The 136,793-nt window shown below is 43.4% G+C and overlaps 1 long non-coding RNA gene across 7 annotated transcripts; it reads right to left on the bottom strand.

Annotated features, from left to right (window-relative positions):
• Positions 1-38,200: 38,200 nt before the first annotated feature.
• LOC308593957 lies at positions 38,201-77,149 on the bottom strand. 7 transcript variants are annotated; one of them, XR_014011142.1, is made up of 7 exons: positions 76,921-77,149; positions 75,571-75,654; positions 75,062-75,184; positions 66,576-66,748; positions 45,644-45,769; positions 40,446-40,528; positions 38,201-39,754 (listed from the first exon to the last, which is right to left on the bottom strand). It is a non-coding gene; the product is annotated as an uncharacterized lncRNA (long non-coding RNA). The 7 variants fall into 7 exon arrangements; XR_014011141.1 differs by lacking the exon at positions 66,576-66,748 and having other exon boundaries at positions 75,062-75,225; XR_014011143.1 differs by lacking the exon at positions 66,576-66,748.
• Between the last annotated feature and the right edge of the window lie 59,644 nt (positions 77,150-136,793).

Genomic DNA, 136,793 nt, shown 5'->3' with positions numbered 1-136,793 from the left:
GGGATGTGCATGTGTTTTAAGCTGTGCATACCTGAGCTTAAAAAATAAATAAAGGGAGAATCAAGTCTAAGTTAGAACTTGCTTCAAAAGAATGGCACTTCAGCGGGCTTAGATAATAGTGTCATTCACCTAGATTTCAGGTCAACCAAATGTGTGCAGTCTGCTCATCTCTTTGAATCACATTTGATATAAGTGAGGTAAACACCATTGGCAACACAGGAAAGTAACGCTGCTAGCTCTGACTTGGTTGGATTGCAGAGCTGTAAGAGCAGGTTAAATATGTCCAAGTAGTGTGCGTGTGTGGAGGGGGAGAACGTACTTGCAATGTGAAATTACAACAAAGGGAATAATAGAGTGTGACAATGTAACAAGAACATCAATTCTCAATGGAATGGAGAAATGAATTCAATCAAAATGTCAAACAATTCGAGGGCAGCAAGCAGTCTCTCTCTGTGTGAAAAGCATCTGATGGGCCATTGTGGAACATAAATTGAATTAAATTCCATTTATTGTGTGTACATATTATTCTGCATCAGAAAAAATATTGTTATTTTTGCATCACGGAGAAGGGCACTGGGATTGAAAATGATTGGTGCAGGAGAATGTGTGCCTTATTTAGACATGAAATAATGTAAACAGACGTGCATGGTAGCAAACTGCAGAGCGTAGGGGAAACTGGCACCATTGATGTCAGTTGCAACACTTAACCAATGGGGCCTGATTGTTAATTTAACAACCTGATCCCCACTCCAAATATGATGCAGTGGTTAGATTTAATTCAGTTCAGACTGGGGAAAAATTGAATTCAACACAAATATTGCAGATGAATGGGGCTGACTGAGAATCTGGTTGCTCATTTGCTAATGTTTAAATAGGTGCCAAATTACCTAAAATACCCAACTGAGTTGTGATTGTGGTTTTGCAGATATGTATATTATGTATTAATTTATTGTTTCATTTCGTTTATAGGAAGAAAGAGAACATTTTACACACAACAAAAAGGAACCGATAAAAAGGGACACGGCAATCTTATGTAACATAAGATCCAGCAGGAGAAGACAAAACCATTGCAATATTTTTCTTGCAAATAGGCATTGCCTGGAACTAAGGAATTCACATACAGACTTGCCAAATAAAAAAGAGAGATGAAGAGTTAACAGCCTTGGTTCCCTTGCTTCCCGATCACTAGGAGTCCCTGATATATAAAGACCATATGTCTCCCTAAACATACTTTTACAAAATCCATAGGATGGAATAAACAGGAGGGACTATATGGCCATGGGCAAACTGCCATGCCAACCTGCAAAACAACAACAACAACAACAACAACCAAGCAACCGCCACCCCACCCTGGTCTCTTGTAGTATGTCCTTTAGATTCTTCCAAGTTGTAGGGAATCCTTTCTAGAACAGCAGTTTGCTAGACTTTTGAATACCAGCAATCCTTAAGTTATCTAAATCGAATGTCCTCTAGAATTTTGCCACAGTTGCACTTGCCGTCCTTGATAGGTGTGTGAAATGAGTTCTTTATTTTTTTAGATCTCAATCTATGGATGGATTAATTTTATTTATTTGAAACCATTTATATACCACCTGCCATTCAAAAGATTGGTATTAGGTAGTTCATAACCGACTCAAGTGCAAGTTCGTTTAAATTAACACACTAAAGAACTATCAATAAATACAGCAACATCTACAAGAGAGTACGATGCAGCTAGGGAGCTTTCAGTGGCTCAGGGGAACTTCATGGTCTGCAGAAGTAGAGCATGCCCAGTAGGCATAAACGTTGGCTGACTGCTTTGGGCTAGAGGGGAGATGAACGGAATATCCTGGAAAATGGCATAGCTAGAGCCCTTAATAGCAAGAACACTCCACAGCATTTTGTTGCTGATCCTCTGGTGCAATCGGTTAGTGCTCCTGGCTGTAAATCAGACAGTTAGTGGCTTTTGTTTTTTTTAAGTAATATTTATTAACGTTTCATAAACGATCAAAAGCTTCAAAGTTTAAACATAAAATACAAAAACCAAAAAAACTACAAAAATGAGAAAAAACATAACAAAAAACATAGAAGTACACAATAGAGAACAGTTAACAAAATAGAGAAAAAAGAAGAAAAAACACCAAAAAACCAAACAGAAAAAAAGATTAGTATTTTCATATCTTATACTTCATTCACTAGTTTCTTGACCTCCTCACACCTCCCTTTTTGTATTCCAGTTCAGATATTTAGTTCAGCAAATCCTTACCCTCTATCGTTTATCCTTACTCAACATCTTAACCTATAATAAATATATATTTTCCAGACAGTTAGTTGTTTAAACCTACCCAGGGATGGCTATAGGCAGGATTCCTGCACATGGGCATAGCCAGTGGGATGCAGAGGGGGCAGCTGCCCCCCTCAATCAAGTAAATAAATAAAAATGCTTCACTAACTGACTGATTGCATCACAGATAACTCGGTTCTGACACCCCCCATAATGCCTGGGCTACGCCCATGTTCCTGCATTGCAGAGGATTGGACTGTGGGTGCCTTGGGGTCCCTTCCAACTCTACATTTAGGTTATTCATTCCTATGATGCAAAGCTAAGCATCATAACAAGTTTTAAGTCCTTGCTATCTGTCATCAGAGCCCTTGACAGGATGTGGATTCAAAGAGATTGGGTTGTGTCCAACTAAGTCCCACTCTGAGTTATTTCAGTGAAATGAATGGAGCTCAGTCATATCCATTGTTTTCAATGGGTTTCCTCTGAGGGGGGGACTTACATTGGTTACCACCCTTTGGCTTTGATGCACACTAGGTTCAAATGTGACTTGGTTGTTTGGTTTGGTTTTAGCTGAGGGAAAGCAGCAGTGGGGGAGATGACAGAATATTGGAACTCTGCAAGAAACATTTGACTCCGAGTGAGTTTGCTGAACTGCGTTCCAACATTCTATGAGAAACATGCCTTCAAAGCAAACAAAGTTAACAGAAGTCACATAACTTTTCTATTTAAAAAGATATTCAGGAAATACATAAGCTAAATGTTTATTTCCTCACATTGCTTTTATGGCATTGTTTTACAACATTATAACTGCAGTTGTCAAAAATACTATGGATGCTTAATTCATTCTGATGTTCGTATTCACGGCCATACGGCTGCGTTAATGTACAGTATGTGTTTGCAGCGAATGTGTATAAATTTAAAAGGAGGCAATAATTTAGTGCCATAGGAAGTTAAGATTTTATAGAGATGATAGTTGTGCAATTTCTTTTGAAATTACATCTTTGCCTAATCGTTTATATATATATTTTTAATATATTTGCACAACATTAAGAAAGATGTGGCTGTTGGACACACGTTACGAATCTCTGAAAGATATATGCTCTCCAACTACATCCTCAATGGTATTATCATCTCACGAGGCATGGGATTCGTCTTAAGCTCTGCCTCTTTCCTTCTGCTCCCTGGAAGCTCTGTTGGTGGAGGAAACCCATGGGGAATACACAGATTACTGAAAGCTGGGTGCATGTGAACTGTCCCAGAGAAAGATGTGAACATTTTCTCGGAACAATTTACTCAATTTACTTGGAGTCACTGCAGGGAGCCAGCTGTGCTTACTTAATCTACAGGCTACCAGCCAAAGAAACATCTTGTGTCATTAAAAGCTGTACAGGAGGAGGAAATTCAGCAGGTGAAGCTTTTTCCATCACTGCATCTGCAGTGTTGAGAGCAACTATACCTGCTGTATTTCTGCTTGTCACTCAGCTCTTAACATGTTAGGGACCCTAAAAGAATTAACATGATACTAAACAGCTGACAAAATGCCATGCAATAATATGACAAGGCGTGAGCTTATAGTCATTCATACATGATGTAGTGCAGGTGGCTATGGTTTAGCCAAAACAACCTGGTGGGCCAAATGTACCCAGGGACCAGAGGTTCCCCACCACAGTTGTAAACATTCAGATCTAAAGCGAGTGGAAGCGAGTCCTGCTGAGTTAAAAAAAAGTCCCATGGCCTTAGGCTGCATCCTATCCTATCATTGGGTGCAACTTAATAAATTGTTTCCAACTTAACCTGCATAGGATTGTTCTGTAAGGCCGCAGTTATAGGCATACCTACTTTGCAGTCTCCTGCCAACCTAACAGTTCGAAAGCACATCAAAGTGCAAGTAGATAAATAGGTACCGCTCCAGCGGGAAGGTAAACGGTGTTTCCGTGCGCTACTCTGGTTCGCCAGAAGCTGCTTAGTCATGCTGACCACATGACCCGGAAGCTGTACACTGGCTCCCTCGGCCAATAAAGCGAGATGAGCACCGCAACCCCAGAGTCGGCCACGACTGGACCTGATGGTCAGGGGTCCCTTTACCTTTACTTACTTTGCAGTAGGCTCCATTAAATTCAATTGTTATTTCTGAGAGAGCTAGGATAGGCTTGGATTGCATAGCACCATATCTACAAATTTTACCATAGAGGGCAAAAGCCTTCACTGCCATCCTCCTCTCCTAGCCATGATTTCCCCCATACTTCATAATTTCCCTTCAAGATATGTCTTCTCTCTTCCCACCCTGAGTTCAGCATGAATAGCCCCACACCTTGCCCAGGGGGGTAGGTACCAACTGTGATGACTTAGGGCTCGTCTATACTGTTGCTTGTCCCATACCTAAAAAGCATGGCTCAAATGAATTTCTGTTTGCTTTGTCATTTTCCCCAGGAAAACTCACTCAAACACTGAATCTGAGCAAATATTTGTCCCGATTGATGTTTGCTCTGATTCAGTGGTAAATATCAAGTTTTCCCAGGGGAAAGCAGGACAAGTGGAAGTCTGGATGCAGTGGCGTAGCGTGGGTTGTCAGCACCCGGGGCAAGGCAAGTAATTTGCGCCCCCTAACCCGTGGATTTGCGCCCCCTAACCGTAACCCCCAGATGTTGCCCCCGGTGCGGCCGACCCCCCCTGCACCCCCCACGCTACGCCACTGGCTCCATGTGCCCTGGGGGGTCTCTTTTCTATGGTTCTATTAGGCCGCTCAGTTGAGAAGTGTAGGCCGAAGGAGCTAATCATCCTTGCAGAGTTGGAAAGGGACCACAGGGCTCATTTAGTCCAACCCCATCTTTTGCCCAACAGGGGACTCAAACCCAGGACCAAGGTTAAGAGTTGTATTCTCCAGCCTGAGCACCCCAAGGAGCAAGAGTGATGGGGCTGTAGGGAGAAGGGGCAAGTGCCCCACAGGAAGTGGCCCAGGAAACATGATAGATGGCTGGTTTGCAATCCAGGGGCAAAGCGAGGGGTGGACACTGCAGCCTCCAGACCTCTCCCCCTCCCCCCAGGAGAGGAAGGTAATGAGACCCTTTATAAAATACTTTGTTTATCCTTGACACTTTTGAAACTCCCACACACATAGAGATTATATATTATTATTATTATTATTATTATTATTATTATTATTATTATTATTATTATTATTATTATTATTATTTATTATTATTATTATTATTATTTACACCCCACCCATCTGGCAGTTTATTCAGTATGATGATGCAATGTAGGGAATAGGTTTTTTCCCTTTAAAATACGTTGTTTGTCAGTTAAAAATGATTCTTCACAAACAAACCTTTATTTTGGAAACATAACAAGAACTGACCACTCTCTTTTATACTGTCACTTTAAAAACAAACAAGCAAAAAAACCAACCCCTGTCTCTCCCTGCCTACTTTCAAATTGGCAAAACCAAAGGGGGATTATGAAAGTTGTGCTTGCAGAAAGGTTGCAACGTTTTTAGAAGGGGGAAGGGGCAGAATGGGTGGGAGGCTGGGAGCAAAAGGCCGTCCAAGCTACAGCTTTGCAGCTACAGATTGTGGTGATCCCTCGTTTTAGGCGGCTTTATAGATCCTAGAGGTGGAGAGTTGGAAGGGACCCTGAGGGTCATCTAGTCCGACCCCCTGCAATGCAGGAATCTCAGCTAAAGCATTCTTTAAAAAGGGGCTAGACATGTTGGCAGAGGACCAGAGGCAGGGGGCCTCTGGGAGACCAGTTGCTGCCCCCCGGGGGCGTGTCCCGCTTACGGCCTCAGTCGTGGGGAGCTGCTGCCTGGCAGAAGGGCGGAAGGTTTGCTTCCAAGTTGAGGCACGGAGAGCGCTCCCACCTCCGGCCTGTTCCTCCCGCGCCCGGGCGCGCGCCTCCCATGCCGCTGACCCTCCCCGCCAGCCGGGGCTTGCCACCTGCTCCCGCGGCCCTTCCCCCTTTTCAGACAGGTTTCTCGTGCCTTCCTTGTCAAAACAACCCTGCCAGGTAGGCCACCACCGCCGGCCCAGGTTGATCGTGCCAGGGCCCACAGGGCTGGGCTGGTGGGACCGAGCGGGGGCGTTGCGCAGCCCGTCTGGCTAAGCCCATGGAGATCACCTGCCTTCTCCCCTCGCCCCGCTCCCAGTTTCTGGCGCGGCGCTTCCCCTTTGCACCGGCGCTGCTGCTGAGTCACAAGGGAGCCCCAGAATAGCTCGGGCTGCGACTTGACACCCGGGCACGCAGCGCAGGGCACGGCGAGGCCCGGCGGCGCGTCGGGGTGCGGAGGCTGCCCGTGCCGGCCAGGCGTTGGTGGCGGCGTCGGCGCTGCTGCAGCGGCTGCTCCTCCTGCAAGCAGTGAGTGGAGCGCAGCCGCAGCGGCGGCAGGGCGCGCGCGCGCGCTAGGGCGCAAGGCTGGCGGTGGCTGCAGGGAGCCCGGCGGAGGAAGGAACTTGTCCCTTCCCTCTGGACTCACGCCCCCCCAGATGTTGCGCCCGGTGCGGCCGGCACCCTTGGCACCCCCCACGCTACGCCACTGTCTGGATGAGGCCTAAGTGATGCAGTGAGGACACACTGCATCAACCCCTTCAATATATTTCTCAAAGTGATAACTGTATACAAAATGTCTGCTATGTGAAATAGTTACAGACCCAGATCAGATGGATTCCAATCTCATTTCAAAATATGCAGCCCTTTACTGAAAGCATACTCTCTTTCATGGCTTTGTTGTTCTTTTGCTTAACTAATCCTGCTACCCCAAATGCCCATAAAGGAGGATAATTGGAACTGCTAATTTTGTCTTTGACGTCTCGACTATTGTTTTCCAGTTGCAAGCTTCCAACCAGACAGAGCTGAATGGCAGTGCTGATGTTATTAACAGCAGTTTGAGCTAGAGGCTACAAGCAATCTTCAGACTTTAAATGGGAATAAAGTTCCCCAAGGACAGCAATGCATTACAAGAACTTTTCCTTTGTGACTTTTAATCTCTAACAAACCCTGGTCTAGACAAGACCAGATTGAATCCCCGTATTATCACTCCAGCACGACTGCATTTGTCATCACCTTGGATGTAATACTAGCTCAAAGATTCCAGTCCTCTTGATTTCAAATAATGAATTGAGGTTGCTAAAGCTCTGCTGAGAGCTGTTTGGACTCCATTCAGTGCCTTGTCAACTTCTGGAAAAGCTTCATCTTCCCAGAGTGGGGTGGGGAGAGACACAACACGCACTATTTCCTGAGCTCTGATACATTTTGTTGGCAAATGAAAGAATGTCAGTATTTCATTTTCAATCCAGGTTTCTACATAGGAAAGTTCCATAAAGGGAGGGCTTAAATTTAAGCAACATTTTTTTTATATAGCCATGTGACTTTGACAGATCAAGTAACGGCATTTGTTTCAAAAACAGTTCTTTGGTGTCTCTTTTTAGAATCCAACACATTGTAGGGGCTTTTGAAATGACCAATCTGTTTTTTTTCCTGTTTATTGGAAGATGCTGTCTGGTAAGTTAACTATCAGCCTCTTGCACTGAAATCTAATTCAAGTTCCTGTCTAAAAACAGTGCACAGTTTATGTAATATGGGGTTAGTCTTAAGGGGATGCTTTTGCTGCAACAGGCTGCCATAAGAACATAAGAAAAGGCTGCTGGATCAGGCCAGTGGTCCAGCATCCTGTTTTCACAATGGCCAACAAGATGCCTGAGGGGAAACTGAGGCCAGGATCCAAGCAGAAGTGCAATCTCCCCTCCTGCGGTTTCCAGCAACTATTACTGCCTCCCACAGTGAAGGCTGAGCTGGATGCTCCATGAATTTGTCTAGTCCCCTTTTAAGGTCATTCAACATAGCTGCTTTTCTGGAATCAGGTCTTAAAATAAGTAAGATGGAAAAAAGAGGGAGAGAAAGAGAGAGAATTCTAAGGCCAAACAACACATTTCATGGGAGATCCTGACATTCTTATTTTGACTCCAGCTTTCACCAGACCAGCAAAACTGATGGATAAATTTAGTGCCATTTTTATAATATAAATTGCCTCCTGCAATGGAAAAAAACCACAGCAGTTTAGGTGGGAGATTGGGGAAACAGTGCTGGGAGTGATGGGTGAGGAGCAGGAGCAATTTAGATTGGGAAAATGGCTTGACCCTCCTGTTGCCCAACACTTGGATCAAAATCATGCATCCCCACCCCCCAGTTAATTTGAACTGAAAATAAAACCTTATTTCAAACCTTATTGGAAATTCAAAACCCAGCCTAACTTGCATTGCCTGTTCATATGAGTCAGAAACTGTGCCTATATTTGGGTATTTGATGTCTCTGATGGAGAAGCAAGACTTTGCCATTTGCAAGATAAATGTGTGGTCTTCCCTAACCATGTGGGTGGAACCTGCAGGCATTTACCTGGAGTAGAATGGCTCATGAATGCTGGATAGCCATTCTGAATGATGAGGCTTTCTTTCTCTCCTTCTGAATCCATTTACCTGACAGTGTTGTGAGTGAGACAATGGTGGCTGGTGTGCCTAAAAACAGGTTCCATGTTCCTTGCCCATAATAAACCAGAAAACTTGGGGCAGGGGGTGGGCAGAGAAAGGGAAGCTTTTGGTTAGTTTGTTTCAAAATTTCAATCAAAATCTAAAGCAGACTTCAAAGGGTGTTTAAAGCTGACAGTATTATTTTCTCAGCAAGGAGGAGGGAAGATGAATAAGTATCAAGGCACATCATTCTCAAAATAATTGCAGACTTGACATATCTAAATTAGTTTCGAAAAGGAAATACTGCAGCAATGGAGCTTATTAATTAGGGGGGTATGAGGACTGTAATAGTTCTAGTCCAAGACTGCCCGCAGCCGCGGCTAATAAAATAAAACTCTAGCCATCCTTCATAAACTAGAGTTCCCCAATCCATCCCAAGCATTTTTTGTGTGAATATGTGTAAAAATCTGCTCCTTTTGTTGAATATTTCATAAAGAAAACGCTGCACTGGTTCATATGGAATTATCTGGACCTCTGCAGTTATGGAAATGACAAAATAGAGGTGGTTGTGCACACATTATGGTAAGGAGTGACACTTTTTGCTAGTGAAGTCAGAGAGGCTTGTATCCCACTGCTATTTTGTATTTAAGAAAGTGTTGTATTTCCCTGTATGGTCCAGTATGTGAATAACAAGTACACACTTCTGTCTAATTCAGGTGCATTGTGTTCATGCATTGCAAATATCATTGGCCACTCTTTGCCTACAATGATTAACCATCCCATAAAGTTACAAGCAGCGTATGCTGTAAACATCCTGTGTGACTGTGACACAAAAATGGCATATATAATTGGTTGGATTTCTAATGGCTACTCAGTTTCTAATGCCTAGTCAAGTTAGCCTGACCAAATCCATCTCCTCTAGAGCCCAGTCTTAAGCCTGCTGCTAGGCAGAAGTATCCGTTGCTACAACTGACTCCTTTTTAAGCCTATCCTGAATAGCTGGTCATAAGTCCTCCCTTACATTGCCTTTTCCAAAGGTTTCTCAGAAGTTCGTTGCTCATGACACCAGGAGAGCTGGCCACACGCTTTGCCAATACTGGTTGTTTCCCTATAAAAAGATAGAATTCAAGCCTCCCAACCCATTAGGTTCTGTCTCCATCCCTAGCCATTTTCCTGCTTCTGAGGAGCTGGCAAAGCCCATGTAACAGGTGACCACTTTGAAAATGGCTGGAAACAAAGGACTTTTGGAGCCGTTTTGGGGACCTTGCCAGGCAGCGCAAGAATACTTTTACCTAAAGAGTCACATGTACTGTTACTCTGCATGCCTTAGAAATGTTTACTTCCTCATGTTGAAGTGCCATGTGAATTCTGGTTTTGGAATCTTACTTTTTGTTGCAATACTATGTATGACTAGACGTGGGGGAGAGATTTGATTCAGTTTGCTTTTAAAGGCAAACCTTACCCAATTCTCACCTTTGGAAACAATAGATGAACTGAAACACAAGGACTGATTTGATTTCTCCTCGCTCTTATCAGCAACCCAATTGGAGCCTGAGGTGCTTTAAGCTAATGTTGGATGGTGGACATCAGTAGGAGAAGACTGGGAGAGAGGAATTCTGATTTAGTGTAATAATAATAATATAAAAAACAAGCAAACTGCTGCAGTTTAATCCTCTAAATTAACTGGGTGGAGGAGGGGAGGAGCGACTGAGGAAAGAAACAAAACAAATCAAAAAGATATCCAGCATATTTTCTGCTAAGCTCCATCCTGTTAGTGTAGATGACAATCAACAGAATTTCAGTGAATATGGTGAGTGAAAAAATGGGAGTGTTAGACCCTCATGTGCCAATTGCACACACAGAAAAATCAGTTCTGAACAACCCATTTGTGAGATAATGCCCTCATCTGGACATAACTGGGGATGCAGTCCCTTTCAGAATAGATATTCAGAATAGAATTGCAATGGTTAACATTTCCTTTTAGGTTTTGTAAATTTCTAAAATATGTGTTATTCCATTTCCGTCCACACACCTTATTTTTCACATTGTTTAACACTTCCATATTGAAACTAAAAAGGGAGCAAAAGGTTATTTTCCATACAGTTGTATGGCTTGTCTGACTCAATTTTTCAGTTTCATGTGCTGTATGCTCCATGCATTCCCCTACCCAGTGCTCCCACTTCTTGTAACTTATAAGGCATTTTAAAAAAACAAAAACAAAAAACCCTGCAGGGGCTGACTCTAGTGACTGACTTTACTACACAGTTGACACCTGTAGAAGAGTATGTCTGGCAGAGTTCAAAGGACTTGCCAGTTGGAAATGACTTAAGAGAATGACCTCATGTATGAAGAGCTGATGGATGAAGCTTGTAAACAGGTCCTGGTTAACGATTTTCTTCTGGTTCTCCAGAAAGGTACAACTTTCTAGTGCCAATGAACCCCAGATATTACCGATATGACAAGCCAGCCAGCAGATGTTAGCGAGATAGCTCAGTAATTATGAATGAGATCAGGCAACAGCAGCCTAGAGCCTCTGTCTAGGTCGTGCCACTGCAGTTGGTGACGTGCGGGGAGCAGAATTATTTAACAGCATGCTGCTGCCTACCAAATAAAAAAAAAGGAATTCCAAAAAAGCTAGAACCAAATTAAATCATTTAAAATTCCACAAAGGCTAGAATTTAGTTTTCTGTGTGAAGGGCTGTATGTGTGTGCATTGAGTGTTCTTCAGCGTAACATCTTCCCCCCGACAACAGACACCTGCTGTCTAAATTGGTGCTGCCCCAGATTTACTCACTGAGGTTTAGGATGTAATAAGTACTCCAAATAGAAAAAAAGGGAGCAGAGAAGGCAGCAATGTTTCAGAACCTTTCAGGGCCAGGTCACACGTGGGTGTCCCATTTAACTAATCCCGCTATCTAGTGCGAGCTAAACAGGAAAGCCAAGCAAACACGTGTGGGTGTATTGGAGCTGCCTCTGCTCATTTATGACTTATTCCCAGACACATCTTGTTAGCTCGCAAGTGAATCAGGACCCTGTCACCCCACCTCGTATTCTGTCACAGTTGAAGTGATTGATGTTAATGCCATTCTGAAGCTATTCACATAAAAAGGTCAACAGTGAAATCAGATCAGCAGGTATTAACATATTTGTCATGTGCCTCTCATCTTCCACAATGAAGAGCCTCATACGAAAGTCTGCACTTCCTCTTCCTTCTCATGTACTGATGCTTGCTGGGTTAAATTAGATGCTTTTAAAATAAAATAAAATATAATGCTTAATAACATGCATCTGTTTTCAAAAAGACCAGCAAGCTCCTCAGGTGCCAAAGATGTCCAGTCAGGATCTCGTAAGATAACTGTCTTCCTAGCAAGGGAGACAGTCGCCATGGCAACTTCCAGGCTTCACCTATCAACAGCTTTTAGAATTTTGACAATTCCGAAAGGGACTATGAAGGAATTTCAATTAGAGCCAGCACTTATATATTTAAAAGGCAAACTTTTTGAAACAGAAAAAAATAATCTGTTAAGATAATGCTAACCAACGTCACGCCAGAAATTTTAAAAATGTGTTTAGTGATACGAGAGGCATTTTTTAAAAAAGCTGTCAAAATATTAAAAGCAAACACTCAAACTGGTAAAAAAAAGAGAAAAGAAAGCGAGAGAGAGCAGGAAACAAATAATTTATGCAAGCTTTTGCAATCACTATGTGTGGAAATCTGGCTGAGACAGATGTGCTCAAGCAAAACATGATGAACATAACACAACACCATTTTAAGAGCAACTTCTTGGATAATGGATGACTGGGGTTTTGCTCAATACCTCCCCACTTCACCACAAATGTTCTGTGAATATGTACCCCCTGCCCGTATCATACTCCTCCTCATCGCCAATGCCATTCTAGCTTGCTCTCACCACTGAAATACTCTGCACTCACTTGCAACCAATTCTATGCAAGTCTACTTCAACATATGTCCTGTTGAGTTCAGTGGGGCTTACACCCTTGTAAGTGGTGTGTGGGAACTTTTTCAGACCAAGGGCTGTGTTTCCTCATGGGCACTTTTCCAGGAGCTGCAAGCCAGAGGCTGAATCTTTCAAACCCTTGAGCAGGACTAGGGATGGTGGAGGCATCTACAAACTTGGATTCCAGAAGATCTGATCAGGGCACATCAGGGCCTGCAGCAGATCATGGAGTACAATTTAAAATATAGGGTTCTGTGGATCACTTTACCAGTCCAAGGCTTGCAGCGCTGCCTCCTTCTGCTTCTGAGCAGCTGGAAAAGTTCTGCTAAAGCTTTATAACAGTTTTTTTTTTTAAAAAAAAATAGAGACTGTCTTATAAGTGCTTTTGTTAACATTTGAATTTCTGCACTAAAATCTGCACAGAAATGCAACAGGGCGACCTTAGGCTGGGTGGGTCTGTTCATTCCTAAGTAGGACCCATAGTATGGTGAAAATAATACACATAGACAGTCCCAGATTTAGTTCTGGCATCTTCATCTGAAAGGATCTCAGGAAATAGCTTCCCTTGAGATCTTGGAGCAGCTGCCAGTGTGAGTTTATCAGAGTGGGCCTCATTGACTACAGTCTGGCTCATTATGAAGCATTCCTATTTCAAGGTAAATATTGGCAGCCTCCAATGGGATCTGGAAACCAGGAGCCTACTTGCCCTGTTGTAACATCTGGAGAAAGTGAAGAAATGAGGTTGCTATTCCCCCTCATTTTCTCCCTGTTAACCCTAAGAGTTTTCAGTCAGAGAAAAGGTAAACAAACAGGAGAGAGAAAAGAAAACTCCCAGGGTTGTTCACAACATTTTTCAGTGTCAGTAGGAATATGCAAATTTATACATTTTGGTTTATCTCAGTTTCTCATTTTTCAATTCAGTTCTACACACAGCCACACTGGTTTGCAATTTTTGTAAGCTTTCGTGAAAATTCATCAGCGTTGTATTGCAGATTTCTCCTAACATACACATGTGAGCAAAGCAATTTCCCCTATTGTAATGCACTTGGATACCTTTAAAAAAAAAAGAAAAGGTATATTTGCATTTATATGCACAATTTAAACTGGTTTGTGAATTTTTCTACATTACTTGGCTAGAGAAGTGCATTGCAAAATTCAGAGAAGTGTGAATTTTGAAGGATGGCTGTGTTTCAGTCCCCGTCTTGTTTTGGAAAATGTGAATTCAGGAAGTTCACCTGAATTGTGAGCCAGATCGAATTTCTCCCCATCCCTAAATGGCTCATACAGAAACACTTGCTTGTGTTTGCTAGCACAGCAAACCGTCACAAAACCAAAAGACTTGAATAGTTGTGATTGCTCACATCAGAATGGCCACTTTCCAGCATCTTGGGTTGGTGTTTTGAGTTGTGACAAACAGTGATTTCTCCACAGTGGGAAGATTATAACCGGATGTTTCAGTCCCTCTGAAGAAACTACATCTGGAAAAGGCCTTAAATTGCACCATTTCCTGAAACTTTGTTTCTAACAATTATGCTCTATCTTCCTCTTAATGAAAACCTGTTTTAAACTAATATAATTATTTTAAAAGAAAAGGGGGGATGTCTGTGATCAGAGGGACTTCTTAAAAAGGGAAAATATGTTTAATTATTACTTTTCATGCACAGTGCTCAAATACAAAACTGCAGTACATATTCTCTGTGGAAATGATGTACCTCACACAATATTTTGTGTCTTTTGAGCAAAGTTATACATTAACGTGTTTCTAAAATGATTTCTGAGTAATTTAAATCACAAATAAAACTGCTGGATGCCTTCAACATTTCAAACCTAATAACTTTAGTATGATACTGTAGGGTACCTTATGCTGTGGAACTAAGAACTCTTAGATTGTTCAATCTTAGCTCCTGAATTTCTCCATTTTAAGGTCACGTTGTGGTGAAAAGAGTCTTTCTTTTAATGAAATAAATATTTTCTGCTTCATATTTCAGCACTCAGTTTATCAAGTAAGCCTTAAGCTTTTTTACCAATTAATGCTACAGCCCAAATCACATAGATATGTTAGTTCCTGAGGCAGTATATTCATGCCTGTTACATTTTCCAGTCTAAATACTGACTAAGCCTAACTAGGGAATGAGATGATGGCTCCAGTCTAGGAAAAGCAGGGACTCATAAAAATGACAAATATATTATTTTTTGTTTTCTTTTTGTGTTTTTCAAGCAGCAGTTGAAGGATTCACAACTATCAGACACTGCGTACCTCCAGACTGTCACTATTTTTGGGTGGGATTCAACCTCGTATCAGCAAATTCAGGTTAAAGCCAACTGCGAGGTTTTGCACAACAAACCCACTTCTGCAAAAATTTGATTTTTTTTAATTTTTTTTATTTAGCAATAAGGAAAGAGTTTGGGGAAATGCATAAACTGTGGGGAAACACTTGCTTTGCCTGATCTGAAGGCAGCCCTGTATCAGTAAGTTTTTAATGTCTGCTGTCTCACTGTGTTTTTATATTATAGTATATTATGTATATTATTATTTAACATTGTCTAGCCTCCTTGCAAACAAATCAAGGTGCTCAATAGGTTCTCTGAAAATGCCCATTTTTTCTTTGTTCAGAGCATTATTTTACTGCCATATTTACAGCACACTTCTAAGCATATTTACTCAGTAGTAAGCCCCCATGTGTCCAGTGGGATTTGCTCCCCATTAACTGAATTCAGGGTTGTAGCTCTAGTCCCAGATAATGGGAATCCTGATGAGGCAGGAAGTGACATCACACGCAGCATGTGATGCTGCACGTCCATGTTGCAGCTGCAGGCTCCCACGATCCTTAGGGCGAGATGGGCACCCCTGGTGGTGTAAAAATAAAACAAGAGCACTTTGAAAACCCAAAGAGCTTTGTGTACATTGATAAGTAATCCTCGCAAAGTTAGCCACTGCAAAATTAGTCACTTTAGTGAGGGTGAGAGCTAATGACTTGCCTGATGCCACTCAGGGTGTCCATGCTTCATGAGGCCAGAACTTCTTAGTCAACATGCTTATAAAAAATAACCAAGTCAGAATTAACTTGAATAACTTTATGTAGTACATGTTTACCTCAACCTTCCTCCAAGGACTTCAAGGTGAAGTTGGTGGGTTCTTCCTCCTGCCACATTGTGTCCATACAGTGTGGTAGGTTAAGCCAAGAGATGGCAATGGCCTGACCAATGGCTCAATCATTGCGCGTTGTGGCCACAAAGGAATTTGAACCTAGAGCATCCCACTCCCAGTCTAATAACACTCCAACTGGCTCTCCCCTCCTATGGCCAATTCCCTATACCTTTGAAGGGTGCAACTGGCAGCTATTTTGCACAACCCATGCATGGGTACATATACCACATCTCAAAATATTTCCGACTAAAAACTTGCATTTTAATCCATTTACCAGGCGGGCGGGAAATAGCAGTAACTTGGTTGCAGCGCAGCCTTGTTTTCCGGCATCAGCTCGCCTTTCTCGGCTTGCCTGGCCTCATTGTGTATGTGTGCCTGAAGCCAATTATCCTGGTGCCAGGGGAAAGTGTGCAAAACCGTATTGGAAGCTAGTGCAGCACAAAGGGGTCCTTCATCCCATTTATGCCTCTGGATATGTGTGGGGGGGAGTGTGGGGGGGGAATAAGGAGAGAAATTGACTCATGGAGCCAGATGTAAGTGAGTAAAGGTGTTGTGGCAATGATCAGAAGAACATCTCATAATCTTTAAATGAGGTTTTGTGCAAAGCATTCCCAAGCCAACGAACTAGTCGTGTTTATTCCGATAGAGAGCTGTGAGATGTATTTCATCCATACTATGTTTTGCATTAATGTTTTTTAAAACAGAGTGCCGATGGTAAGAGGTTCTGTTTCACATGCTACAGATTCATATTACCGATTCCAAAGTCTCATTTTGTGTTGAGCCTAAAACATTGCATTGTGCAACATGCAATGTCTGGCATCCAAACACTTACAAGCCAAAGAATAATGAAAAAAAGCTCTCTGGATCCGAGCTCACAGGCTGCACCATCTGCCATAAATTTTAAGAAGTCAATTAAAAAGTTCTTTAGCCAATATCAGTAATGGGTAATGGGAGCATTTACGTGATTGCTAATGGCTGGATTTACATGATGCCTCAAAGTGTTGGTTATGAGGTTTGGCAGCAGTACAAAATTAGCCCTGTGATTATCACTACAAATTAAGTTTATGTTGATATAATTAGCAGTTGCAGGATAAAGAAATATTTATGCTGATACTAAAAAACAATAACGTCTTGATGAAAATGTACTTTCAAAAAGACTAAGCAGCCTGTGTAATCTGACTCCAGATGTTTTATTGTCTTTCTTCCTGTACATAAAACATCTCATAGCAGCCTTGGATGGACACCCTTCAATTCTTACTTTTCAGAAGTGGGGTGGTTGTTGATCCACATCCTTGCTCATGCTCATCTGTCTGATAACATCAGAATCAGGCAGTTCATATAGGAGGGTCTAAAGCATGCCATGTGATTTTCCAGAATCACATATTGCCAAAGCGGCCTGGGATGCAACAGAAGACAGATCTATCAAAGAATATTAGCCATGACACGCCAAATTGAGCATTCATGATTAGAGCATTATACCTTTCTGTGCTGGATGTTGGGGGTGAATATGTCCCGTCTCTGAGCTTTCCCCAGCATATAACTGGCCACTGCTGGAGTACTGAAATAGACTAACTCTTGATATGTTCTGGCAGGGCAATTATTATATTCCTGGCTGTGTACCTGTTCCTGGTTACTCTGGCTCCCCCCCCCCAGTGGTGTTCAACACATGACATTAGCCACAATCCATAGGTATCCTGTAGATTCTTGAGAAGAACTCTTGCTTGTTGCGCTTTCCCTCGAATCAACTTTCACCCAATTGCAAAAGAAGGCAGCGGTTAAGCTGTGGTGTGTACATTTCAGGCAGCTGTTGCACATGCTCAGAGGACAGCCTCGGTGAACTGGGAGTTCATCGCAGGGAAACAAATCAGGTAATGAGCATCAGGCGAAGATATCCCCTAGGGAAGAGATACACATATTTTGTGCATACCTTTTCAGACGATTCCTTTGCCCAGCATGACATTTCCCCATCAGATAATTCTGAAGGCATTTTGAACATAGATTTATTCGAATGCTGGGAAGTGCTTAGGAACATGCAAAAGATGGGGCATTGTTGTATCTTGCCTGCACCTGTGTTTAATTAAGTTGAGCTGAAAGTTCCTGAAACGGAATAGGTTGCTGTTCTGATTTCTGTCACCCCTAGGAATACTTTCTAGTGAACCTGAAATAGTTTCAAGAGCATCCAGGTGGAGAGCCACAACATGTCAATGATATGCAAGTTATTTGTTTTCCTTTGAGCTCCCAGAGCAGTGGTAGCATCACTTTATACAGGCTTAATTTATCTCTGCCCCACTCCTACCTCTAAGCTTGAGTAACGAATTGTGTACAAAATAAGGCTCCATATGGAGAAATTGGACAAAGAGAAGTTTTCCTCCTTCTCGCGTGACACGAGATCTCGGGGACATCCAGTGACGCAGAATGGTGGAGGATAACCAGGGCAGACAAAGGAAAATAGCTTTTCATAAGGTGCATAGTTGAATTATTGGATTTGCTGCCATGAGAGGCAGGGATGACCGCCATCTTGGGTGGCTTTAAAAGACATTTGTGGAGGACAAGGCTATCAGTGGCTACTAACCTTGATGGTTATGTTTCACTGTTGATGGCAGTATGTTTCTGAATACCATTGGTTGGGAATCAGAAATGGTGGTGAGTGCTGTTGCACCCCGGTCCTGTTTGCAGGCTTCCCAAAGGCATCTGGTTGGCTGCTGTGAGGCCTGATCCAGCAGACTCATCTTATGTCCTTATGGCTAAAATGTTTTTTCCCCGTCAAGTGTGCAACCCTTTGCTCACTTATTATTTGTTATTTATTTATAGGGCTTATTACCTACCCTTCATCATAAAGGCCCTGGGCAGATTACAACAAAACAGTGGTACAGTTGAGAATCAAATAAAACAAAGCCACAATACAACACAAAAAAATCTATTTAAAACGGAGAAGAAAGGTAGATCCTAAAATATATCTCAGCAGCTAAAAGCAAGGGAGAGGAGTAAGTAAGTCCCATGGAACGCAGTGGAATTTACTTTCAGTCAATTCGCATAGAAAAGGGCTGTTAGTGTTAATTCTCTACCCATCCAATTTCACAACTGGTTCCTATTATGTTAACAGTCTTTGCAAATCTCAGGATGGGAAGCATCAGTAGCAGGGGAACTTAAAGGACGTGTTAAATTCTGCAGGAGCCAGAAACACTGTGAATAACAGGTCATTCTCTGTGAGTTGGGCTGAAATGGAGAGGGCAAGAAATTGGGCAGCTGCACAAAGTTATCTTTCTTTCTTTCTTTCTTTCTTTCTTTCTTTCTTTCTTATTTAAAATATTCTATGCCACCTCTGAACAGACTTGATGTGGCCAGCAAATCAATAATTTAGAAAACTCAGTAAAAACAAGCAAAATCCCCCAAACTCACTGTGTGTTGGGCCCAGTCAGGAAGGGCCTCTTTTCCAAATACCTCAAAACCTGTAGCCGGCAAGATATTCAAGAGGTCCAATTCCTAGCTGGTGGGGATTCTGCATGACTCTATAACAGTATTCTGCCATTTATGCCTTAACTTTGTACTATTTTATTATCCTTGCTGAAAGCAATAAAGGCATTATCTGATTCAGACAGAAATTTCTCCACCAAACAAAGTGAAAACAAAGGAAAACGACAGCCCATTTAGCTGTTTCTGAGGTGCAAGAGCTCTAAAGGGAGCCAAGTCAGACTAGGTTGGCCATTAAAACGGTCAAACTAAACAAGCTACAATTAGAGAAACTGCTTCCAGTCAGTCTCCCTTGGATTGCCCTGGTTGTGGAGTTAAGAATCTGAAGGGCTGAGTCATCATAATTGTCTCTTGTTTAACCTGGCCAGTTATAAACATTGGGTTGTATCTCGTGCTGTGCCAACAACGTTCCACTGGAGCAACAGGGCTTCGGTTTCCTCTCCTCCCTCTACACACTCTCAAAGGGTGCTCCAGAAGATCCCCAGAGTAGTGGAACTGGCTTTGAACTGCACGCAGGGCAGCTGGAGGAGACAGGAGAGGGAGAGGAAGCTACATCGCATGTGCAGAAGTCATTTGTGGCAACAGAACTAAAGGCAGAAACAATCATATTTCTCTAAGGAAGTTGAGGGGCCAGCACTGTGAAGGCCCTGTCTTGTGTAACTCTGGTGGTGGCCCAAAGGGCCACAATAAATATGATAATGTGAACCCCTATAAATCCTTCAGTGTGCTTCTAATAGAGAAGCTATGGTAACCTGTTGCTTTATGAAACTGATGATTTTGCAAGTTGCTGCCCCCCATTGGGGCAGAAGTGCAACTAATATGTGAATCACAAAGATACAGATCATAAGCTACAACATAAATTGATACATGGTGCAAATGGCTACGCGTAACACAGGTTCCCAACATGCATACTAACACAATGTAACAGAAATTAGAAGTTTAACAGAAAGCGCTGGGAATCAGAGCTGAATCAGCAGAAATTGCTAACGCTTATTGCGCATGTGTATTAAACATGAAACGAGGCAATGATGTACGTGATTGGTGAAAATTGAAATCCTTTGTTTGAAATGTTATAAATACCACCACCCGGACCCTTGAGCGGGGTTGCAGTTTTGCGAAACAATTCAACTGTAACCTATTGCCTAGCAATAAACAACAATAGACTCCTAACTCCTCTTGTTTCTGAGTTTTATTGGCATAAACTGAGAAGATAAGTCATTTTTGCCTCACAACATAATCACCCTCCTGCAAGCCACACCTTGTAGCAGCTCCACAAATTCCGCCCCTCCCATATGCAACCAAGTTTTGAATTTTGTCTTTCTGAAGCTGAGGATTGTGGTGATATATATAAAATGTGTAATATCACCCCCCTATAGTATATGAAGCCAGAGACCATTTCCAGGTATGTGAAGAAACCACCCTAAATGCAATATGCAAGAAGCTGTGGGTTGCTGAAATCATGGGGTCCTAGCCAATGTTAATCCTACTCAGAGTAAACCCATTAAAATTAGTGGACATGACTAACTTAGGTTTATTAATTGCCATGAGTCTGTTCTAGATATCATTTAGCTGGATACAACCCACGGGCTGTTAATCCTGCTGTTAATTTGGTCCAGTTTAATTACCTGAGCAGTCTTAGTCTACTCAGATCACCTTGCATCAGGCCAGGGAGATGGAAATTGTTCATTTCCCTGGAGCAGCTATGTTTGCAAACAGTTTGTTTTCTGCGAGAGAACTTCAACATTTCATTTGTCATGCTTCCAGTAAATATGACAGAGTTGCCAGACCTGCGTATGTAAATCCTAGCAAAGCAAATTTCCAAATTGAGTGTTTTCAAAGGTGTGGGGCGGGTGAGTAGGTGGGTGGAAACAGAAAGCACTTTTTAAAAACCTTGTTAACATGGCTCTTATTTAATTCCTTTTTGCAGCAGCGTGTATCTTGTAGACATTTGTATGACAGGATGTAATTAATGTTTTGTGGAATTAAATGATCTTTTTGGGGGGTGGGGGTGGGGGGACAGGGAATAGGTTATACATAGGTTTTCAGTTAAATAACAATTAGGCCTCATTAGGAGACTTTCCACTTGCTGGTACTTGTTTTAATCTTGGTTCCAGAAGCCATCATTTGTTGTAAGATGAAAAAGCAGATCCTGTGAACATAAGTGCAAATTGGAAAAGAGGTTTGTGTGTGTGTGTGTGTGTAAAAAAAGAGGAGAGAGATAATGAGCAGTTAAATGTTCTACAGAGCCCAAGCACATTTATTCCTTGCAATTCCATATGCTCAAGCTGTTCCTATTTACCTTATTCTAGAAATATACTGTCTGGTAAGGTGGTGAGGTGCTCCTTAAAGATGTCATTAACGTGGGCACTCTGGTGCATGCAGCCCAATGTCTGAGCGGTGAGAGATTTTGGGGTTTTGGCGCTTAGCCAGGGTTTCCTTGGAATTAAGCTCACTGCAGACTGTGGTGCCTTTCGGATATATGGTTTTATACATAATTTTATTTATTTAATTTCTCTACTGCCCACCACCCGAGGATCGCAGGGCAGTTTACAATATAAAAACACAAAAATACGTAACATTATGATGAAAACAATATCCCACCCCACAGTTTAAAAGGCTGTAGATTGTTTAATTAGCCAAAAGCCAGGGGAGAAAAGGAATGTATTTGCCTACCGTAAGATCGCCGTAGAGGCGCCAACTTGCAAGGGAGACGGGGTGGGGGTGGGATTTGTACAAGCAATGCACGCTATCATACCATGATGTCAGGACATTGGGAGGAGCCAGGGGTTGAACCCTGTGGCAGCATGGCTTCAATAGTCAGTGGCTCCTCTTCCCCCTGCAACGAAAGAACCGAAAATATACTGGTATTTGCATATGAAAATTCCTGCTCCAGTGGTTCGCTGAGGAAATCATGTTGTGCATGGAGCTTGCATGCAAGCAACACTGTCTTGACACTGAAGTGAACGAGAGGCCTTTTCTTGCAAAAATGAGCTCTGTATATGCCCTGGAGCTCTTAAAGAAAGTTGTCCCAGCTGTTAGAGCATTATGAAAACAATAATCAGAGGCAATATTCCAGATTGCCGGTTTGCCTTTTCTGGTTTTGTTCTAGTACATTTATATTTCAAAGATAAACAAGGTAAAACGAGCTGCAGCTGTCTGGAGTGTGTATGTAATACCCATCCTATGGGCTTCTAGAGAACTGTACTCTTTTAAACGGGGAGGTATATTCTGGTAATCAGAGACATCTTGGTACCTTTGATATATGTTACATACAATATAGGCTCTTGGGGTGTTGTGTGAGAGGCCACTGCAAAATTCCCTGGATTTAACAAAAGCCAAAGTAAGCTCCGTGTGCAGCACAGCAGCTGGGGAAATGCCTGGATCAGTTCCCAGCACCGGGGAAGCGGTGCAAATTATGCCTTTGTGCCAGTAGCAGGATTCTCTTTACGCAGGATCCTATGAGCTGGTGTTGTTGAAAAGTAGCTCACAGGATTAAGTCTTAAGGTACAGCCACAGCTTCACTTTTCAGGGGAAAGGAACCTCTTTTCCTTTCCAAAGCACCATTCCTAACTCTGACGACTCAAGGATTAGCAGGAGAAAGAAAGCAGATTGCATAATGACATATGCTGAGTCACCAGAATGCTATTACATTTTGGAAACAGGACAGGCCAGGCCAGTTTTTAAAGTGCAAATATGCTTATTTCTCTAAACAAGAGGACCGAGCAAAACATAATATCCATGCCTTTCTTTTGTGGTATCTGTTTGTTTTGCTCTGTCCTCTTGCATATATATATTTTTTCATAACTCCAAATGTGAAGCTGAGCTTCCAGGACCACCTAACTAGAGACGGAAATATGTGCCTTAAGTGCTTTTGGCCAAGATTTCAGAAAACACTGGTAATAAATAACTTTGAGCTGGTGTAGCTAACAAATTTGCTCAGTGTCCTTGTAATTTTGTGTGTGTGTTACCTCTGGCACGGTGGTCCTGTGGTTGCATATTAGTTACAGCAATAAGCCTTCCTTTTGTTTTTCTCTCCCCATACACATTTGACCATTTCCTTTCGCAGAACAGGCCACACTCTTCAGTGTCCACAGGTGCTGTTCAGCAAACCATTACATCCTCTTTTCAATTTTGAAAAGCCAACATTTCTGGTTCAGCATACAAAATAGGCCATATTTAATTACTTTTTCAGTGTTCATACTGAGTTATATTTCAAATGTACTATGTGTATACACAAACACACACACGCGCTGCCATTTTATATTTCTCTGGAGTATTTTGTTTGCTTGAATTCAGGATTTATTTTCCCATTCTGCTTATGTAAATTGTTTGTGCATCTGTGCATTCTGAATTCATTTTATTATCATATTCGAGTCATCTTTGTTTATTTGCTTCCTGACAGGAGGAGTAAAATATTAAAGACCTATGCTGAAAACAACTGGTTTATCGTACTCCTGCACTTCTAGAGCAGATAAACCAATTATCAGAGCAGTCACATGGGGCGGTATTTTAGCTAGGCTACACGGTTGTAGGTGTCTCTCTCAGGGCCGGCTCTACCAGTAGACTACAAGGTGGCTACCTCAAATGGCAGCTTCTGATGGCACAGCCAAGAGCAGCAGCAACCTACTAACTCCCCCAGAACCCACTAAACTAGTATGCTGCCCTAAGGTGCACTGAAGGCTGATGTTGAACCCACAACACTGAGATTAGGAATCTCATGCTCTACCGACTGAGCTGTCCCTCAGAGTAAGCACCATCACCAGTTCATGACCAAGAGGGCAGTGAGTGGCTGGGCTCACAGGCTTCGTGAGTGCTAGGAGAAGACTTCAAGGGTGCCCTGGAACTCATGGTACCCCTGCTGCATATCAGTGTGTGTTGGGGGAAACAAGGGGACACTAATCTTCCACTCCTATGCCTGTCACTTGAGACAAATGTCTCATTCCACTTCATTATAGGCTCAGCCCTGCTATTCAGAAGGGAGACTGGTATTGAAGCAAAATAAAAAAATTCCTTCCAGTAGCACCTTAAAGACCAACTAAGTTAGTTCTTGGTATGAGCTTTCGTGTGCATGCACACTTCTTCAGATGAGTGTATCTGAAGAAGTGTGCATGCACACAAAAGCTCATACCAAGAACTAACTTAGTTGGTCTTTAAGGTGCTACTGGAAGGAATTTTTTTATTTTGACTATGGCAGACCAACACGGCTACCTACCTGTAACTGGTATTGAAGCAGCATTCATCGGTGACAGCCCAGGTCTTGACCATCACTGGAATGAAGAAGGTAAAAAATGTTCTTTAAAGTTGGGAAAGAGCCTGCAAACGCAAAGTTCACAAGACATTGCCAAGTGAATAACCAAAATGATTTTATTAAAAAAGTGTTTCAGTACAGCCCATTTTTGCCTTTAAAAACAAATCTTTACACTTTTGTTCAACCAACTGCTGCTACTTGTGTGTCAGGCAAGGTTCACCTTATTTGCAGACGATGTGGATGGGCTTGGCAGCAAGCCAAGACAGAAGTTGCCTCAACATTGTTATCACCATTAAAATGTCCAGAATAAAGTTCAAGTAGGTTTAGGTCGGAGGGCTGATTTCTAATAACTTTGCAACAAATCTTTTTCATCCTCTTGATTAACTGTCTGTACTCCCTACTCCTCACCCTGCAAAGCAGCCTTTTCCATTTGCCCAAAATTGTTACAGGCACCCTATGGATCTGCTCCAAATTTTGACATTTGAACCATTTCTTAAAAGTGGCTTATGGGATCATTTGAATAAGAGGAATGAAATTACAAAGGCTTAAACCCCCCCCCCCCAAAAATGGCACAGCTCTGCTGGAGTGCAGGCAGCACAAAAGGATTTCAAAGTCCCCTCTGCATTTTCTCACCTCATTTCTAATTATCTGACACTCAAACACCAGAAAATCTTCAAATAATTACAACAGGTCTACAGAAATGTAGAAGGGGGCCAGAGGAGAATGGGCCCAATCCTTTAATAGGAACCTGAATTCTTACAGTGGCTGAAAAAATGCCCTTGGGAAGGCTACAAGCAGAACCTTAGGGCAACAGTGCTTTCCCCATTGTGGCATCCCATTAACTGGTATTCAGAAGCTTTCTGTCTGTAACACTACAAGTAGAAAAATAACTAATAGCCATTGATAGCTTTATCCTCTAGGACTTTGTCTAAGCTCCTTTTATAGCCGTCAAAGCTGGTGGCCATTACTATTTGTGGTTGCGAATTCCATAGTGTAACTATGTGTTATGTGAATAAATACTTCCGTTTGTCTGTCCTGAAACTTCCAACATTCAGTATCATTGCATGGTCGCAGGTCCTAGTATTATGAGAAAGGAAGAAAAACTTCTCTCTATCCACTTTTTCCATCCATGATCCTGAACAAGAAAGACCTTAGACATACCTTTGCATCTGCAGAAATGCTCGGGATGGGGAGGGGAATAATTATCTTATAGTCCAGATCATGACCATGCCACCATCTTAGATCTGAAAGAGACTTTGATTGATCAACATGTTTTATTAACAGTGGGATATTAATTAAATCAGATTTTAACGGGCTGTTGCGGTTGTGAAAGGACATTCATTGTTCGTGATGTGACATTTGAAAACAGAAAACAAAACAAAACCCTAAGTGCATTTCTTGATTCAGAGAACAGCCCTGTTCCAGAGTTAGGTGCATGTTGCATCAGTGTAAAGAAATGGGTGCCCCACCCATATGGCTCCCTCCAGCCAAATGAGTCTCAGTATGTATAGGAGTTTTCTTCATACGATCACAACTCCAGGACATGCTATAAAGATGGATGGAAAATGTTCTCTTACTCTGTTGTACATGAATATTTCGCTTCCATTTCTGGTTGTCCTCAACACCTTGTCATTTTGCCCAAACCATCATTTCACTTAGTTTCTCACCAAGCTTTTTAATATCTTTGTTCTTTTACTTCTTCCCATATCTTGTGGGTTTGTTTGTTTTGTTTTGATTTGATTCTCAGTCTGCTGCCTTCCAGCATCCTGAAACCAATGCAGAAGCAAGACGGAGCTCTACAGCTTCTCTATATCATACGCTAAATTAAGAAAGGCCAAGACCTTCAAAAGCACATTATGCTGCTTGCATATTCTCTCTTTAAAATATATACTCTGAGAAGTTCCTAATTGCTAATTTAAACAGTAGCACTCTCTCTCCCCCCCCCCCAGTCTTTTTGCTTCTCCCACGCTCTTTAAATAATTAAATGGCTAATTCCTCTTCTCTCTATTCCCGCACAAAAGGAAAGAAACAAAGGAAACTTTTTACTATTTATGTTACAAATGTCTTTGGCTGCCAAACAGTTTGCTATTAGGAAAGCACAGAGGGTTTTGCTGATAAAAGCCAGGAATTTCACAGTTCCATCTCACACTTCAGGTTGATAATAATTGGTTTTAATTTGCACCTTTTTATTTCTGTTTGTTGGCACAGCAGTCCCAGCTAAGGTCAGGGTGTCAAGCTAACTTAAGCAATAACTGTCTCTTTGTTTTTGTGAATTCTTTCCTGGAACCACCCAAGAGTGAATGAGAATGCATGTTGCATTATCCACTGGGAAAGCTCTTCACCGTGAATGGACGCAACATTGAAAAATAAGCTGAGTGGTACTGGTATACTGCACCCATTCTGAAACTGTGTGTCATAATCCATCCTCACAAAAGCAAGTGCTTCCTAGTTTGATGAAAGAACCTACTTCAGTGGTAAACGCTTTCCTGCAGAAGATCCCAAATTCGGTCTCTGGTAATTCCAGGGATGGGGAACCTGAGGCCCTCCATGTTAAGTACAGCGATTTAATTTACTAAAACTGAGAATGCTTAAATGCATTTAAAAGGTAAAGGTAAAGGGACCCCTGACCATTAGGTCCAGTCGTGACCGACTCTGGGGTTGCAGTGCTCATCTCATTTTATTGGCCAAGGGAGCCGGCGTACAGCTTCCGGGTCATGTGGGCAGCATGACTAAGCCGCTTCTGGCGAACCACAGCAGCGCCCGGAAACGCCGTTTACCTTCCCGACAGAGCAGTACCTATTTATCTACTTGCACTTTGACATGCTTTCGAACTGCTAGGTGGGCAGGAGCAGGGACCGAGCAACGGGAGCTCACCCCGCCACAGGGATTCGAACCGCCGACCTTCTGATCAGCAAGTCCTAGGCATTACTATGTGTTTAATTCTGTATTTTTCTCCAGTAACTCTCGTGTGATTGGTTAAATTTGGTCACATGGGAGGTATCCTATTCCATTTGTTTCAAGGTTTAAGGAAGAAGCTGTAATCTTCAACTAAGAAAAAATAAGCCCATGCTTGCATAAGTATGTGAATGTAGATACTTTGCATATATTCTTCTTTAGTCATATGTTCTGCAAGGAAAGGTTTTTTGAATGTTTTAACAAGTGTTTGGGCATTGTTTTAATTTCAAGAAGAGTCAATATTGCACAGGGTGTTGGCTTCCTAGGTGCAATTTAGCTACTCTGCTAACACTTCAGAGGTTGTTGGATTACAGTTCCCATCATACCTGACTGTGGCCATGTTATCTGGGACTGATGGGAGTTGGAGTCCAACTATATCCTGAGAGCCACACATTCCCCAACCCTGAGTTAAAAGAATCAGGAAGTAGGTGATGGGGGGAAGCTGCTGGAGGTCATAATAGACAACACTGGGCTAAGTGGACAACAAATAGTCTGACCTCAAATAAGGCACCTCTCTATTTAGCACAAGGGATCCAGGGAGGTATAAATGGTTTTCTCCTCCCGCCCTGCCCTGCCCCTCATGGAAACTGTGTGAACCAGGCTGTTTCCAATCAGTCTTCAGCAGGGGATAGGATGTTCCTGTATCTGGTGTGAGGACTGGATCATTCAATTGCTTCCAGTCCAGATATACCGTATTTTTTGCTCTATAAGACGCACCAGACCACAAGACGCACCTAGTTTTTGGAGGAGGAAAACAAGAAAAAAAATAATCTGAATCCTAGAAGCTAGAACAGCAAGAGAGATCGCTGCGCAGTGAAAGCAGCAATCCCTCTTGCTGTTCTGGCTTCTGGGATAGCTGCGCAGCCTGCATTCGCTCCATAAGGCGCACACACATTTCCCCTTACTTTTTAGGAGGGAAAAGGTGAGTCTTATAGAGCAAAAAATACGGTACATCACAGTAGAGACCCACACAAAACAGATGGCTCCTCTGTCTGAGGGCAGGTAGTGCATCATTCTGCACACTCCAAGCCTTCAAATGTGCATCTCATGTTAATACAGTGGTACCTCGGGTTACATACGCTTCAGGTTACAGACGCTTCAGGTTACAGACTCCGCTAACCCAGAAATAGTACCTCGGATTAAGAACTTTGCTTCAGAATGAGAACAGAAATCATGCTCCAGTGGTGTGGCGGCAGCGGGAGGCATCATTAGCTAAAGTGGTGCTTCAGGTTAAGAACAGTTTCAGGTTAAGAACGGACCTCCGGAACGAATTAAGTACTTAACCCAAGGTACAAAGTCCAGCAACTGGAGGAACGTGTAGCTACGCTCCAAAGAATTAGAGAGCTGGAGCTCTTCTTGGAAGCAACAGAGCACACCGTCCCCACCAAGGAGGAGACAGGGGACTCCCCTGAGAAGGAGGCTAGTTCATCAACACAGGAGCCAGATATATGGAGAAACGTGACTCAAAGAAGTAGGAGGCCCAGGGTTCACTCTGATTGTTTAGAAATACACAATCGCTTTGAGGTCCTCTCCCCTAGCATGGAAGACGAAGAGCAGACTCCATTTGAGGATCTCTCCCTCATTACAGTCGATCAGGTATATGAAGACGAGCAGCAAAGTCAGTCCTCAGGGAATGTGCAGGCGACCTTGGAATGGACAGCTCACGGAAGAACCCCGACCAAACCCAAGAGGAGGCGTGTAGTGGTGATAGGGGATTCCCTACTGAGGGGAACAGAAGCAGTGATCTGTGGGCCTGACAAGATGTCTCGGGAAGTGTGCTGTCTCCCTGGGGCTAAGATCCAAGATGTAACTGAACGACTGCAAGGAATCATAAAACCCACTGACAAATACCCCTTCCTCTTGGTTCATGTGGGAACCAATGACACTGCAAGCAATAGCCTCCAGAAGATCAAAAGAGACTACGAGGCTCTCGGCAGGAAATTGAAGCAACTAAATGCACAAATTGTCATCTCGTCTGTCCTCCTAGTTGAACGACGTGGCCCAGGGAGAGAGGGGAAAATAGTGGAAGTGAACAGCTGGCTTCGCAAATGGTGTAAACAGGAACGGTTTGGATTCTTAGATCACGGACTGCAGTTTCTTGAAGATGGACTTCTGGCAAGTGATGGGCTGCACCTCACAACGGTTGGGAGGAATGTTTTTGCCAAAAATCTCAGAAACCTCATCAGGAGGGCTTTAAACTGACTAATGTGGGGGAGGGAGACAGTGCTCCTGAAGGTAGGAGTCTATCAATTAATGAAGATGATCATCCAAATGTCATAGACCAAATGGAGCAAACAGCACGCGGACCTAGTGGTGGGAGGAAAAAATCCTTAAATAAGAGACACGGGGGAATGATTAATGGACTTCAATGTCTGTACACTAATGCGCAAAGCATGGGAAATAAACAAGATGAGCTTGAGCTCTTGGTACAGCAAACTAAATATGACATAATAGGCATCACTGAAACCTGGTGGGATAAGTCCCACGATTGGAATGTAATAATGGGGGGATACAATCTATTTCAGAGAAACAGACCAGACAAGAAAGGAGGAGGAGTGGCGTTATATGTCAGGGATGTGTATACCTGTGAAGAGATCCAAGATTTAGAACCTCAAAGCCAATGTGAGAGCATTTGGGTCAAAATTAAGGGAGAGAAGAATAACAGAGACCTCATTGTGGGAGTTTACTATAGATCCCCAAGCCAAACGGAGGACATAGATGATGCCTTCCTGGAACAGATGGCCAAGCATGCAAAAGGAAGGGAGATAGTAGTAATGGGGGACTTCAATTACCCGGATATTTGTTGGACGTCAAACTCAGCCAAGAGCATAAGGTCAAACAGATTCCTCACTGGCCTTGCAGACAACTTCATTGTCCAGAAAGTGAGAGAAGCAACAAGAGGAACAGCCATTTTAGATCTGGTCCTAACCAATGTTGATGACCTGGTTAGTGGGGTAGAAGTGGAAGGATCATTAGGCGCGAGTGATCATGCTCTTCTGAAGTTTACTATACAGCGGAAAGGAGCAGCCAAGCATACTAGGACTCAATTTCTTGACTTTAAGAAAGCCGACTTCATAAAACTTAGGGAAGTGCTGGGTGAGATCCCATGGACAGCAATACTAAAAGGAAAGGGAGTTCATGATGGCTGGGAGTTTGTTAAGAGGGAGATAGTAAGAGCAATACCAATGAGACGGAAACATGGAAGGTGCCTAAAGAAGCCAGGGTGGCTATCTAAAGAACTTTTAACTGAATTAAGATTAAAAAAGGATGTGTACAAAAAATGGAAAAGGGGGGAAACCACCAAAGAGGAATTCAAACAAATAGCCAGCACGTGTAGACACAAAGTCAGAAAAGCTAAAGCTCAGAATGAACTCAGGCTTGCTAGAGAGGTTAAAAGCAACAAAAAAGGCTTTTATGGGTATGTTCGTAGCAAAAGGAAGAACAAAGAAACAGTGGGGTCACTCAGAGGAGAAGATGGTGAAATGCAAACAGGGGACACAGAAAGGGCTGAACTCCTCAATGCCTTCTTTGCCTCAGTCTTCTCCGATAAAGAAAACAATGCCCGACCTGAAGAATTTGGAGCAAATGATTCAGCAAAGGAAACACAGCCCAGAATAACTAAGGAGACTAGTTTAGATGTATTCAAGTCTCCAGGGCCAGATGAACTGCATCCAAGAGTATTAAAAGAACTGGCAGATGTGATCTCAGAACCACTGGCAGTCATCTTCGAGAAATCCTGGAGAACAGGCGAAGTCCCGGCAGACTGGAGGAGGGCAAATGTTGTCCCTATTTTCAAAAAGGGGAAAAGAGAGGACCCAAATAATTACCGCCCAATCAGTCTGACATCAATAGCAGGGAAGATTCTGGAGCAGATCATTAAGCAAACAGTCTGTGAGCACCTAGAAAGGAATGCTGTGATCACCAATAGTCAGCATGGATTTCTGAAAAATAAGTCATGTCAGACTAACCTGATCTCATTTTTTGACAGAATTACAAGCCTGGTAGATGAAGGGAACTCAGTGGATATAGCCTACCTTGATTTCAGTAAGGCATTTGACAAGGTGCCCCATGATATTCTTGTAAAGAAGCTGGTAAAATGCGGTCTTGACTCTGCTACCACTCAGTGGATTTGTAACTGGCTGACTGACCGAACCCAAAGGGTGCTCATCAATGGTTCCTCTTCATCCTGGAGAAGAGTGACTAGTGGGGTGCCACAGGGTTCTGTCTTGGGCCCGGTCTTATTTAACATCTTTATCAACGACTTGGATGATGGACTCAAGGGCATCCTGATCAAATTTGCAGATGACACCAAACTGGGAGGGGTGGCTAACACCCCAGAGGACAGGATCACACTTCAAAACGACCTTGACAGATTAGAGAACTGGGCAAAAACAAACAAAATGAATTTTAACAGGGAGAAATGTAAAGTATTGCACTTGGGCAAAAAAAATGAGAGGCACAAATACAAGATGGGTGACACCTGGCTTGAGAGCAGTACATGTGAAAAGGATCTAGGAGTCTTGGTTGACCACAAACTTGACATGAGCCAACAGTGTGACGCGGCAGCTAAAAAAGCCAATGCAATTCTGGGCTGCATCAATAGGAGTATAGCATCTAGATCAAGGGAAGTAATAGTGCCACTGTATTCTGCTCTGGTCAGACCACACCTGGAGTACTGTGTCCAGTTCTGGGCACCACAATTCAAGAAGGACACTGACAAACTGGAACGTGTCCAGAGGAGGGCAACCAAAATGGTCAAAGGCCTGGAAACGATGCCTTATGAGGAACGGCTAAGGGAGCTGGGCATGTTTAGCCTGGAGAAGAGAAGGTTAAGGGGTGATATGATAGCCATGTTCAAATATATAAAAGGATGTCACATAGAGGAGGGAGAAAGGTTGTTTTCTGCTGCTCCAGAGAAGCGGACACGGAGCAATGGATCCAAACTACAAGAAAGAAGATTCCACCTAAACATTAGGAAGAACTTCCTGACAGTAAGAGCTGTTCGACAGTGGAATTTGCTGCCAAGGAGTGTGGTGGAGTCTCCTACTTTGGAGGTCTTTAAGCAGAGGCTTGACAACCATATGTCAGGAGTGCTCTGATGGTGTTTCCTGCTTGGCAGGGGGTTGGACTCGATGGCCCTTGTGGTCTCTTCCAACTCTATGATTCTATGATTCTATGATTCTATTATTCTACCACTGCATAGGGAAAAGGGTGCATCAGAAGTCTGGGAAACACTGACATTTCATGACAAACAGTGTTTTCAGGGAATCGTATAAGAGTCTGGCAGAACTGTTAAGGCAATGTTGAGCCTGAGGGATTTTTATTTGCTCTACATAGCCATTTGCCGGATCGAGGTTCACAGTGAACCACTTTGAATGAATGCTTCATCTGCTGACGTTCCAATTCACACTGACCCACTTTTTTTATTTTCACACACACACAAACTATAGGTGTGTGTGTTAGTCCGAAGGCATGCATTCTGAAATACCTGCTGGTCATTTTTTCATTGAATCAAGACTAACCAATGTTATGTTTATTGATTGCCTTCCAGTTCCTAAGTCCTTGTACGAAGGACATTTTGCAAATGCAAATGTGATTGATGGACAGAGACATTTATATTCATGAAAGCTAAGCAGGTTAAGGTTATTGTACACTCTGATGTTGTCAATAATAATCAGGAAGAAGGAGGGATTAATCAGAAAAAGTGTAAATGAACGAAGCCCTTAATCTGATTGTCTCACTTCAGTTCCACTAAGCAGACAATAAGGAGAAAAAGTTTTGTCCACAGGCAGAAGTAATCTTCTTCTAATTGTTAATTTTACATTTCTTGCCAGAGTAACTCTGCATACAAGACAGAAACCCTTGTTTGGTCACTGATAATAGGCATCCTTTCCTCTACTCAGTTCAATTTTTATTAATTACAAAACACTATCAGGAAGAAATGAAAACAAATTGAATTTGCTTTTGTTACCTATTTATCACCCAGACGCTTTTCAGGGGACACTGTAGGTCCTCTTGGTGGCTTCATCCTGGCAACAGTCCTTTTATTTTTCCCAGGAAAGCTCACCACATGATTCAACAGCCTTCTGAAATTAGCTCAGGGAAAGTTAAAAAAAAAACACGACACCCGTGAATTAATTTTATTTATTTCATAAATTGTTTTATAAAATTTATATATGGAAACAAAACCAAATGTGGTTAATGAAATGAATGTGCTTCTAATGCCCGAGCAGTGAAACAAGCAAGGTCTCTAATAATGAAAATGAAAGTAAATGTAAAACCTCCCCCACTTCCATATCCTAATGGCGCAGAAAAGTCATAGTTAGTCAATGGTGGGGCAAGTGAATTCCACATGTAACCAGAGTAAGTCTTCTTTACTGTTGTTTCATATGTTCCAGGGCAGAGCTGGGCAACCTATGCCCTCCAGATGTTACTGACCACTGCCCATGTTGGCTAGGCATGATAGGAGTTGGAGTCCAATAACATCTGGAAACTCACAGGTTCACCATCCCTATTCTAGAGCCAGACACATCTGACAGTAAGAGCTATTCGACAGTGGAATTTGCTGCCAAGGAGTGTGGTGGAGTCTCCTTCTTTGGAGGTCTTTAAGCAGAGGCTTGACAACCATATGTCAGGAGTGCTCTGATGGTGTTTCCTGCTTGGCAGGGGGTTGGACTCGATGGCCCTTGTGGTCTCTTCCAACTCTATGATTCTATGATTCTAGATTATTTTGCCCATCTGGCCAGTAGCACCTCTATGACTGGCAAGGGCTCTCTAGAAGAGAGCAGTGGTGAATTTATTGTCCGCAGAACCCTGTGTACAACCTTTATTTTGGGGCCCTATTCATTCACCTAAATAAATGCACCTGTGTCCAAAAATATGACAGAGTGGCATACATAAGAATGGTTTAGTTAATAACATGGCTTATCTTTTTGAAACATGGCTTATATTATTATTGTTTCTGGCTGGAACCTCCCACCACTCCTCATTGTTTCAGCCTGTCCCTGTCACTATGTGGGCAAAATATTTCTTCTACGAAGGCACCCTAAATGCTCAACCTGACATCCCCGAACGACAAGGATGGCTCTGCACATCAGGTTGAGCAGCTGAGTTGCCAACTGACCAAAAAGAACCCAAACTACAGCCTGTGGATTAAGCTGTTGTTTGAAGCACCGGAGCAAGCTCCGACAAAGAATCTGGCAACCCCATTGAACAGTTACTCCACTGCAAATGGAAGTTCTTCCACAGAGAAGTGGTGGAGCATCTGAGGAGGTGCAGCAACAACCTCTGTGGCTTTGCCTGAGCTCTTCTGAAGCTGCAGTCATTCTTAACTGTTACATGCCATTTAGGCCCACGTGGATTTCCAGCCCCACTTCTGAGGAACAGTTTGCTCTAGTCTGGAAGGTGCTGCGTTAGCATTCCCAGATGCCCTGCCTCATTTCAAGAGGAGCTTGGGGGTAAAAGGGAGGAAGAAGAAAAGGCAGGAAGCTTGGGGGAAGAGAGGCTCTTGGGTTTCTTCAAAATCTGGTTCAGATCGGGTTAATTGTTTGTTAGATGAACAATGATCACCCCAACCACTTAATTCATTGTTTAAAATTTGTTAACAAAGGAAATTTAACGATATCTTAATTGGGAAGGATTTCTAATTTGCATCAAGGGCATGTTAGACAAACAAGACGCAATTCTCCCTTTTGTTTCCCAGCACTGTGGCAAGAAAGATTACATGATATGACACAACATGTTCCACATTTGCCATTTATCATTCTATAGCCTTTACACACTCGTGCTGTATAATTAGTGCCTTGGCTAATTTTACCTGTGTTGTTGTTTGCCCTGTAATTTAGAGAGAATAGGCTGTGCTGACGCTTTGTGATTTAGGCTGGGGCAATCAGCTGGCATTTTGCCACAGGCCTGCTGCTGATATCATGTGACTGTGATGAAGTACATATGCTGCAAAAACGCAGGGAGGCTTTAAGGGCCTTGATTTAGTTAATTACACTGTGCAAGTTGAGTAGCTCCCCTCAGTTTCCTCCCCCCCCCCTTTCGCTTTTCTCTTCTTTTTTTACTAATAAGTGAGAATCTAACCTTCTCAGGCTCAGGCCTATCTCAAAAGCCATTGTACGTCACTGGAATAAAACCCTCACATTATCTATTACTTAATTATTTAAAAGCATCTACTCTGTTTTCATAAATTATCTATGTGTCACAGACATTGGCATACAAGCATGTCAGGAAGGGGGAGAGAGGGGTGGCAGCAAAATGTCACCAGTCTCTCAAGGGACTCAGTGTGCGCACATGCTAGGAGACCATAATTTAAACCAAATATATATATTTTTAAAGCCATTCAGCATTGCAAAGCACAGCCCCAAGCACTGGAAGTTTTCTCCTAGACATCCCACTGACTGAGTTGATGCCAGACATGGAGCACATAGCCCAGGCACCTCATAAAACAGGACATATCGGGTAATACTGGCAAGAACAGCCTTACTGTGAAGGAACATAGAATCATAGAATTGTAAAGTTGGAAGCGACCACAAAGGTCATCTAGTCTACCTCCCGGCAATACAGGACTCGAACCTACAACCCTGAGATTAAGTCTCATGCTCTACCAACTGTGTTATCCTAGCAAACATGAAACAACAGCTTCAAGCATCAAATACTGGGGGAAAAAACTCATTAATGTGCCTTCGCTTTCTGGGTGCTTCCAGACAACCTGATTTTTAAGCATTCGTCTAGATTAGCTTTGCATAGAGGTTAGGCAGTGTTAGCTATTTAATGAGCATTTCTTTGCAGGGAAGCTAGATGACATCATGCCAAACCAAAATGCTTTCCAAAGCATTTTCCCCATCACCTTTGTTATCACAAAAAGTTCAGTCTTCTTGGTGAAGTGAGTTTGTTGCACAAACAATGAATCTCATCCAAATGTTTGTTGCACAAACAATGAATCTCATCCAAAAACAGCGACAGTCCAGAAGTACTCCCTGCCTCTCTCTAGATCCCTCTCCCAAACCCCTTTGTGCTCCGTTTCAGAGCAGTACTGTGCACTAGCGCTGCTTGTGAACCATCAGGGGAGAACATTTTGACTAAAAGGGTTGGAGGGGCACTTCCTGTAGGCAGGCAAACCCACGTATAGCAACTCAGAGCAGAAGAGAGGTCACTTTACTACAGTGAGCATACAAGCCCACCGGGTACCTGTTATCTATACTGCATGCCGATGCATTTAGTGAAGAAAAGTATACCTCTCTCCTTACCCCTTTCCCCACACATTTATCCTATATGTGGATATGGCCTAGCACGTTTTATTAAAATAAAAAACCCTGTAGTGCATTATTTTATGAAATGGAATTTTTTTGAGGCAATATCTGTCTGCACAATTTGTTCCTTTTCACAGAGACAGAGAAGATTGGTCAGTGCCCATATTGGTAAATAATAGTTAACAACAGTTCATTTTAATTGGTTAAATGCCTTCTCTTCCTTGGTCTGAGTGCAAGGGTTATAACTTCCTCCCTTTGCTCTCCTTTACAAAGCAGGTCCCAGGGCCTCTCTAGCATTTTCTACTTGTCTCCTCTAGTGTCCCTGTTCTCCTCCCTGGTGGCAGCTTTAAATCTCATGTGGGCTGTCTCAACATTTCATCCTTGGCTCTTTTACTTCTGCCTGCTCATTTGCTCACTCTAGGATACCTTTTCACTGCCTAGCCCAAGTAATGATCATGTCACTCATTTTATCTTCGTTCCCAATTCCAAATAGCATCATCAAGCATATAGGGTTCCCTGAGATACATTAGGACTGTCAAGAAGGATTCTTTGCTCTGCTTCTGATGTTACCATTTTCATTCATGGGAATGAGCCCATAAATGATTCCCATGGAGAAAAATGTAATGTTAAACAAACTCTTCCCCTCATGTCTGCTGCCAAGACAGAAAGTATGACTTTGCCTTGTGTTGCCTGTTCTTGGGACATTTACATGGACAATGTTAAGTGCCTTCTTGCATATGCCGTTTGGGTGGAAATGAGAATGTTTCTCATGCAAGATAAGTCACTCTAAATTCTATCTACTGGTTTTCCATTCAAATTGCAGGTGCAAAACTGGTATTGAGCGTTCGGTGTGAAAATTGCACAGGGCCACGGGAAGCTGCCTTATGCAGAGTCGGACCTTTGGTTCATTGAGTCCTGTATTGTTTACACCGACCAGAAACAGCTGTCTAAGATTTCAGGCACGGCTCTCCCCCATGCAAACCTGGAGATGCCAGGGATTGAACTCAGGAATTTCTGCATGCTGTAGAGGCCCGTCCTCAAATAATAAACAATAATGACCTTTTATTTATTTGGTACCATCATAGTGCACACAGCACTTTACAGAGTTTTCTTTGTAAAAGAAAAAACATAAAAACAGCAGACACGTTGCATACCTTCCAACATTTCTCCAATGAAAATAGGGATGTCTCCACCCACATCGTTCTGCCCGGACGCTGAGGTTAACAACCCAGAGATGCATTTTAAATAAAAGTACACATTCTACTCATGTAAAAACATGCTGATTCCTGGACCGTCTGCAGGCTGGATTGAGAAGGTGGTTGGGCCACATCCGGCCCCCCAGGCCTTAGGTTGCCTATTCCTGTCCTACTCCATAATAATAATAATTTTATTATTTATACCCCACCCATTTGACTGGCTTGCCCCAGCCAGTCTGGGCTGCTTCCAACATATATAAAAACATGACAAACATTAAAAATAAAAAATGACCCTAAACAGGACTGCTTTCAGATGTTTCCTAGAGGTTGTATAGTTACTTATCTCCTTGGCTTGAGGGTTGTATAACTCCATACCCTCTAACATGTCTCCAATGAAAATAGGGACGTTCTAAGGGAAAATGAGACATTCAAGGATCAAATCAGAAACCAGGACAGCTTGTGTAAATCTGGGACTGTCCCTGGAAAATAGGGATACTTGGAGGGTCTGATGTTTCTCTTCTCCCAAGCAATTATGGTGGGTTTAAATTTTAATATAGCCCTGTCCTGGCCCAGATTGGCTCATGGCTCCCAGCTGGTTTAAGATGTGGCACTTACTGGATGAGCTGGGTCACATCCAGAAGAGCAGAGTCATATGTGATAGAGCAAAGTCAAGACAGGCTATGTCAGATCACAATAGGCAAGGCATGGCACAACAGGCAGGACCAGATCACACCAGACACACCTTGGTATGTCAAGATGCTGGACAGGTGCTGGCTAGAACTCACCCAAGAGACCTGCTGTCTCAGCAGCACACTAGGCCTTATGAGGGCTAGGTGGTCTGGACCTGCAGCCTACCCTGATCTCCCTTTAAAGGCCCATTGCCCAGTTCTGCATTTGCACTTTGGACAACATAACAAGTGATTTCCACAGGATTGTTGAACAAGGGAGATGTGCTGTGTGGAGCACAGATGGTTTTTCCTGTGGTGACAGAGCATACCAACTCAGAAGGCGTTGTGAAGCAATCCTGGTGGGACAGAAAATAAACAAGATTAAGGACACAACTCTGGAGCAAAAGGGAGCCAAAGGCATGTAGAACATGTGCTGCAATCCAAAAGAGGTGCTTCTTTCCATACATCTGTTCACCAAATGACAGGAATCACTTCAATTTCTGAAATTTCAAAAATGAAAGGGCAACAGTTGAAAATAGTGCCCATTTCAAATATTTGCAGGTATTTGCTTCTGGTTGTCTCACATAGGTTTGCCATATTTCAAACCATTGCCAAAGTTGTTGAGCTTTTTTTCTTCCACCCAGACGCTGCTGCAGACTGCGGTATTCCGGATATTTCCGGGAAAATCTAGACAAACCTATCTTACAAGTGCCCTGCTCTGTTCACACCAAGTTTCCACGGTCGTTCAATGTAGTAAAAGCAAGAACAGAACAGTGTTGTGCTTCTTGAAGCTATATGTAGACATATTTTCAGGCCATTGAGCTGTAGCGCAGGTCAGGTTGACCTTCATTGCTGCAGCAACTGTGAAGACATTCCAAGACATCTAGCCATATACTTCGTTCCAATGGAAGCTGGAACTGAATGAAAGGGAGCAGCGAGTTTACTGCCAAAGGAACCAACCTTCACACTTTTATCAGCTGATGGCTGCTTCTAAATGGAAGCAAGAGGAATTTACCCTTGTAAACTCTTGAGTATCTGCTGCAAGGGAAAATATTGTCCTCTACACACATCCTCACAACTCTTGCCTTCAGAAGGGAGAAAAAAAACTGTTCCTGATGAGGCAGCAAATGTTTTCTATAGGAGAAAGAAAATTATTGGCACTGTTTTGGAGAAAAGCAAGAGTGAAGAAATGCAGAAGAAAAATTGACAGATATAGATAGATAGATAGATAGATAGATAGATAGATAGATAGATAGATAGATAGATAGATGATAGAGATGCCCCCCCTTGTGTTTTACATGCCAAAAAGGACTGACTGTAAATTGTGTTTCTGAGATTCATCCCAGAGCCACTTTAAAAGCAGCCCACAGCCTCATCAGGGAGACAGTAAACACTAAGTCATAATTACCTCATAAAAGCAGGGAGCCTGTGTTTTCTGAATACACCAAATTTGGTCTCATCTCACTGAAATAAAGTCTGTTAAATCTATTATGTGCTACCCTGGTTTGTTTAAACCCAATTAGTGCTTGTGTTAAAAAGAAATTAAGCCAAGGGTAGGAGTATCAAAGCTTCCCTTTTCTAACTTGATTGTCTTTTTAGCAGAGGTATGAAACGATGAACTTCAGCTCTCATTAAAAGGGCCGTTCATTCCAGGATAGCATGTCTTGTGGTAGTGAAGGCTTACACTAACAGTGAACTGTGGAAAAATCTCTCCCCTTTGGCAGCCTGCTATAACGTTTCTCCAGCAAAGGGATTTCTCTTGAACTCAACAGTGCTCTATGAGTTACTGTACAGTAAAAGAAAATATTTTTCAACACGATCTCACCTTGGTTTTAATATCCTACCAGGTGACATCTGACACCGTGCTGGGGAGAATAACGCCTCTCTAGGTAGTCTTTTCAGCATTGCCTGAAAATGAACAGTCTGTGCCATTAATATGGCCAATGTAATTAGCAGAAACAGTGCGAGCCATGTTTAAAAATAAAGATGCTGCCAATGTTTCCTAAAGCATTTCCAGCAGCTAACATTGCATCTCAACCATTGCGGCTGGTCTTATTAGTGGGCCAGAGAGGAAATGGAATGTGATGCAGAGATTTACAGAGTGACAGGCACAGTCGGAAGAGTCCATTCCATCTGAGATCTGGCAAAGAATGTTGATTCCTTCGGATGACAGCCCTGGTTTTAAAATCAAGCATCAAGCCCTCATGGTTACTAAGCCCAGCTTTGCAAAAGGAAAGAGCAGGGCTTTGTTTCCCTGTTCTTTTGTTCACAATCTCAAAATCATATACATTTGCCAATACACTCCTATTTCCCCTTATTTACCTGTACCCTTTCTTCTTTGGCCGTACTGACCCTCGATAATCATTTCTGTTTACATTTTTAAACATACTAACTGCTTTACCAATATTACTTCATTTACCGTATTTTTCGCTCTATTGGACACACCGGACCACAGGACGCACCTAGTTTTTAGAGGGGGAAATCAAGTAAAAAAATATTATTTTCCCCCCCCCAGCCCCAAAGAGCAACGGACAGGCTGCGCGCTTCCTCTTTAGCCTTGAGCAGCATCTTTAGCCTTGTGCAATGGGATGGATCGTGCCCGCTGTCCACCGGGGCTGGACTAGATGACTCCTGGGGTTCCCTTCCAACCCTGCAATTCTGTGACCTCGGAAGTTGTTGGGGGGCTCCACCACTGGAGGCTTTTAAGCAGCAGTTGGGGGACCATCTGCCTGGCGTTCTTTAGCTGTGATTCCTACATTGTGAGGGGGCTGGGCTAGATGACTCCCGGGTGGCCCTCCCAACTCTATACAGTCCTACACTTCTGCGGCAGGAGATCCACAGCCACTTCACACAATGCCCACTCCCAATTTTCATTGGAGAGACATGTGGCTTCAGTGTCTAGGTAGGTACCCCCCTACCTGCCACTCTTCCCTCACGCCACTTAAGCCGAGGGAATTCCTGCCCAGAGAAGCTCCCAGGTGAGGCAAGATCTACCTCTGGTAAATGGCTTTGTATCCTCCATCTTTCCCTTTTCTCTTCTTCTTCTATGCTATTTCCTTCTTTGTGTTTTGTTTAATCTGTTTTTATTGTATACTAAAATAAAACCTGCAAAGTTTCTTTTTTTATAATACCCCCCTCCAAATGTTAATCTAGATAAAACACTGATCCAGAGGAAAAGAAGGTGGTGGAGAAAGGACGAAAAAAGAAAGAGGTAGAGAGAGAGAGATTTTTAAAAAGTTGGCTTCTTTAGCCTTGCGCAGCCTCCCGCGGCTGGAGAGATTGCGCAAGGCTTTTCTAGAGGAGGGAGAAGGGACTGACTGGCCGCATCAGTCCCTTCTCCCTCCTGGGAAAAGCCCGCAAGAGCCGTGCGAAGCTTGCGTGTGGCTCATGGGGGCTTTTCCTGCTTGCCTCCCCCCCTGCATTCGCTCCATAGGACACACAGACTTTTCCCCTTAGTTTTTAAGACGGAAAAACTGCGTCCTATGGTGCGAAAAATACGGTATTTTCACAACAACCCTTTCAGATAGGCCACTATTCTTCTCATTTTATGGATGAAGTTGTCAGGCTAAAAGAGAATTACTACTAGCCGAAGGTTTGAGTGTTTATGATTTTGAAGCTACCCACCCTGGGATTTAGCTGAACATATTACCTTTAGTCTGCAGTAAAAAATCAAGTCATAACAGACTAAGAAATTACACAATTCTGGTCCTCCCTTAAAGAGGGCACATATTGCAGTGAGACCTGGCAAACCGACACCCTGTGTTGTGGGTGGGTACGATTGGTCAGCCACAACACCTGATTGGTAGGTCCCTCGAAGCTGGGTACAATCTGGCCAATGGGATGCAGTCCAAACGGTTTAAGGAACCTATTTATGCCCATGCACGTGACCCAGAGCTTCCTCTTTCAGCGCATGCATTCAGAACACCCACCCACCTCTCCCTACTTTTAGGGCTTGTTGCGCTTGACCTTGCTATGCCATCGTGTGTCGTCTGTCGTTGGGACAGGGGCACGGCAGGAATTTTCCCCACGTGGCTGATTGGCTGTTGCCATTTGGGTTTTGCCTGCCGCATAGCAAATCGTCACAACTTGTAAGGTTGTGGATAGGCTCTGGTTCAGGTGATAGGGATGGGAGAATGCTTTCACCATCCCTATGTGAAGGGTATTCCGTTAAAGGAATCTAGGGACTCGATGGTTTGGTCAACCCCTGAGAGGGGGTTGTGCCTGTGCCTGAGTCCAGGGGGACATTTGGGTGGCGGACTTAGCCCGTTCCTGGCTTTCCGCTTATCCAGGTGTTCACCCTTGGCTGACCTATGCTGGTGCCCTGGGTCAGCGCTATCTGCATGGCAGGGAGCTAGTCACTTTCATGCAACCAGTCACTTTCTGTAATCAATAAAGTTGTGGCCTAAATTCTGCCAAAAACCAAACCAAAATTTTGAGTCATGTGTGAATTTATTTAGGGGGGAGGTTTCAGGGTTTGAACACGCAACAACAGTTCTTTTCTTTTTCTTTTTTTTCTTCTTTTTCTTTCTTTTTTTTTTTTTTTGCAAGCAGATGGAATCACTCGTGAATGTAACATTCAAGCAGAAACTCTGGGAGTTCCTGCCATTGTGCATTCCAATCGTAGCAAGTTTGGCCTGAGAACCGACTATGAATGCACAATATATACAATACAGAATAAGTGGAGAACTCACTTAAAAGGAATTTTGCCAGATTAATTGGCCTGTGCTAGAGCAAGAGTCCCAGCTGCACATAAATACGCATGGAGTCAGAAAACAAGTGCCATAAATTAAGGCGAGAAAACTGACATGATGGGACTATTTTGGAGAGTGACTGTGGACATATTTTTGCCTATAATAGGACTGAATTTGGCAGCCACATAGTGAATTCATTATGGAGCGCTGAAAGGAACTAGATTTTGATGACAATTCCCGCATGTGCACTGTGTTTGACCTAGCTTGCTTCTAGCAAAGGGAATCGCCGAGGTCACGGTGCAACGTACAAAGAAAGACTCTGAAAAAAGCTGGTGCAATCCAGAAGAGATGGTAATTAGTGCTGAAATAGATTTGCACTCACAGATGTTTCCAGGCTTGGGTGTCAGCTCTCCGACACATATTTGAAATTCAGTATTTGGCATCTGATACCCGATATCCAGTATTTGTTAATCCTGTGAAAGAGGAACCTGCTCCCAACAGCAATGTTACACCACTTTGGGGCAAGTGCAGCCAGGACACCCTTGTTCTGCCTACGAAATGGTACTGCCGTGGAAGTGCTACAACAGCAAAAGCCCTCCAGGCAGGCCTGTGTAACCAGGTGGCGATTTTAGGCTGTGTGTGCATTTTGTGAGTGAAGAAGAAGAGTTTGGATTTGATATCCCGCTTTATCACTACCCGAAGGAGTCTCAAAGCGGCTAACATTCTCCTTTCCCTTCCTCCCCCACAACAAACACTCAGTGAGGTGAGTGGGGCTGAGAGACTTCAGAGAAGTGTGACTATCCCAAGGTCACCCAGCAGCTGCATGTGGAGGAGCGGGGAATCGAACCTGGTTCACCAGATTACGTGTCTACTGCTCTTAACCACTACACCACGCTGACCAGGACAGAAATAACCATTGGGTTGTGTACATAGGGGAGGACAGGGGAAGGGACTGCAGCCCAGTGGCAGAGCATCTGCTTTACACAGAGAAGACTCTGGGTCCAATCCCTGGCATCTCCCAACAAGACTGGGAAAGGATCCCGGCTGAAAACCTGGAGAGCCAATGCCACTCAGCTGGTTGGTCCAATGGTACAGTTCTGTACCAGGAAGCCTCCAGTGTTCCCTAACCAAATTGAGACCCTGGCCTTGTGTGCGTGTGTTTTTCAATCCTCCAGTGGGAAAAGTATGCCTACCATACAACCTTGACCCCAAAATCTTTCAAATTCCCGAAGCTCATAAAATAAAGGTCACCCACTTATTTTTTTTAAAACCAGGAGAGTGCTGACCACCACACCCCATTCTAGGAGAAACAGATACTCAGACTCTGTGCCATACTAGACATGATGCTATTCACATAACCAGCAATTCCATGGTTGTTTGGTTTTTTAAAGCGAACAGCGGGTATTGGGGCCCCAATCCAGACCAGAACCCTAGGAAGTATACAGGTAGGAGGTTTTAACCTTTTGTCCCCTGCTCTGATCCTGATCTGGCTCTCCAACCTCTCCAGCGCTCACTTGCATTGGAAGGGCAGCTTCTACTGGCATGAATGGGAGCTTTCCTTCCAATGCAAAGAGCATTGGCAAGGCCCCAGTTTGGATTAGGACCCAAAGAGAAGACAAGAGGTTGAAAACCTCCTACACCCCTACAGCTGGATTGGGCAACCACTCCACCACTGCTTGCTTTGAAAAAAGGAAGCGTTCACACAACTGCTAATTGCATGAATGGTGTCTAGGGTGGGGTGGACTTCTGCAGGGTAGGACTGCCACCAAAACTCTGAACCTTGCCAGGAGGTGGACTAACCAATGACCATCTGAGACAGTGTCATGATTGCCATGAAAGCCTGAGCTGGCCCTAAGGCAACCAAGGCATAGGTATTGAAGTCAAACAGGATGAGAGTCCTAGGTTCCTCCAAAACCACACCAAAGACAGCCTTGGCCAAGTCAGTCGGGGAGGCTGTAGGGCAGCAAGGTGAGTGGTGCACCAACAGTACCCTCAACCTGTCTCCATGACCCCATATCAGATGCAGGCCCTGCAATTCAGGTGGTCATTATCATCTGTTAGCAGCTCCAGGTCTGGCCTTGTGATTAATCAATCAATAGCTGCTTGAGTAGTAGAGGCAACTGGATCACAAACACACACACACACACACACAGCCAGCATGTTGCAGTCCAGAGGTTTGCCGAGCAGCTATTGATGTTTATACAATGATCTGTACATGACCTCAGACAAATGAACGAGTTATTATGTCTCTTAAAGAAGCTACTCAGAATAACCAATGCCCAACAAAATTTTGAAAAGAACAGGAGTTATAAGCCCATTTCCCCATTCTAACCTTAGCACAAACGTTGCTTTAGTCTGGCTTGTCTTCCTCTGCAAAGGTGAGATAGGAACTGGCTTGCCATTGTTTTTCTCCTTTTGTTTTTTTATCTTTGATGCTGCGGTTGTGCAGGCCATTATCCTGTAATGGAGAGTTTAAAGCAAACTCTTAAAGCAAAGGCAGTATTGAATTCTTTAGGAAGAGCCATGATCTCTGTGCAGTAATTGAGGCTCATTCCACGCTAAAGTGACAGTCAATTATGACCTGAAAATGTTGTACAGCCCTGCCAGCAGTCACTGTATGATTGGCTATCAATTCTATAAATGGCCTGTTTACTTGATTTTGGCTGTATACCTTTGCATAATCCTCAAATGAGGTGTTTTTAAATATTTCAGAGCAGCATGTATTTATTTATTTAAAGCATTTCTTACCCGCCATTCATTGCCAGAGATCCCAGAGTACAATAAAAACAAACAGTGGCACCTATCAGCACAATAATACCATAAAACAAGAATAGATTTTTTTTAAAAAAATCAACCAACAACAATCAATAAAAAATACTATAAAACCTGATCTAGAACATATGCCCTACAAATGCATCTGTCAGTTTATTACCATGAGCGAGTTTCTTTGTCATTATCATTAGGAGCAAGTTCACATATGCATGTCAATCATTTGATGACCGCAACATTGTGATGACTTCTGTGTGTGAATGATACATCACAGAAAACTATGAAGACATTTATTCTGGTTGTTCAAGACCAGGTCTTGAAGATCCATAAGAAGCAAAACATCTCCAGGAAGTGGTAAATATCATATATATTAAAGGAATACCTAGATAGAAATAGATATGTACACTAATGCCACATTGCATACGAAAAATGTCTTCAACATTCATCACTTTCCACTGTCCAATTTAGCAGGAATTTCTTCATTGTTCATCTTGGGACCATCTCTGAAGTAGAGTCTGGCAGACATTTAGGAGGGAGCATGTAAGTGCCTCCATGTCTGAGGCAGGATGATTTAGAATACCATACACTGGAAGCTGATCTTGCATTTAGGCCCCACTTGTGGGCTTCACATAGACATCTAGTTAAGAAAAGGATGCTGGATTAGACAAGCCATTGACCTGGTCCAGCCGGCTCTTCTTACATTGTGTGGATTCTTTGCATGGGGATAGCAACATTTTCTAGCTGTATCTATAAAATGGAGTTTGGTTTTCCCCTGGCCATTGATAAATCCCTAGAAACCTTGCCTAGATAACCACCGTCCAGATAATGGAAGGAATTCAATGTAGTGCTAAGGAAATTGTACCACCAGTTCAACCATGGCAACTTGCTGGATGGAATGATCTCTCTCTCTCCTCTCCACCCTGTTCTGCGGGTTCCCCAACACACACTCTGAAGCAAATTTGGATGACACAGGACGGGCAGAAAGCTCCACTGCACCAGTGGAAGATGTTGCGCTAGCTTTCTCTAGTGGGACTCATTAGCTGAATCCAGCCCTAAGTCTCCACACAGAAACAATGCACACACCAGATTGCCCTGCACACTAGCTTTTAAAAGTCTAGTCATGATTCCCAAATATTAGAATAGAAAATGGTCTCTTTAAAAAAAAGGGGGGGGAATGAAAGCCCTCATGAGGTATTAGACTTAAGATTCACATCAACAGAGATAGATGCAAATAACTACTGATCGGACCCAATTTTCTGTACGAGAAGAATCGTGTTATTCAGTTCAGTCTGATCATGCAGTATAGCAGGATTCAACCGGCTTGAGGACTAGGAGAAGGAAGGAGGAATATCAGGTTTTTATTGTCACTATTATGGCAGAATTAACTCTAGACGACAGTTACTTGGATTAGAATATCCATTTCACTCACAAGTATGCGCTGAATAGCAGCCTAGGGCACCACCCTTGGGGGGGGGGGGAGTTACAGAGTATCTAATTTGCACTAAATCATCTTGAAGTTTTGCTCTTTGGGCTCATCTGCCCTTTGGCTTTCCCCAACCCTTTCTTGATTCCGCCTCCTTCCCCTGTTCCTTCACTGAGAGGCCCTTCCCGCATTTTTGCAACTGGTTCCATTTTCTCTCCTGAATGCTTCCTGTAGCAAGGTGAATAGGAAACAGCAGTAAATGATGGTACCTTTCATAAATTTATCTTTCTAGTACAGCTAGCTTCGTGACCAGAAATCCATATTGGCTATCGAGCAAGCGGAACAATCTGCTCCATCAAGATGACTGGACATTGTCCATAATTGATGGCACAGAAAAGCATGACAGATGGGAGAGCTGCGAAGCAATAGCTGGCTCTCTGTTGTTCATGCCATCTTCTGTTTATGAATCTACCATCTACTGTCTGGAATATTGCAGGTGTCAGGGTCCTCTAAATAGATTCTGATATATCCATAGGAAGCAAGGGCCTCATGTGATCCCAAATGGCAACTTCATCTCACCCGTCTGTTAAACGAGATTCTTAATCCTACTTTCTTTCTACTGAGGGATAGAACAAGACGGCTTTGAAGGTCTGCGCCTTCGGCTAACAGAAAATATGTCAAGGTCACCCAAAGGTCATATTATGGACAGCTGTTTTATTAATTGTAAACAAATGGGCCCAGTATTAATGATCCTCGTGTGTTCTGGTAGCAAATATGATGCCATTTTACTGCAGTATTGCAACTACGTGAGAACCTCACATAGTTTTTGTATTTATGTGTTTGTTTATCTTTTTGATTGTTCATATTGAAGATGTAATCCTGAATAGACAAAAGGCACATAGACACCCAGCAAATTAAATATGATCAAACTTTTACCATTCTTCAAAATATATTCTTCAAATGAAGTTGAAATCCTTGGGTGCCTTCACATTATTATTATTTTTTAATGCTAGGCATTAGGCAGCATATTTCTGCTTTCCTCATCTCTGTGTTATCTTTTGATTAAAAACTTTGGTAAAAATCAGGACAGAAACTTCCCCTACAACCTAGCAATCCTACATGATTCACCTGTCAAACATTACTGATGCCATGTAGAGTCCAATCACAGGGTACTGGAAACCCACTTTTTACTGTAGTAGATAGGTAGCCGTGTTGGTCTGCCATAGTCAAAATAAAAAAAATTCCTTCCAGTAGCACCTTAAAGACCAACTAACTAAGAACTAACTTAGTTGGTCTTTAAGGTGCTACTGGAAGGAATTTTTTTTATTTCCACTTTTTACTGGTTATCTACGGATTGGATTATTAGCTTTCCAGAAAACATAGAATCAGAGATCTGGAAGGGATCTTGGATGTCATCTAGTCTAAGCCTACAATCTAGGATGCAGCTCCAGTATCCCTGACAGCCTCTGCCTCCAGGGAAGGAGAGTGTATCAGCTCCCAAGATGGTCTGTTTTGCTGTGAATGGCTCTTGCTATTAGAAAGAAACACTTGCCTAATGTTTACTCTAAATCTGCACAATTTCTACTCATTGGTTCTAGTCCTGCCACTGGGGCAACAGAAAAGAGGTCTCCTGTATCTTCTATGTGACTGAAAGCCCTTTCCATATCATAAAAAAGGTAAAGGGACCCCTGACCATTAGGTCCAGTCATGGACGACTCTGGGGTTGCTGTGTTCATCTTGCTTTATTGGCCGAGGGAGCCGGCGTACAGCTTCCGGGTCATGTGGCCAGCATGACTAAGCCGCTTCTGGTGAACCAGAGCAGCGCACGGAAATGCCGTTTACCTTCCCGCCAGAGCGGTACCTACTTGCACTTTGACGTGCTTTCGAACTGCTAGGTTGGCAGGTTCTGTATCATACTTCCCCTTAATCTCTTGCCTAGGCAGTTTCTTCCCCATCTGTGCGCTTGCGGTGGAAACCAATGCTTATACAGTTTTGCATACATTAAAAGGGTGCACTTTTTTTTCTGAAGCAGAGATTAATCTCTGTGTGACACATACGAAACAGATCTTAGCAGATGGATCTTCCACATCTATTAAATTCCTTCCAGCTTAGATTTTGAGCAGCATGCGGGTGATCTCTCCAGGACACGCAAGGAACACTGGAGGGAAGGATAGGTCAATTGAGCCAGGCATCTTAGGCCCAAACCCATTAAGGAAATCCTGGTTTCCATTTGAATAGAGGAAGGCATTCAACAGAAGGAAGAGACTTCGGTGTTTCCAAAAGGTTTAGGGCCAGGGTGTTAGTTTCAAGGATTCTGCTAACGAGGAGGCTTATTTGAACTTGGCACCAGCATGGATCAAAAGCAAGGAAACAAGCTCTAAGCAGCCGGATGAGAGGCCACTGGAGAATTTGGGCCTGGCAGATTTATGGAAACTTTAGTTCAGCGTGGATCAGTTCTGCTGTCTCCAGGGCTCCTATAGCAGCAATCAATGAAAAGACTACCCGCTCTGGCAGATGTCTGCCTGCTTAAAAAATGTTTTTACATTGAGACTAAGTAAACATATATAGAGGACTCCAGTGGGTTTCTCGCTCACTAGCCACTACAGGATTCAGAGCCCTATACTTGTGGAAGGAATCAAAAGAATAATCTGATTTACTGTGTTATGGAAACAGTGACAATCCCTGCATGAAAATAAAAGGAAAAACATCTGGAAGGAAAGAGAGGAAGGCAGGGGGAGAGCATCATTACGGCTATAGTTCTTTAGTAATACTCAGGCAGATTTTCACTGAGGGCGAGAAGTGGGGGCTCTTGCCATCCTGTTTTCTACGTATGTAACAGCTTGCCACAGTACGTCATCGTGAGCAAACGTGGCAGAGGTGAGAGCCATTTCTGTCTCTGTGATGGATACTCAGTTTGTAAAAATAATTAGAAATGTAGATGGGATTATCTATGTAACTAAACATTCCCCCTGGCCTCCCTCTTCCAGCCTGACCAGATGTAAACATGGATGAGCTAGAAGTGGGTCACCGCCATGGCAGATTGGGGGGCATACTTTGATGCTTACTGTGGGAGCAAGGGGGCAGAACAGCTTAGAGTGCAACAGTAATAGAGAGAGACGTAGCAAAAGGTCTATAGCAGGGGTGGAGAACCTTTTTAGCCTGCCCGGCCAGACCTTTAGATCACTCATCCCTGGTGGGCCACTTTGACAGGTGGGCAAGGCCTCCCAGCTGTCAATCACCTTCTGCGCCTACCTGTGAAGCGGGCCTGGCCTAGGCCTAGTTTCCACAACTGCCAGCACAAAAATGGCTTAAAGCAACTTACAAAATATTTTAAAATACTAAAAAAGCTTGTCAGCCATTGAAAAAAACCAGATACATAGGGTTTTACTCAAGAGTATATCTATTGAAATTAATGGACCTAACTTAGTCATGTTGATTAACTTCAATGGGTCTATGCTGAATAAAACTTAAACTAGACTTGCCATACGTCAGGAAAATCCCTGACATGTCCTGGTTTTTGGGTGTAAAAATGGCGGCAGGGTGGAATTTTGCCAAAATGGCAAAATGTCAGTGAAAACTCGGATGTATTGCAACGCGATGGAAAAAGCAGAAGACAGCTGCTTTGGGTGGTTTCCTTTTAAAAAGCTGAACAATTTTGGGGGTGTCAGGAATTTCACTTTTTGAAATATGGCAACCCTAATTAAACACATGGGGGGACATTTCTAAAGGTTTTCATCCAACAAGAAGAATGTAAATAGGCCATAAATCATACTGCAGTATGATTTGAGTTAAGAACCAAAAGCCTGGTCAGTTTCAGGTTAAGAACGGACCTCCAGAATAAATTAAGTTCTTTACTCGAGGTACCACTGTATCACTAACACCCAGCAATGTGGGTACTTAGAGAGATAAGCAGACAGACAGACATCCAGACAGATAGCTGCATGCATGAAACAGGAAGTGAATTAACAATAGAGAAGCCAATTTGTATTTTTGACTACCCTCACCATTCCGCATATGTTTATGTTTGCATGATAGCTTTGCCTCCATCTAAATCAAATATTTGCAAATAGGGTAGGGGCCTTAAGGGTTCCAAGATAACCCATGTGTAACCAAAATGTATGAGCTTACATGCAAATGTTGTATAAGTAGCATATGTTTTACATAATGGCAAGAGTATGGGCTGACCAATCTGAAGCCATTCATTTTCATATGTTGCTCTTTAAATTGCAGACAACCTGCCGTGACTCTTTGAGATGCCCGTGGGCCTGTTATTTAGGCTTGCTGCCGTTGCAAGTAGATCATTCCCCAAATATATTCTAAAAGCATTTATTATACTCTTCCAGGGCTCTTGACATTTTAAAGTTATTCAGGGCCCGAATGCTAGAGAGCACATCTTACTTACTTCAAAGGAAAATACTACCAAGTAAGCTTAGAATTGCAGACTAGAACTTTGTGCCTAAATGCATACATTCCCTGATCCATTGGAGCAGTCCCAGAGACACTATGGCTGCATGAGCTGATTCGTTGGGCTTCGGGTGGAAGAAGGGTGAAGGCAGACCTCTGCTCCCTCTCTTGAATGGTTAATACTGTAATGGTCTTTGGTCAATAGAATAGTATTTTGTTTTTACGAAAGAAGCTCCACGCACAAAGCGCTGTCTCATGATTTGGAGAAGGGAGCCATCTGAGCAGCACCTGACATTTGAGCACCTGCTCAAAGAGTTTGATGTCCAGATAGGAATGACATGCACGAAAGTCGGATGTCATGTGCATAGCTCACCTCGGAGGATCAAGCTGATACACTTGCAAGGGGGTGGGCGGGAATATCTGTCAGTTCCTCGTTTTTCCAGTCTTAAATTCAGTTTTCAATGTTTCCACAGCAATTTGCAACTTCTTCTTTTTTTTAATCCTCATGAAAATTCGTCAAGATTTTAATTTGCTTTTCTCCATTTTAGTGTGATTTTTTTATATGCAATTTTGAGTAATATGAATATTTTACAAGCAGTTTTCTCTATTATAATGCATTTTGAATGTGATCTGATAACCATTTTTATGAACTGTCCCTTTCCCAGTTACAGATAGGTAGCCGTGTTGGTCTGCCATAGTCAAAATAAAAAAATTCCTTCCAGTAGCACCTTAAAGACCAACTAAGTTAGTTCTTGGTATGAGCTTTTGTGTGCATGCACACGAAAGCTCATACCAAGAACTAACTTAGTTGGTCTTTAAGGTGCTACTGGAAGGAATTTTTTTTATTCTCCCTTTCCCAGTATATGCATTTTTGGTCCTACTGTTTGGTTGGAGAACTGCATTGCAGAATTTGGAGAAATGAAAATTTCAAAGGATAGCTGGCTTTGCGTTTGCCTATTGGTTTGAGATGTCTGAATTAGGTAGTTCTCATTAAAATGCAAGCAAAATCAAATTTCTCCTCCATCCCTACCTGCAAGTAAAATACCCTGAGATAGTTTAAACATATTCACCGGTCCTTACCTAAGGGCTTGGCCACACTTATGACCCATGCATGAGAAGTAGCAGTTCTTCTGCAGAATCTTCCACACTAGTTGATCCAATTGTGTACAATGTTAGTGTACACTAGCACCAATTACCTCTAAAGGACAATCATATGCGACTGCTTCCTCATTATCAACATCATAAGTGCTTAAGCGTCCTAGAGACTTGTACAAAGATTTAGAAACAAATTAGCCCTTCACTGCAGGCTTGCAATCTAATAGACATGATACACAAGGAAAATGGCATGAAGAGGGAACAGGAAAAGATGCACACTGAGCCCCCAGTTTTTCATCTGTTGAATGACCAGGTGGAACTTGCATTGAACGAAATATACACACAAAAAGTCGTATTTTTTAGCTCCCTCTTGAATCATGCAGAGGACATGGTGAGAATCCAAAGACTGTGGCAGAGGGCAAAGCCTAGGCAAATGGCATTCAAGGCCATGCTGGGCAAGAAGACCTTATAAAGGTTTGATAAAGGAATATCCAGGTTTTCCATACCGGCTGCTGCCTTTGCATGTGAATTGGTCCCCCTGAACCACCGCAATCTCCTGGATGACTGTGGAGGAGATGATGGGGTGTGGAATCCATGAGGCTATTATCAACACCCCCAGAACATGCCAGTTCTCAAAAAGCATAAGAGAATAGTCCTCAAGGCCTCTGCGCACAGGATCATTTCCTTAACCATGAACACATTTGCCAGAAAGGAAAATCATGTCCCAACGTGGGAAGGCCACATGAATGTCAGTGAGTCAGCCAGATGGCCAAATGTATTTTAGGAGAGTCAGTATTCACTTGGGCTTCCTACAGTCTTTGTGGCTTGCTGTACTAATGTTGAGGGGGAAACCAACATGTCTGAAGCAAACCCTTCCTTGGGAGTGTTTTGTGGTGACTGAGATGGGTACTCACAGTTAAAAATGTCCTTTTTGCATTTTTTTTTCTGAGGGTGAAGTCTATTCTTATTTTGCCTGGCTGACAGGGTCACAATAGTTTAGCCTCTGTGGAAATTCGTTTCCTGTGGGTAGAGAGCTCCTTTAAACAAAAAACAAAAAAACACAACCCATGGAGTGTTAAACCCACATGAGGTTCATCTAGGTAGCCACAACCAGTATAACACAGTTTCTCCCTATTTCCTTTTCTGGTTGTGTCTCAGATGTAGCCTCATGAGCCCAAGGCACTAGGTAAGCAGAGAGCCTCTCTTTCTGTTCTTATTACACAATACAAGTTCAGTGGGCCATAAAGTCTCCGCCATTCACACTTTAATAATAGATGATCCTCTCTTCTTCCTCCCCCATCACTTGCTTTGCATGTGTAACCAAGCTGTGGTCAGATAATGCAGCTGGCCCTTTGTTTGACACATTTGGGGAAGAATGACCTCAGGGACAGGATGGAGCAGTGTGCAAAGCTCTGTTACTTTCAAGCGCATTTCAGATACGCAAGGATTAGAGTTGCCAACTGACCTGGTTTTGTAAGGCAGAACAAAATGAAATAAATTTCCATTATGTCCAAAATCAGAAAGCCACTTCTTTCAGGACCGGGAAAGTTATTGTGCTTATAAGGTGTATGCAGAAGAAGACGTGACATAGTGGCTGAATTCCTTAAAAACCGAAGGTTCTGGGTGCTACCAGCATCCGACTGGCAGCTGAACACTGTGTCACTTAAAGTTAGCTGTTAAATTTTTGGATCTCTGCCATTTCCGCAAGACATGGGAGCAGCAACAGAGGCTGCACGGGACACACACCCTCTTTCCATGCTTTAAGAAGGCTTGCTTACCCGTTGCACATCACACATTACACTGGTCAAAAGTAATAAAAAGAGTATGCACATTTTGATTTATGCAGTTCAGGTTTTCTGTACACAGGTACACAGACTCTTCCCCCATTTAATAATTGTATGAGTGTAGAGCTCACCAATTTGTGTACACAGACTGCAGACCAGGGCTTCCCAAACTTGGGTCTCCAATTTCCACCATCTACAATTCTACATCATCCCTGACCACTGGGTCCTGCTAGCTAGGGAGGATGGGAGTTGTAGTCCAACAGCAGCTGGAGACCCAAGTTTGGGGGACTCTGCTGCAGATTCACTGAATGTACCTGACTCTGGGATCAACATCTGGAGAAGGTCATCACTTTCATTCTCTCCTTGTGACCAGCCAATCATCTTGCTGGAAACTAGACTAGATAGTTATCGGTCTGATCCAGTAAGGCATGACCAAATAACTCGATCGGCGTTCAATACCACCATAGGCACTTATTCAGTCTAAATAGGCTTTAGGCACCTAAGCCTGCTAACTGACCAAAATTGTTAGCAAACACCCAGGTTAGCAGTTGGAAGAAATGTCTTAGCATGGAGTTTTCAATTGCTTCTAAGCAAGAACAAGATGGGTAGAAATGGTAAGAGGCCAAGGAAAACAGCCGCCGCCGCATCCACTCAATTCTATTTGCACTTGAGAAAGTGGCTGTCGCTTTCTGCATTGTAGCAAATGCTCCCCAAAGAGTCTTCCACCCATAAGGTCTAGACAGAAATCTTTCTTGAGCTCCTTGCCCTTTGTCATTCTAACCCCCGGAGCTTCAACGTGCAATGAAAGCTATTAGGTGAAAATGGAAGAGTACAAAGTGCAGCCTTCCACTGCCCACCCGCTGCTGTTTGCACTGCTTTTGGGAAAAAATATCCAGGCATCTTATCATTGGATATCAAAGAAAGGGTTAGTGCTGCTCACCCTCCTACCCACCCCCTTGCCCCCGCCCTGCCCGTTCTCCTGGGACATGGCATATGGCGATGTGCAGAAATCATTGCACTGGAAGAATCTGCATACTGAATGCATCAAGAAGCAAAGTTAATGAGAGAGACCGCAGCTATAGACTGAAGCACTTGTGGGGGTGGGGGGAGATTGCTTAATAACAATAATGTGAACATTATCAACGACATTCTTTTCAGAAGCTGCCATATTTTAAAGACTGGAATACGTGCTTAGATATCAGCATGTTGTTTTCCAGTGATATGCTTGGATTCAGAGTAGCAGCAAAATCACCTGGTTTAAAATCATTTCCTGTACGTAAAATAACAACCTGTTATGTCCTTTCGTTAGGCAAAGGTTTAAAACTCTGCCCAAACTGTCCGATTTATTTTTTTAAATATATATTTTATTAAGGATTTTCTTGTTTTACAGGAGTATAGTGCCTCATTATTTTTTTCATGTAACATTTTTACAAATCTGTTTCATTTGTTGAGGCATTAGGGGGAGAAGAAAAGAAAAAAGAAAAAAGAAAGGGGGTGGAGAGAGGGAAGATGGATAGGGGTGGGGTCGGGTGGCGGTGTTTCTATTATGTTTAATGTATGTAGAGTTTGGTGTCAGCGTTGCTTGTGTTGTTCACTTGTGTTCCTTTGGTGGTGAGAGAGGTTGGGGTTGGCCTAGGGTGTGATTGTTTGCTTGTGATGGCTGTGGTGATCTTTGTTTTCATGTGTGAGTGGGGTGGGTGGGTGTTTTGGATCAGGTTAGCCATATTGATTTGTATGCTGTTGGTGGATTATTGTCATTGTCCTGTTGGGCTGTGTATGTGATAAAGGGGAGCCATACCGGGGTGAAGGCGTCTTCTTCTGTTTGTCCCCGTGTCAGTTTCAGTTTATTAGTTAATTTTTCTAGCAGGGCTGTTTCCCATACTATTTGGTACCATTGGTCCATGCTTACTCCTGACAGGTCTCTCCAGTGTCTGGTTATGGTGTTTCTGGCTGCTGAGAGCAGGTGGGTTATGAGTTCTTTGTGGTGTAAATGGGCATTGTTGTCTTGGAAGATGTTTAGTAGGGCCAATTCTGGGGTGATGTCTATTACTTGCTTAGTTATTTTACATATTTCTTGTATGGCTGTTGTCCAGAATAGTTGGATTTTGGAACACTCCCACCACATGTGGAGGTATGTGCCTGTGGAGGTGCACCCTCTCCAGCCTTTTGGTGAGGCAAACTGTCCAATTTTATAGATAGCCTGTGTGACTTCCAAGACTGGCTAGGTGCAGATCATCCATTAGATCATCCCAATGCCTCACTTTCTCAAAACAATGTCCGACATCAAAGAAGGTACCCAGCATTATCCTCCACAACTGATTAAGGCAGCTGTGGGGGGGGGGCCTTCACCTCCTCCCTATGTTCTCAGGACATTAAACACTGTTCTCACACCATCAAAAAACTTAACAAGAGCGAGGGAGGGAGGAGGAACAGAGGCAGGAAGGGTAACCTTGTCAGATCACTAACTCCTTGATACATTTCGGTCTTCTGGGTGCATTTCCCATACAAGCTCCTCCTCCTCCTCTCCACAGCCAGCGAGGCACCCTCTTCCATGGGGGGGGGCCCTCGGACTCTGGGGCCAACTCTGCCTCTGTGTTTGAGCCCCCACCCTCAGTAAAGGGTGCCTCACTGGCTGACTGCGGAGGATGGAGCTGAACTGCTTCTCTCTCGGAGGCAGTGGGGCTGCCACCTGCCAGCTTTGCTAATTGACTTTGGGGTGCCCGGCCCCCACAATTATATTACTGTGGGTGCCCAAGCACCCATGGCCCCCTGAACAGCCTTGGAGAGTTGGAAGGGACCCTAAGGGTCATCTCACCCAACCCCCTGCAATGCAGGAATAGGCAGCTGTGCCATCAAACCTGCAACCCTGGCGTGATCAGTGCCATGCTCTAAGCAGCTGAGCTATCCGGGTTCTCATATGTGAGCACACCCACTACACTAGAAGCATCGCAACGCAACCCTGAACAGCGATGAGTTGCAAGTGACAGAGGTGGGTCCATGTAGTTAAATGCAATCTGCAGCCATCATGTGTAAAGCGGAATGGGTTGCAAATTAAAATAGGTGCATGTATGGGAGATTTTTCACCTTCCTCCCTGCTGCTTTTCTCCCTCTCGTTCCCTCTCCTCAGCTGCTTTTCTCTCAGCTGAGCTATCTTTTGCTATGTGTCTTAGATTGAGGAAGAATGACCCTCCACCCATCCGTTTTAAATCACACCTCCACCCCAGTCCACACAATTCAATACACAATCCTACCACTATCACTTGTAGTTTGGCTGTGAATTCAGTGGAATTTTTCAGCAGAGTAAGAGCTCACTGTTAAACAGAACAAAATAAAAAAAAACTTACATTTTAAAAAGAAAGCCTTACTAAATTAATCACTGACCTAATTCTTTAATATCATTCCTCCCCCCACCCATCTCCTTTGAAGAGCTGTGGAATTTTGGCACCTGAGCAGAAGAAGCTGTTTGCGCTTCAGATACACAGACGCTGGCACCAAACTGTCCAGCCTGCGCACAAAAGGAACATGAAAAGGCAGGCACGTGCGCGTTCCAAATATAGTTTCTCCCAGTAGGTTGGCATTGGAATTTAAAAGCTGTTGCTATCAACAAGTCCTTCCCAAAGTGTGTGAGCGGCATGCCTGGAACGGCAAACAAGCCATGAGTACACTGGCAAGGGAAAAAATAAGAAGATGCTGAAGATGTGGGGAATATGAAGTCTTGGGAAGTGAGGGAGATAATGGCCATCTGTCAGGGCCCGGAGGGGGGGAAAGAGTGGTAGACACCCAGGAACTCCCCCCCACCCCACCCCGAAAAACCTTTACAACAGAAAACACAAGCTAACAAGGCATGGCATGTTCTTCAAACCTAAGAGATGCTTCTGTGCTTTATATCAAACATCAACACATCTGTTCAAGGCTGATGTCCCCCTCTTTCTCAGCATCCCTCTCTGAATCTTTATTCAAATATCACCTTCCTGCAGCAGTAGCTTTCGTGATCATTCTCTGTGTGCTTGCTTTGGTTCGTAGGGTAGCTTGCGAACCTTGAATTTAGTTTAGTCTAGGCACTTCCAGGTTGTTGCTATTTAGGAGCTGGATTCAATTGCAAGTTCAGGTTGCACATTTACAGTTGACTGTCTTGTGCAACACACCTGCTTCCCCGAAAGGTGGGGATAAAGATAAAGTGATAAGGAAAGGGATGGGGGAAATGCACGCTAGAAAGTGCACAATGACCCTTTGACACAACATCGTCTAATCTCCCTGCAAACAAATCAGGATGAATGCCCTATGAACAGGTTGTCTAAGGGTCCATACAGTGCAGGGACAAGATAGCCATCACAGGCTAGTCTCATCTTGCTTTACAGTAGTCTGTTCCAGGGAATCTCAATGAATGTCTGCCCTGCTCTGATGTGGATAAGTCCTCAACCATCACCATTCTGATATTCTCATTGCTTCTGCTGCCAAGGTAGGTTGATAGTAGGGATGAGTGAATCTGTCAGTTTTGGTTTTTCTCAGTTTCTCTACGCCCCCCCCTCCCAAGTCTTCACCTCAGCTCTCCACATCAATTTGCTTTTTTAACATTCTCATGAAAATTCACCAGCATTTTAGTGCGAATTTCTCCTAATAGATACATTTTCACAAAGCAGTTCCCCATAACATGTGTTTTTGTATGCTATTTTCACTAATATATGCATTTATATGCACATGTTACCCTTTTTGTAGACTTTGCTTGGCTAGAGAACTGCACTGAAAAATGCCAAAAAGTGCAAATTTCAAAGAATGGTTGTGTTTTGGTTGGCGTATTGTTTCTGAAAGTGTGGATTAGGTAGGTTTACCTTTAAATACAAACCAAATAAAATTTCTCTCCCATCACTAGTTGAGAATTTCAGTTGTGGAACAGAAATATGCCTCAGCCGCCACCTGTATACCCTTTTCTGCATAAAGATTAAGGGCCAACTGCATATGGCATTAGTCAATTATATAAACAAGTGTGCTTATCTTGGCTGCTTTTATTTTGGAGGGAAAACTCTCACAGGCCCCTGGCTGGAACATGCCCCCCAGTCTTGATTCAGGTCCTAAATAAGCTTTTTTCTGAAATATTCCCTAGCTGGCTGCTATTTGCTCCAGAAGGTGCTGTTTAGACCAGACAGCACTTTCAGAGTTAAAACAGCAGCAGCCAGAAGAGAGTGATTTTCAGCAGATAACCAGTACAGGGCTCCGATCCAATTTTAGTTTTAGTTTATTGCTGTTTTTATCTGATTTCAATGTCTTTGGTGTTTTATTTTTAATGTGTAAACCACACTGAGACACTAGAGCTCAAAAATGTTGCTAAGGTTGTATACACACTGCTCTTTGCTCTCACTGCTGGTTTGGGAAGTGCCGTACACACTTTAGCTACAATCCGTATTTATCCTGTCATTTCTTATGAGATGTTGCCTTTTGGTGCCCTTTTCTCCAAACCAGCTTTGATCCGAATCGAGGAAAAGAACCACCTAGCTGTATTTTAAGCTGGCAATGTGTACACAGCCCAATATATTTAATAAAGAATCAATAATCCAGATCAAAAGTGCACTGCAGATTGGGGCCCCGCAGCTACCTTTCCTCCAAAATAAATCCACTCAGATTATGCACGTTTGCTTAAAAATGTCGCGAATGTCATGTGCAAGTTTGGCCCAGACATTGAAAAATTATCTGTGTTGACACTGAACTGTCATCTTCATTTTTTAAAAAAGGCAGGGTACCGATTGCTAGCACCTTCCCTAATGTCCTTCCACAGGACATGAGTTTGTGACATTTTCTGCACTCTTTTTTTTAATTTAGTCCATCTTATTGTTGCTCTGTTATCTTGAATCACTTGGGAGAACACATTTCGTCTTCACTTGATCTCTGGGTGTCCTCCACTCCCACCCGGGCGTTGCTACTCTCGGAACATGTTTATTAACTTGAGTGACATTTGTAAAATTGCAACCCCATTAACACAGCAAGTTATCCAATACACGAAGCTGCTCATCCATCGTTTAATTGGGACATGTCGCTCCCCTCCCAGATGTTCCCTTTCAGCAGATACTATTGTGCATCTCAAAAATTTGGATAATTATAGGCCCTATAAATGTAGTGCTGTAGATTGGCTGGCTTCAGCCAGCACCTCCTCTCTCTTTCTGTAATGGCTTCATTGTACAATAAATCACTCAATTCACAGTAGGAAGGAACTAATGTCAAACAGGAAACTTTAGAGTCACTTCCCACTATTGGTTTAGTAGTGGAAGCACTTATGATAGCCCAGCATAGCAACATAGCATGTTTTAGCCTGTATTCCCAACAAAACACACGCCCACACCAATCTTCAATAGAAATAATATCTGAAATATATTGACTAAATAGTGGATTTATAGTGTGATTAATCTACTTTTTTAAAACCTGTCAGGAATGCCACAAGATGACAGTTTTTGGCAAAAAAAGAAAAGAAAAGCGCAACTTAGTTTATTTATTATTTATTTCATAAAATGTATACGCTACTTGATTGTGGAGTGGGGAAACCTCTAAATGGTTTACAAAGAGAATAAAACAATCACTAAAAATAGCTAAAAACAACTATGTAAAACATTTTTTAAAAATTAAAATCAGCATTAAACTAAAAACAGATTCAAAACACATATCTACATTCTACATGTCCAAGTAGGCTTGTCCAAACAAAAACATTTTCAGCAGGACCCAAAAAGAGTCCAGTGAAGGTGCCTGCCTGGTGTACAGGAAGTTCCAAAGTGTAGGTGCTGCCATACTGAATGATCGATTTCTAACAGCTGTCTAATACCAACAATAAAATACTGTACACATCATTCCCCTTCCCTCGTACTGGCACAAAAGCCATCTGCTGCTGCCCCACCACAGAAGGCATAGTTGACCTGCTCCACCAGGGGTGAGGAATGTACACATCCTTCCAGATGTTGCTGGACTCTATTCACTAACGGAAGCTGGAGTGACACTACATCTGGAGGACCCCACGTTCCCCACCCCTGCCCTAAACTGTAGCAAAGGAGCACAATCACCATTGCACCAAGTGCATGAGCTCAATTAGGGCTGCGAAAGGCGGTGCTGAAAAGCCATGTTTTTGGGGTCTTCCTATAAAAAGCTCAACAACTTTTGGGGTGTCCTGGTTTTTATTTTTTGAAATATAGCAACCCTATATGCCTCGTCCTTTGCTCTGATGCTCTAGCACAGAAGTGCTGTTTAGACAGGACAGAGCTTCCTGGTTCTTCACTGTTGCATGGCTTTCTGCCTTTATTTGAGAAGGCCTTGCTATGCACTGTGCAACACATTTCAAAAACAAACAAGTCCCTACCAGCAATCTGAAATCGGCCAACAGGATAGGAAGGTGTAAGAAAGTGAAAAAAGGGGAGTTGGAAGATATGAGAGGAAACACAGAACTATTAGATTCTAGGTTAAGATTTCTGTCATGGAAGCAAGCGAGTCTCAAAGCAGGACATATGGTTCCGATTAAAATGCTAGTAGTATATTTTAAAACACTATCTAATCCTGTCTGAGGATTTTAGCAGTGACTAGTGGCTGTGCATGGATCGGATAGCGAACAAGGGATATGCACTGCTCCACAGTTTAGTCTTTGTGAGGCACTCCTGAAAAAGGTCGGACATATCCAATCCATTTGTAACCAGTGGGGAGGGGGATACACTAGACTCCATACCTAGTGGAAGACTTTCATCTTAAGTCTGGATGATATACACTTCAGCACACAAGGAGGGAGGGCACTCAGCCTCTCAAGGAGGGAGTCACATGGAGCTGAAACTGACTAGTCAGGCAAGGTCTGAAGAATTAACCTCAGCAGTGAGTTCAACCATACACTCTCAAGGCAAAGTATGAAAGCATGCAGCTGCAGGAGTATATTGAGAAGAGGCTTCTCCACCCATGCACAGATGAGTTTTTAAAAATGATGGAGGCATGGCAGGGGGAAGGGGGAGCTGTGCCTCTCAACATCAGTGTTACAGGCACTCATTAAATGCATCCAACCTCATCCCAGACAGCACTCCAGATCACACCTTCCCCACTTATCTAGTGCATGTCTTCAGAATTATATGTACAGGTATCTCCCCACTCATGTGTGTGTGTGTGTGACATTTCTGGGTACCACGCATATACTGTTAGATGGGGAAAGCCTGCGCCCTTTCGTCTGCCAAACTCCACCACAAATGATCCCGCCAAACCTCCTTTCTCAAAACTCCAACTCTCCACAGGCCTCAGAGGTTGGTGCAAAGGCTCATGGGATTGCAGTTGCAAATCCTCCTGGGATTGCTAGCTGTTTCCTCACTCTTTGGCAACATTTTTACAGTTTCCCCACTCTTTTGGGGACTTTTTTTTTTGCCCCTTTTCACACATTTTTGCAGTTGAAATAGATTTGCTAAATTATTTCCCAACGCTGCGCATATATGTCGTCGCACGTGAGTTGGACATGTATAAGCGGAGAAGCGCCTGTACACAGAATTATACCTTCTTTAATTACGGTTGGGGTTGGGGATTTAAGCTAAGATTTTAATGTCTTTGCAAGATTTGTTGACCCCTTAATGTGCCTATCTGTTGCAGTTTGAATGGATTCAATTCTGTGGCTTTGCTTAAGGGGCAGAAGTGGTAGCAACTGACTGGGCAGGGCAGCTTCACTGCTTCCCAATGCTAGGGTTGCTGCTCGTTACCAAGATGGAGGCCATGGGAAGGTTGGTGCAGTGCTGGTGCAGTGATGGAGCTGATCTAATGCTCCTGCCACTGCTCCAACACCGCACCAACCTCCTCTCATAACCACCAGTGACTCAAGTATTGGGAAGCCAGGGAAGCAGTGAAGTCCCACCCCACCCTACCCTGTGACTGCTACCAGACAGAAGTCATGGTTTATCATTAAATGAAATCTGAACCAACAGAAGCTCATTGTCCCTTTCTGACATTTTCTCCCACTTCAAGTGGAAGACTTTCATTCTGCAAGGGGGACACAAAGACCTCATCATCCACTCCACGAGCCTCTGCTGAGCCAAGATATGTAAATAACCCATCCAAACCAATCTCAAAAATTACCATTTAAAATTATTAAATTTAGCATGTTTACTAGCTAACTCAATTGTAAACCAGATTTGTTTGCTTTATAATCCTATGAGATCCAATTACGTACTCACCTGATCTTCTTCTTCCAGAAGAAACTTCTCCATATCAATTAAGGTAACTAGATCCATGCTAATATCAGTATGAACGTTAGACTCTCCTATTAACACAGCATTTGCGTCACGATATTCACGTTGGGATATTCGCAGGCTTCGTAAATAATATTCCAGCGATCCCAGCGTAAGGGATTATGTGTAAGGGAATGCTAGGGTTTGGATAGCACCCCAAACTGTAAAATTTCCATTAGCTGGGGAAAGGCATCTAATTTGATAGCTACAAAATGCTGCTGCTTGAGCCGTGATAACCCCGAAGCAGAAATACTTCCTTTGCTATGTTAGTGCTGTGGAGCCTACAACCAAATGAGAAGCATCTTGAATATAAACTGCTTGTCTGAAAAGGTCCAGGTTCTAATCCAATGAAATAAATGCCATCTTGTATTCATTCCTGCTATATCGCCTGCATGTTCCTATACAGCTTTTTTTTGGGGGGGGGGTGTCATTCCATTGGGCAAAGACCCTCAGTTCATGCTCTCTCCTTGTGACTCCCAGTCTTGCACTTATAAGCCCTGTTCTAGAATGAGCACACAGCTTTGCCACAAAAAGGGCACTTCATAACTGAAAGATTCATTTCAATAGGAATCAGACCAACCACAGAAGAAGTGATAGTAAAATAGGTTATGCTTCCGTTTTCGAATGTACTGTAGGTTCAAACAATTTCAGTTCAACTTTTTCCACATCAGCCTCAAGCCACAGTGCTTTCAAACTGTGTGCAAGTCCCAAGTATTTCACAGATGAGGTGCCTTGGGATGCCTTACTTAACAGTAGCTAACTAAAAGGAAAATCAAATAAAGAAATACTAAGCTTGCTCATTGTAAGCTTTAATGATGGCTTTCCCTGAAAGCCATACATTTCAGAATGCTTTTGTTATACCCACATTTTACACACATAAGCCTCTGGGTTTTATTCCTTCTCAAGTCATACTCCCTGACCAACTCTATGGGTGCTACCAGCCTGGCGTTTATCGGCCACATTCACATCATATATTTAAAGCAATATGATACCACTTTAAACTGTCATGTGCGACGGCACGACGGCACTTTTTCCCCTGGCGACGTTGGGCCCGCCCTCACTTAAATATAGTGCACCCACTTCACAGAACACCAATGCCATGAATTCCTACAAACTTCCCAAGATTATCTTGCGGGGGACTTGTGTGAGGGAAAACTTAATAATTTGGAGTCTCAGGCAGGATTTGATCAAATAAAGATTTTATTAAACAAAGGAAGTTTATGACGCAAGTGGGTAAAACATAGGATACTCCAGATTATAATGCTATTTCACTTCAGTTCTTTCTCAGTTGTTGCACAGCTGTTGCCGTTTAATACTTTGGTTCTTAAAAAAGGTGGTACTTCCTGTCAATTACACATCCCTTAGACAACCCTACTCCTGAGGTACTCCAAGTAACACACCCAAGGGATCTCCACACCCCTCTTAACTGGTTTGGGAGTTTTCTCTTTTTGTAGAAGAATCTCTCCCCTCCTGGCTGGAATGAGACCTAAGTAGACTATATCTTTCCAGATTCTACTTCTTCTGGCTCAGCCTCAGTCTCCCAGTTAATTCCTGCCTTATTACTCTCTCTCTTCTCACTCCCTATCTCCCAACCTGACTCCTAACCTATCTCCCTACCTCAATCCCAACCACTAGTCCAACCTAAAAAACTGTCTCTCCAAATCCTCTCCTTTTCGACCCCCTCTCCTGGAACCCTGGCCAATCAGAGGCTGCCATTCATTAACCGTTTGCTGGCAGAGAAAAAGAAAACACTTGGGGACCCAACTTGCCCAGCAAAACAAAATTTTCCGTCACATCATGGCTTCCCTCAAAGAATTCTGGGAGCTGTCATTTGTTTAGCGTTCTGAGAGGAGACACCTATTCCCTTCCCAGAGCTACAATTCTCAGTTCCTCGTGGAAAGGGTTTGGTTGTTAAACCACTCTGGGAATCATAGCTCTGTGAGGGGAATAGGGGTATGCTAACAACTCCCACCACCCTTAAAAAAACTATAGTTCCCAGGATTCCTTGGGGCATGACTGTGCTTTAAATGTAACGTGCATACTCAGCCTATAAGTCTGCCCTAATTTGAAACGAAACCTTCCCACTTCCTTCGCCCGCTCTTTTGTACTTCAAACACTGAATGTCCTTTTGGCATCAGGTGTGCTGCAGAAATGAGAAAGAACTGGATGTGCCTTAAAAATATATTTTAAAACCCCTCATCATTCTCTTCCTAGGTGAGCTGGCTGTCCAAGGCAGGATTCTGCAACAGGCAGTACATTGGCTGTGCATGGAATCACTTTCCCTTCTGTCTTACCAAATTTCCAGATGTTAAGTTACATTGTGCAATAAACACGTGGATTTTGTTCATTTGTTGTGCATGAGCCAAACCTTCTTTCTCAAAGCGGGTGCTTCTGCTTCAGCAACTCAACATTTCCCCCTGAATATTTTGACGGAAAATATGATGGTTCCTCTGGCCTCGCTCTTTAACTTTTTAAGCTGTCTCAGTGGCTGCATGTTCCCATCCTTAAGGCCTTGATCCTAGATACACTTACTTGGGAGTAAGCCCCGGGAACCTCCATGATGGGACTTACTTTTGAGTAGGCAAGTCTGCAAATTCTGCTGCTAGTCATAGAAGCTGAACAGCACTCACACAATGTGCCACACAAAAGAGCGCAACTGAAAGACAAGATTGCGCTCTTGAAGGGCACTGCTGTTGGGATGGCTGCATTGTTTGAACGGCTACAGGCATCTTTAGTCCCAGAGACTGAAAGAGATAAATTAGACAAGGTCACACCTTTTATTGTGGCAATTTCTGCCTACAAGAGACGGGAAGCTTTCGAACAAACAAAGAAATTGCAGCGTAGGAAATAACCCTGAAAGGGATGATGGAGGAGGACTGTCCTCAGTTAACAACCATTCTTCAGATCAAACAAGTGATAACATCTTTGGAATTTCTCAAGGGCTTCATTAATGAGATGCCACCAATGTGGGCACCCAGTTTTTCAGGCAGCCTATGGGCTTGTCCACACCAGAGCTTGCTTCTGCATACAAAGTCATGTGCTTTGAACTCCTCTGAACTAGGGCAGCCTGGTTGTCACAAGGAGCGGAAGGCTTCACGTATGAAAAGAAAGGCTTGCTACAGTTATGTAACAGTGTCATTGTTTATCTGCCTGTAGGAATAGATAAATCCTCATTTTTCCAATTATGTTTCCAGCCCCATTTCTGCATCCATTTGCAAAATTTGCACACTTCTCCTAATACGTACATTATTGTATGCAATTGTTTAGTGCTTTTTTCTTTAAAAAATGCTTAGGGGTACTCTCATTTTGACTTGAGAAGATCACCATTTTATAATTCAAATCGGGAAAAATAAATACAGTAAATGGACAAAAGGCCGCCATCGGAGATAGCAACGGAACTGATGATTCCCCGTGCTAGAGAAGAAACTTTTTTAAAAAAATAGTTTCTTCTCCCATCAGATTCACAAAATGTTTAGGGGTATACATACCCCTGCGTCCCCCCCCAGAAAAAAGCACTGCAATTGTTGCTGAATACAGGCATTTTTGCAGCTAAATAAAAGCATCTTTCTGTATTCTTGTCACTAATGTATGCATTTTTGCATGCACTTTTCACTAATAAACTCATCCTCATATGCATTCCTTGGCTGGAGAACAGCATTGCAAAGGTCAGAGAAGTGCAAATTCCAAAAAAGAGGGCTCTCTTTTGGTTTGCGTATTGGTTTGAGAATTGTGATTTTGACAGGTAAAGCAAACAAATTTCTTTCCCATTCTTATCTGCCTGTGTGTGTGTATACTGTCAACTTTTTTTAAAAAAAGCATGATTTATTAGTCAAAGATGTCTGAAGCACACAAATATGGCTTAGCATGAAAACCACCAGGTTCGTCTAATTTGGGGTGCTCAGCGAGTTTCTCTGGTGCTTATCATGAAAGCATCGTTAAGGCTGACTGAAATAACTCCACCCAAGCCTTTCCTGGATGAGTAGTGCTACTTGTTTCCTTCAGGTGACATTTTGGTAGTTTGTGCCTTCAAAGAGGTGCATGCTTCCGCAGCCTCTGTCAGGAAACTGCGTTGAGCATAAAAGCATAAGCTCTAGGCAGGGACCGTTTAGCCCTCACGCACCTCACAAGCACTCTGATATTCTCATCTCATTTCACAAATATCTGACTGTTTGTTCTCTCTCTCTCTCTCTCTCTCTCTCTCTCTCTCTCTCTCTCTCTCTCTCCCCAGGCATGTGCATGTGTTGAGAGATACTATCAAGAGGAAAGTGTGGTCAAATTATTTATAGCTATTGTGGTTTCCAAGATAGTATATGGTAACTGAATTATGTGAAACCAAGAAATGTTCTCCACTGAAGAATGCGTGTCAGATTCTGTTCTTCCCCCCATGCTTCTCTTGAAAAATATATAGACGAGGAACTAACTGACATGAATAAAAAGGAAAAACGTCTCCTCCTCCTTGGTTAGGTAAAATTATGATTTTAGGTTAATTGCCAGGGCAGAGTCTCAAACAAAAATGTGTTCTCCCAGGCCCACATTTCCAGAATGTCTCAGTGACGTCTATGCTGATTTGGTCATAACCACAGAATGGAAGATCGTGGGGTTGCCAGGGATGTGCTCTAAGGGGAGCTGGCACCAGGCCCATTGGCAGACTAACTCTGTATTACAAAGGTGCCTGCAAACATGACATGAAGTCTGGCAACATCAACTCCACTGTGTGGGACTCCCTTGCGATCGACAGCAGTGTCTGGAGGTAGACAGTGACCAGAGGAGGAATGACTGCTGGGAGGAGCACAGAGAGAAGAAATGCCATGGTACACCTGTAGCAGCACAACAGGATGCCTTCATCTGCCCCAGCTGCAACAAAACATGTCTCTCCCATATCAGTCACTACAGCTACTGTAACTCTCCAGGGCTTTGAATTTACTCCTGAAGGCACACTTTCCTGTTGTCTGCCGAGGCTGACGGATGCCAACTGCGCTTCTGCAGTAAAACAGGCACATTTCTTTAAAGATTACTTAACTTTAAAAGGTAATATTAACAAGTGGAACTTGCACAGACTGTTATAGTGTAGAGTGCTTCTGTTCAGGGTTCTAGCTGGTAAACCATACCCTGTTCCAGGAAATCCAGTCCATTCCTCTTTCTTTCTTGTTTTCCCATGTTTTTCTCCTCCATCTGTCAGCCAGTATTCCATGGCCAGTATTCCATGGCTCACTCTCATTTCCAAAACATCACCTTCTTAGCTTGCACATGTTCTGGCTATTGCTTTACATAGTGGTCACCATCTTTTAAAATTTCTTAGTTTGAATACAGCTTAAACTTAAGGTTTGCTAAGCAAGACACAACATTATGTTGGCATTGCAGCAATAGTATTCCAGCGTCAAAGGAAGAGGCTCCGGTGTCAATGCTTTAAGAACAGAGGGTCACACAAGGACTGAGGAACATCTAACAGACCAAGCAATGCATTTAAACAGAAGTTACTTACTGGTGGTTTAAACCAATGAAGGTCTCCCTGGTGAGTTCATGCCTGAAGATATGAAATTTCAATGGTTTGTCTTGGTTTAGAGTGATTTGAATACCGTGCACTCCGTTTGCCTCTGACAAGATTACATTTTACTACACGTTATATAAAATATTTATAGCAAATGAGAAATGTAGACACCTTTTCTGTATATTAAAACCAGCATACCATGAGGGAAGCTGATTCAGTGCTATTTTTCTAGAAGAAGAGGTGCCAGAACTCAGTTCCGGAGAGTTCCAGCTTAAAAAAGCCCTGGGTGTAGTGTTATGGTTAAGAGAATGAGGCTGTCATCCAAAGCCCCTTTCTGCGATGTAGGGGATGTTTCCTTTGGGCAGAGGCAGTGGCGTAGCGTGGGTTGTCAGCACCCGAGGCAAGGCAAGTAATTTGCGCCCCCTAACCCGTGGATTTGCGCCCCCTAACCCGTGGATTTGCGCCCCCTAACCCTAACCCCCAGATGTTGCGCCCGGTGCAGCCGGGCCCCCCCTGCACCCCCCACGCTACACCACTGGGCAGAGGTATCCCTCTGCCCAGTTCTGTTGGCCTCTGCCAGTGGTACCAGAAACATTCTGCTACCATGGAACTCCCTATTCTCCCTGCCAAAAACACAGGTGGACAACAACCCACAGAAAGCCCTGAAATGGAGCCTTCTGCAGGCAGAGGGGGTGAAATGGCTTGGGACCTGCTGGATCCTGAGCTAGTACAGTGATTTTCCTGGCGCCTCCTTCCACTCCAGCCAGTGAAAGGACTGCAGTCCTGCTGGGAGTATATCTCAAATTCAAGCATGAACTCATCAGGGGAACCTTAGGCAAGCTACCATCTCTACCACCTGCAATCTGTAATATGGAACTAATGGCCCCGGCTTACCTAACAATGTTTTCTTGAAAGCATCATTGAAATAATATTATATAAATCACTTAAGAGCACTCAGAAAAAGTGCTCTAGAAATATAACAAGTATCATCACTAGGCACAATGCAGCAAAGTAGTAAGCATTATTTGACACCAAATTTATTTCATTTGGAGAGCTAACCATTTCTTAAACTGCCTGCTATTGAAAGCAAGGAAATTTCAAAAGGCTTTATATTGGCTGGCATATGTCTTACCGAATGAAGAGATTTTTGGCTCTGAAGCTTTAATCTTTGGATAATGTTCATGGTGGGGGAAATAGGGGGAATCTTGAGCAAGGACAGGCCTGAGTTTTCTGCTAGACAAAGAAGTTTTATGGTTGTTGAGGGACCCTAGAATTGCTTACATTACCACAAATAAAAACCGTATTTGGGGATTCATCTAAGGCAGGGGTCGGCAAGGCTTACTGGGCATGGGCCAGATCACTCCCGCAGAGATCCTCGCAGTAGCGATTTTCAGCATCTGGGCATGCGCAGAAGCGATTTCTGGAGCCACGGAAGAGAGTCCCCAATTTAGTGCAGCGCACGGGGACTCGCTGAGCGGGTGGCTTGGTTCGGGGGCCGCTCATGGGCCGCTTCCAGCCCATGGCCTTATGTTGCCGACCTCTGATCTAAGGATTCCCAATGGGCTCTTGTCCCACACATTATCACAAATTGATTCTGTCAATAACAACATCACCCTCTGTTAGACAAAACAAGATTAGGGAACCCCAGAGGTCAAATGTGGCCCTTCAGTTCTCTGTATGTGGCCCCCAGGAGTCAAGCTAAGTCATACCCCACATTGACCCTGCTCCATATTCTCCTGAATTGCTTTTGCTTGAGTGGAATGTGTCTTTGAACTCCCATAATGCCTCTTGCTTGCCTGGAAGGAAGTTGTGTGTGTGTGTGTGTGTGTGTGTGTGTGTGTGTGTGTGTGTACAGAACCCTCTGAATTTTGTGTGGCTGAAATGTTGTACGTGAGGGTGACACATCCATTGCTCCACCTACTTTTCCTTCTGGTGCTTTTCCATACTCCATTAGCCATGTGGAATAGTTTCTACCATTCCATCTTGAAAGGGAAAAGGCATCTGAGAGCTTGCCCATAAGAGGGAAAATTATGCATATAATTTAACTAAAACTTCTGTAATACTCAGCTAATGTGAAAGGAGATATATTTTTCTAGTAAGTCGTGTCCTCTGTGGTGGTGGTGGGAATTCTTTTGCCATTGGCAGGAACCCCAGAAATTCCTGGCAAATCGCAGAGTTTAGGGGGTTATGAGCATAAAAGCATTTTTCACACATCCAATAATTCTCCCCTCCCCACCCTGCGCCCAGCACATCCTCAGTGGCCACTCCAAATTGCAAATGAAAAGGAAACAGACATTCTGCCATTTGAATGTACTGGCACAATTCAGTTGGCTTTCAAGTTTGCTTTTTCAGGAGCTTAAAGGAAATAATACTAATAAAGACCAAATCTGCTCTCCCCAATGAATATGACCCTTTTAAAGAAAGGTATTTGGGGAGGGGATAGAACTGTCTTGGCTGGCTTACATGTTATCCTCTTATGAGGATAAGCTCTCCTTTCACTTATTTTTATTTTGTCCCTCACCAGCTGTGAGTAGCAGCACAGGCAGCAGCAGTTGGAGAACAAGTCCCTGTCCCTTCCTTGGCCATGCACTCTAGGTAAGAAGGGAGCTGCTGCTCCTTACACACACTCAGTCCCAGCTAAGTCAATTTGCCCATTTTGGTTTCTCCCAGTTTCTCACCTTCCTAATTTTAAGGTTGGTTCCCCATGTCTCCACTCTGCGGATTTTTAGAGGGTGCCATCTCCCTGAAAATTTATCAGCATTTTCGTGTGAAGTTCGTCATCTTAAGAAAGTTTGTCCCAACAGATGATCTTTTATAACCATAAAAGTTGCCTATAAATGAACTGGCTTCCAGCTGTTTTATGAACTGTTTGGGTTGTTTCCTTTTAAGTGAGTTCCGTTGGATATCTCGTGTCGTACGTTTTGTTTGTCTGCCATCTGGAATGCTTGACAGACTCACAACATTTCTTAAGGAAAGACAAAGGAATCACTATGAACTAACTCTCAGCACTGAGTGCATCACATGTCTAGGGGCTTAATTCAGTGGTGGGGAGTCTGCATTCCAGGCGTGCCTCCCCATCTGGCCCACCACGCCATTTCAACCACGCCTACCTGGCCTCCACCTGATTTCTTACATGCTGTGCCTTTGACGTATGCTGTGCTATGATCTGCAAGTGCTGACAATCAGCTGATTGTTGGCTGTTTTGACTGCTGGGTCTTGGCGCTTGCAAACTGAGATGCCCGCACGATAGAGTGAGAACATCCACTGTACCTAGTATACATGGAGAATATGTGATCAGCCATATTTTACCATTCTCCCACTTTACTACAATAATGCAGAGTGTTCTTTTTAATGCTGAAAGGCATACAAAGGCCACAGTGTCTTCCTATCCGACATAGCAGAGGTATTTAAAGAGCTTAATATCAAATCCAGGGGATTCCACAGAGGGAGAAACTGAGTAGATAAACCTGGGGGAGGGGAGACTGCTTTAACTTTGGCAGCATTCAGATGTGAGGTTTATTGCAGGCATGTCCAACAGATAGATCGTGATCTACAGGTAGATCACTGGACGTCTGCAGTAGATCACTGGTAGATCATTGGCTCCCCCCAAAGAAGCTGAACTGTGGGTCCCCTAAAAAATAACTCAGCAAAAAAAGCTCCCTGAAAAACTCAACAACTTTGACCCGAACCCCCCCAAAATGGGCCTTCCTCCTTCGTAAAAAAAGTTTAACCTGAACCCCCAAAAAGGGGATAGATCACTGCTAGTCTTTAACTCTGTGAGTAGATCACAGTCTCTTGGGAGTTGGCCACCCCTGGTTTATTGCATTAATTTCACTGGTTCCTTTTGCATTGCAGTACCTATTGCATTGTGGAACTGTAGCTTTTCACTCATGTTAGTGGTTTGGTGTGATGCAACAACAAACTCCCTTGCCTTTTCTGGACATGCACAGTTCTGTTCCTCCATGGTTCACTAGGAGGTATGCCAAACTATAGCCCCAAAATTTGTTACATAAGCAAACGTGCCCCCAATATTCTGGATTTCCAGGGTTGCAAACAATTTTTTTCTCCAAACAACTAACATGGAAAGGGGCACTAAATTGCCACTAGTTTCCACTAGATTTCCAGAACAGGATTTTACATCATGAGAAAGATCACATAAAATGTGAAAATTAACAGGTACAGAAATGCCAGGAAGAGGGAATAAAGCACTGCCTGAACACAGCCTTTGTAGTATAACTGTAAAACAAAGAGAGAGAAGCTCTGTTTGCTGCTGAGTTGTCACTCAGACCTGCTAGCATTTGTTAACATCCCAGGTCTGCCTGCCTAAGCCCCCACTTCATTATCTCCATCCTCCTTGTGCATGACAAATTGCAGAGCCACTCCTTAATCTCTGCAGAAGGAAAGCAGTAATAATAATGTAGAAAGTTCAGCCTCTATTGTCTGCTCCCACATGAGTCAATATGACACGTTTCGCATTCATCTGTTGATTTACTGTTCACCATCAGCACAGGCCAGCAGTAAACTTTTAACAGGTTTCTGTAATAGCCGTGGTGGCAACATTTGGGCGCAATTAAGCAGGCAAGATTTTCCCTGGCGTGATCTTTTGAGGGGATGCACACTTTTACAAAGGGCCGAGGGGGTCACAGATGCTTTTGTGAATTCCTTTAGGGGCGCTCACTCAGGTTAAAGAGGTGGGAGTGGTGCAAGAGAAGGGAACTTTGGAGGTCTTTTTTGTTTATCTGGAAAAGGCTCTTCTCCCCCCCCCCCCCGCCCTGTGCTCTCTTTGCTGAGATAAGACTTTTTAAGACACTGCACAGAGCGATGGATGGATGGGTTTCCCCTTACATTTCCACAAAGCACTGGTTTTTGGGAGGGCTGCTTTATTTAGCCCAACTTCTTCTTTTTAAAAAAGAAGTTAGCAGCGCATCAATCACCCTGTGCTTATTTGCAAAGCGTGTGTAAGATGAGATAAAGGCAAGACAGTTTGACAAACTGCTAGCATAAGGGGGAAAGGAGCAGTTTTTTCTTATAACAGTTGAGAGGGAAGGGAAAGGGGGAGGAAGGAGGAAGAGCAAGGGAAGGGAGAGGAGAAGGATATACGGAGTGTGGCCTTCTTCAGATGATGTCATAGGTTGTACAGAGTAGAACAGCATCAAAATACATATATTCCTAAACTTCCCCCCTCCCCTTCCAGGTCTGATTACTGCTACATGCACTGAGTGCCTAATGTAGCACATGTAATAAATGTCCCAGTCATGGAGAGCATTGCGTCAGTTTGGGACAGCAGCCAGAAAATCTCTCTAGCCAGGAGATGAACTCAGACTCTAAAATATTTACATGATAGATGGCCAAGCCCAGGAGGAAGGCCCTGTTATTACAGAATTTATAGTCTTCCCACAGTGAGCTGCCTTTTCTGCTCCACAGTCCCCATGTGGTCGGCTTTGCATACATAGACAGTGATGCTGCTTTGCACAGGAACTAAAGCAACTGGTGCCATTAGTTGTCTGCTTTTAGTCCACACAGCAGGGTGGGGTCCTGGGGCCAGGAAAAAAGACTGATTCACACCTACCCCAATTCAAATCAAATTAGGCTTGGTGCACAGCCACTTCAGCCACAGGCTGCCATTTTCAATGGGAGATCGATATAGTTCCATCTTATGTATGTTTACTTCTTGCAAGTCATTTTCAGAGCTCTAGACTGAAAGCAGCATGTTGAGGCTGAGCATGAATGATTCTGGATTGAGAAGAAAACTATGTTTTTGTGGTACAAGCAGGTGAGTTGCCTGCATAGCCTGGTTCTGGTCAGTTCCCCTCCTTTGATTTTCAGGAGTGGCTTTTCAGAGGAAGGGGCAGCATTAGGACCAGGGACAGGGAACTCATCTGCTCTCTTCATGCTGGCTCGAGAGAGGGAGCAGAAGAATGGAAATGGAGAGATGTGAGAAGTTTGACCAATACTTTGTGAGGACCAAGCATTCCTGGCAGAAGCGGTTGCAAATACTGTGAAAAGACATTCAACACTCAAGGTGTCTAGAGAAAGATTTCATTCCACAACCATTGTACAAGGCCCAAATGGATTCACCTCAGTTCCAGACAGGTTCCAACTCTTCCATTTGATAGAGGCCTCATCATTACTGGGTATTAGCAACCACAAAAGGGTTTGAAGCTGTAGAGCAGAGCAGAATGGAAGTTGTCATTTTGATGGGAAGCACCAGAGCACTAAAACATTATTTGAATTAACTGATTTTCCTGCAAAGAACATGAATGTATATTACGCCTTGCAAATCTTATCTTGCATATTATAGCCTTTCGAAAGACATAAATGCTTAGCAATACTTCAGATTTAAAAAGCTATCCAGGCAAAAGCAAACTTACACGTATCATGTAGAAAAGTGGATCAGAGTAGATGGTGACAAACTGTTTGAACTGTTCAATATCGGCTGGTTAGGTTTGAATGAACAATACAGTACCTATATTCCACCAGAGCTATTTGTTCCCTTGCAACTGGTAACATTGGCTGTCACTGTATACATGCATGAGCTCTGTAAGATGCAGCATCTTAGCTTATCTCATCATCTGACAGCCTGGTTCATTGGGCAGTGTGCTCTGTAAAGTTGTTGCCAATCTCTTATCAGCTTCAGGAAAGAAAACACCAACATCACTCATGATCATCTTGTCAAATACACGTTGAATGGCTTAAGAACAAAAGTGATGGATGATTCTGTTTTGAGTTTTAACATGCTTAGCTGTTAGTGGTGTCTGCCTCAGAAATGAAGAATGAACTATAATTGAGGGCTGAACATGAAGGGGAAAATCTTTGATAAATGATAGTATAATTATAGGGATGTTCATTGGCTGCATGTTTTGCCTGATGAATTATCTAGGTAAATCTGTTTGCCTTGAAAAAGAAGAGTTTGTGGGCATTGAACTTGGAATTTGGGATAATCTCTGCTCATTCCCAAATGAAATGCAAGCTTTCCATGGTTGTTTTTAAAGTTGCCAACTATTTTACTCCCCCCCTGCTCCCATTGCGCCATGCAACTTTTGCCTGCTGGTTTCTGCAGAACAAGCTACAGTTATGCAGCAACTAGAACAGACCAGGCTGGATTTTTTGCTGGTCAGTTAGAAACCCTAGCGGGTTCGTATTGTTAACAACAAACAAACTAGAAAACCATGTTTTCTGTTGAGAGTCACTATGTTGAAGAACATAGCTTAAGAAGAGCCTCATTGATCAGGCCAGTGACCCAACTCACAGTGACCTGTTCTCACAGCAGTTGCCCAGATGCCATTGGGGTTTGAAGTCATTGATAGCCTTCCCCTCCATGAATTAGTCCAATCCTCTTTCAAAGCCATCGGAGTTCATGGCCATTACAGCCTCCTGTGGAAGCAAGTTCTATAATATAAGTCTGTGCAGCATGAAGAAGTACCTTACCTTATCTGTCCTGAATCATTCAGCTTCACTGCATTCTGTGAAATATGGAGAGTAAAATCCAGAGTAGAGAGGACTGAGCGGTCACATTGCTGCCAGATAAATTCTCTAGGATTTCTAGAAAGACAAGGATATTCAGGATACAATCCATCAGGGCTTTTTTCAGCTGGAACTCGCCAGAACTCAGCTCTGGTACCTCTTAGGTGAGCGCCGTTGCCATAATAAGAAAACAAGGGAGGTATCCATAGTGAGTTCTGGCACCTCTTTTTCTATAAAAATAACACTGCAATCCATCCATCATGTTACCTGATCCCACTGAGTTATACGGGACTCATTCTTGAGTGAGCTTCCACAGGAGTCAGGACTGCAGCTTTAAAGTCTCACTGATTTCAGTGGGGGAAAGTTAAATGCATGCTTATATTTTCATTGAAAACAATGGTATTTAAAAGCACTTAATTTAGGATGGATTGTGTCCTCACATCACAACTTATATTTTCTACATCCCTTTCTTGCTCACTGAAGTCTTTCTCTCCTTTCTCTCCTGGCTATCTCTATTACAGATACCAATAGCAGCCACTACAGTGCTACCTCGGTTTACAGACGCTTCAGGTTACAGACTCTGCTAACCCAGAAATAGTACCTTGGGTTGAGAACAGAAATTGCGCGGCGGCAGCAACGGACCTCCAGAACGAATTAAGTTCTTAACCCGAGGTACCACTGTATTACTTTGTGCTTATCTGTTTCATTCTGGGTTTATTTAAAGCCACTCAGGTGCCTTTTTTAATGTTCTGTGTCTGTTCATGACACAGTCCTGGGATCCTTGGATAAATTGAGCTTAATTTAGATACTGGGTTCTTGGGAGTTGATACAGTTAAAATACCTCCCTACATCAGCCTCAGTTTTGACAGGCTTTTAAAAAAATGTATAAAAGTTTCCAAGTCTCCACCTTGGCATCAACAGCAACCATTAATTTTGTCTGGATCAGAAGATGTATTCCTTTTGAGCCAGCCTCGTCTATTTATCTCTCCTGCTCACTGAAGGATCTCAAACTGTGATCCACGGACCATCTGTGGTCTGCAAGCTAAAATCAGGTGATCTGCAACATGCCTCTGAATTCGTGGCTGAAGATGGGAGAGGGCACATCCATTGCATTAAATATTTATATTGATTTTTAATTGTATTTTTATTGCTTCTTTTATTTCTCATATGGGATGGAATTCAATGCTGTGCTATTACAAAGACTCAATCTGTGCACGCATATCAGCTTGTAACACCCACCTGTCCCTCCCTAGCCTGTGTGCTGCTCTGGGAGCTTTAGGGACGTGGGTGGCACTGTTGTCTAAACCACTGAGCCTCTTGGGCTTGCCAATTGGAAGGTCAGTAGTTCGAATCTGAGTGACGGCGTGAACTCCCGTTGCTCTATCCCAGCTTCTGCCAACCTAGCAGTTCAAAAGCACACCAGTGCAAGTAGATAAATAGGTACCACTGCGGTAGGAAGGTAAACGGCATTTCTGTGCACTCTGGCACTCGTCACGGTCCTCTGTGCATCAGTAGCGGTTTAATCATGCTAGTCACATGACCTGGAAAACTGTCTGTGGACAAACACTGGTGAAGCGATATGTGGGAGGATGATTTAGACTGAATCCTGGCATATTTTAATCTGGCTCAGTTTAACTTCTTGTCTATAGGATTTCTTTGCAAAACTGTTCAGGGGTCCATTTATTGTCATATATACCATTTGCACTGCAGTGCTCTTTGAGCAATTTACATGTCACTTTAATTTATCTTTTTAAGTCAATTGTCCTATTACCCACATAATTTCTGTCTCATATTTATCATTTGCTAATACAAAAGAAAAAAGAAAATTACCTTCAAATATTTTGATCAGGGTTCTTTTCCTTCTTCAAGGGATCTGACAGCTCCTTTAAAAATAATAATCTTTTTTTAAAAAACAAACGCTTATTAACTCTGAGAGCAGAAATACAGCAGTATGGCAAGAGAATCTATTGGAACAACTGGAAAAATATAGATCGTTTAAAGATGCTAGTGTTTAAACATGCATAAGAACATGCCCTGAAAGAAAACATTATGAAAATGATATACAGGTGGTACATGACCCCAGTCAAGCTTGCTAAGATATACCATTTGTCTGATAATAAATGTTGGAAATGTTGGAAATCTGAGGAGGACTGGAAAAAATTTAAGGACTATTTGCAAAAATTTTATAAGTTATATGAACTATAAAAACTCGCATGATTAGGAAAGGTTAGCTCCAGCAATGAGAGTTGATAACATTGAAATTAGGTAACACTGATGAAAAGATTAAATGTTTAAATGTCTAAAATGATATTATATTTGGTTATAAGGTAAATGGATAATAAGTAATTTAAACTTAAAATGCAAGGATTTGAAAGTATAAAGGAAACACATGAAACAAGGTTACAATTTGCTGATAACTTTATTGTTAAGAATGCATTGTGGGAGATGTGGGGAAGTCCGATAGATGACTGAAATAAGTTTTGAAACGATTCTCTTTTTCTTTTATTTTCTTGCTGTTCTTGTTTCTTTGTATTTCTGACTGGTTACTTTTATCTGGAAAAAATGCAATAAAATTTCTATTAAAAAAAATAAATAAACATGCATAAGAACAACGCCAGTTTGGTGAGATTGAAAACAATGACAATAACAAAAAACAACAAGACAGAAACACTAATCAGAAATGTTACAAACCATCAAATAAAAAATGCCTGTGAAATTCCTGTGAGAGGCACTAACAGTGAGATTAAGTGGATTAGTCTACTGTACAAAAATCTGTGGAATGTCGCTTGCATGTGCTTTTGTTGTGGATTACACAGAAGCAATGTTATGGTTTTACATCTCCCTGGAACATATGCATGAGAGGGTGGTTTTGTGTGTGTGTGTGTTTTTTTCCAAGTAGCAGCAGGTAAAAGGTTAAAAGGTAAAGGAGCCGTGGATGGTCAAGTCCAGTCAAAGGCGACTATGGGGTTGTGGTGCTCATCTCACTTTCAGGCCGAGGGAGCTGGCATTTGTCCATAGACAGTTTTCCGGGTCATGTGGCCAGCATGACTAAGCCGCTTCTGGTGCAACGGAACACTGTGACGGAAGCCAGAGCACATGGAAACGCCGTTCACCTTCCCACTGCAGTGGTACCTATTTATCCACTTGCACTGGCGTGCTTTTGAACTGCTGGATTGGCAGAGGCTGGCACAGAGCAATGAGAGCTCACCCCATTGCTCTCGTTTAGACCACAGCGCCACCAGCTCCCACACCAAGTAGCCGCAGTTCCCCAGCAAGTCATCCCACTATTCCAAGGCTGCTGATTTCAGCAGATACAGAGCTGTGTTGTAGCTGAAAGGAAAACACCTTCCCCCTCTGCATTCTAACACACTGGACCATCAAAGGCTATTGAGAACTCTGGCTTTACTATGGTGTGTATGTGCCTGACTCAATTTTTTAAAGCTATTAATTAATGATACACGTTGAGGAAGATGCTCCCTCGCCACCACAAACACTCCTCTACACATTTTACATGAAGTTTGGTTAACTTTAAAAAAAGGTGAACATTTATTTGTAGTTTAATCAACATTATATTGTTTATTATTATTACATTCACATCCCACCTTTGCCTCAAGGAACTCAAGGTCCTCTCCATGTTATCCTCACAACAACCCTGTGAAGTAGGTTAGAAGCATCCCCCGACTAGAACAACCAAAACTGGACTAGAAAGACCAGTGACACAACTCTGCATAAATAAAGCATGTTCATATGCCACTTAGTACACATGTCTCATTTGGAGGTGGACAAATTTCAGTTCTCCAAGTTTCTCATTTTTCCCAAACTGAAATTCTGTGCTGCACATTTCATCCGCATTTTTGCATCATTTTTTGCCCTAGTAAACCTATGTTTGTATGTAGTTTTGGCATTTTTGAAGGATTTCAGTGTACGGTAAGTTATTTTCTGTAATATATGCACTTTTATAAAAGCTTCACCTTGGTATATGCATTGTGGGGCACATTACATGGCTAGAGAATTGAAGTGCATAATTCATGGAAGCTGGAATTTCAAAGGATGCCTGGGCATTGATTCCTGCATTGTTTTTGAAAAGTATGGTTTTTGTAGGTTTGCCTTTAAATGTGAACTGAATCAAATTTCTCTCCCTCCCTTAATCTCATTCTATATTTAGAAGGTGACCTCATTGTTTCTCCTGTTGCTTCTACTTAGTTCAAAAGGGTACAAGTGATTAGGAAGCATAGGGGTTTTTCCATTCCTATGAGTGATTCCCATCCCCATTCCAAACTCTTGTATTTTTAGAATCTTGGCTGCAGGCAATAAATGAATTTTGCTCCGCTGCAAGTTACAGTCCTATACAAACTGAGAGGGGAGTAAGTCCCACTGAATCCAATTGGGCTTATTTCTGAGGTGACAGGTATAAAATTGTATAGTTAGGTACTTGCATCTGCTTAGTGTTGTTTTTAGAATTCTTGAGAGTATGCTATTATCATGATTTAATAACACAAAAATTGGAGTGATTTCTCCCCTCCATCTGGGAACTCAATTGAGAAAAATGGGGAGAAAACAAATTGTGTTTTATATTTAAATGGCGCACTGAAGGTGTCTATATTAATATTTTTGAGAAAGGAAAATCGGGCTGAGTAAAAAAAATATATAGTAGTGCCTCAAAGAACTACTGATTTCAGGCCAGAATTAACAGTTTGTATTAGGAGTAGTAATAAATTAATACAGCCCTAGGAAAATTTAATGCCGCTGCCACAGTATCGCTCATTTGGTTCTAAATGGAACTCCAGATAACCTACTTTGAGTAGTAATGTGTTCTCAGCATGTGGGAATTAGCTGCTCAGTATAATAAGTACTATTGACTGTCCCGTTGCTGTACAGAGAAAGAGCAACTGTCACTAATAAAAAGAAAGGAAGAAGGAAGGGAAGGGAACAACAACACCCCAGCAGTAACAGTAACAAAATGTGTGTATGGTGTTTTTTTAAAAGTAAACAAACCTGCTTTTCATTACATCCTTTAAATGTTATAGGTTAAAATAATCTTAAAGGGCTTAAAAATAGCAATTAAATCTTTCCATGCCTGCTTTCCAAGACTACAGCTGAGAAAAAACGAAAGCAGGCCTAAGTGCCACACCGTGCTAGTCTCGCTAATAACTCTCTGTGAAAAATCTCATTAATTCAGTCTGGCTCCTCAGATCAGCCGCTAAGGCCTTGTATTGTCAGTCATCCTCTGGCCTTTTCAGAATTTCCATAGCCTAACTAGCAGTGTCTCCATGGAAACCAAGCAGCTATGCTTTGCACATCCTTGGAACTTTTTTGTTCTTGACAAAGCTTGAAAAATCATATGCAGCAAGGAGAGTTTAACATAGTGAACTAGATCCTGACCTGCACTTATAAAATGATAAACCCCAGCATTCCAGCTTTATTAGAAATGATTTCCTTACAAGATACTTGGTTAAGCTGGCAAACGCTGTAACCAGACAACATCTCTGGAACGCAGCTCTAGGCTAGAGAGAGGGGATGTAAGTAAGCAAATCAAGAAAGGGAAGGCACACCGCTGGAAACTCAAACTTCGGGCTTTGACGAAGATGCCGAAGCACAGAGGAGAGCGAGTGAAAATGTGTACAGCCACATTTTCCTGGAAGTGTCGTCCTCTTACAGATCCCACTGTAAATCTCCTAAACTGCACAAGATGCCAGTTTGTGTATCTGGAATGCAGGCCCTCCTTCCCCTGCCAAGTCTGGCAGGCAGTAAAAGCAAGTAGAAGGGTCAGCCACTGATTTCATGCCATGCACAATCCATTTCCAAGGCCTGGCAAGATGGCACATTGCTGTTTGACTGGAGAGTTGCTCTTCAGAAATCTAAAGCCAGTGGCTACACCTTGTTGAACATCTTTCCTATATGGTGGTGGAATAACCATAGCTGAAATACCAGCGTCATGTTAAACACCTTCATGGAAAACAAAACAAAAACACGTTTGTTTGTTTGTTTGTTTGTTTGACAAAAAACCTGAAAACTGTCATAGCTCAGCCTCTTATATATAAAATGAATTATGAATAGCAGGCGTTGGAAGCTACTGTCGTGGCCCATGTGTTGTGGCAGAGCATCCCTTCAGCTTATGTGGATGGGTGTCATGGACTGGCTGGATGCAGAGAGATGGTGGGAGGAACCCAAGCGAAGAAGGCTCAGAGCCAGGGGACTGGTGGTGGGACAGTGATGAGTGGTTGGAGGGACAACAGGGGAAAGGCTGGGAAGCGGAGGTGCCAGAAGGGGAAGAGATAACAGGGCTTAGTGAGCTGGGAGAGTCTGTGGCAGAGAGAAGTACAGAATCAGAGGTAGAAGCTGAAGCAGGAAAGGAGGGAGGCCAAGATGGGAGAGACATCAGGCAAGGCCTTCTTGCACCTGCCTTGCCCCACCCTCCGCTCTCTGCTTCTCAATTTGTATTGTATTATTTTATGCACTGTGAGTTTTTATTAATTATAGTTTAGAAATTATTTATTATAGTTAAGAGTGGATTTCTCTTTAATTTTTATATGCTGATATTTAATATTATTCTATACTATTCTAATAGATCAGGCATAGGCAAACTCGGCCCTCCAGATGTTTTGAGACTACAATTCCCATCATCCCTGACCACCGGTCCTGTTAGCTAGGGGTGATGGGAGTTGTAGTCTCAAAACATCTGGAGGGTCGAGTTTGCCTATGCCCGTAATAGATTGTTGAATATTACTTTATTTTATATAAGTTGTTTATTTTAAAGTTATGTTTTATTTTCATATTTTTGTATTGGATTAGATTGTTATAAGGTGTACATTTTTTGTTTCTTCAGCTTGTAAACCGCCTTGGGTATTGCTTGGGGGAAACCCTGGAGAGGAGGGGACTTAGTCAGCTGCTTCATGGGGGCAAGAGCTGCCAGAGATGAGTTGCTGTGCTTATTAGGCCTGACACTCCTGTCCAGATCCTGATCTTGATAATAAAGAGTTAACTCCAACTTGCTCGGTGTGATTTATGCCTGGCTCACGCCCGACAATGGGCATGAGGCAGGGCAGCGGAACAGTCAGAGCTGTGCAGGCACACCAGTGGTAGCATCAGACAGACCATTGGATTGGCTCTGCTGGTGTGCTCATGCAGCCCTAACCTTACCACTGTCCCACCATGCTCCAGCTCTATCCAGATCAGTTGCAGTAATGCAAGTCAGCCTCTGCGTTTATCTACCCCAGTATTTTCTATCCTGACTAGCAGCAGCTCTCCAGGGTTTCAGGCTGAGGTCTTGCCCCATCATATGCTTCTTGGTCCTTTTCACTGGAGATTCAAATGGGAGTGACCTTGGGACAGAATCTGCCTGCAGAGCATGTGTGTTAGCAAGGGTAAGAGGAGAGCCCATCTATAGATGATCAACACACAGTCCTGTTTTGAAGCCAGCAGCTTGTTTTTCAGAATTTGACCCTCCATAAATTTGTTTTGTTATTTAGGGGTGGAAACAATTCCTCCTAATAGATTTTCATACTCGGGAACTTCCTGTAGTCACCAATAACAGCCACGACTATGGCTATCTAGAATCTTTTCTACAAAAAGATTTCCTCAAGAACAATCTCATTTCGCCTGTCCTTTTTACAGTGGTACCTCGGGTTACAGACGCTTCAGGTTACAGACGCTTCAGGTTACAGACTCCGCTAACCCAGAAATAGTACCTTGGGTTAAGAACTTTGCTTCAGGATGAGAACAGAAATCGTGCAGCAGCAGCGCAGTGGCAGCGGGAGGCCCCATTAGCTAAAGTGGTGCTTCAGGTTAAGAACAGTTTCAGGTTAAGAACGGACCTCCAGAACGAATTAAGTTCTTAACCCGAGGTACCACTGTACTCACTTCAGCTGCAGGCATATTTTATTTGATCCCCATTTCTGCCTTCAACCAGTTGTTCACTTAATGCTCTCCATACTCCTGTTAGCAAGCCCTTGGGGACTGTTGCCTTTACCCCCAACTCAACCACTGTTTTCACCTGGGTCTCTAAGGCCAGTTTCTTACAGATATAGGAAAGCTGCGCCTTGACAATTCTACTCAGGCATAAAAAATGTCACCCCTTATATAGCCTCCTGCAGAGACATCTTATCAGGAGGAATTGCGCCTTTAGTGTAGTGGCACCTCCCCTTTGGAATTCCCTCTCCTTGAATATTAGACAGACGCCATCTCTATTATCATTTTGGTGCCTACCGAAGCCCTCCCTCATTCAATAAGCCTTTTAAGTCGAACTCTTTCCTAGAATGCATCTGAAGATGTTTCAAACTCTTGCCAAAACTCTCATTGATAGGTGTACAATTATGTGAACAACAAAGCCAGCTGCAATGTTGTTGATTACTGTTAAACTCTTTACCCTTGCTGAAATTCTAGTTGATTAATGTGAAACTACGTGGACTACAAAGCCGGCTGCTTTGTAGGCAGATGTGCAAAAGTTCTTTAATGTTAAGTTCTCGCTCCAGCTGAAACTCCCCTTAATTGCCGTGAACCATGAGACCAGATCACCGGATCAAGCAGCCTTTTATCTGGCAAGTATTCTCTCTATTGGGGTCAATAGTCTTGATTGCCTCTTGCAAACCTCTTATACGGTTGCTGCCCCTCATCCAGATCCGAAACCTCTCTTTTGTTCCTTTGTATGTTTGTTCAGAGGGGCAGTGGTGGTGGAATTTCCAATCAACTTTCCACTGTTGGATGCTACAAGCTAAAATTTGCAGGGGGTAGTGTGATAAAATGCATTTGTTTGCAAAAAAAATAATCACTAGAATTCAAAGAAATACATATTTTTCCAATCATTCTGCTGATGTTCATAAACGTTGACCAAATTCTGAATGCAGCTGAGAGGACTGGAGTTTGCCCCTTACAATATATTTCTCCAATATTAAGAATATGAAGGAGGGAGGGAGGGAGGGGGAGAGGGAGAGATTATTAGTGTTCAGCTGAAGGAGCCAGGCCACAGTAAGCGTCTCAGCAGTGCCTGATGAGACTCTATTGGCGTCTTCTGTCACTTTTTACTACAGTACTGGGAGCTGCAGTACCGTACTTTGGCCATCTGCAGTGATGCTGCTGCTGCACAGCCAAGATGAGGCCAGAAAACCCATCTGTTAGTAAGGGGTTATGGTGGCGTAAGGGGTAGGATGCCTGGGCCCCACGACCACAGTATGTGGTTTGATGATGTTGTTTAGTCGTTTAGTCATGTCCGACTCTTCATGACTGCATGGACCAGAGCACGCCAGGCACTCCATGTGGTTTGATACCATTCTATTAAAAGGAGGTGTCTTGATTTAAGCTTAAATAATGGCATTGTGACACAGGATCTTGAGACTAAGTGGGTGAAAGAATTGCTGATGATCGTGGTGACAGCAGCAGAAGGGAGCATGGTAAAATACTGAAGCTACTTATAGGGTTTTGAGCTGAGGAAGAAGGGGTTTTTAATTAATTTATTTTTTTAATGCATTCTGTATGTGCCACACATAAAAACAGATTTCTTATAATTTTCAGCATGGTATTCTTTCCAAGGCACTGTAGACATGTTTGTGCCTAGAAATCAAAACACAGCTGGCAGATCAAATTTTAGGCCTACCAGATCTGGCAGTGTCCATTTAGCACATCCAGTGTGTATGATTTCCAAGAGGTAAAATCCTACAACAGTAACATACAGTCAGGTAGTGTTGGCTGGAAGCCAGGGGAGAGTTGTGTGGTTATTATTGGTCACATTTATCCCATGCTTCCTCCAGTGTGATGGCCACTCACACACTGCCAAAAAAAGAGGAAACACACCCACAAAAAAGAGCACAAAAGGGTCCAGATTTGTATATGCCAATTCAGAGGTAGGTAGGTGGAGCCGGGAATCCCAGGCAATGTTTCCAGCATCTGATTGCTGCTGAGAGCTCTGCTTAAGAAGGTTGAAGCCAGCTGGTTCTCATCAGTGCCTTCTCCTCTGAGTCCTTGAAGGCAGATCAGCTGCAGGGGAATCATTCCACCTTTGTCCCCTTCAAGCTGCTGTTCAGCAGGTGAAGCTGATTCCTGACCCATGACACTCAGTCCTCCCCACCCCCACCCCCCGGTGGTCTTCATTCTCTAGCCACTGAGCATCCTAAATCATCATTGGGCCATTTGGGTTTGTTTGTTTGTTTGCTTTCCCTTTCCACTTTTCATGCTTGGTTCCATTTTAGCTACAAAAAGGCTGACAGTCTAAGACATATATATAATTTATTACACAGCTGAAAACCAGGATACTTCATTTAATACAACAAATTCAACACATACCAGTACAGAAAAAATAAAGTAAAATAAAATGGTAAGCCAAATTGAAGACTTGGTAATTGAAAAGAGAGATAAATGCATTGCAGGGAGTTGGACCAGATGACCCTCAGGGCCAATTCCAATTTTTACAATTCTATGATTCTATGAAAAATGGGTCTATGTGGATCCAATCGGTAAGAGAAACTGACGTATTTTGTACATGTAATATAAAGAGGCTGCAACTACAGTATTTATTTTCATATTGTAAACTATGGATTGTGTCCAGTGCTGTGAGAGCAAAACTCACACAATGGGACTTCTCCTTACTCTGCCCCTCTTATGCCTTCCCCAGTGCACCCACCCACCCAAACACCCCATATTTTTCCGTCTATAAGACGCCCCCATGTATAAGACACACTCTCTTTTGGGGGACTCCAAATTGAGAAAATGGGGGGAAATTGTCCCCCATGTATAAGACGACCCCAATTTGTAAGCTTAATTTTTCAAGAAAATAACCTAGTCTTATACACAGAAAAATACGGTATTTTCTTTTTTTAAAATAATATTTATTAGTTTTTCAACAAATTAAACACAACACTACAAAACGCCAAAAAAGAAAAAACGTACAATACAATACAAAGAAAAAGAAACAAACAAAACAAAACAAAACAAAACAAAAGCCATTTAAAACACAATCCAATTTCAACATCTTATCTTTCTTTCCCTTATTTCCTCGACCTCCTCACACCTCCCCTTTTGTATTCCACTTCTGTTGTTTCAGCAATTCCTTTCCATCTTCCTCTGTTTTCTATCCTATAATTGTCTTAACACATTCTAACCATATTTTTCTCCTTAAAGCTCTATTAATCTATTTATACTTTGGATCTAACAATTCTGTTTCCAATTTTGATTTTTCCACCTGGAAACCAACTTTTTTGTCCAATTTGTATGCCTCCATTATTTGATAATAATGGAGCCAATCTCGCACTTTATTTTTCAACTTTTCAAAGCTCTGCAATTTTATTCTCTCTCCATCTTGTTCCAGAATTTCCCAATATTTCGGCCATTTGGCCTCCATATTGAGTTTTTTCTGTGCCTTCGCTTCCATTGGTGACAACCATCTTGGGTTTTTTCTCTCTAACAAATCCTTATATCTTATCCAAACATTAAACAATGCTTTTCTAACAATATGATTTTTAAATGCTTTATGTACTTTTACCTTATCATACCACAAATATGCATGCCAACCAAATACATTGTTAAAACCTTCTAAATCCAACACTTCAGTATTTTCAAGAAGCAGCCATTCTCTCAGCCAGCAAAAAGCAGCTGATTCATAATAAAGTTTAAGGTCTGGCAGGGCAAATCCACCTCTTTCTTTAGCATCTGTTAATATCTTAAATTTTATCCGAGGCTTCTTGCCTTGCCAGACAAATCTAGAAATATCCTTCTTGAAGCAATCCATCTTATCCAAAATTTGTAATGTTTGGAACAAAAATAACATCCTTGGCAGCACATTCATTTTTATCACAGCAATTCGGCCTAACAATGATAACTTCAAATTTGTCCATACTTCTAAATCCTTTTTCACTTCAGTCCAACATTTTTCATAATTATCCTTGAATAAGTTCACATTTTTAGCAGTCATGTTAACCCCTAAGTATTTCACTTTTTAAACCAATATTAGTCCTGTCTCCTCCTGAAACTTCTCTCTCTCATTCATAGTTAAATTTTTCTCTAGAACCTTGGTTTTCATCTTATTCAACTTGAAACCTGCAACCTGACCAAATTCTTGAATCAGTTCCAATACCCTTTTAGTACTAGATTCTGGCTCCTGTAAAGTCAATACTAAATGCTTTCAATTTGTACTGTTTAGCTCCCACCTGTATACCTTTAACCTCTTGGTCCTTTCTAATCATGTTTAGCAAAACCTCGAGGACCGATATAAAAAGCAATGGAGAGATTGGGCAACCTTGTTGTGTCCCTTTTTCAATCTTAAACTCTTCTGTCATCACATTATTCACAATTAATTTTGCCTTTTGTTCTGAATAAATTGCACCTATACCATTTTCAAAACCTTGTTCTACCCACATCCCCTGTAGATTCTTCTTCATAAAGCTCCAAGAAATATTGTCAAAGGCTTTCTCTGCATCCACAAATATCAAGACTGCTTTAGTATTAATATTCACTTGTAGTTTTTCTAGAATATTAATTATATTCCTTGTATTGTCAGACAAATGTCTGCCCGGGAGAAAGCCCGCTTGGTCTGTATGAATTTCTTCTGCTAACACCTTTTTTAATCTTTTAGCCAAAATATCTGCGAAGATTTTGTAATCCACATTAAGCAGCGATATAGGGCGGTAGTTCTTGAGCTGTGTCTTTTCAGTCTCTGTTTTCGGTATAAGTGTAATGTAAGCTTCCTTCCACGACTCTGGTGCCTGTCTTCCTTCCAATATTTCATTGCAGACTTCCTTCAATTGTTGTATTAACCATTCTTTCAAAGATCTGTAGTATCTTGAAGTCAAACCATCTGGTCCTGGAGATTTGCCTAGTTGCATGTTTTGGATGGCCCCTTCCACCTCCTGATCTGTTATCTTATAGTTCAACATTAGCTGTTTTTCCTGAGAGATTTTACGTAGTCCATTCATTTTTAAAAATCAATCAATATCCATTTCTTTTTGCTTCTCCTGTGTATAAAGTTGTTTGAAGTATCTCTGAAAACACTTCCTGATCTCCACTGGGTTCTGTATATTCTTTCCTTCCACTTCCAAGTACGGTATTTTCCAGAGGGTTCCTCAACTCTCTGGAGCAGAGCAGATATTCATTGTGTGCAGGGGGCTGAAGGGGTGGGGGGAGGAAGAAGAAAGCTCCATTACGCAAGTGGAAGTCTGTTTCCCGAGTGGGACAGCATTGGCTACAATGCCTCACCTGTATGCTATGCTGTGGACAACATGAGTGGGTCTTGTGTGTAACTTTGCAGGCTATGTCTGACTTGCCTTAAACGTGTGTAACAGATGCTTCTCTTGCCAGTGCTTAGCCTTCCAGTTGACGACTTGCACGACCCTAGAGATAATCACTAATATATCACTCCCCTTTTGTTTTCTTGATCGCTGGAGTCATCCGATTGAATCACACATGTGAGAAACAGTCTGGGTAATTTATGGAAATAAAAATATCTACAGCGCTGAAATAAAAGATGTCGATGTGTGGCAACAGTAATGAAAGAAATTCATTTTCTGTCAGCACGTTGGCATTCTTCAGTTGTTTTTTAACCAAGACATCCTGAGTGCGTAAAAACATTAATTCTGCACACTAAAAGCAAATAAACCAAGAACACATGTACCCAGGCTCACCCAGATATTCCTGGAAGATTTCAAGGTCAAGTCATGTCTCTAGTCTATGAAACATAATGTTTTGTAATTCAGTTCTGTCCCGTACAGTTATTTCATATAACACAGTGAGTCAGCGGGCAAAACAATACCTAATAATTTGCTGGGGTTTGTTGCATTTCAGCTTTTTTCAGCATACATAAATAAAAAATGCCTAGAAATGATTTAATACTCCTTTTCAGCAGCTGTGGTTGTAAAACTTAAAAATCTGCCAGCCAACAGCTAGTAATGAAAAAATATTTCTTATTCTTTCTATTTCCCCCAAGGAGCCATCTCCCAAGCCTGACACAGCTTGTTGAAATCTATAAACAGTGGTGGTTCAGAAAGATGACTGGGGCAGGGTTGAGATGTAAGTTGTTTAGGCCTATTAATAGGGCAATTAAGGGTGGGGTTGTTTTTTTTTAAGCTGTTCTTTGTCTCACACATGCAGGAATTAATGAAGAATGCAAATATACAAAGGCACCAATATTTTCACAGTTAAGAGCAGCTGTTTGTCAAAGGCTGGGCACTGTAGGTTTAGAATAGTATAAAGCCAAGCTGATGAAGTTTACCTGGGAGGAAAGTGGAAGCTAGTCATATTAGCAAACGAATTTTTGCACAGTTGCAGAAGAAAATGTGAACTGCTTTAGAAACATGGCCTTAAATTTGGCCGTGGGTTTTGAGCACATAATGATACATTTGCTTTTAATTGGGAACATGTCCTTCTGAATGTTAACTTGTCGGTTCACAATGATGCAATGTCACCAAGACGGGGCTTGCAGTAATGCAGCATGCTGGGAACTGCTGCTATACAGCTGTGTGCCTGGCTACATACAGTGCAGTTTCCATTGTTGGTACTGTCCAATTATCCAACTTCATTTGCCAGTATACCTGATCTGGCAGCTATCTAAATAGTTTGTAATGAATTGGAGGGTACCGAAGGGAAGGGCTGTCTCCTTAACATATGTGGGCCAGAGCCCCTATATTCATCCACCAGGAGGCCAGTCTTGTATGTATAATAACTGTATCAGGGAGCAAAGATGTGCATGGGAGGGGGTTTGCTCTCTCCTGTCTGTACCTACCTGTTTATTTGGTGCAGCACCACAGTAGGCTGTAGGATTAGGGAAGGGCGATGGCTGTGGTTTATAGGAATTTTGGTCCATCTCCAGGCTTCCCATCCAGACTCCAGCTGTGTATGAAACTGGAATGCTTGTACCTTGCATTATGCAAACAGGATTGTGGATCATTGGCACCGATACTTTGCTTTGGGCTCTTGTGCATAATACATTTGCGGGCAGGATTTCTCAATATAGTTTGATTGTATGCAATCCAGGGCTGCAAGGGTGCACTGGATGGAGCAGCAGATTGACTTTGCTGGCGCACCCATTCAGCTCCAACCTTGCCAATGCTCTGCACCATCCCAGTATATGACAATGACACCAGCATCAATAGGGTTGCTTGGTGGCCCTGCCTGCACCGTGCAGGCCACTCCTGCTTTTCAAGTTAGCAAAGGAAAGGAATACATACCTCTAAGCATTATACCAATCGGTATGTGTTGGCTGTATACCTTCCCTCCCTTCACAGTGACCAGTGGTATGTGGTCAGAGGACTTAGGTAAGTTCCCTGGGTAGAAAGATGAAGGCGGCTATGAAGTCTTTGCATGCAGGGAATCCGTGCGGCGGGGTGCGCTCCCGTCGTTCGGTCCCAGCGCCTGCCAACCTAGCAGTTCGAAAGCACCCCCGGGTGCAAGTAGATAAATAGGGACCGCTTACAAGCGGGAAGGTAAACGGTGTTTCCGTGTGCGGCTCTGGTTCGCCAGAGCAGCGATGTCACGCTGGCCACGTGACCCGGAAGTGTCTTTGGACAGCGCTGGCCCCCGGCCTCTTGAGTGAGATGGGCACACAACCCTAGAGTCTGGCAAGACTGGCCCGTACGGGCAGGGGTACCTTTACCTTTACCTTTAAGCAGCCATCATGCACAAGGGAGGAGGTTATGAAGTTGCTGCACAATTAAGGCTATACATTAAATAGACTACAGGAGACAACAACAACAACAACAACAACAACAACAACAACAACAACAACAACAACGGCAGGACTCTCCCTTGGAGAATGGAGATAGATGTGTGTGTAGAAACCTCTGACTTTAGCATGGCAGGAATGCATCCTACTCTACAAAGATAAAGGTTATTTTTGGTCATTGGTCCAACTTATTTGGCCTCTGACCCTGTTCACCACCGGCATGTTGCCCTCCAGAAAGTTGCCCTATGGGGCAATTTGGTCCTTGATCTGCAAAAGGTTTTCCACCCTTGCTTTGACTCGTTTCTTGTCTGCCTTTCTCTGACTATAGCTTCTTAATGTGTCTTCTCTTTGCCATCTCTAGAACAAGTAGTATTTGTAGTGAGATATATAGATAAGCGCAACCCCAGAGTCGGTCACGACTGGACCTAATGGTCAGGGGTCCCTTTACCTTTTATATAGATAAGACTGACTTTGACCACAGTTCCAGCAATGCAAGCATCAAAGAAAGATACATTTCTGCTATTAGAAAACAAACACACTTTTCATCAGGCAATCGCATTGCTTTGCTGTTGTAGCAGTCACTGGTTTCCATTTGCATGGGATCACACTGCTAAAATTACATCATTCATTGCTGTACCAGGATAATCTAAAAGGGGTGGGGAGAACAAATGCAGAAACCCCCTTAGAAATATTGGGTTTGTCCCTTTTATCAACTTCACTCTGCAGAGCCAGCCTTTCTCATTTGCAGAAGAATCAGCAACTGCAACATGAAGAATCCATGTGGCTATGTGTTATATACCGTATTTTTCGCTCTATTGGACGCACCGGACCACAGGACGCACCTAGTTTTTAGAGGTGGAAATCAAGGAAAAAAATATTATCCCCCCCCCCAGCCCCAAAGAGCAATGGACAGGCTACATGCAGCCTGTCCACTTCTCCCAGAGCTTCTCGGGGCTGCGGGGGAAGCCCGGGTCCCCCCCCCCAGCCCCAAAGAGCAAAGAAGCCAAGACAGTGCGCGGGATCCATAGCCGCGCAACCTCTCCAGCCAGGAGCTAAACCTCTCCAGTGCAGCTAAAGAAGACAAGGCAGCAAGCGTGATCCATCCCGCTCACTGCCTTGGCTTCTTCTTTAGCCTTGCACAGCATCTTTAGTCTTGCGCAACGGGATGGATTGCGCCCGCTGTCCACCGGGGCTGGACTAGATGACTCCTGGGGTTCCCTTCCAACCCTGCAATTCTATGACCTCGGAAGGTGTTTGGGGTCTCCACCACTGGAGGCTTTTAAGCAGCGGTTGGGGGACCATCTGCCTGGCGTTCTTTAGCTGTGATTCCTACATTGTGAGGGGGCTGGGCTAGATGACCCTTGGGTGGCCCTCCCAACTCTATACAGTCCTACAGTTCTGTGGCAGGAGATCCACAGCCACTTCACACAATGCCCACCCCCAATTTTCATCTGAGAGACATGTGTCTCTCAGTACCCCCCCTACCTGCCACACTTCCCCCACCCCACTTAAGCTGAGGGAATTCCTGCCCAGAGAATCTCCCAGCAATCAAGGAGGAGGAATCCGCTGCAGCCTCCAGCAGCGGAGGATCCATGGTCCCCTTCCTTCTCTCCTCCGTAGTTGCTTTGAAGCAGGAAAGTGGGAGAGGAGCTGCTTACACGAGTGTAAGCTGCTCCCCTCCCACTTTGCTGCTTCAAAGCAATCACGGAGGAGGGAATCCGCTGAAGCCTCCAGCAGCGGAAGATCCATGGTCCCCTTCCTTCCCTCCTCCGTGGTTGCTTTGAAGGAGGAAAGTGGGAGAGGAGCTGCTTACACGAGTGTAAGCTGCTCCCCTCCCACTTTGCTGCTTCAAAGGGAGCCCGGGAGGAGGGAATCTGCTGCAGCCTCAAGCAGCGAAGAGGATCCATGGGTCCCCTCTTTCCCTCCTCCGTGGTTGCTTTGAAGCAGGAAAGTGGGAGAGGAGCTGCTTACACGAGTGTAAACTGCCCCCCTCCCACTTTCCTGCTTCAAAGCAATTACGGAGGAGGAATCCGCTGAAGCCTCCAGCAGCGGAGGATCCATGGTCCCCTTCCTTCCCTCCTCCGTAGTTGCTTTGAAGGAGGAAAGTGGGAGAGGAGCTGCTTACACGAGTGTAAGCTGCTCCCCTCCCACTTTGCTGCTTCAAAGGGAGCCCGGGAGGAGGAAATCTGCTGCAGCCTCGAGCAGCGAAGAGGATCCATGGGTCCCCTCTTTCCCTCCTCCGTGGTTGCTTTGAAGCAGGAAAGTGGGAGAGGAGCTGCTTACACGAGTGTAAGCTGCTCCCCTCCCACTTTCCTGCTTCAAAGCAATTACGGAGGAGGAATCCGCTGCTGCTGGAAGGAATCCGCTGCAGCCTCCAGCAGCGGAGGATCCATGGTCCCCTTCCTTCCCTCCTCCGTAGTTGCTTTGAAGGAGGAAAGTGGGAGAGGAGCTGCTTACACGAGTGTAAGCTGCTCCCCTCCCACTTTGCTGCTTCAAAGGGAGCCCGGGAGGAGGGAATCTGCTGCAGCCTCGAGCAGCGAAGAGGATCCATGGGTCCCCTCTTTCCCTCCTCCGTGGTTGCTTTGAAGCAGGAAAGTGGGAGAGGAGCTGCTTACACGAGTGTAAGCTGCTCCCCTCCCACATTGCCGCTTCAAAGGGAGCCCGGGAGGAGGGAATCTGCTGCAGCTTCCCCCAACTCCCGCGGAAGCCGCACGCTCTTTAAAGGGGCTGTGCGGCTTCTCCTGGCTTTTCTGGGAGGTGGGGGAATTCCCCCACCTCGTAGAAAAGCCCGCAGGAGCCGCGCAGCCTTTAAAGAGGGTGCCGCTCTTGGGGGCTTTTCCCCCAGGAGGGAGAAGGGACTGCTGCAGCCAGTCAGTCCCGTCTCCCTCCTAGAGAAAAGCCCGCAAGAGCGCACGAAGCTTGTGTGCGGCTCTTGAGGGCTTTTCCCGTCTGCCTCCCCCCTGCATTCGCTCCATAGGACGCACACACATTTTCCCTTGCTTTTTAGGAGGGAAAAAGTGCGTCCTATGGTGCGAAAAATACGGTAGTAGGGGGAAGAGAATTCCTGTCTATAAATCTCCCCCCCCCATGCCAATCCTCCGTTCTGTTCTGATGTTAACAAGGCAGGAATCTGAACAGATGCATACAGGTTGTCTGTCTGTCCATCTGCCTGTCTGTCTGCCTGTCTTGAGTTGGCAATCTTGATAAGAGGTTCATTATAACCCAACACTGTCAGAAATCATTCTGGGATGCTCAGCAAAGAGGGAAACATCATTGATGGTTTCAGGAGCGGTGTGTGTGTGTGTGTGTGTGTGTGTGTGTGTTAATTAAATGGGAAAAGTGTCAAGAAACTTTCTTCAAAGGTGCTAGGCAACTGTTTCTTCTGAGGCATGTTCATTCCCCTTTTTCTTTTCTCTCTTTAAGGCCTTGAATCTTTTGATAACAGCCCTCTAAGTGCTTTCCAGGTTAGGAGGATGAGAGAGAATAGATGGCAATCATGATGCCGCTGGATGATAAAGGAAGAACGCAGACTAAACCCTCAGATCAATAGGAATGCAGACAGCTGTAACCATAGACTGCCTGGTGTCTGCTCCAATTTGACTCCTTCTTTTGGGCTGCGTGCAATAACATCAGGCTTTTGAGCCACAGGAAGTTTCTGCATGTCCTACAGCTAAGTGCCAGAGAGGGTCTGTGGAGGAAGTCTGCTACTTAAACCAATGTTGTCATTGGTGTTCTCCCCCCCCCTCCAAATGAGGAAACTGGAGGAAGGGGGGGCAGAGACGCCCAGTCACATCAATGCAGTATTTCAGTTCTCTATATTTTTTCAAAGAGCACTTTGACGCTGAAGAAAGCAGCATTTCGAAACAATGATTGACACTCAATACGGCCAGAATGCAAGAGAATGGAAGTACAGGCATCAATATATATATATATATATATACGAAAGCATATATATATATATATATATATATATATATATATATATATATATCCTTAAACAAAAACAACTAAAGCTCTTTCCACTGCTGAGATAAACTACTGCTCAGTTTTAAAAGACAAACTATTATTTCAGCAATGGCAATTCCTGCAGTTAAAATACCAGGCAAACCTACAGATGCACCTCTTTCCCACATGTGCATTTGATTTGATTTGTTTATCATTTAATCATATTCAGCTTTTCAGCGGCTGCATGGATGGAGGTAAGATATATGCTCTAAGCTACCCAGGAAGCTTCATAGCCACTGCTCTGGTCAAATTTGGAGCCCTTTGCATTGCATTAAAATGAAAACAAAAATCAACGAGTGATCCAGTCATGGACCCTCATGTAATATGCAGTCTGAATAATGGCCAAGGAACGATTGTTAATGAGATGAGCCAAGGAGCAATGGGTGTAGACTACACAAAGATCTACTGTATTTAGAAAAAACCTTCCCATCTGCAGGAAAAACAAAAACAATGTAGCAATACGTTTCTGGAGGTTCTACGATCTTGTTCTTTTCAATGTAGGATAATAGCATCTGACAGAAAAGCTTAGGGATGAGATAGAGGAGCCCAACTCTGGTTCAGAAGATGCCTATAGCCTCAGGCAACCAGAGCCATTTTCATCTTGTACTATGTGTGAAAACATCTGACAGTTGTTAATGTGGAAGAAAGTTGTTTGCCAAGCAAATGAGCATTCTGATTAGTAATGTGTGCCTTACATTCCTACTGCAAGCTAACTCTAGCAAGAACTGTTTTATGAGTGAAAATGCCCCCCCAAAATTGCCTGCTGGGCATTTTTTAAAATGTGAGCTTGTGACTTGGGGCTTGTCTACACCAGAGTTTATTGTGTGTTGGCAGCTGTTTGCATTTCCATTTAATGAACACTAATCTCAATGCTTTCTTCCTGTAAATTTGGGTTTACCCAATACAGGGATAATCTGATAAATTTGGGGAAATCAGGCTTCAAAACCACTCCACTCAAGATCACAAATGGGTGGATCAGTAGTAACTGCCTGCTATTCCCCTTTCCATACCCACTACTTCCTCAATGCTTTCATTTATTTTCTGGCTGTTCTCATAACTATTTCCAGTGCAGTCGTGAATGGAAGATTATTTTTCCTTTTAGATTCCTCAGATTTGCACAAAACCAGAAAACTGCACAAGCAAATTTACGATTGTCTGTGTGCTTTCATACACTTCTTAAGTAGGGACTTAATTAAAAAACACACACAAAAAAAACCCAAGGTGTGTGCAGAGCTCTCTATTGGCAAGCCATATTATTGTGCCAATTAACAAATTAGAACACAGCTGCCTCAATACAGCTGCACACTTCCTTTGCTGGGCTCCAATGAAAATGGCTTCTCCATGCAAATCAGGAAGTGGACAATGGAACTACTCTTCTTTTCTTATCTCTGTGGCTATGATCTTCTGGGTGACATGGACACTGTTAGGCAGTTGAATGTGCACACTCCCTCCCACCTACCCCTCTACATGGCCCTGGGCACTGGCAACCCACACTACGCCACTGACTACTCTGGCCTAATTCAGATGTGGGGGAAGTGGATTAACCACTAACAAGCACATGGACTTGCCCTTGACAACCCTCCATCCTCTCCCACTCACATGCTTGGACAAATGAGTCTGAATAGAGAGAAACTGATTAACACCTCAAGTGATGGTCCCCTAGAATAGGGCATTTCCATGGGATCAGTGTCCAGAACTGAGAAGCAAAAGTAAGTTAGCTGGAGGTGTGTGAAACAAGGTACAAATGGCATTTGTTGAAAGAATTGAGAAAGGGGTACTCAGAAATGAGTACTGAATACTCTGCTTATGCAAGTCTGAACACATGCATTTTTTAAGAAGGCTTAATACAGGGGTGGGTAGCTAGAGGCCACTAGGCTGGACCTGGTCTGCTAAGCCTCAGGAAATGACCAACAGAATGGGTTTTGCTCCTGATCTGATCTTTAGAGAAGGATTTCTAAAGAGAAGACAGAGCGTTTTATCTCCCAGTTGGGGAGATGAATATTATTTTTATTCTTATTATTTAAATCATTTCTATACCACTTGATATTGCCAATGGAATCTCTCAGTGGTTTACAACCTGTTTGTAGGACATTACAAAATCTCAAAACGAAATGTCACAAACGGGAACTGGGTAGAAATGCAATAATGCTTCACATTTAAAGCAACATAATTAGCAGGAAAACAAAATATTCTCTTAAATAACCCCATTAGAAATAAAAACTATGTATAAACATAGTTAATGACTGAACAAAACAGATGAAATGGAAGTTGTTCCCACCGTTCAACCCCTCTCCACTCCACAAAGTCCCCAGTAGTATTAAACATAATTTACAACCAACACATTTGGAAATCTGGCCCATTCTGTGTGTCGCAGTTTGACAACACCTGGAATCCTCTGGTATGAAACCAGTTCACATCCTTGCAGAGCCATATGAGAGCATGGACTACTGCCTCTGGCTGCCTCCGCTAAATACTGTATTTCCCCCCTCCCCATGTCCATAACACAGGGATAATTAATATTGTGCATGTCTCTCTCCATGCAGCTGCTCTGTGTGCTCATTTTTTATTTTTATTTTTGCAAAACTCTCCAGCTGCTTTCAAGCTGTTCCTTTGAATCGGCCACAATACTGGCATTCCCTTCCCCCATGACAGATTTGTTTCTTAGGCTGCATACACTCTCTTTCTTTGGGGAGAGGAGAGGAGAGTGGGCTAGAGGGACTTCCTTCTTCCTGCTCAGCAGCACTATATTTTTATTATTTTGTTATTTATTAAATTTGTATACTGCCCTATACCCTGCAGGTCTCAGGGCAGTTCACAGGATAAAGCCCTGATTCTACCAAGAAGAAGAAGATAATTTGGTGCCCAATCTTCTTACAGCTTTCTTTCCTCCTGTTTTAAAAAATATTAAATAAAAACTAGGCCTAAATACCGTGGTGCTAAGCAGCACTCACTGACGCCGCTTCCCTCTCCATGAGGGCACAAAGGAGCTTCCTGGGAATAAAGTGGGATTTCTTCCATCTTGAGATGCAGTTGTTTATCTTGTGATGGATGACCTGAGCAAACCTCACTTACAGTTCCCCCGTCTCCTGATGAAGGAAATATTATATTTGGCTGTCTACCCAGAAGTGAGTCCCATTGAGTTCAGTAGGACTTATTTCCAGGTAGGGGCTATAGGATTGCAACCTTAGATTTCCATCTATTCCGCATGTCAAGAAGCTGTCAATCAGCCACGTCAACCACAGGGAAGACACACACACAGACACACACACACAGCAGGCAGGGAATGCAATTAGCTCTTTATTAACAGAAAATAACAACACAGCAGAGTCCTCTGGTTCACCTTAATCCAGCTGAGACGTGGCTGAAACTGACCACTGGCCCCATCCTTCCCCCTCTAGTCTTTCACTCTGGATCCCTCCCAAGCCAACAAAAGGGGTATCGAGAGGGGCGAGCTCCTCCTCTGGGCCTGTCTGACCTGTTGCTCAGCAATGTGCAGGACTCTTCTCGATCAAGGTGGTAGAGGGGGAGGCAAGCCAGTAGGACTGGGACTGTCCTGCTGCTGTGTAGCAGGGGCAACCTCTGATTCCTCTCTGAGTCTGCGATCGCACTGTGACTCTCAGCCTCTAACCCTGTCCTGGAAGGGCCTTCTTCTCCTGACATCACTCAAACCCCACGCTTCTAGCACCTCCCAGCTCATCCCTTCTGCCAACTGCTCTTCAGCGTCCCATCACCAGGATCTGGGATTGTCTTCTTCTGTGACCTCCCTGGGGGGTTCTTGGGCCGGCGGCTACCACCACTCTTCCTAATCCTTGACACCTCGGTAGCTTAGAAGGAACCCTGAGGCCCTCAAACCAATGGGCGAATGAAAGCGACCCAACACCTTTCCCATTGGGCTTCTCTCTGTTGTAGAGTGTACACTATTCCTAGGGATGCTCAAGGGCTAGCTTAATGGCCAGCTTCATCACCCATGGTTTGTCTTATTTGAATCTGATCAGTATTTGTTTAAATTTAGAATTTCTGGTTTGTACATAAAGAAATTCAGAGAAGCGGAAAGTACGGTAATAGTGGCAGCTCTCTTACTTCTAGCCATGCAAAAGGGGGAGAGGGAAAGACACATGAGTCCAGCACTTCATTGAGGCTTGTTGGGGGTCATCTCAGTGGCGTAGCATGGGTTATCAGCACCCGGGGCAGGGCAAGTAATTTGCGCCCCCTAACCCATGGATTTGTGCCCCCTAACCCGTGGATTTGCGCCCCCTAACCCGTGGATTTCCCTAACCCCCAGATGTTGCGCCCGGTGCGGCCGGCCCCCCCTGCACCCCCCACGCTACACCACTGGGTCATCTACGTAGCACTTAACCCTGGTTTAGCATTGCATGCAAGTACAACCGTAGTCCTCCTGATGGTATGATGCATAGACTTTTCAGGCTTTATAAATCCAGAATGCTGAAAAGGCCAACTTTAACCAAAGAGCCAGTCCTATGGCTAGAGACTATTCGGAATCTGTTCAGAATCTTTTATTTCAAAACGTTTTATATCTGATGGTTATTCATATTGCAGTGGATTCTTTGTCATTGCACTGTTGTTCTGTATTTCCTCCAAGGAGCTCAAGATGACATACATGGTTGTCCTCTTCTTTTATCCTGACAACAACCCTGTATAGCTACTTCAGGCAGATGGCTGACCCAAAACTACCCAAGTAAGTTTCATGTCTGAGCAAGAATTTGAGCACGAATGGCTGAAGTCCCACTCTTTGTCCACTACTCTCTATATTCACTCTCTTCTAAACCCATTCCTTGCTTATAATTTTAGGAATGTATACTTTGCATAGGTTTTGTGAATGCAAATTGGCTGAAATGATATTTGAGAGAGCTTATTAAAAGCAATGGATCATTTCACTCTTACTGGAATGTGTCCTTTTTGCTCTAGTACAGCTTACCACAACTCATTGTGATGGGTAACATGGATGAGCGCTGTGAGCAAGATATTTTGAAAGTTATTGATTATCCGCTATGAAAATGTCAATAAATAAACTGCCCATGGACTCTGCATGTGTTGGAGTCAGAATATTAATGAAGGCAAGATAAAGGTGCAGCTTGATCTATAGACAGGAAAAAATAATTTTTGTTGTGCAGACAACACTACACAAAAACTAATGGAAAGGGTAGAGAAGAGTGGAGGTCTTCTTCTTTGTCTGTCCTCTATTATTTACACAGGTACAAATATATTGCCACGCCGGTCAACTTGCATTTTTTTCCTGTTCCTTCTCTTCCCATTAAGTTATAGAACTTTTAAGGCTAGCTATACATTGAAGATGGTGGTGATGCTGATAATGTAACATGAACATATGACTGGACTTGCCAACAAGCCTTGGGGTTTTGTGAGCATACTCACTGAGCGCCTGCAAAATCCCATGAGGTTTTACAGATGCTTGCAGGACATGCTGATAGAATGCAAGGAAAGCCCTCCTAGATCAGGTCAAAGACCCATCTTGTCCACTATTCTCTTCTCATAGTGACCAAACATGTGCATATGAGAAGCCCATAAGCAGGACCTGAATGCGCCAGTGCTGTCACCATTGGGAATCCCAGCAAAACCATTTCCCGTTCCTGGGGAGATGTCCTTGAGGGCTGGGAGCAAGCCCTCCCCATGCATGCAGGGCGGGATCACTCCCATGCCATTGAACAGTCCTTGGCCACGTCACCCTTAGGCCGTCCAATTCGGACGGTCCGGGGGTGTGGTGCGGGCTATTTAGACTGCCCACGGCCAAGGACTTGCCCCTGGTTTTCTCCCTGCTCGGCCAGTTCTCCCTCCCTCCCTCCCTCCCTCCCTCCCTCCCTCCCTCCCTCCCTTAGGTTAGGCTCTTTTATTTCTTGACCTTGCTATGGACCTCGGTTGGTTGCCTTGGTTGTCCAAGGCGCCTGGTAGGAATTTTTCCACTTGTCAAATTGGCACCGGCCATTTGGTTTTTTCACCTACCTCGTAGCAAATCGTCACAACTTTGTAAGGTTTGGCGGTTAGGCACTGGAGTATTAGGTTGAAGGGGAGGCAAGGTAGTGGCCATCACCTACCCCTCCTAATTCAAGGGTATTCCGTTAAAGGAATCTGGGGGGCATGGGCCATGGCACGACCCCTAGCGGTGACCCTGGGGGAGTCCCTAGTTGATGTGCATCAGCAGGGCTCCCCCTACTGGTGGTTAACCCTTCCAAGACTCCTGCAGATGGGCTGGATACAGTCGTGTGGTTTCCAATGCCTAAGCCAATACCGCTCACATTCTGTAACCAATAAAGTTGTGGCCTTTTTCCCCCATTAACCAAAAATACTGTTTCATGTGTCTTTATTCCACTTCCCGGGAGGGTTTGGGACCTTGCCTCGCAACTGGTATTCAGAGACATACTGCCTCCAGGAGAACATCGTCATTGTGACTAGTAGCCACTGTGTTCGCCTTATCCTCCAGGAATTTGCCTAATGCTCTTTTAAAGGCAGTCAGGTTGGTGGTCGCCACTACCGGTGTTTGTGAGCCCTGTTCCCCCTTCACAGTTAAAGGGGGAAGAAGGTAATGCAGCTCCCATTTTTGCTACTTCCTTCCCCAAGGATGACAAGCAAATATTATCTGGGGAAAGTGGGAATACAACATCCACAAGAGGTTCCAGAAAGTGTCCGGTGGGTGCCAAAGGCTGCAAAGAGTGTCTCTTCCCCGCTCATGAGACGCATGACCATAGAGAAACCATAGAGAGGAGTGAGGAGGGCCTGCTGGGGCAAGACACTGTGCCACCCCTCCAGGACTTGCACTTTAACATTCAAATAGAGATTTTTTTTCCTGGTCCAGCGGTGAGAAAACTATGGCCCTCCAGACTACAGCTCCCCTCATCCCCTACCACTGGCCATTCTTGCTAGTGTTGATGGGAGCGGGAGTTCAGGGTGCAGGTGGTGCAGGGTGGCCACATAGGCATCACCAAAGAAGGCACAGATTGGCATATATGCTGCATATGGCAATTGATATGTTTGGATGGAAGTTTGAAGTAATTACTGTGATTTAAACAGAAATATATCTCACTATAGTGGAGTAGTCTGTGACCATGTGGCCTGTCCAGCTCCTAAATGTTGGCAGGCAACTTCATGTCCTCTGCTTGCCTTTCTTAGGGCTCACTGTCTTTAAATCAGACTTGGAACAGACAGTCCTCCAGACAGACGATGCCTTCGGACAGAGAATTGTCCTCCGGCAGCCCTTTTGATAGAGCACTGTCCTCTGTGAAATAGGACATCCTGCTGTAGTAGCCTATGCATGACGACCCATTCACACATGCCAGCTATCTCCAGATTCTGTATTCAGGTAAACACGCATGTGTGAACTTGCCATACATTGCAAAGGCACAGATCTTCAGCTATTCAGGAACACTTATGTTATCTGGCTAGCTAGACAGAGAGCAGCTCTTTCCCCATCCAATATACTTCATGATTAGCTGATACCCTACAATGCACATGCCTCCAACCTAGCATTCCTTTAACACAGATAGCACATTGCCTCCCGTATGCCAAATAGCTGCTGGATTCTGGGCTGCTCTGCAAGACAAGATTCCAATCATAATGCCACAGCATGACTCGTAGCATGAGATTTTGCAGAGCTTTCACACAACAGCAATCTTGCCATGAGCTCTCTCCCACCCATCAGTTTTGCAATCCTGGTTGTTGTTGTTTATAAAGCCTCCACACGCTGTTGTTTCCCTTCTGCTTTTTTAGTTTTGTGTTGTTGTTGTTTTCCCCTTTTCCCCTGCCAGCAGTGCCTTTTGTATATTAGCAGCTATTAATCCCACTGCATCAGGCCGCTTAATTGGGTTCTGCCAGCCCTGATTCCCAACCTCTCTTCTCCTGCCCTCCCTTTCTCCTGCCCTCCTTTCTCCCCATGACGTTTATAGGGATGTACCAAATCCATGGCATTTCTGCATTTGAATGGAGAAGATAAAAGCTACTGCTTCAGGTTTGGTTAATTGGAAAGGGCTTGTGATTTTGAACTAAGGGGCAAGCCTAATCAGGGATAAGGAGGGGAACAGTGGGGAAAGGGGGATTCTTTTCTTTATGTAAAATGTGGACCTCCCCACAGTAATTCCTCCTCAGCTGCTGCCTCACAGATGGACCTTTTAATTGAATTTTCTTACAGGCCTGAGGGAGGGAGTTCAGTTCAGGTCAGGTGAGACAACTGAAGTGAATCTAATGGCTGTAGTTTCTTTTCAGCCAGGAGGTGGGGGGTGGGGGTGAGTTGGGGGGGAGTGTGTTGTTTTGTTTGGCCCCTTTCCATTGTGCTGAAAAAAATCAATTAAAATAAAAATAAACAAGTGCAGTGATTTCTAAGCGTCCATGTTGTCCTCCTTTCCTGCATAAGGGACATCAAGGTCATTTGATGGAGAGATACTAATCGGTTTGCATGTTCCCTGCTGCTGGTCTTCCTGGACACAAGCAAGGGTGCGAGATATGTACATTCATCCACATTGAGCTGTGAACAAATCTGGACGTTGGGTGATGATACAGCTAGGAAGCTTCTCAAGCTGAGGCTGTGCAGGGATTGTCAAGATTTTAAGGCTTGTGGGGCTATTTGGATTTATGAGTGAGTGTTATGGGTATCACCTGTTCAGTTTCCCCACCCAGAGAGAGAGAGAGAGAGAGAGAGTGCATGCATATACACCCACTTTGCTTTCCCAAGGGATCTAGGTAAAAGCTGACTCTGGAAGAATTGATCTGAGCCTTGGAAGTGACCATATTAGCAACAAAGATGACTAAGGGCCAGTTCACACGGACGTAGACTCATAGAGTCATATAATTGTAGAGTTTGAAGGGACGCTGAGGGTCATCTAGTCCAACCCCCTGCAATGCACTGGTTTCTCATCCCTTGATTGTTCAAGCCTAGTTGGCTCACAGCTGAACTTGTGAACCGACTTCATTGAAAAACACTGAAATGGAGCCAATTTGGATGGCTCTCACCATTTGCCCAATTGACTATTTAATTTTAGGTGACACATTGGCAAATGCCACAGGAAGGAAAAGCAGCTTTGCAGAATCATGTTCTAAAGAAGTGAATTTAAATTCTCTACAGATTTAATCCTGTCAAGGCACCGTGACCTCCTTTCTAGGTGAAGGCAGAGCCCCATTTTGACAATGTTTTCTACATGTAGATTTAATCCAAAAAACAAGAGTAGCACAATAACTTTATTGCAACCAACTGAATTATCATAAAACTGTGAGCATTTCCCCCCAGTTCCCAACCTCTCCGCATTAGGCAGGATGTAAATAAAAGAAAAAGAAAAGGGAGGGGGAGAGAGGATGCAGGGTTTCATGATGGAAAAGCCTAGACTGTGGTTTGTAATGCTCTTAAAACAGAATAGAGAAGGTGCTTTGAGGATTTAGCTCAGATTGTGTCTCGTGCAAAACGTTTTAGGGTAACAGCAGAGCATTTTGGATTGCCAGTTTGTTTCCAGGCCCAATTAGTGTTCAAAGTCCTAAATGACTTAGGCCCCAGATATCTGAAAGATTTCCTTCATCCCTACAGACCAAAGACAGTCAACATGGTGCCCTCCAAGTGATAGAGACTGCAATTCCCATCACTCCTGTCCATTGGCCATGCTGGATGTAGTCCAAAACACTTTGACGGCACCATGCTACAGACCCTCACTGTGAGCCTGGCCTCCCTCACCTATACCACACAATAGGCAGGGTGTCTGTCTTAGCTCTTCCTTCAAGCAGAAACAGATGAAACATCCCCAACATACAGCTGTTTAGTATCTGCTTGAAGACCTCTGGCAGAGAGGAAGCCACCACCCCTCTAGATAATCGGTCCCATTGTCTACCGGTAAGTGCTCTTACCATCAATAGCAATTAGAAGCCTCTCTTAATGTTCAACCAAACTCTAGTCTCCTGTAATTGAAGCCCATTAGATACAGTCCTGCCCTGTGTTGCAGAAGAAATCAAGCATTTGCCCTATTTTATGTGAACCCCTTGCGATATTTGAACAGTGCTATCATGGTGACCCTCAGTTCCTTTTGCCCGCACTTCCTTTAAAAAGTGGAGTCACATTGAGAAGGCAATCCAGTAGTAGCGGGTTGGTGACATCACTGCTATTCTAGTCAATGTGCTGGGCCCAGGAGTAGCCCAAGCCACGTGGTCCAGGTCCAGTTCCGAATCCAAGGGGTCCACAAGGAGTCAGTCCAGCAGGGCCAAGGCAGGAAACCAGGCAAGGTCAGGCACAGGATCTCAGGCAGGTTCTGGCAAGCAGCAATGTTGCTCTCACAACCTGGGGTGGGGTCCGACAGCCTTTTATCTTTGTTGGGGTAACGGCCCGTCCTGATCCCCCAGTGACTCATCCCCCTGTCTCGCCCGAAGGCAAGCACTCCTCCTGCAAGTACTCAGGTCTCTCCTTCTCTCAGACCTTAGTCTCTGCAGCTTAGGAGATGTCGGTGGGTTACTAGACCCAGAGGCCGCCTCAGCCTCTCCTGACCCAACTGGTAGTGGAGCAGCTGTAAGCGATGGCCCAGCTGAAGGCAACGAGGTAATCCCCGCATCTGGAGCCAGGGCAGGCTCAGGCCCCTGACTCAGCCCAGTTGGTGCTTGTTGCAGGGGAACCTGTGCAGACTGGGGCTCTTCAGAATCAGGCCCCAGACTTGGTTCAGATACCGTCTGAGGCGAAGGATCCGGGGCGGACTGAGATTCCTTTGGTTCCGAGTCCGAGCCCAAGTCCCAGACCATCACAGCCAATCATACACCATCAGCTCTCCCCTGGCCTTGATCCTAGGGAGAATTGTCTCCATGTTTACAAATGGTGATGAGTACCCTGCTAAGCAGCCTAACCAACCAGAGCCACATACCTTCCGCCACTAATTTATGATGGATACTTCCAAATCTTAGGTTGAAAAACCCACCATGACTCTTTCCTTGGTTCATCAAACACATTCAGTTCCCAGGCGCATTTTCAACTTGCCAGAACACCAGTAAGCAATACTACCAAAATAGTTTTGTGGGCAGAGTTATACACCTGTGGAGACAACCTTTTAATTGGTTTTATCTGCTTCAGTGAAAGGGCTGCAGAGGATGCTCTTTAGCTCTCCTTTTATGACTGCCGCCTTTGTTCGCCCACTTTTTAGAGATCCAGATAGAAACAAACAAAGGTAACAAGCCGTTGGCCTCCTGCTGTGAGCCCAAAGAACAGGCTGCCTGGAGGGTCTGGCGTCAGATGCATCCAGTCATCCATGGCAAGGAGACTGATGGGCAGATGCTGCCCTGTGGAAGGAGAGGCAAAGGGTATCTGACCTGAAAATTTCGTCAGAGAGATATTCTGTTTGAGAGCAGAAACATATATTCCACGCCATACTCTTTCAAAGCATGAGAAATAAATAACTGGAGAAATCTGAAGACACACTTCTATAAAACTGGTGAAGACAATGCTCAGCATTCTAAGTTCTTATTAGGTAAAGAAAACTGTTAATTTTTTCTCTTTTGTTGATTTCAAGATGACGCCTTTGAGTATCATCAAAACATGCAATAGCAGGCCCAGGTTCTGATCCAAAATTGCATAGAGTAGACCCACTAAAATCAATGTGACTTACGTTAGTCATGAGTCCTACTGGTTTCCGTGGATCTACTATAAGCATAACTAAGTCAAGATCCAACCCATCAGGGATATGAATTATGTACTTGAGTGCAATACTGGAGTCAATATTCCACATTTTAATTTTTGTATTCTTAGAAAATGTTTATTTAAAAAACAAACAAAAAAGATACCCTCTAGTGCCACTGCGTGGGTCAGAAAAAAATGCTTACCAGCTTTCACTTACATGACAGGAGTGATAATAAAGCAGGATTACATGTCATCCATGAAAAAAGTGTATTTATGTGTCATTGTAATCCATTCATTGGTTTATGGATCAAGAGTCCCAGAGGGAGTGTCAGAAATCCCAACAATGTCTCCAAGCACTGATTTTGCATTTGGAATGTTGCTGTGGTTGACAGATGTGCAAAATCCCTTTGCATCACGGCAGCTCCCCTGAGACCAGACAGCTGAGCCTGTAAAACAGCAACTTTTCCACAGCTAAGTTTAGAGACAGATATACTACTGTTGCATGTTTTCGAGTGGTTTTCAGTTAGGTAGCAATAATCGTACCTCGGATTAACTTCATTGGCTATGATGGTTTCCGGGCACAATTCAAAGTGTTGGTGCTGACCTTTAGAGTCCTAAATAGCCTCGGCCCAGTATACCTGACGAAATGTCTCCACTACCATTGTTCAGCCCGGACACTGAGGTCCAGCTCCGAGGGCCTTCTGGCTGTCCCCTCACTGTGAGAAGTGAGGTTACAGGGAACCAGGCAGAGGGCCTTTTCGGTAGTGACGCCCACCCTGTGGAACGCCCTCCCATCAGATATCAAGGGAATAAACAGCTACCTGACTTTTAGAAAACATCTGAAGTTTTTAATGTTTGATGTTTTATCGTGTTTTTAATATTCTATTGGGAGCCTCCCAGGGTGGCTGGGGAAACCCAGCCAGATGGGCGGGGTATAAATAATAAATTAACAGTATTATTATTAATTATTATTATTATTATTATTATTATTATTATTATTATTACTACTACTACTACTACTACTACTACTACTACTGTGCAGCATATACTGAATATGCTGTCTTAGTACTAGTGGCAAACCTTCCCATAAATGGAGGCCAAGTCAGTATGATACTGAAGGAAGTGACGAGGTTACAATTTGGCTGCCTCACCATACCAGGCAAGGTGCAGAGACTCATGTCATGTGGAGGGATGCCCCAATTAATTTCACACCTGAAGCCCTGCACTCCACTCATTATGAATCCAGCACCCAAGGCCCACACAAAATGATGTCATACCTGTACGTGTGGAAGAGCTTATGTGCAAACCCCTCCCATACAAGAAAATAGGATCATGCCCTAACACTCTACACGACGTTTGGATTCTCCAAAATTATAAAAGCAACCTTTCACTTTAACATACTTTGTGAGATGTTTTGAAAATTTATTCCATGAAAGAGAGACCTAGGTTCAATTGCTCACCTGGCCATGACATTCAGTGAGTGACTCTGGGGTTTCTTAGCTTTGATTTTATTACTTGGTTCTTGGGAAGATGTAATGGGATAACTTCCAACTCTACAATTCTATGATCTCTATTAACTTTTTGGAGGAAGGGCAGGATACAAGCTAGATAAATGAACAAACAAACAAACAAGCAAGCAAACAAACAAACAAACAAACGGCATCTAGTGATTTGATGGCATCTAATCTTAAGATACTTTAATATTCATTGATTTTGAAAGTTATGCCCCACTTTTCTTGATGTGTTTTAAGTATTGTAGGATTTTATATATTGTAAGCCACTTTGAGTTTAAGTGGCTTACAATATGTAAAATCCTAAAATACTCAAAACAAATCAAATGCTTAAACAAAAATGATGTTTTTAAAAATGAGAGCTGAGATTCTCACAATTCCAAGAATAAGCTATGGGATGCCAAATGTGTGTATCAATCCCTGGATTTCTAGTGAACACTAAATCTTCCACTTTGGGATGATAGCCTCCCAAAATGTATGACAAACAGTAATTCCAATTGCCAGCCAAGTTTCAACCATGCAATCTTCTTCAGTGGCATAAATGTTGCAAATAGAGACTTCTTAGGAGAAATCCTCCTCTCCTCAAACATTCAAAATCTGAGTAGAAGAGGTCTAGCTGCAATTACAAATGGTCATGTGGAAGTAGGGATGACTGAGGAGCTTGATTTCTATGACGGCCAAGGCAGGCAGGCTTGATCTGTACCTCCTGAACTGATGTGCAAACTGGAACATAATTATCCTTTGAATTCTGCACTTCTCTGAATATTATGATAACCTCACCTCAAAAAGAACTACCAACAGGCATTAAAATGTGTGTTTTAGGATAAGATGTGTTTATAAATGCGTATGTTGAGATAAAACACATTTCTAAACTCATTTTTTAATAAAGTGGGTGTCCAAATAGAAATTTTCAAGCAGACTTCTTTTTTAAAAAATTGCAGATTGATGCAAAAATAGGACAGATTTATGAATGGACACACACAAATAATTGACACAGACCAGAAGGAGCCTGATCTGTTTATCAGATTACAGATCAAACAAGTGCTTTTTCTTATACCTCATGTGCACAGCATAGTAGGTATGTGTGGCCTTTACGCTGTTGTGTCATTTTTTTAGAAGGGTAATGCACACAAATATACACAATCTTTGGATGGCAAATTCTACTCATAGCTAAGAAGATTGCTTAGAAGAGTGGTGTGGGATGGAGCCTTGATGCCGTTTTCCTCAGCTCTGCAGAAGGTGAACATTGTCACAATCTCACAACTGTTCATGACCTTTGCAGAATAATCTGCTGTTTTTATGTCCCCCTCCTGGGGTTTGAAGTTTTCATGTTGGCCTTGTCAAGTATGTTCAGCCAATAAAAGCTTATCCGTTTATTTTCTTTGTGTTTCTTTTCCTACCCTGGCTTCCTAGAAGTTAAAAGTGCGTATCATAAAACAAAGCTGACACAATTGACATCTTAAAATGTTTTTTCCTTAAGCCTGAAAAAGTTCTCTTTACTCACCACACCTGTACTGAGACTCTAGGCATACATATTAATAATTTTAATGGCTGAAACCACACACTCAATGGGGAGGGGTTTCAAGGGGTGGGCTTTTCAGTATTGTTACAAAGCATTCACTTTTTATTCTTTAACATATAAGAACAATGGAACATGGTACACAACCGGCGCAATGAGCAAGAAGCCGAATGGCCCCACAGGCCAGGTATTTAAGCTTCCCCTGGGTGCGGTGCCAAGCACTGCTACTGGCCAGTTGGCACCACGTCCAGCGGAACTCCCTCTAAATTCCTACCGCCACTGGCCACCTTGGTAGCAGGAAGACAATCCGGCCTGCTAGATGTCGGTTCACAGGGAGGACCTAGGGCCCACCCGCAAACCGCATGCCTGAGGAAGGCAAACAGACTTCTTAAAAGTCTTCTTCCAAAGAGCAGGAATGCAGTGCTAATGAAAAATGGTGGGAATTCGCCATGGACTGAAAATGAATGACATACCCTCCAACATTTCTCTGATCAAAATAGGGATGTCCTTAGGAAAAGCGGGACATTCCTGATGAAATCAGAAACCAAGATAGCCTTTGTAAATCTGAGACTGTCCCTGGGAAATAAGGACACTTGGAGGGTCTGTGATTGTTGATGAGAAGATCCATGTAGAAGGCCACCTGAACAGGACCACATTGGCTATCACCTCAGAAGCAAACAAGAAGCCATTTACAATGCCACAGCCCTTGAGTGAGCCCCATTTTGTGGAAGCAATTTCCCGTGGCAATTTTGCCACATAGGAAGCAAAGACCCCTTTGTGGGGTTTGAGCGCTCCTCTTTAGAATCCACTTCCAGTTCCTTATAATGACGCCACACCAATTCACCGAAAGTCCACACTGCTTTTCTTTCGTCAGCAACCAGTCAGCAGAACTGGAATAACGGCATTTGCTTTGCCTGCCTTGTCTAATCACTGTGACACGTGCTTCAGTGCTCCGATGCCTGAACATGAATGAACCACAAAGGCCAGGCAGCGGCCTTTAAAGCTTCTCCTAGTACTAATGAGCAACGCAAGACGCTTCCTGCTAAACAGAACTCCCAGTCCCTGCTGTCCTGAGAACAGGAAATCAAGCCCAAAGCTCAGTTCCTTGACATAACAGTAAGAGCAGCCCCTTTTATTTCAGTCCAGCTCTACATTTTTCTAGTAGTCCATATTTTGGGGCCTCCACTGATATTGTTCTCACTCTGGTTTGCTGTAAAATGGTTTCTCTTAAAGTATACACATTACAGTGGCAATGTTTATGTCTCCTGCAAGGGATCTATTCAAATCAAGATCAGCACAAGAGCTTGGATAACATGAGGCAGGTGAACTACCCTACTTCCTCCTCCTTCTCCCCCAACTGCCACCTCCTCCTTCTCCTCCTTCCTTGATGCCTTTGTTTCGCTGCTCTTGCTTGAAGAGTTGGCAGTGTTGGCTGACCCACCCAGAAAGCTTTTATGATCAGCTTCTGAGTCCGAATTAGCATTTGGGTGATCTCTCCTTTAAAAAAAAATCCCAGCAGAACAAGAAAGCAATAACATAATTCAAACTAGCGTATCCTTGACATCTCTGTAATGGTGTTTTTAAAAATGATGTGAATGGAAGAGTCAGTGGGCTCTAGCGTGGGAACAGCGTCTGTTCTTTAAAATGAACAATAGAAGATGTGGACTTCCTGTCATGCACACATGTAAGTTTTACAGTTGCATGAGATCAGATGATACAAAGGGAGAGGAATCACTGGAAGGAGAAAGCAGCTGGAGAAACTGAAATAACGCCTGATTTACCCTCAGCTCCAGTCCCATGGCCTGATTTCCTATAAGTCAGTTTCCTACCTCTCTATGACTAGATAGGTCTTGGTCTAATTCAGGAATGGGGACTCTGTGAGTGGAATTTAACATCATGCAAATTCATTCATTCCATCAGCACACTTTCCAGACAGAATTTTTCCCCCCTCTGCTCTCTGAATCCTTCAGAGAACATTTTTTTTTGGGGGGGGGTATGACGGAGGGGAGCAGGATGGCTCTGTTGTCCTTGCCGGAGTCCTTGCACTGGTTTCTACTAGCTTACTGGGATAGCTGAATCCAGCCCTGTGGCTCTCCAGATGTTTGACTCTAGCTCTTGTCTGCCCCCCAACAAGGCCAATGGTCAGGGATGATGGGAATTGTAGTTCAACAGTGCCTGAAGGATTGGCGGTTCCCATCCCTGGAATTCTTCTATTCTTAAACTGGGGTAATATGAGACACATGAGACACACCACAACCTTCATAATATAAGCACAAAACAAACTTTCACAAAAGAAAGGCCGCTTTGGGGGTACAGTGGTACATCGGGTTACATACACTTCAGGTTACATACGCTTCAGGTTACAGACTCCGCTAACCCAGAAATAGTACCTCAGGTTAAGAACTTTGCTTCAGGGTGAGAATAGAAATCGTGCTCTGGCAGCGCGGCAGCAGCAGCAGGAGGCTAACGTGGTGCTTCAGGTTAAGAACAGTTTCAGGTTAAGAACAGACCTCCAGAACGAATTAAGTACTTAACCCGAGGTACCACTGTATTCAGATTCCCCAAAACTGTCTAAAATTAGTCTAGCCCTTTTGTATAAACAGGGCAGGTGAAGTATGTATAGGGATGTTGCAAGGGGGATTAGATTTTCAATTAAGCTTAGGGGAAATTCTCAGGGACTTCATCATGAAAGAAGATTCAGAGTCGGTCATGCCGGCATCTGACAAGTGGGCAGATCAGGCTGGTATGACTAACAGAGCAGAAAGGAACAAGGACAGGGAAGTTCAGTAGGCTGAGTCATGTGTGGGTCTGAAGGGAAGGGTGAGAGTCCTGCGTTGATTACAGATGGAGATTGATTTGGACAGACTCAAGGACGAGGGAGGCAGAACGCTAGGCACAGAAGACAGCCATGGCAACAGTCAGGTTTCCAGGTGGACCGGCATGGGGCAAAGGTGGAGTGCAGAACATCCCCAAGGGCTCTGTGGGTCTTTCCAGATGACCCTTTTGTTCAGCATTCATCCTGATTTGTTTGCAAGGAAACTAGGATAATTTGGCTATTTGAAGAGCATTTGCTCTGATTTGTTTGCAATGGGACTACATGACATTGCATCAAAGCACACTTTCTGCTGTATTTCCCTGTCACCTTATTTATTTAAAAAAAGAGCCTGATATTTGGGGAATGCCTGCGCAAGACTGCCTGATCCAACTATAATTGCGCAACCTGGATTTTCTGGTATGCAACAGTGGCGTAGCGTGGGTTCTCAGCACCCGGGGCAAGGCAAGTAATTTGCGCCCCCTAACCCGTGGATTTTAGCACTCGAGTCTCTTCCGCGCGCCCCCAGATGTTGCGCCAGGTGCAGCAGGCCCCCCTGCACCCCCCACGCTACGCCACTGCTCCCACCATAAGTCTTCAGGACAGCCATCCGAAGGCTGGCGTGGGGAGAAGGTCTCTCCGCCCCACCGCCAGCCTTCGGAGCATCCTTCTGAAGCCTGGCGGTGGGAGGAGGTCTCTCCGCCCCACCGCCAGCCTTCGGAGGAGGTCCGAGGACAGTGGGGTTCCTGCTTCCTCGAGGAGGGCCGGCCAAACGCGCCCCCCCCAAATGTTGCGCCCGGTGCGGCCGGCACCCCTGGCACCCCCCACGCTACGCCACTGGTATGCAATTGAATACCATCCAAAACTAATGACAGTGCAGAGGCACCTTTTGAGTCAAGATGAGAAGCTGACAAAGTCCTCAAGGCAGGTTTTACTTTCATGGATTGGCCGGGGGGCCTGATTTGGTTGAAGAAGGAGGAAGCTTAGGACGTGCTGCTGAAATTTAAAACTTACAAACAACCACCATGAACTTTACTAAATGAAATTTCCTCCTCTAAAATCGAGACAAAAGGGTATCACTAAGCATACAATTTAAAATATACACCTAAATGCAAAAAACCAACATAACCAAAGCAAAACTAATAACTACATAATAGGAAAATAACTTTTTTTTTTACCATGCAAGTGTTGTTAATTAATTGAGGCAGGGGGAGGGGGAGGAGAGAATGTCAATTACGCTAACCCTAACAGGTTTAAAATATGCACCTTTCTATTTTAGGAAGTGAACCCTCATTTGGGGGGAAAGCTTTTTAAATGTGTTTGTGGGAGGTGGGTTATTGGTTGGTTTTTTTTTAATTTTATTATGTATTTTGTATTCTCATTTTGTATTTTTCTGTTGTGAATTGCCCTGGGATCTTCAGATGAAGGGTGGTATACAAATTTAATAAATAATACTAATAAATAATAATAATTTGCCTTGTGGTGATATGCAGAGTGTGGGTTTCCTACCCTGCCTAACTTGAACTGACATCTGTAAAACCAGCACTCCTGGCATGCCAACACCTTTTGGCTCCAAATGGGGCCACTAAAAGACAAGGTGGAGCTTACAACATGCTTGACGAATCTCTAGGCATGCACAGGTACAAATTCCTCAAAAGGGGCTTTGTCTAAAACTGCCCATGTAGTATGTAGCATAGCAAACAGAGCAGACTAAACCCCTTCTCCCTTAGCTTTTCATTCTGTTCCGATGAGGGTTCCTGTGGGATGCTTTCAGAATCCACTGCAAGTCTTGGAGAGGAGGAGGAATGTAAAGAGCACCGGACGCTGCTAGCCAGGCCAGGAGAGGAGCTGGGCTGAAGGCAGCAGGAGGAGAAAGGGCTTGGACTGAGAATGAGGCTGTGGGTGCTTCCTGGGCTGACTCACCACTCACAGCTCCATAGACATCAACAAGAAACAGCTCTAACATGAATGAGAGGGGGTTATTTTTGTTTGTTTCTGCTCAGAACTGTTTTCTGTGTTTGAATGCCTTAACATTATTAATTTTTTGTTTTATTTGCTTTTATGTTTTTCACACTGTTGTTGTTTCATTTGCTTTAGCTTTATTTTGGTTTTTAATGATATTGTGTGTGTTTTTAATTGCACACTGCGGAGAGATTTTTAAAAACATTAAGTGGTTTATAAATGCTCTTAAATAAATATTGCACCAAAATCAGAAGGATGCAAAATGTGTCTTCATTGCCCCACTGCTTATGATAGCTGTAGTTACCACAGCAGAATAAACGGGAAATGGATTGAGCTCTCCTCTCCCCATTTACACCTTCTTATTGCATCTTTGCCTCATGCCACTCCTTCCTGCTATATGTCCCATCCTGACCCCTACCAGCTGTAGATTTCTCACACTGTTATTGCAATAACTTCTACATGGCCATGTTTCTTTATGTCTCACCATCTGCCACCACAGCAGCACGACAGCCTTTGCTTTTGCTCCGCCACATTCACTCCCACTTGATCAATGCCATCTCCAGGCCTTAATTTTTCCTCTTTCCTTCTCCCTCCCTCCTCCCCCCACCCTCTCAGTGTCTCTCTTATATGCCCGGGTGCTTGAAAAAGACACAGAAAATGTGATTGCAACAAGTGCAATGCACTTTCATCTTTCTACCTCCTATCCATCTTCAGGTGTCTCAGATGACTTTTGAATCTCCTACAGAGGCTGCTTAAATTTCGGAACTCTGCTGTTGTGCAATTATCACTTGAGAGCAAACCGTCAGCCAGTGGGTATGGTAGGCGTTGCTTCTCTGGGCATACCAGAAATAAAATTGTCATTGTTGTTGTCACTGTGGCAGTTGCTAATTGAGTGAATAAATAAATAAATTTGTATACAGTGGTACCTCGGGTTACAGATGCTTCAGGTTACAGACGCTTCAGGTTACAGACTCCGCTAACCCAGAAATAGTACCTTGGGTTAAGAACTTTGCTTCAGGATGAGAACAGAAATTGTGCAGTGGCAGAGGGAGGCCCCATTAGCTAAAGTGGTGCTTCAGGTTAAGAACAGTTTAAGGTTAAGAACGGACCTCCAGAACGAATTAAGTTCTTAACCCGAGGTACCACTGTACTGCCCTTCATCCGAAGATCCCAGGGCAGTTCACAACAGAAAAATACAAAATGAGAATACAGAAAACATAACAAAACAAAAACAAACCAATACCCCGCCACACAAAAACACATTTTAAATTCTGTAGAACGTTAATCAGCTGGACATTTGGTTAAAGAGAAACATTTTCACCTGGTGCCTAAAGAGATGTAATGAAGGTGCCAGGTGAGTCTCCCTGGGGAGAGCATTCCACACATGGGGAGCCCCCGCAGAAAAGGTCTGTTCTCGTGTTGCCACTGTCCAGACCTCTCGTGGAGGAAGCACACAAAGAAGGGCCTCAGATGACGATCTGCTCCAGTGGGTGTGGCCCATTGTGCTGGGGGCAGGACAAAAGGCCCTGCTCTGTGGCAGCACCTCCTGTATCTTTGGGGTTGTGCGTGACACTGTCACAACCCAGCTTTTGGCACCACTTTAAAAATCACCTCTTCACCCAGGCCTTTGGAGAAAACTGTTGCAGCAAACTGATGCAGCAATGATTGCCGTGTTTATTATTGTTTGCTATTCTAATTGGTTTTTAATATGGGCTGTTGGGGTCTTATTATTTTAATGTAATTGTTGGAAACCGCTCTGGGTTCTTAATGGATGAAGGGCAGTTTAGAAACTGACTGAACAAATAATAAAAATGAATTCACAACGAGCATACATTTTTGGTGGCAGCAGGATATTGTGTTATTTCAAGGCAGCAGTGTTTGATAAACACACTGGGTGGGATGATGATGGCAGAATGTTCTGCTGCTTCTGCTGCCACAGCTAATAAAATGCTATCAAAAATAAAGGACCATGTGCTTGTCAATCATTCAAAAGCTTCAGTATTCTCTGGCCACACCACTGAAAGACTGTCTCTTTTAAAAAAAAAAAAATGGGGAAGGGGCCTGAACAGACCTCCACAGGCCCAGCCCACCTAAGCAGGGCCCTATTTGTGGGTATCTGTCTGTGGAAAGCACTGGGGCCATGTGCCTTTTATCCAGTGCTCCTCTGAAATGTCTCCATTTTTGTTATGTGTGCCAGGGGGCGCTGTGAGTCAAAGTGAATGCTTTGGGGACTCTTGTTCTTCTTCTTGCTGCAGTGACTCATAGGTGAAGTTTATTTCAGACCTCCGAGGTAGCAATCAAGTGCCTTTGTGCTGCATTTGAAAAGGCCTGCTTGATCTCCGCCTGTTCTGCTATCCAGCGCAGTGGCTGAGAACATGGCTGACGCAGCCTTCTCCCATGCAGCAGGGGAGAGAATTCCACACAATTTTTCTGCCAGCTAGCCCATCTGTTTCTCATAAACACACTACGTCAGTGTGTGTTTTCCTTATTTTCCTCCACCTGAAGACTTCAGAAGGTCTTGGTGAACGACCTAATTGTTTTATCTGCCTGTTGCAGCAATTGTAATGCGCTGTGATATGGCACTGTATGGTTTTTAGTTGTATTTGTATTGGTTCTTTTGTTTCTTATATTGGTATTTTATTGTATGGCCATTGGTACCTAACAGACGTCAGAATACAAAAAATAGTTAAAAGTCACCGAATATTGCGGACAACGGGAATTAAGCTCACAGGCCACTGGTGGTTTACAGACCACAGTCTGGGACCACTGCACTCCATTGTTGCTCTTCTGCCTTGCATTGTTATGTCCAGCGCTCTTTCTCTTCAGATGTAAAGAAATAATTTGAATTGGGACTTCCGGGTTGACGCGATCTGGAAATGGCGGATTCCCTCCGAGCTGCGGAGGGAATCGGCTCTACCGAGGACGGGTCTTTGCCGCGCCGGCGACGCGGGGACCCTTAAAAACCGCAGGCGCGGATGCCTGCGGACTGAAGACTCGGCGGGTGCCTTAAGCGCCCCCCCTGATCCACGAAGAGCCTTTTTAAAGGCTGCGGAGAGGATACGGGGGTGGCGTGGCACTGAGAGTCGATCGCTACCTCGGTGGAGCGAAGCCGCGAGCCATGACCAGAGAGCGCTGACTTCCTTCCTTGAAAATTTGGACTGAAAGAATCACCCGTGAGTAAGACGGATTGGGACTTTGAAAAAAATTTACCCTGAATTGGAGATGACCGGGGGGTGTGCTAAAAGGAAGTCCGCACCCCCCCCTTGCAGACGATCTACGCAACGACATAAGAGCTAAGCTGGAGAGCCTACCCTTGGTGGGGTGAGTTAAAAAGGACATTAACTTTCAAGATTTGGCTAAAGGAAATTTTGGGCTGGAGAGTGGAGTTTTGGAAACCTTCTTTTTGTTTTAAACAACCCCCCCTCCCGGGCTCGGGAAAGTCCTGCCTTTGTGCCTGTGTAAGAGCTGCGGAGTTTGACAGCTGTCAAAGCTGTCAAACGGGCGGTTTAAAGTGGAAAAATCGCTATCTAAGATCCCTCTGGACTAAGACGAGTTATAATTGAGCCAAAATTGTTGGAAACAAAGTAATAATAATTTGTTAAAGGACTGTTGGAGAAAAGACTAATAAGTAACCAGATTCCCTCTAGGGGGAATTCTGTGAAACTACAATGGATACAATGGCTGTGGAAGGAAAGTTACTAGTGGAAATCGAAAGGATGTTTCAATTGGTGGGAACCTTACAAGAGCAGAGCTTGGCCATGAATAAACAACTTGTGACTATGACCTTGGGAACAGGCAACTCTGCTCTCTGTATTGAGGACCTGAATGAGAAAGAATCCACAGCTGAATGGGAAACAATATCTACAGAGGTGGAAGAGACTAAACAACAAGAAAAAGAAGAAGTAACCTTGGGAAGTAACAACCAAAAGCTGACATCTCTGGAACACAAGCAAGGAGACGCTGGGAACTTATCTACCACAAGTCTGCGAAAGACACAGAAGAAGAAGGAGGAGGTCCCGGGACAATATGGAATACAGGAACTTAAAATAAAGAAATATGACTGGGGCCTCAGTTTGGACTTTGATTCTGAAGATACAGGCTTTGTGGAAATTTTTCAGCAGTTACTTTCAAATCTCCTTGTGGGAAGAGAATACACTTTGATGGTGAAAGAACTTTTTCCAGACTCGACGACTGACATAAAGGACTACCAACAAGACAGGCGGAGAGGGACTGAAATAGACTTGAAAGCCTCGGACGTGAGGAACCCAGGCTGAGAATCTCGAATTTGGATTTCTATTGGGAAGGGACAAAAACCGGGGATGGGAGGGAGGGAAGAGGAGATTCTTAAAAACTCTTAAGACTTTTAGGTTTGGTTAATATGACTCTTAATTAAGACAAAATGAAAATCGATGGAAGAGAACTTAAGTCCAACTTAGGAAAATCAATTTTTATTATAAAAGAGGTAATAAGATGAATAAGATGGTTAAGAGGAGAAACACCAACTTGCTGATATAATCTAGGGAACTGGGATGCACGAGGGGGGGTGGGGGGAAGTCAGGGAACAAGGTTATGAAATGGGGATTTGCTGATTTTATACATGTTTTTGTTTTGTGTCTTTTCTTTGTGTGTGTTTTGTTTTTATAAAAGCAGAAAACCAAATAAAAATTTTTATAAAAAAAAAGAAATAATTTGAATTGGCAACAATCCTGCTTATCAGTAATGAAATCAAGAGCTGGAACTCCTCCACTGTAATTGTTGATGAAAACATTCACTTGGCCTTTTAACTCAGTCACCCCCATCTTTTCCTCAAAAAAGTAAATTGTTCACATTAGTGACTAATCATTTCCATCATGTAGGTTTCAGACAAGAGCAGTTTTGATTTTCTGGTTGCTTTTTTAAATAACCAGGTCTACCAGCTTGCTTTTGACGTTCTTAAATGCGCATTTTGCAAAAATTAAAAGGTCCTCATTTTTGCTAGGGGAAAATGCTTGCTTTTAAGATGAGAAATTTTCACAGCAAAGTTCCAACCCAATCCATTAAAAAAAGAAAAAAGTCTGTTTCAAAGCTTTCCCAGACGGTTGTTATCAAATGCCATGGTATGATGCATTTTATTATGGCAGCAGCAGCACTGTGTTTTAAAGGTCATCTTACCCTCTGTCGCAGAGATCGAGATAGGTAGAAGCATGGCTTTATAAGTTCAGATCAATTTATTTGTTTAAAACCAATATACATCAAAAGGGGAACAGCAGTCCAGTAAACACCTTCGACGTGAAACAGTATTAAAATAACCTAGTAGCAGATGGCTGAGACCCCAGTTACCTTTCTTCTCCTCCGCCACTCTTTTCCATTATGCCGCCTCTGCAGTTTTGAATGCGAGCCAGCTTATATAATCAGCAGAATCACCACACAGCACAGGACATTGCCACAGTTCCAGCTTTAAGTAGGAAACAATATGGAATATCTGTGTGACCACATATCCTTTTCCTAACGGGGCAAACAAGAACTTCTGAAAGGAAATTATACATATGGGCAGTGCTATTTTTCCAGAGAAAGAGGTGCTGGAACTCACCATGAATGCCTTGTTCTCTTATAATGGCACATGGCGCCCACCTGAGAGGTTCCAGAATGGAAATCCAGTGAGTTCTGGCTGAAGAAAAAGCCCTGGATATGGGGAAGGAAGACTAAACTCCACTCTCACTTCACACTAGGATCCCAATTCAGATCAACACACACACATCCATTAGCTGTCCGAAAGCAGAACAGTGGTACCTCGGGTTAAGTACTTAATTTGTTCCGGAGGTCTGTTCTTAACCTAAAGCACCACTTTAGCTAATGGGGCCTCCTGCTCCCGCTGCGCCGCCGCTGCACAATTTTTGTTCTCATCCTGAAGTAAAATTCTTAACCTGAGGTAATATTTCTAGGTTAGCAGAGTCTGTAACCTGAAGCGTATGTAACCTGAAGCGTATGTAACCCGAGGTACCACTGTAATCCAAAGGAGTTGTTGGCTGGCTAGCAGAGATCTACCAGTGTACAGGGAAGAGAAGAGACAAACAGGCAGGGGGCACGAGCAGAAAGGTAGTGAAGTGCAAGGAGGTTTTATTAGAGTGGTGACTTTCATTTCACCCCAAAAAGAGGACACAAATTTTGCATTAAATGTGGATGGGACTAGATGCCATTTTAGAAATAGTGAGCTGGATACAACAGGACTTTCCCTCTCTTCTCCCCTGTGCCCCTCCCCAAATTGGCTCAGGGGTGGGTGGGTTAGGAGAACCCCCAGAACAGGGGGGAAGGAGAGATGGTTCCATCTGGCAAGCTGAAATGCTTGTGGTAACAGAACGATTGTAACAGCTCAAGGTTGCATTCCACTCATAAACTATACATTAAACAGAAATACAGTACAGAGACTGTGACCAGATGACCTGGGTGCCTCTCCTCTCCTTTCTTATGGTTTTCTAATACTAACTGGACTTGAAGTGAGAGCTGGACGATAAAGAAGGCTGATCGCCGAAGAATTGATGCTTTTGAATTATGGTGCTGGAGGAGACTCTTGAGAGTCCCATGGACTGCAAGAAGATCAAACCTCTCCATTCTTAAGGAAATCAGCCCTGAGTGCTCACTGGAAGGACAGAACCTGAAGCTGAGGCTCCAATACTTTGGCCACCTCATGAGAAGAGAAGACTTCCTGGAAAAGACCCTGATGTTGGGAAAGATGGAGGGCGCAAGGAGAAGGGGACGACAAGGATGAGATGGTTGGACAGTGTTCTCGAAGCTACCAGCATGAGTTTGACTAAACTGTGGGAGGCAGTGGAAGGCAGAAGTGCCTGGCGTGCTCTGGTCCATGGGGTCACAAAGAGTCGGACACGACTAAACGACTAAACAACAACAACAACAAACTGGACTTGGATTGGACAGCCCTTCAAATAGAGGACTGTAAAGTAGGGCATGTGGCCAACTGGGAAAAGTGATGGATTATCAAGACTTGAACAAAGGGATGGAATAAGGTTGGACTCCACACAGCTTGAAGTTCCAGTATTGAAATGAAAGTCAGGATTGCCCATGAGCCTCCATGGAAGTCATGTGGCATTGATTTGCCCCATGTCAACTCTATGGTGAAAGCTGGATAGACTTCGTAGTGGAAAACAGAGTAGAAAAGTAGTTTGGTTTTGTACGTAAGATGCCAGTAAAAGCAGTGCTAGGAGTCTACTGCCTTGGGCCTCAACCTCCCTTCCTGGGCAAAGAAACAAGTCTGACCTAGAAGCATTTAGCCATGCTGGACTTTAACCATCTCAAAACCCTACATAGCCCAGAGTCGCTCTTCACAGAGCGACTCTTCATTCAGAGACTACCTAATCCTGATATGCATTTCTCTTGCAGTGCTGCAAGTCACCATTTGTACCATCTAGCTATTTAACTTTGCATATTGTCTCAGTCTTAAGTAATAAAGCAATTGTTTTCCTTGTCTCAGTCTTATTGTCTCAGTCTTAAGTTATTATGTAATGAAGCAATTATTTTCCTTCACTCAGCCTCATGGCTCTTCAGTGATTACCTCCCTTTCCAGAGTATCTATAAGTTAAGACTTAGAGTGGGGAGTAGAGACCCTGTCTCTAGTGTCAACGCATGTGCTGGAACGCAAAGGCAGCAGGCAGTGCATTGTCTGCCAATTCACAAGGTCAGGTTGCACCATCATCATATCATATCATATCATACTGATATGATTGACAACAGATTTGAAACAACTATGCTTCTCTGGTGCATCTTTACCATTTTTGACGGTGCCAGTGCTGACCTTGTTGCTGTTTAGTCATTTAGTCGTGTCCGACTCTTTGTGACCCCATGGACCAGAGGATGCCAGGCACTCCTGTCTTCCACTGCCTCCTGTAGTTTAGTCAAACTCATGCTGACCTTCTCAGCAATTAATTCAAAATTTGTTGATTGCTTCATGTCTAGTGATCTCTCAAGGGTGGAATAGAATAATAGAATTGTAGAGTTGGAAGGAATTGTGGGAGTCATCTAGTCCAACCCCCTGCAATGAAGGATTTTTTTGCCCAAGGTGGGGCTCAAACCCACAGCCCTGAGTCTCATGCTATACTGAGCTATCCCAGGACACATCTTGTTATTCTACAAATTTGTGGTTGAACCAAGTCATGTTCATTGCCATTTCTGAAAAATGGACTCATAAAATAGTATGTTCTGCCAGGGATGATGCAGACCCCTCCAACTTTGCTTCTGCTTAGGGGCCATTTGTGATTTATATGACCAAACAATCTCATGGTTGGCACATTCTCACTAAATGTGAGTTTAACATTCATGAATATTTGATATGTTTTGTATAAATAGGAACCACTATGGGAAATATTTTGTCATTAATTCTTTTCAAGCTTGCTATGATTATTATTTTATTATCTTGTAATTTTATTCTTCCTTTTTAAGTACAGAGAGAGTAAACCTAATGAATCGGCAGCTCGCTGTAATCAGCTGTTTGGAAGTTCCTTCTCTATTAAGGCCGCTTACTTTTAAGGAAAGAGCTGGTGCTGTGATGTTTTTATTGTAAGAATCTGTATGTGATATGTGTATATATTGTATATATGTGTGCGCGCACACACACATGTATATATTTTAATTGTTTCAAAATAATAATAATAATGATAATAAACCATAACATGCCAAAAAAACATACCCCAAAAAAAGGTATGGGGAGGATGTGATCTATGAGTTCTTGTGAGGATAGAATGTGTGGGGCAGACACTCAAGAACTGACCCCATAGGCTTGTAAATGAGGCCACCCCAGTTACTACTTCCCCATAGTTTTGACAAGTCTGTTGACATTATTTATTTATGATACACCAGCATTAAATAAGACCAGCTCTCCCCCAGTTTACCCAAACTTTCCTGTCTAGTCTCCTGGAGACAACTCCTCTCGCCACAGGTGCCTAGGTGTGTGTCTATGAGCAAGCCTGAACCTGAAGACTTCAAGCACCAGCAAGCAAATCAAAGCTTTATGCCACAAACTGCAGTTTTCATAAGAAACACATTTTCAAATACGCCTTTTATATACTAGCTGAGGATATTAATTCAGGGTTGTTTTCCTAACTCAACAAACCGTCAACAACACATTTCAGCAGAGGTGTTTCCTCCACACACTCTCCCTGCCTTCTTGAGGGATTCTCAGGTCACCTTTGTTTACAGTGAGCTTTGCATTCTTCCCACCTGTATATACCAGAGATAAAACTTGCCTCCTGTTTATAATGATCACTTCTTTTAAGAAGAAAGAGAGGTCAGTCAAGAGCCCTTGTTTTACCAGAGATTCTTCTTGCCCCTTTCAACTCACTTTGACCTCTGATCCTTTTATTGAACGTATAAACAAATAAGAAGCTGAAGCTAATCAAGTGGTTGCTATTCCAGAATAATAGCCAACCACATAGGAAAATGCTGTTTGAGGTCACCTTAAAAGCGAGGGAATGAAAACAGCATTTTCCTTTCAAACACAGTCTGTGTATGCAGAGATTTCATCAGCATGTTTTGTTAGCAAAACTACACCTGAATTCTCCCCCCCCCCACTTTTTTAAGTGTACTGCTGGATTGTATCCCACCTACCCCAATGGCAGAACTATAATAATAATAATAATAATTTTATTTATTCCCGCCCCCCCCCCAGCCAAGGCCGGGCTCAGGGCAGCTAACAAGCAATAATAAAAAGTTGAATGAATACAACTGAAAAACAAAATTAAAATACAACATTAAAATATTGAAACATTAAAATGTAGCCTCATCGCAGCAGGAGAAAGGAAAAGAAAAAAGAAAGAGGGGGAGGGAATCAAATTGGCTCCAAGCCAAAGGCCAGGTGGAACAACTCTGTCTTACAGGCCCTGCGGAAAGAAGTAAGTAATAATAATAATAATAATAAGCAGTAATAAATCCCATATGGCCTTGCCTGTGCAACCCACCGTTCCTTATCTGCATGATACTCTTCCAAGCAACACAACTGGAATTACAGATCCCCGGATGAACCTGATAGGTGCACAATCTATTTTAGTTGCAGACTGGACATGTCTGATACACCAAAAGAAGAGAAAGAAACATGGAATCTATGTATATTTTTAGACAACTGCCATGATCCAGCAAGACTACCCACATGGAGCCACAGGATCAGCATTGGATAGCTCAGTTCATTAGAGCATGGTGCTAATAACACCAAGGTTACAGGTTCGATCCCTGTATGGGACAGCTGCATATTCCTGCATTGCAGGAGGTTGAACTAGATTTAGGTCGGCAAACTCCGGCCCATGGGCCAGATACAGCCTGAGGGGGTTGTTAAACTGGCCCCCGGCCCTTGCCACCCACTCAGTCAGTCCCCGCTCACAGCTAAACTGCCACGGCATGCCGGTTTAGCTCCACGCAGGGACTGACTTCTGGAACGCAGCCACAGCTTCCTATTGGCTGCAGGAAGCTCCTGCAGCCAATAGAAAGCCGCAGTCACCTCCCCCCCCACCGCCATGGCTCTGAAAGCCAGCAGGAAAAGAGTGGCGGGCATGTGTGCATGCGCACAGGTGCGCACGCTCCCGCGCATGGGTGATCTGGCCTGCTGGTGGGAAAGTTTGCTGACCCCTGACCTAGATAGACCTCCAGGTCCCTTCCAATTCTACAATTCTATGTTTGCCAATGGCCCTATAATGTTTCTTAGCTTGGCCAGGTTGCTTTGCACAGGCTAGCTCAAGAATTCCTCTGCAGCTTGTATTTCTCCCTTCACATCCCAAATAATAAAAATCCTACCGTTTATTAATTTCTAGGGTTTAGGGTGTCCTGTTTCAAATTATAACAATAATTTAAAACAGGACACAGAAATCTAACTGGAAAGAACACAGACCTCACACTGGGCAAATGCCAACAATCAGAGTTTAGAATTTGGTTAATCTCTGAGACTTTCAGTGGGTGACAGAGAACTCAGACTGTACCTTTTTACAGTCATCCCTCTGTCCATCAATCGAGGTACAGATGGGACTTCACTGTGATTCTAAGTGCTAACGTCTAATTATGACTGACACATCCGCCGGCCACCCGGCCATTGTTACGTATGGCTGAAATACAGCAATTCCTGGTGACACTTTGATTGTGCAGTGCAGTCAGCTCCCATCATCCTTTTGTGTCTCATATGTCTGACATGTGGATCAAACCCTCTCCATTGTGCTTCGCTTTTCTAAAGAGAACAAAGAGAAAATGACAATGAAGTGGCTGCCAGCCCATTGCCATAGTCCATATATCTACCCACCTGTCATTACATAATCAAAGCAGCCCCGCTAGCCGAAGGGAATATAAATGGCCCATCTGAGATGTGAGCGATTTTACTTTTTTAAAAAAGTTTCTTTTTTATTATATCTGCAAGCGCATATACAGAAACTCAATAGCTGCAGGAGGCTTTCAAATGCACTTTGTAACCAAAGCATCCAAGTCTGGAGGAAATTCCCTTAACAAGAACAATCCTGAGTAGGCACTTAACCCTTCACCCGGAAGAGAGGGGGGAAACATGCAGCGCAACCACTGAACAAACGTATTCATTTATTAAATTATAAAAGGCAGATATCCTGCTAAGGGCCAACAAAATACATTGGGGGGGGGGGGAGCAGAGAGAGATTCTAGATCACACACAGAAAGAGACACCAAAAGAAAACGTACTGAACATTCTGTTAATTGTGAGAAGGAAATAAATGGTCTCTGGTATCTCAGAGGCCACGGGAAGCATCCGTTCTTCCTCTCTGAGGGTGGAGAAAGAAGTCCAGCCTTGGAGAGAGAGAGAGATTCGGTGTCAGGTGCCCGCTCCTCCCTGCTGAATAAATTTCCAAGGACCTTGCCCGTCTGATCCTGAAACCTCTATGCCAGTGGGAATGAAAAGGCTGTGTGTCAGGGGTCGTTTAGGACGTAAAATCTCACTTTTTGATGCATGTGTTACTTTTTTCATGCATACATGTTACAAGAGTATTATAGGAAGTGCCCCCGCCCCCTGTCTATCGCCACAACTGCAGATGCGGACAAGGGGTTCTAATTCCTTCTTGTTTCTTCAGCATTTCAACCAAGAAGTTGCCACAGTTGGGACAAACTTTAAGCACCAGAAAAGTGGGCAGATAGATCTTCCTTAACTTTATCTTAACTTCATCCATCACCCGCCGTCCTTCTCCAATCCTTCTTCAAAAATGGGTCTTTAAGAATGGTAGGTCAGATTTTAGTTCTGATTACTGAAATGACAATAAAAACTCGGAGGGGGGGAGTTCTGGACTTAACAGCACAATCATAGTCATGATGGCACCTGTGGTGAACCACAAAATAGCTTCCACACACACACACACACACACACACACACACACTGTCAGGGAAGAAGAATTGGGGGGGGGGTCAATTCAACCTTACCTGATAGTTGAAGTGGGAATCAAAGGCCATTGCAAGGGGTCCGGGGAAGAGGCCACTGTAAAGGCTGTGGCCCGCAACAGCAGTGGGTGAGGCATTCCTTGGGGAATGGATTTGCTATCCCTGTGGATTCTGCCACCTAAGGCGGTTGCCTCATCTTGCCTCATGGGTGGGCTGGCCCTGCTCAGAAATGGAGATGTTACAATGTGATTTTATGAATGTTTGTTAAAAGCAACCAATAAAGATGAACTGCAAGAAGAAGAAGAAGAAGAAGAAGAAGAAGAAGAAGAAGAAGAAGAAGAAGAAGAAGAAGAAGAAATGGAAATGAAAGGATCTGTCCATTTCAGTTCTCTCGATTTTCCCCCAATCTTAAATTGAGTTCTCCAAATTCCTGCAGTAATTTTTGAATGTTTTCTTTCTTTAATCTTCATGAAAATTCATCAGCATTTTAGAAGAAGAGAAGAAGAGTTTGGATTTGATATCCCGCCTTTCACTCCCCTTCAGGAGTCTCAAAGCGGCTAACATTCTCCTTTCCCTTCCTCCCCCACAACAAACACTCTGTGAGGTGAGTGGGGCTGAGAGACTTCAAAGAAGTGTGACTGGCCCAAGGTCACCCAGCAGCAGCATGTGGAGGAGCGGAGACGCGAACCCGGTTCCCCAGATTACGTGACTACCACTCTTAACCACTACACCACACTGGCTCTCAGTGTGAACTTCACCTAAAAGACACATTTCTGTATGCAGTTTTGGCAAATGTACACTTATTTACAAGCGGTTTCTCCTATTATAATGCATTTTTATGTTAATATATTCATTTCTATGCACATGTGTCCCTAATATATGCATCTTAGTAAACACTGGTGGTTGGAGAACTGCATCATAACATTTGGATAAGTGTGAATTTCCAAAGGTGTTTCAGCTCACGTATTATTTTGGACAGTGCAGATTTGATAGATTCACCTCTAAGTGCAAACTGCGTCAAATTTCTCCCTCATCTCTACTCAGAAGTAAGTCCAAGTGAGTTAAATGGGGCTCACCCACATGCAATTGGGTATAGGATTGCAGCCTGAATCTTTGATTTAGAACCAATAGTCAAGAAATGTTTTTTGTACTGTTATCATCCCGGCTGTGGTGTTGCAGCAGATTGTGTCAATTTTGTAGATAACAAAACCCTTTTGTAATTCTAATGCTTCAAAACAATGCATTGCCTAGCAAGGAGGGGGGTCATAGATAATTTATCATCTCTTATTGCCAGGGAGCAATATTACAAAAAAACCACTGTAATAAAAAATTAAAATATCTACAAAAGCAAATGTTGCCACAAATCACAAAGAGCTTTCCCTTTTTTCGTATATTGTCAAAGGTATGAAGGGGAGAGACAGATGGCGAACTGGAATCAGAAAACCAAATCTTGAACTTTTTCAATTATGACTCTTAACCCACAGCTGGTAAAAGTGCTGTTTTGTGGCAGACCTTTTGGTGGCTAGATCAAACCTAAAACACTGAAACAACAGTATGAGCCACACTGGGGGTGGGGGATATATTATTTCCTAATAAAACTACAAAGAGATGAATGATAACTTTGCAATGCTGACACGTATTGATGCCTTGCATCAAAATCTCTTTATAAAGCTGTTTGAAGAACACAGCTGCTCAGTTCTTTGAAAGCCCTTGTTCAAAGAACTTTACAAACAGCTCTCACCATTGATAAGAGAGTGGAAGGGGGGACAAAGGAGGCTGAAACATAGGGGAAAATGATTTGCAAATACATTCCTTCGTACAACCCCCACATTATTTCTCAAGAATTCTTTTTTTCTGGAAAGAACACAAAATCTGTCGCAACCCACTATATGTTTGAATACCAATTTAAAGCAATCTGTATAATATTGGTATTCCTTGATATTCCTCCATCAACCTCCCCAAAGAAATGGTCTTAAGTATTTCCTCTGGTGATTGATCCCAATGCACTGCTACACCACTTTTGCAGTGAAGTCTGCATGGCTGAACTTTCAGATCACCACTTCACCACACTCACTTTCAATCCGTCCTGACACAACATCAGCACAAACTGATAAAAACCCTGCAAAGATGATTGGGTCGTGATTTGCTTGCATAAATAAATTCTGCCTTAGCTCAGAACCCACTTGCTGTCTCATCCCATGCCCTGGAAGTCCTGTGGGTTGCACTGGCCTGGTCCATATGCCAAATCATGGTATAGCAATAGTGAGCTCCCAGGGGGCTCATACACTCTCCTTCCCCATCCCTCCACCATCTTATGCCCTTCTCTGCTTTACTGATTTGTTCAAGCCATAGTTTGCTGTGCCATCCAAATCAAATAAACTATGGTTAGTGCTGAACAGCTTTGAAGTGGGTGGGTTTAAGTATTATAGTTGGGGAGTTTCCTAGTTAGAACTGGTTGCCTGATTCAGATGTTTCAGCAAACTATGATCTGAATTAACCAAGGAAAAGAAAGAAGGAATCGGCTTGTAAGAAGGGAGAAAGAATGGGGAGAGACCATGTCAGCCTGTGATACTATCACAAAACCATAGTTTGGCCATTTTAACTGGGTCACCATTTTTACCATCCACTGTCACTCTTTGATGTGCAAGAGCAGTCTGTAGTTGCTCTGAAAGGTGGGCATGATATCCTGTGCATGATCAAAGACTCTTTGTTCTTTACAGTATGACTACTTTGCATTCCAGTGCTCAGTTGACCTCAAGACATCCTTTCCCAAGAAGACTATCAGTGAGATCCTGCTCAGATCATTTTGCTCACCATTGGAAAATCTAAAGGTTTCTGACAGTAGATATGGCAAATTTATCACAGGTGTTCTGTTTAGGGTTCTGCTACCTTTCTCTCCATCTACCACTCAAAGCTTTCAATGTAACTGCAATTCTCCTGTAAGTCAGGCTTGTCCGCAGCAGAGTAGGGTTGCACCCCACCCCAATCTCCGAGTGGCAAGAGATTATCGAGAATATTTCCTTCTGGAATGAGGCACAGTGGAGTCTGTAGTGTCTTTATGAGATACGGTTTATTTACACATATATATAACCTGAGCATATGATGGAGGCGTTCACAGCATTAACATCCCAAAAGGGTCTTGTTTCTCCCATAGCAGCCTTGGATTCAGACAGCCAACATTGCTCTGTCTTTCTCTTGGATCTGAGTTTCCTGCTTTGCTTCTAGCCCACATCCCTCCAACTCTCTGCTCTAAACTCTGGCTCTGTTTTTTCTAATTAACCACAAGTTGAGGGAGCCAACTCCTAGGGGCTTCAATCCCCACAATAAAATATTTGAGGGGGCTGGGCCCCCATAAAGTTGCTAGGCTTTCCCATTCAAATGTTGTGTGTGCAGTGCATCATGTGATCAGTTACGTGGGGTGGGGCTTACCTGGGCCCCCACAATATTTTATTCAAGAAGTGAAGCCTTGCTGGATCAAGGGCGTAGAAGGGTCTCAGCATACAGCCTGAAACCATGAACGCATAATAACAGTGTAATGTGAATTCAATGTTGCTTGTGTTTTCATTAATTTTGCATTGTCCACATGATGTCCACTGTAAAGAACCGTGATCTTGCCCACTCTGGGCAGTGGCTGCCCTGCATCGGGGGGAGGGAGTTCCTGGAGTAGATAAACCTTTGGCTCTAGCTGCTATCCTTTTCATGTCCTGTTCTTTCCCCTACATTCATTTCTTTTCCAGCAATGCTTATGTTTACTTCCAGAATCCTCCCCTCAGTTGTGAGCACTTGAATTATTGTGATTGTTTTTTTAAATAACTCATTCAGATGTATGCAAATAGGAGCATTTAAAAATAAAAATAAAATTGCTGTTGCGTGTATAGGAAGCAGGAAAGAAAGGGAAAGAAGTGGCAACCTTTTATGGGAGCGACTCCAAATTTTTCCCTAGCCTAAAACATTTTTAGTTTTTGACTACTCTTTCACGCAAATCTGGAATATCAGAAAACTAGTATTTCAAAACTGATTTTTAGAAAATATATAAAGTTGTACATGCCCAGGTAAACAAATCTCTATATGCATGTCCACAATAAACCTCAGGTTCCCTGGCTTGGACACACACACATTTCTAATTATTATTTAGAACTTCTCTTTTGTGCCAATCGGGTACATTGGAAAACGGGTTAAAAGAAAAATTAAGGTTCCCCACACAGCTAAACAAATACCTGTGTACATGCCCACAGCTCATCCTCAGGTTTTTGAAATTTATGGTGGATGGGGAAGTCCTAAGCGAGGGGAGAACAACACACAGTGTGGACATCCCTCCAAGCACCACCCACTAGTGTAGACAGAGAATATCAGCATAGATTTTGGAGGCATTAAACTGAAAGTGTTCGTGTGTGGATGAAGGCACACAACTGCACACATGAAAACAGTGACCCACATATCCATGGGTGTTGTCCTTTCTGGTTTGTGACATATACATGGTTGGACAGACACAGCGAATGGTGCTGGTTTTCTGATCAGGGCTTTCTGTTGCAATACACATTTAATGTGTGCCCTTTCCCATCAGGGTTCAATCAAGGACTGGCCTGCAGATGAAAGACTAGTTCAGTTATCCCTGAGCAAGCCGTTTTGCTCTTCTTTCCTCCTCTCAATTTTCATTCCCCCCTCCACACACACCTCCTCTTCTGCTGGGGCATTTTATGTCCAATTATTTTTTGCGGCTCAGCCTCCCTTTTACAGCCGTTTGAAAGCATCACTAATGAATTGATGCAAATGAAAGTTCATTGGTATCTGAACCGAGCATGTGTTTCAACTTTACAGCTGTGTCTGGCTATCAAAGGTATCTTTTTTTGTCAGGTAGGAGATGCTCCGGCTTCCTTGCAGCTGGGCAAAAGAGATAGAGCTGGGTTTTTGAAGAGAGACACAACAAGAGACAAGTTGGGGGCGGGGGAGGGAGAGAAAGGCCTGTTATGTTTCCTGAAGAACAGACGTTGGCGACTGGAATATTGCTAACGCCAATGCAAAAGGGGGGAGAGGAGGGGGGGACAGAGAAAGCAATATCAATCCCAGCGTCTACATGCTGGCACAGCAACACGGCAGACCTTGTCAATGAAAATTAAAAAGGGATGTCTTTTCTTCTTTCTGCAATTAGAAACGGCCCCCTTAAAAATCAAAGAAACTCAAAAACTAAGTTCCTTGGGATGGTCCTGCAAATTTCATCATGCCGTTCTCATGTTTCTTTTTGCTGCTAACAAAATCCATGAGAAAACACACACACATTCTCTCATTTTACATTCCACAAGCCAGAATGTTTTCCCCTGATAACAGCATCCGAATCATATTGTCTACATTTTCTTCCATTTCTCAGTTTTGTACGTGGGCAGAATAAGCCAGATACCAATGCGTGTGTGTGGAGGGGCGTCGAGGTGGTGGTATTATCATTTACTTTCTATCTGATTCCAGAGCACAGAATGGTCGCCCACAGGGTTGGGGGAATCTCCAGCCCAGGAGCCAGATATGGCGCTTCAGGCATCACTGTCTGGCCCTCGGTCCTCTCCTAGGACATGTCAGGGACTGGCAGGGCTCTGAGGAGCATGTGGCAGAAGCATGGAAGTGCATGCTTTGTCAATAAAGAATTAGCTATCAGAAGTGTGCCTTACTTGGCTGGGGGTGCCTAAGGCAGGGCACACCCTTCACTGGCCCTGTTTTGCAAATTCCTTGAAGGTTTTTGCCCAACTGGAATGTGTCCTTTATCTTTGCTAATTATTCTTGCCTGCCTGGGTGGAGGATAGAGAAGGGTTGTATGGATGTGTATAGAAGCCAGCCTACTGTATACAGGCAAATGTCACCATCATTGCCCACCACTTTTGCCCCTGGCCCCATCCACCCCATCCATGTGGCCCCTGGAAGGTTACCCAGAAGCGAATGTGGCCCTCAGCCTGAAAAAGTATCCTCACTGCTATTGGTTTCCAGACCAACCAATGGGCCCCACCTTAGCAAAATTAGTTTATTTGGAAGAAGAGCTAGAGATCTGGAGTGTGGTTATTTTTTTAATTATTAAAAAAAAGAAAACACCTTCTTGATTAAGGACATGCAGAAAAATATTTAGAGAAGGATGTAGTAACAAGCCTAAGCAGCACAGGTTCCAAAATGGAAGAACTTATGAAGTGTGGGGCCTAAATATTTTGGAATAGTTCAAGCTCCAGATTTTGTAAGTTCTGAGCACCTAAGAAAAAGCCTCTGCAGACCTCTCTCTAGAATTCCCCTCAGCCAGCAAACAGTCTCCCTTGCCTGAGTCGCCACATCTCCCAAGTCAACATGACCTCCAGAGCAATATATGAATTTCAGAATAGAAGCACAGCCAGCTGAATGAAGAAATGACTGGATTGGTCAGTAATGTACAAATATATTTAAAGATAACATTAATTATATGAAAAGAAATATTTTCCCCCCAGCTCACTAAATATATATGGCTTTTCATGCAGGGTATTCAGAGAATGATCAGGAAGATGCCCTTACACAAAACTGCCCACAAATACCGTATTTTTTGGTCTAGAAGATGCCCCCTTGATAAGACGCCCCCTATTTTGGGGGCCTCAAAATTTAGAAAATAGGGGGATTGAGCTTTCGGGGAGGATTATTTGGAGGGAATGCCAAAAATCGCTCACCTGCCAGAACGCAGCACACAACCGCTTGTGCCTCTTACAATCTCAGGCTCAAGTGAGCGATTTTTGGCATCTCCCGCCCCCCCCCCAACAATCAAGCGGCCATTCACCGCTTAAAAACTCAGGCTCACGCTTCATTCTGGCGGGTGAGCGATTTTTGGCATTGGCCGCTTGATTTTTGTGGGGGGGAATCCCGAAAATCACTCACCTGCCAGAATATAGCACACAGCCACTTGCGCTGCAGCTGCCTGATCGCCACCATTGATCACGTTGGCGGCAATCGGGGAGCTGATAGGTGGTTTCTGCCGGAAGGGACACATGATTTTCTTTTTCTCACTTTCTGAGAGAGAATTGCCCAAGATAATGCATGTGCTCAGAAGACATATATGATCCATGGCTTGAGATTCATCTACTGACACTGTTGGCATCGTATTTACATTATCTGTAGGGACCTGTACATATACTTGGCTACATCAAAATGAAAAAGTATAGGAACTGGATCTTGATGCGAAAATGTATGTCAGAAAAATAATTAGGAGCATTAAATTATGGTGACCAAGGAGACTCAAGCTAATTTTACAAATTGAGGCCTAATAAATGTTGTCTACTTCCTACATATCTCTTTTTGAAAAAAATGTAATGGAGGAGGGAGAGTGAGATAATATATGGGTTTATGGCATGAATCAACCAGAGAAATGAAAATGTATTGCACCATTAAAGAGTAATTTATTGTAAAAAGGAAATAAAAAAAAGTAAATTATGAAAAGCCATGCTAAAGTAACACATTATTTTCTAGAAAGTGCTCAGCTACCATAGAACAACACTCTTTGGTATCGTATTTTAGATAACATCAATGTGTATATATATAGAGCTCTGGCAGACTGAAATTTGAAGAAGACAACCATGCACATTTCTTAATTTCTCCAATTATTTTTATTTATTTACATAGTAGTGGGGAGTGTCTGGCACTGCCTGAGATTTTTTTTTAGAAACCCCAAAATATTGTGTTTTTTTAATGGATAGCGTAATTTGTGAGTTTGAGCCCAGCACACGAAAAATCAGGTGAAGTCACACCAGTCACATTCGGTTCCGCCATCTTGATTCAAAATGGCAGCCAGCAGACAAACATCAAGAGAGCTCTGCCCCCACAACAGGAACTCTTGTTCCAAGTTTGATGATCTCTCATGAGACATCTGAATGTTTAGAGAGCAGACAGACAAACAACCCACTCTCCAAAATATATAGCAGGTTATTATTACATTTACATTTTTATCCTGACCTTTTTTCAAAGCTTAAGGTGGCCTCTATAGACTTTTCCTTCCCTCTTTTTATTCTCATATCCATTCTGTGAGATAGGCCAAGCTGAGAGACAGTGATTGGTTCAAGGCCACTCAATGAGCTTTCTAGATGAGCAGAGACTGGAATTTGGGTCTTACCTTAGCTAATTTGAACTTGTTTACTGAACACATGACGACTGAATAAGTAACTTAGATCCAATGAAAAGGATCACATTTGAGGTGACAACAGGTCTTTGCTGTCTCACATCTGCGGCAGCCTACTCACACATGCAAGATATCTCTTGGCACTGCAGCCATCAAGAGATTATTATTCATGAACGAACCAGATCTTAGAGTATAGAAGAACCAATGAAGTTGCCGTATGCCATGTCAGACTGTCTGTCAAATTAGCTCAGTACTGTCTGCTCATACTGGCAGCAGTAAGAGGGTCTGAGCCCGTGGCCTGCTACTTGATCCTTTTACTTGAAGATGC

This window comes from Podarcis bocagei (genome assembly GCF_964188305.1).
Source record: "Podarcis bocagei genome assembly, chromosome: 8".
NCBI lineage: Eukaryota > Metazoa > Chordata > Lepidosauria > Squamata > Lacertidae > Podarcis > Podarcis bocagei.
This window is presented reverse-complemented; position numbering and strand designations above follow the sequence as displayed.